General features: G+C 46.1%; 3 protein-coding genes and 1 long non-coding RNA gene across 5 annotated transcripts; 1 reads left to right on the top strand and 3 right to left on the bottom strand.

Moving 5' to 3' along the window:
* Positions 1-61,411: 61,411 nt before the first annotated feature.
* On the bottom strand, positions 61,412-63,454 carry FOXD2 (forkhead box D2). The gene has a single exon (XM_036446810.2). It carries the CDS (start codon positions 63,106-63,108, stop codon positions 61,558-61,560), a length of 1,551 nt encoding a protein of 516 aa, XP_036302703.1. The 5' UTR covers positions 63,109-63,454; the 3' UTR covers positions 61,412-61,557.
* An 8,916-nt stretch (positions 63,455-72,370) lies between these two features.
* LOC118723968 lies at positions 72,371-75,915 on the top strand. Its single transcript, XR_006742290.1, has 2 exons — positions 72,371-72,821; positions 75,156-75,915. It is a non-coding gene; the product is annotated as an uncharacterized LOC118723968 (long non-coding RNA).
* Positions 75,916-79,479: 3,564 nt separating this feature from the next.
* FOXE3 (forkhead box E3) lies at positions 79,480-90,779 on the bottom strand. The gene is made up of 2 exons (XM_045583822.1): positions 90,585-90,779; positions 79,480-80,600 (listed from the first exon to the last, which is right to left on the bottom strand). Exons 1-2 carry the CDS (start codon positions 90,777-90,779, stop codon positions 79,668-79,670), a joined length of 1,128 nt encoding a protein of 375 aa, XP_045439778.1. The 3' UTR covers positions 79,480-79,667.
* A 9,619-nt stretch (positions 90,780-100,398) lies between these two features.
* On the bottom strand, positions 100,399-138,138 carry CMPK1 (cytidine/uridine monophosphate kinase 1). 2 transcript variants are annotated; one of them, XM_045584576.1, is made up of 6 exons: positions 137,865-138,138; positions 115,329-115,475; positions 113,219-113,371; positions 111,880-111,956; positions 111,527-111,623; positions 100,399-100,518 (listed from the first exon to the last, which is right to left on the bottom strand). In XM_045584576.1, the coding sequence occupies exons 1-6, from the start codon at positions 138,036-138,038 to the stop codon at positions 100,414-100,416; spliced, it is 753 nt and encodes a 250-aa protein (XP_045440532.1). In that variant the 5' UTR covers positions 138,039-138,138; the 3' UTR covers positions 100,399-100,413. The 2 variants fall into 2 exon arrangements, with proteins under 2 accessions (XP_045440532.1, XP_036300869.1); XM_036444976.2 differs by lacking the exon at positions 100,399-100,518 and adding an exon at positions 108,004-110,231 and having other exon boundaries at positions 137,865-138,128.
* Between the last annotated feature and the right edge of the window lie 6,041 nt (positions 138,139-144,179).

The raw sequence follows: 144,179 nt of genomic DNA, 5'->3' as shown, positions 1-144,179 counted from the left end.
AAGTTTGTGGTAATTTGTTACATAGCATCATTTCCATTACTCTCTATTGATTAAAGGAGTCCTATGGCCAGCCCAGGTTCAATGTGAGTGTGGGCCACATTAGCTGAGAATACCAGGGGTGCTTTATCTGGGGCCATCTTTGGATACAAGTGGTCACAAATTTAATCAATTTCCTAAGGCCTAGATCCTATCTGACTCCAACAGACCCCTGTGTCTGGATACCAAGTCTCTAAAAGACAAAGTGTACTGCCATGGGAGGTAAACTGTTTCATGAAAGTTGCATTTGAAATCTTACCTTCACCCCTCTTGCTGAAATTCCATCCTATCTATATGTATAAAAACCTAAGCTACCGTTATGACAGAATGACCGAAAGACCAAATGACCAGTCTACTGGTTGCTATGATGTGCACTGACCACCATGGGGCAGACACTCAATGTAGAAGCTGCCCCCTTGTGGTTAGTGCACTCCCACAGCCAACTTCCTGACGTCCCTCCCCCAGGCTGGCTAACCTCCCACGCTCCCTCCCCCTGGCTGGATGCACTCCCCTCACCCACCCCCCATCACCAGCCAGGCCTTGGGACCCCACCTGTGCATGAATTCATGCACTAGGTTTCTAGTTTTATATTAATTCAAATTGAGCATGTTCTAACTAGAAGGATTCATGAGAGTCATCTGGTTTAAACTTCTCAATTTAGAGGGTCTCAAGAGGGGAAGGGACTTTCCTAGGTCCCACAACAAACAAGAGACCAGGGTTAGAGCCTGGGTGTGTGGATTCTCAGCCTCCATTTTGTTCATTTTTCCTTGGCCTTCCACCTGTACTGGCCCCTTGGGGGTTCTAAGTCTCATTCTTTTCACTCCTCTGTGTCTGTGAGACTAAAAAAATCAGGAGTCTCCAGGAAATGAGCCCCACAATGCCTTCACCTCTAGAAGAGAACTGACAAGGTGGCGAGCCTCCCCCACACAGCCCACCCGCAGCCTAGAGCTTCAGAAGGTATGCACCAGGAGCTGACTTCCACACGGTGTCCTAGTATGAATCCTCCCCTGACCCACCCTAGGATCTTGGGCGAATCACACTCTGTGCCTATCCTGTTTCCTTACTGTAATTGGGGTCAGTGTCTGACCCATGAGAAAAACAAAGTGGATGCCCTCTGAAGACAACAAAGGGTTGATTTCCTGGGCAGAGTTTTTTCAAGGGAAACCTCAGCTCCTGCTTCATGATGAACTGTTTCTTTCTCTCTCTCCAAAGGGTCCAAGCCTCCTATCATTCCAGTCTCCTTACCTTTCTCCAGAGAATTAGGAAGCCAAAGGCTAGAGACTCCATGCCTAGGAATTCCCAAGAATTACTATCCTTGCCCAAATGTCACCTTCTCAAAGAATCTTCCTAATGTTCCTATCTAAATTAGCATCTTTTTCCCTGCTTTGTCCTCTTCTCCTACTCTTTTTTTTAATTACATTTATCACTATCTAAAATTATATTAGGCATGTTAATTCATTCTGTTCATTAGGTTTCACATATGAATAAAATCATATGGCACTTTATGTATGACACTCATAGAGAACAGGCTGACAACTGTCAGAGAGTGGCTGGGGGGATGTGTAAGGGGTGTAGAGAAGAGAGAGAGAGAGAGAGAGAGAGAGAGAGAGAGAGAGAGAGAGAGAACATCCTGGACACAGACAACAGTGAGGTAATTGCCAGAGGGAGTGGGCTGGGGTAGGTGGAGAAAGGTATAGGGAAAATAATTGGTGATGGAAGGAAACTTGACTTGGGGCAGTGAACACACAGTACAGTGTACAGATGATCATGGAATTATGTACATGAAACATAATTTTGTTACCAGTGTCATCCCAATAAATTCAATAAAAAGGTAAAAGTCAAAATAAATTATATTATGCATTTATTTGTTTATTCATTTCCTATACTAAATTATAAACAAGGATCTCTCTGTTATTCACCACCATAGAGTTTGATACAAAGAATGAAGTAATAGAATCAAGACTAATCACAGTACAAAATTCACTATTGCTCTAGTGGGGATCATGTCTGAGATAGCAGTTTGTAAAGTAAAGACAATAACATGCAAGTCCAACCTGAAGAGCCCACCCCACACTGCTCCTCTCCTCTCTGGGTCCAAGTTGCACTTACCATAGTGCCTGAAGCTCTCATTCAAATTGCTGATCCACTCCCTAGATTGTTGATGTTTTGGAAAGAGTATGTCTGTAGGTGTGAGTCTGGGCCCTCTTCCAAGTATATTGAGGGGCATATGTATCATTGTGTCCCTCCTAGAGGGCCTAATAAGTGCCATTTGCATTGTTGTCCCTCAATTAATTAATTAATTAATTAATTAATTAATTGGTGAGTGAGTGAGTGAAATGATGGATGACATGATTGGACTATTAAATGGATGGATGGATGGATGGATGGATGGATGGATGGATGGATGGATGGTGGATGGATGGTGGATGGAGAGAGAAAAAAGTGGGCATATTGAATGATGAATGGATGATGTATAGAAAGTGTTGAATGAATAGATAAATGATACTAGTAGATGGATGGGTGGATGGATGGATGGATAAATTGACAGATTTGGTTTACTGTGTTCCAAAATCTCCAGAGTCATGGAGCAGAAGGAGCAGATTTGCTGTGTGGCCCTACAGGACAAAGTTAGGATCCCTAGGTCAAAACTACAGGAAAGCTGTTTTCAGGTCATTACAAGATAGAAGCTTCCTGTCCCACAGATGTGTACATAGAAAGCACCCTCGTTAGGGGACTGAGGCAGGCAAGAATTTAGATTTTGGTTGGGTTTTGTGCTAAGAAACTAGAGGATTCTAACAGAATCAGAAGTGAATTTCTTCAACATCCATGTTTGGTGAAGGCTGAGCCCTCATTCTCTACCCTGAATCCTGGGTTTCTTTACATTGATACCTCTCCTCAGACTAAGGACAGATTCAATGACAATTAAGCTAAAAACGTGACCACTTATTAGGTACACTTCTAAAAACAACCTGAGAGGTTGGGGTTGCTTCTCACTCTGCATCTGTCTGCTTCTTCCACTTTGTCTTGGCTGCCTTATAGACAAGAATGCCAAAATCCCAGGATCTTAAATATACAGAGATCAACTGTATAGCCTTGCATAAGTTATCATATTATCCTTTCTTATCTTCAATGGCATCATATGGAAAATGGAGATAACAATGCCTTCTTATAGGAGGATTAAATGAAAGAATTACATAGTGCCTAGTGCAGTGCTGAGCACATTGACAGCCCTCAATAAATGCGAGTATTGGAATATTGGTTTCAGCATTGATGTCATTATTAAAATCCACATGTATATTTGTGTTCATATTACCATGGTATTACATTTTTTAGTATTATATTATTACCATAGACTCATAAATCTAGGACCACGGATTCATAGATTGAAATAATAGATTATTAGAAACTGACCATCTCAGAAGTTTAGAACTTTAGAATTACTAAGCCTTGGAGCCATGGATGATTCATTTCTGCAACTCCTAGAAAAGGCAGGACCTCTGAGGTCATGAGTGCAGCCACCCCAAGCTGCCTCTCCCTGGGCAGATGCCTCCCTCCAATGTCCTTCATCCCACATCTTCAGGCCAAATCACACTCTGCGCCACCTTGGGGTGCCTGGGTGGACCCCTTGGCCTCATGCTCCTGTTCTCAGACAACTCAGAATCCCAGGAATTTGCAGCCACAGCGAGTGGGGGCTCGGGATTGGGCCCGGGGGATGATGAAATATGGAAGCTCCCAGAGTCGGGCCTGGTGGGGAAGGCCACATTTTCTGTGTCATGTTCTATTGCACGCCAATCAATTACAGTGTGCCCTATATAAACACATCATGAGGGCTTTGACAGGGGGCCGGGGTGAAGTTGGGTGTCAGGGTAAAACAGGGGATAATAAAATCACTGGAGATTTATTTCTCTAAATTGGAAACTTCATGCTTACACCTGACTAAATCATCAGGCTGAAATTGGAGCCGACTCCCACGGAAAACACATGTAACCTTATCCCATCTTTGTTTAACGGCGACCCATCAAGCCGCCTGATGGATTCTGCAGATGCGGCCAGCGTCCTCCTTTGGCTCCCTGAGTTCTGGGGTTCTCAATCAGATCTGTCTTCACTGTGCCCACCCTGCTCTCTGGTTGCTCTTCCAGGGCTGGCCAAAGCAGCCTTTCCTCTAGGCAGGTGTCCATGTGGATCTCCTGCCCTCCAGATAGCTTCCTTGTGCCAATGCCCAAAAGCACCCATGTGTGTACCCAAGATCCTTCTACCTAAGATCCTCCTTCTCCATGAAGCCATTCTCCCTGAGGAGAGGAGCAATGTTGAATAACAAGGAGGCAGCTGTGATATCAAGGAAAGAGCTCAAGCCGTGGCCAGTGTTCTCCGTTAGAGCCTTGGCCTCTGCACTGAAGGGTTGCAGGTTCAATTCCTGGTCAAGGGCCTGTTCCTGGGTCAGGGGTTCGCTCTCCACTCCCAGTCAGGGTGCATGCAGGAGGTAACCAGTCAATGTGTCACTCTTATATCAATGTATTTCTCTCTCTCTTCCCCTCCCCTCTTTCCACTCTCTTTGAAAAGCAATGAAAAAAAAATATCCTCAGGTGAGGATTAACTAATAATCTTTAATAATAAAAGCATAATATGCTAATTAAACTGGACATCCTTCCGAATATCCTTCTAGTGGGGGCCGAGCCCCTTGCACGAATTTCATGTATCAGGCTTCTAGTAATAATAATAATAATAATAATAATAATAATAATTCAAAGCTAAATGTTGTCTTCCCTAGGTTCAAATCATGGTTCTTTACCTGTCTGGGTAAATTGATTATGCTACTTCCTTTGATCCTGTCTCTTCTCTAATAGAAATTTTATGTGTATTTGATGAACTAATGGTTTAAAAGTGCTTTCCAAATTAGAGGTTGATGGTATATAGTCATATAGAATTTCCCTTGTGACTCATGAAGCATTATATGCAGTACTAGGAGGCAACATGAGTCACCCACCCCTGTGTTAGAATTTCTCCCTTTACCAGGAGTGACCAGTGAGGGTTCCAAAGAAGAATCAGAAAAGAATATAATCTTAAACCCCTTCTGTGTGCTGGGCACTGGGTTGGTACAGCCCATACAATATCCCATGTGATCCCCATATCCTAGATAAGAATTATGCCCACTCCAAAGATGATGAATCAGGGATCAGAGAGGTTATCTAACTTTCTCAAATCACACAGCTGGAATAGTAACGAGTATGTCAATCTGGATTTGTCTGACTCCAGAGTTCATTAAAATACATGACAAGTGCTCATTGAGCCCTGAGGGAGAAAAGGTGGGCAGTATGTTTCAGGGCTCCATATGGGCCCTCCGCCTCTCTCAGGCCCTCCCTTCAAGTCCATAAATTCTTACACAGAGACACCCTCATTCCAGTGCACACTGCAGGTGGTCAGTGGCTGGGAGGCTGAGGGCTAAGGCTCCCTGCTCAGAACAGGACTCCCAGCTCACACTTCCTCCTGGCCCTCTGGGTGGAGTGAGGCGGGGCGAGCAGGAGGAGCCCTGTGTGTCATTTTCGGCAGCAGTCAGCAGAGCCTTGCAAAGTGCAAGATGGCTTTTTTAGCCCAGCATAAGGATCTAGTTAAAAACCAATAAATCAGCAGTGAAATGTGCATAGCAGCCTTCTCCGTAAAATCAACATGGCTTGCTCCTCTGCAGGGAGCCCTCTTCCCACCAGGCTGAAGCGGGGAGCTCAGGCAGAGCCCTCCTCTGTCCCTCGGGGATCTTTTGGGACAGGAATGCCTCCACATCCCCTGAGAAGATGGGAGCCAAGCAACCTGGGCCCTGCCCAGGAGGTGCCTACACTAGAGAAATCCTCTTTCTAGAAGCAGAGATCCAGAAACCGGTGAGCAGGACCGGACCGCCCTCGCTTCCTCCACACCACTCTGCACTGACTCAGAAAATCGAATTATGAGATGAATGAGCTGAGGCATGGATGAGCCTGGAGAGTCCCAGGGCGGCTCCCCAGCACCAAATACAGAAATCTCCGACTGCAGACAGGGGCTCGAGACCCCCTTTCCAAGTCCTGTCTGGGGAAGACACCCCGCTGGCCTCTGACAGAATGGGTGACCCAGCGCCTCCCCGTGCCCAGGCTGGCCTCCCCCGCGGGCGGTGGGGACGCAGGGAGCCCCGGATCACCCCGAGGACGGTATTTAATATCTGTAAAACTGCCACTCAGGCAGCCAAGGTAAACAGCGTCCCTGGCAGTTCAAAGGTGAGCGGGTTTTAAATGTTTCCCCTTCGCCTGGAAGGAATCCGTGCCGGGCCTGCGGCAGCGGCGGCCCCCCGGGGAGGCCGGCCCCCCGCGCGCCGACCCACGGCATCTGTGCACACAGAGGCTGCGTCTCCCACACAAATACTCAAAATTTCTCATTAAAACTTATGACTGTGTCAACAGCGCAGCCTGGGCCCCTAATCTGGAAAAGCCATTTCACCGCCCGCCCAGCCTGTCGCACGCGGGCCAGGCCCCGGCTGGCAACAGCTCCCACCTCCTGGGCTCGGGGCCCCGGGCTCCGCTGTCGGCTCCACGCGCCAGAGGCGGCAATGCAGTGACACCGGCCCGACTCGGGGACTCGGGGTCCGGGGCTTTAGGTGCTGGCCGCAGGCGCCTCCTTGGCCTAGGAAAGAGCTGGGAGGGGTGGCTTCAGAGGCGTTAGATAACCCCGCCCCCAGCTGCACCCTCCAAACCCTTACCCGGGGTTTCATTTTTGCTCCTCTGGGAAGGGTTAGCTCAGCCCCCACCTGATGCCACAGCGGAGCCGGCTGGCTGGGGAGGAGCCACCTCCAGCGAGGTGTGGGCGCACCTGAGCAAGGGGTGCAGGGGAGAAGCAGGCTGCTCCGCCACGGAGATGGAGATGAACTCTGCTCTCAATAGGTGTCAACGTGCAGACTCAGGGGGAAGAGGAAAATCAGAGGAAGATTCCACCCTGGAATCCCAGCTCTGACGTTTATGGCACTCCTCTCTCTTCCTCTATAAAATGGGACAACAATAGAAAGTTACTACCTGGACCCACCTGCTCCAGTCCCTGACGAGCAGTAAGTACCCCTGCACAATAGTTACTGGTGAGCCTGGATTTGTCAAGGTCCTCCTACCTATAGCCACCCACAAAACAGCTGGCCGATGAGGGGGAGACAGGCAAACAATTAGAAGGAAAGAGGCTGCATGTTGTGAAAGGAGGCAGAGGGTGCTGAGTGAGTGCTGAAGGCAGAGGTAGCAGACATTCCAGGCAAAGAAAGAGCCAGTGTAAATGCCCTGAGCAAAAGAGAGCCCGGGATCACTGGTGAAAGCACAGAAACAGAAATGAGGCTGAGGAAGAGGTGTTGGGAGAGTGTAAGAGCTTACATGAGCCAATGAGCACTTTCAGATTTGGTTTTGTGTGTGTGTATGTGTGTGTGTGTGTGTGTGTGTGCAGCAGCTTGCTCGCGCTGCTACACGTGAGTTCACACTTAATGTACTAGTATGTGTATTTGAAAATGCCCACAGATGTGCACCCACACATATACCTGTTGGAAACGTGGATGTTGCCCTGGTCAGTGTTGCTAAGTGGTTAGAGTGTCGGCCTGTGCACCAAAGGATCTGGGGTTTGATTCCCGGTCAAGGGCATGACCTCAGTTTTAGGTTCCCTCCCTGCCTCTGGAGGGGTGTGTGTGTGAAGCAACCAGTCAATGTGTCTCTCTCACAATGATGTTTCTCTCTCTATCTCTCTCCCTCCCTCTCTTCCACTCTCTGAAAAGCAACAGAAAAAAAATATATCCTCAGGTGAGAATTAACAACAACAAAATGTGAATGTCTTATTATATGTTAGTATAATTTTAAAATAACTTTTAAAATAACTACATAAATAAAACAAAGACACAAAAGGTTAAAAATGTATATGTTCTTTAGGATGTGTGTACCTGTGCCTGGTTAAACATTTAGATATGAATATGAATGTATTTGTGTGTGTGTGTGTCCCTCTATATGAGACTGTGCATCCAGGCTTGTAAGTCTGAAGGACACGCAGTGGTGTTTGCATAAGCACTTGTACCTATTGATGCGACATTTTGTGTATGCACGTGTGCTTCTCTAGTATCTATATGTAGGAGCAGGTGTGGTCTGCGTGCTGAACACACCCTAACCGCCCACTGGTACTCATCAGCCTGATGGGCCTCCTTCCTTTTGAGTCCACACAGACATTCTGTTTGTTCCACACAGACATTCTATTTGCTCTCCTCCAGGGAAATAAGAAAAGCATATTGAGGCTTCCCTCCAGAAAGCTGAAATGCAGGCACCCACCATTTCACCCGACCACCTACCTAAGTCAAGGTCTGCGGGGACACTGCCATGTGGAAAGCAAGAATATCTCAGCACCGGGCATGGGAACTGCTGCCCCAACCCAGTCCAGCTGTGTTGATGAGCTGTGTGACCTGGAACAAGAAACTTTGCCTCCTGGAGCTGGAGAAGATAAAGACCAGGCTCCCTGGCCCTGGCCGGATAGCTCAGTTGGTTAGAGTAGCATTCTGATATGCCATGGTTGTGGGAAAAGGCAATCAATGAATGCATGAATGACCGGAACAACAAATATCAATCTCTCTCTCTCTCTCTCTCTCTCTCTCTCTCTCTCTCTCTCTCCTCCTTTCTCTAAAATAAATAAATAAATTTTAAAAATATAAATAAAGACCATGCTCCTTGAGTCCTGCTGCATCTTTGGCTGAAATTGAACACAAACAGGAATGTGGCGAGATGATGACCATCCCTCCATGTTTTTCACTGGGTTAGCACCTTAAAAGAAAAGAAATAATCCTCAGAAAAGCCTTCAATCAAGGTCACATACCTTAGTTGTAAACTCAATCCTGGGCCCCGGTTGGAGCATATGCAGGAGGCAACCAATCAATGTGTCTCACATGGATGTTTCTCTCTGTGTGTCTCCCTCTCCCATACACTCTCTCTGAAAATCAATGAGAAAAAAATATATATCCTTAGGTGAAGATTAACCAAAAAGTAGGAAAGGAAATATCGTAGTGTGTCAGACCCTTTAGTAAAGGTATTCGTCTGAAGTTTTTTGTTCCATGTGTGTCTGTGTTTGTCCCAGGTCTGGAGGGAAATGGAGGTCTGACTGTGTACTGCAGTGGGAAAGGCGCCCTCTACCTCTCTTTTCCTACCGCCTCCCTCCTTCTATTCAGCTGTTAAACATCCTTAATCTCACAGCCTCTCCCTTAAGCCCACATTCTCCTCCAATTACTGCACCCGTTCTGTCCAACCACCCCCAAATCTCTTCATAACCAGACTTCTTCATCGCGTTGTCTGTGCTAAATATCTGCATAAACTCACCTCCCATTAGATCAAACCAGCACACCTGCTGGAGCCTCTAGCAGCCGGCCCACCGCAGTTGCTAAAGCCAGTGAAAGCTCTGCCTGAGGCTCTCAGAGCACTGTTTCCTTGTTTCCTTCGCTTCCATCCTCCTCTTCATCTGGTTTTCTTCCTCCCTCCGTAGCCTGCCTTCTTCATCCCCTTTGCGGGCTCTCCTGCTCGGGCCCAGATCTTCATGTGGGCATTCCTGAAGGCACTCCTACGCCCTCTCTTCTTCTCATACTCCCCTCAGATGATGCCCAACTATGTCATTCTCCCAGCTCTCTCCCCAGGCCACAGGCTCATCTTTGCCTCTGGCATCTCCACTGATTGTCCCCCAGGTCCCACTTCTCCCTGCACCCTCTCTAATGTTCCTTGTTTTTGCATCAGCACCTCTACTCACCACAGCACCCAATCAAGAAAGCTGACATCATTCTGAGCTCCTCTGCGACCCAGCTGTCCCGTCACCACCTCCCAGCCTCTCTGGTATCCTTCACCCCGTCCACCCTGCATCACTCTCAGAATCAGAGCTGCCATCCTTCTGTCTGAATTTCATCCAAGTCTTTTAACCAAGAGGCTCCAACCCATCTTTCTAATAGGATCGGCCATGCTGCTCCCTGCTTTAACCCTCCAGTGTCTCTTTTTAGCTGCTGGAATAGAGAACAGGCTCCTCACATGCGCTTGGAAAGATGTGTCCATGTTGACCCCCTACCTCTAGGGGCCCAGGACTGGCTGGCTCCTCAGCTTGCTTGGCCTCCCTAAACGCACTCACTCTCAGGTTCCTCTGGCCAAGGCTGGGCTGACCCAGGGCACCCAAGCTCACATTCAAAGGCTTAGCCCCAGGCCCAGCTGCTCAGCGCCATAAATGGGGATTAGACACCCCCCCCCCCTTTGAGGCAGGCGGGTGGGCTGTGAGAAGAGCTGGTTTGGTATAGATTTTATGACAGGATCACATTTCATCATCAGACCCCCCTCAGAAGCCGGCCAAGGGCAGGTCAGAGGCAGGGGAGCAGGAACTTGAGCCCCTCCATGAGTCCACAGCTCAGAGCTGCTGGCCCCAGGGAGGGGGGGGGGGGACACACACACACACGCGTGGGGGAGGGCGCTGCCCGGGGAGGCCGTGGCCGGGACTCAGGAGCCCTGAGTTTCAGCCTCCATTCTGCTGGACCCCCACTATGTGAACTTGGACATGTCCTTTCATTCTCTGGGCAGTATTATGTAAAGCAGGTGTCTAGACTTCCATTTCTAGGCCCTCAGGCTCTCTCCCAGTTCAAGTAAGAGCCCAAAAGGTTACAGAGCTCTCATATGCTTACAAACTCACAGACTAGACTTGCCAGATAAAATACAGGATGTCCAGTTAAATCCGAATTTTAGGTAAACAATAAATACTTCTCAGTATAAGTATATCCCAAATACTACATGGACATATGTATATTAAAAACTACTTGTTGTTGCCCGGCTGGTGTAGCTCAGTGGTTGAATGTCGACCTATGACACTCATCCCAGGTTGCAGGCTCAACCCCCAGTGTGAGGTGTGTAGGAGGCAGCCAATCAATGATTCTCTCTCATCATTGATGTTTCTCTCTCTCTCTCTCTCTCTCTCTCTCTCTCTCTCTCTCTCTCTCTCCCTCTCCTTTCCTCTCTAAAATCAATAAAAATATTTTTTTAAAAACTACTTGTTGCCGAGACCGGTTTGGCTCAATGGATAGAGCGTTGGCTTGGGGACTGAAGGGTCCCGGGTTTGATTTCGGTCAAGGGCATGTACCTTGGTTGCGGGCATATCCCCAGTAGGGGGTGTGCAAGAGGCAGCTGATCGATGACTCTCTCTCATCAATGTTTCTAACTCTATCTCTCTCCCTCTCTGTACAAAATCAATTCTATATATATATATATATACACACTACTAGTTGTTTACCTGAAATTCACATTTAACTGACCATCCTGTATTTTATTTGCTAAATTTGGCACCCATAGCTTAGATGCACTGGGGTTTAAGGGCCATGACTTCATGGTCCATCTAATAAACACAGGTTTTGATGGGTTAAGTGGCCTTGGGAAAATTATCAAGTTAAGCAGAGATCTGGGGTCAAAAGCCAGTTGGGATTTGGTGGAAGGGTGCTCCAAGCAAAGGGAACAGCATAAGCAGAGGCCTAGAGGTAGGATGGTATTGGGCATGTTCCAGGAAAGGCTTATAGTGGACCAAGGTGTGGGATAACAGCTATAAGTGGCAGGAGACACACGTGGAAAGAGCAGCTGAAGTCAGATCACACCATGTACAATCCTTACACTATTGATATTAGGGAGGGGGCCCAGAGGAGGTGTGAGCTGAAGTATCATCAAAATCAGACCTTGGGGTACAGGAAGCAGGATCCAGCCTCCCAGAAATTAGGAGAAGGGAAACTGGCATGGCCTAGAGCAGTGCTTCTCAACCTTTCTAATGCCACAACCCTTTAACACAGTTCCTCATGTTGTGGTGACCACCCCCCCAACCATAAAATTATTTTGTTGCTACTTCATAACTGTAATTTTGCTACTCTTATAAATCGTAATGTAAACATCTGTGTTTCCAATTGTCTTAGGCAAACCTGATAGCGGTCAGGTTGAGAACCGCTGCTGTAGAGCCACTTCCATGAACATGAATCTCTCATGTCATTCTCACAGCAACTCTAGGAGGTATTTAAGTTCCATTTTAGAGATATGAAAACCAAGGTTCAGAGTGGGAAAATCTCTTGTCCAAGGTCCTTAAATAATAGTAGGAAGCAGCCAGGTTTAAATTTAAGAGTTCTTTTCCTTACATACGATTGAGTCTGTGGATAAAAGCAGCAAAGCCTTACCTCGGTGCCCACATTGAGCTGTGCACACACCACACATTTAACAGCCCAAACCTCCCACCACCTGGCCCATCTTACCTCCAGATCACATATATGCTTCTTTCCATGCTCTGTGAGAAGACTGGAGAACTCAGAAACTATGGGTCCAGTCTTTAGTTTTCCAGTTCTTGGCTACAGGGTTTCAACTTCCTGAGCTTGCAAAAGGGGATAGCATCTAACAAAAGGGGATAACAATGCCTTCCCCCCAGAAATGTTGTGAAGATCCAAAGTGATAACATATAGGAAAGTGCTTTCTAAACTGGAACGCATCATGCAGACTTGTTTTATTATTCAAGTCACAGACAAACAACATCATCCTACAAACTTAAAAGCTTTTTTTACTTCAGATCTTCCACATTCTTGGGTTGGCCTCTGCTCTCTTTCAAGTCTAGCTCACAGCTCATTTGCTACGCAAGTGTGATTGGTGACACTTCATTTATTCATTTGACAAACATCTGCTAATCTCTTCTGTCTCAACCTCAATATTAGATACTGGTGAGTAGAAACAAGTTTTTGCCCTTGGGCAGATGGTCAGGGGAGAGACAAAGACAGACAATAATGATACAGTTAAAATCAGTTAATATCTCCTTAGTAGAAATCTTAACTGATAGCTTTCTCTAATTCCAGACAGGTTAGCATCACTTGTGTAAAATGTCCCCCAAATAAACTGATATATTCAATACAGTCCCAATCAAAGTCACAGTAGCCTTTTTTTTTTTTTTTTTGAAAAATTTATATGGAAAAGCAAATGACCTAAAATAGCCAAAACAATCTTGAAAAAAGACAGTTACTAGACTTAAGACTATTTAATTTCAAGAGCTACCGAAAAAGCTATAATAACCAAGATAAGCCAAAACCGGTTTGGCTCAGTAGATAGAGTGACAGCCTGAGGACTGAAAGGTCCCAGGTTCGATTCTGGTCAAGGGCATGTACCTTGGTTGCAGGCACATCCCCAGTGGGGGGTGTGCAAGAGGCAGCTGATTGATAATTCTCTCTCATCAATGTTTCTAACTCTCTATCCCTCTCTCTTCCTCTTTGTAAAAAATCAACAAAACATATTTTTTAAATAAAAATAACCAAGATAAGTTGGCTTGTATAAGGTTGGACAAATAGATCAATGTAACAGCATGGAATCTAGAATAGATCCATACATTTATCACCAATTGATTTCTGATCAAGTAAATTAAATAGGGGAAAGAATAGTCTCTTCAAAAAAAAGAGTGCTAGTAAAACTGGGTATCCACTACCTCACTTCATGAAGAATTAATTTAAAATTGATTATAGACCTAAGTGTTAAAGGCAAAACCATAAAACTTCTAGAAGAAAACATAGGAGAATATATTTATGACTTTGAACAAGGCAAAAATTTCTAGCACCAACCATAAAGTAAAAATTTACACACAAAAAAAATGCCAAATTGAACTTGATCAAAATTTTAAGTATTTGTTCATCAAAATGTATTAAAAACAATATAGCTTGTCTATTATGTATCCAGAATGTATAAGAAATTGTTAACAAGCCGAAGCTGGTTTGGCTCAGTGGTAGAGCGTCGGTCTGCGGACTGAAAGGTCTCAGGTTCAATTCCAGTCAAGGGCATGTATCTTGGTTGTGGGCACATCCCCGGTAGGGGGTGTGCAAGAGGCAGCTGGTCGATGTTTCTCTCTCATCGACGTTTCTAGCACTCTATCTCTCTCCCTTTCTCTCTGTTAAAAATCAATAAAATATATTTTTTTTAAATTTGTTAACAAATGACAAGCAATCCAATAAGAACTGAGTGGTCACTTTACAAAAAGAAGACAAATAGCCAATAAGCTCATTAAAATGTACTCCATATCATTAATCATCTGTAAATGCAAGTTAAAAATACCAAATGATACAGCCACACAGCATGTAGAGTGTCTAAAATGAAAAAAAAGACTGACCATTGCAAATGTTGGCAAGGATTGCAAAGCAACCAAAATGCTCATACAGCGCTGGTGGGGCTGCAAAATGGTAGAACCATGTTGGAAAACTTTTTGACAGCTTCATATGAAGTTAAAAATGCATCAACTCCATTCTCAGGTATTTACGCAAGAGAAATAAAGACATGCCCATTTCTCTTAGGATAGATGTTTATAGCAGTTTTATTCATAACAGCCTCCAACCATAAACTACCCGAAGAAATGAATAAACAAACCAAAAAGGCATATCTATACAATGCAATACAACTCAATAATCACAAAGAACAAACCACTAGTCCACCAATGACATGGATGAAGCGCAAAAACATTATGCTGAGCGAGAGAAACCAGATGCAAAAAGAATACACACTGACTCCATTTATGGGAAGTTCAAGAACAGGCAAGAATTCGTATCTAGTGTTAGAAGTCAGAACGCTGGTTGCCTCTGGAGGATGGAATTGATTGGGAAGGGTCATGAGGGAGCTTTCTGGGTGATGGGAACATTCTGTGTCTTAATTGGGGTGGTGGTTAAATAGGTGCATACATTTGTCAAAACTCATCCAAACACTCCTAAGTTTAAAAAGATTTAGAATGGGTGATGAGATCCATGAAAAGCGGGCAAAGGGAGCCCTAAGCGTCCAGGGAAAGGTGTGACCAGGGGAGGCTGCAAGAAGGGGGTGGCATTTGTACCTGAGTCTTGAAGAGCAAGAAGGGCCTGGAGAGGAGTGTTGTGAGAACCAGAAGAGACGTTTGCTGTGAAGGAACTGAGGGGATGGCTCAATGTAAGGGTTTGCTTAGTTCAATCACAGATATCTCCTCAGAGCAAAAAAAAAAAAGACCCGAATAGGCATTTGGGGTGGGCAGTGGGGCGTGACCACATGGAACTCAGTGCTGCTAGAAAGAAATCAGTGAAGGCCGGGTCCTGGAGACAGGGGCATGTGCACTCTTAGTAGTGTGCAGCAATGTGCCTGGGGTAATTTCAGCACCTCGTCCACTTCTGGGCACATAGAAAGTACCCAAATGAATGAAACATAAATAAGGTGCTGCTCACAGATCTGAGCCTGAGCAATTGCTCCAAGCCCCAGAGAGGACTCTGGCTGGCTCTGGTTCACCCTGCAGAGAAGCCAAGCGCAATCCTGGAGTGCTGAGCTTGGACACATTCTATCACGCAGCTCAAGCCGCCCTGGGGGCGCCATATAACTTTATTGTAAGCTCGTGCAATAACACAGGCAAATGTAATAACAATGTAAAGTTGGCTTTAATTAAAATGAAGGGTGTTTGCTTCTCCCTTCTTTTTGTCCTAAGCCAGGGCAGCCTGCTGAGCTGTGCTTAGCAATCAGAGAAATGTTCCCAAAGCAGGAGGCAGCCCCTACCCCCAATGTTTGACTGGCCCTTCCCCCGCCCCAGCCTCCACTCTCCCTCCTTATTTGATCCACATGGTAGAAGGGTAGGAAGAAGGAAAACAGAAGTGGAGATGCTTTTCTAAGGCCACCAGGAAAGGGGAGAGAATACTGTCAAGCAGTGTGAGGAAGGGAAAGGTGGCTGCTCCAGAGGTCCCATCCACTGAGTCATTCTACAGATGCCTCCTAAGCTACTGTGTGCTGGACTTGTGTGTGTAGGGGGGGGGGGGGGCGCACGCGCGTGCGCTGGGGCCATCCTCAAAGGACTCACTGTCAGGGAGCAACTCACCAGGGCAGAGGAGGTATCCACCCAGAGAAACATACAGAGTCATGAACTAGGGCTTCATATATGTGTCTTAACATCTACAAAATGGAAAAGACTTTGCATAACAACCCAGTGAAATAGATAGTACTATTACCCCCATTCTACAGATAAGAAAACTGAGGTTCAAAGTGGATAAGTTACCTGCCTTAGATAACAGAGCTAGTAAGAAGCAGTGGCATTGCCGAAACTAGTTTGGCTCAGTGGATAGATCGTCAGCCTGCAGATTGAAAGGTCCCAGGTTTGATTCCGGTCAAGGGCATGTACCTTGGTTGCAGGCACATCCCCAGTAGGGGGTGTGCAGGAGGCAGCTGGTCAATGTTTCTCTCTCATTAATGTTTCTAACTATCTCTCTCTCTTCCTCTTTGTAAAAAAAATAATAATAATAAAAAAATAAAATAAAATAAATACTTTAAAAAAAAAGCAGTGGCACATAGCTATCATTTGAATGCTAGCTATCTCTCCTCTTATTTTCATTATTTCCTGCATTAATAAATTCAACATTCTCCAGGTAGAAACCAGAAAAGCCTCATCCTCAGACCTCTCTGCGCCCCACGTTCAGACATGTGACCCAGGTGCCATCAATCAGACATACCTATGTGAAACATGGATTCAGAAGGAGGAGGTGGTCAAGTGGAGTGACTGAGCATGTGGCCAGCAAAGTGACAGAGGCTTCCAGTACTTTAGGGACAGGAATGACAAAGCCTCTGACATCCAGCCCCAAATGCCACAGGGACTGAGAGACAGGGCAGTAGTGTTTTCACTAAAAATGCCCCCAGAGATTTTGTAGCCCACCAGAGACTCTGCAAGCTGGCCAACAACCTAGAATAAATTCTTTCTCTGCTTCAGCCAGCTAAAATGAACTCTGTTGTTTGCAAACAGAAACTCCAATAAGATGGGGGATACAAGGTTCAAACTTGGCTCCCTCTATTCCACACAGCTTCATTTTCTCCTCTTCCCAACTACTCTACTCTCTTTCACAAATGAGGAAACTGAGTCTAAAGGGAATCAGACCAACTGCCTGATTTTAAATTGAGCCACATGAAACGGTTGCTAGTCAATAGTTTTTGGCTTAAGGATGGCAATTTCAGATGGTTGAAACCATCAGAAAAGGGATTTCAGTCTAGATTTGGCTGACTCCAAAGTCCTTGCTGTGTCCACTGCCTGTGCTTTCTCACAGTCAGACTTGTTCATGGGGTCTCAGGGGCGAGGAATGCACTTGGGTGATACAAGTAGAGGAGGTGAGAAATAGAAGGGTTTGTTTTCTAGTGGAACCTGAAAAAACAGAAGAAGACAGCAGACTGGTGCCTTCATCCTGGCTCAGTACACCTTCACAGGCATCTCCTTGTGCCCAGCCCTGAACCTATCACAGAGAGGACACACAAAAAGAGGACATGGCCCCTGGTCAAGGGTTCTTGCTTGGGGAGCATTACAGGATAAATAGCACAGGGCAAGGAGAAGAACAGGGATCCTGGGACCATTAGTGTGCAGAAGGAGGAGGGGAGGCTGGAGTGGAGCCTTGAAGGGTGGGCAAGATGGGGGAAGAGGAGGGAAGGATGGGTAGGTTGGGGATGAGAGGAGGGAAGGATGGGCAGGTTGGGGATGAGAGGAGGGAAGGATGGGCAGGTTGGGGATGAGAGGAGGAAAGGGTGAGTAGGTTGGGAATGAATGGAGGGAATTGGCCGGGCATCAGGATGCAGAAACAGCAAGACAAAGACACAGAGGCTGGAAGGAGTGTGGCTTTGTGAAGGGAAATAAGGAAAGCAGCTTAGGTAACACGTACAGTGTGTGAAGGGAAATAATAAGGGACCAAGAGAAAGAAAGCCTGAGTAAATCACTCGCATATTCTTTAGCTTTTCCTGGGCACCACTGTGTGTCAGGTGTTGTGCTAAGGATAAGGCTAGAAACCGCACAGACCCAGGTCTTGCCCTCATTCATGGATCTTATGACCCACAGGGAAGCCATGTGCTAACTAGTAAGGACCCAGATAACTACTAATTGCAGTTCACCTAGATTTTGTCAACATGAAGAGCATCAGACAGGGTGGTGAGGCCTGGTAAAAGAAGGCTTCCTGAGGACATGGCATTTAAACTGAGGTGAAGAATGATTCAAACCTGCAATGAGGGAGCACTCAGCAGAGGAAGCAGTACCTGACGGGCCTGAAGTGGGAGGAGCTTGTCACACTTCCAGACTGAAAGCCAGTTGGTGTGGCTGCAGTGAGCTGAGTGAAGGCTCCAGGACCAGTCAGGACAGGCACCCAAAGCCATGCTGTACACGGCCTGGGAGGTCATGGTAAGGAGTATAGATTTTACACAGAAACCATGGAATGGGATGCAATCAGCTCTGTATTTCCTTAACAATCACCCAGGCTGCTCTTGGGAGAATGAACTAGGGAGATGGAGATCAGAGACCACTAAGGAAACAGTTTTGTTTTATTTTGTTTTGTTTTGTTTTGTTTTGTTTTGTTTTAGCTAGTTAGAAGTAATTCAGGAATCTGGCCTGGGTGGGTAAATGACAGGGGAGATGGAGGGATGTGGAGTCTCCGGGGAGATCTTGAAGGTGAAATTGACCTGGTGAATCAGAATACTGTAAATGCGATGTGATGTCACCTCTTTCATCCTTAATCCTCTGTCTGTAAAATGGGCTATAATAGGAGCTTACTGAAAAGTATTTGAGTTGATACACTATGAAGTATGTGAAATGGTGAGAGTTAGCTATGATTGACAGGGCAGATTTGGAGAGAGATGAAAGTCCCACTGTGAATACATTCAGTTGGAGAGAGGTTGGTGGGACATCTTGGTGGAGATGTCAAAAGTGTACAGATATCTAAAACCTTGGGAAAGGATGGCCTGTCCCAGGGGGAGGGTGCAGAGTGAGACACGCTGGCACCCAGCTGAGTCCTGAGGCCTCTCTCAGCTTTGCATGCCAGGATAGGGCATCGGGGCTGCTCCTGGATCCCAGGAAGACTACTGAGAACAGGAGCTTTGCCAGTGCCCCTGGAGACACCAAGCAATTCCTCCTGACTCTGAGGCCCCCTCCAACCTCACCCCCTCCCCCGCACACACACACACACACACACACACACACACACAGCAGCAGCAGCCTCAGCTGGTGGCCTTTCCTCGATTCCTAAGGGAGCCAGGCCTGAGTCAGCTCCTCTAGGCCCTGAACCTGTCTGAGCCTTCAGACCCATGGCTTAGGCCACTAAGCCCCAGCTCGTGCTGACAAATCCCTTCTAATGGGGAGATCAACCTTTCAATATGACTGCCGCTGCTTCCAGAGACACATCCCAGGGTGCAGTGGGCGGCAGGCCAGGCCTGGCCCAGAGCAGCAGGAGAGTGGGCAGCAGCACCGTGGGTCTCCCCGGCCTCTCTGGCTTGTCACCACTCACTCCAGCAGCTGCAGGGCTCCTGTGCCATGGCTTATCAAAGTCACATACTGGGAACCCTGGGGGGAGATGAGAGCAGAGGAGCAAAACTCTTGTCCTGCAGGGCTGAGGCCAAGCTCCCAACAAAAGGAGCTCCATAGCCCTGGGCTCTGCACACTCCCACCTCAGGGTCTCTACTCTTCCCTCTGCCCAGAACGTTCTTCCCCAACATCTGCAGGATTTACTCCATCACCTCCTTCAAGACTTCGCTCAAAACTCATCTCAGGAGGCCGTCCCTAATTTCTCCATCTGAACAGTAAACAAGCTCCTCCCTGTCTCCTTCCCAGCTTGATTTTTGTCTATAATACGATCACCATATGCCACACTCTATATTTTACCTTATATTTGTGATTGTCTGTCTTCCACCACCACCACACACACACACAAACACTAAAGAGAAAGTTCCACAAGGACAGATTCTGTCTGTTGTTTGTGGATGAGCCCCCAGAGCCTGGAACAGAGCCTGACACACAGTAGACAATCAATAAATAGCTGTTTATTGACTAATTCTTTAAAAGGTTATCTCTTAGGCAGGTCATGGACCCAGAATCAGAGTCCAGAGTTTGAGTTACAATTCTCTCTTATACCCTTTGTCAAACACTCCCCCTCTCAAAGCCTTAGAATGGGCATTATGACACCACACCTGCTCTGGCTCCCTTATAAAAAGAGGCTTTGAAGCCCTCTTTAGTATATTAAATTATTACGTTTTATCATTATTACTTAAATAATATTATTAAATATGTAAAAGAGGAACAGAGAAAGAGAGAAAACAGCAGGAGCTGGGCTAGAGATGTAAGGTTACCATGCAGAGGCACTCAGGTGGCTGGTGTTGTCAGCCAAAGGGTCAACTGGCTTGAAACTAAATTGAGAAGGACTTGACGGGAGCTCCTGGAGGGTAGTCTGATTCATCTCTGAGGCCCCCACATCCAACACTGGGGAGGTCCTTCCTGGATCCAAGCCCACTCAGAACACGGTGTGCTCAGCAGGCCTGAGTCACCCTCCAGGGGGACTTCCTAGGAGCTGGGAGAACTCGGATGCCACATCCAAACAACCCAGACCTCTGGGAAAGTAGGAGAGCTTCAGGGGAGTGGCCTAGCATTCTGAATCCCAGACACTAAAGAATTGCCAGCTCCATGCGCTAAGGCAGCTGTGGGGTTAAACAGGACCCAATGCTCTAAGCTGCCCACTCTGCTACCACCTGCCTGGCAGACACCCACTAATCTTTAGGATTCGGCTCCAACATCACCTCCTCTGGGAAGTCTTCCTTGACAGCTCTCCCACTCCTCTCAGTGTACTCTAGACAGAACTGACAACTCCCTAATTTGTGCCCCATTCAGTTCAGTCATTCATCCCCTCCCCACAAAAAAAAAAAAAAAACTATTAATGGAGAGTCCACTATGCACCAGGATGTCCATTGGCCAAGGACTGGGGGTACAACAGTGAAGGGAACAGATGAATACAAGGCCTGCCCTAGCAGTTTCTAAACATTACCCAATGCTCTACCAGCCTCGTGGACCCATGTCTGTCTCTCCCACTGCACTCTGATCTCTTGAAGGCCAGAGCTCTGCCTGAAAATTCTCTGCATCATAGCCCAGGGCTCTTATATAACTGGTACTGGATACTGAGAGGTTTCTGTACTCAGCCACCCCCGCCCCAGCCAAGTAACTCCAAACTCCTCGGCCACCCACACTCTCCCCTGAGACTCCCTGGACCTGCCTCCATCATCTGAAGCATCAGTGGCCTTTGTCATAGCTGGAGACCTAATGATCTGATTAGTCAGCACTATTGGCTGTGGCTATGTATTTTTAATGTCTCTCATTCCTGCACCTAGAACCATGTCTAGCACACGTGGTAGGCTCTTGGTTGGCATTTGTTGAAGGATGAAAGTTAAAGAAGGAAGGAAAACAGGCACAGCTTCCAGCTCTGCCACCAGTTATCTAAGCATACATGGAGCTTCTCATTCTCATTACTCATGTGGGCCAGGGACCTACAGCACCAGCCTCATCAGGGATCTTGTTAGAAATGCAGGTTCTCAGACTCTCTGATACAAGATCTGCATTTGAACAAGATGCCCAGGTGATCCGTGTGCCCGTTGACACCAGTGAAACACAGTTGTAAGCCATGAGGAAGATAATGTCAGGCCCGTTGACCTCCCAGGAGAGTTAAGAGGGTCACATGGGATGAATAATTTGAAAACATGTTGAATATATTGGAACATGCTGGACAAATGAAGTAGACTGCTATGATTTTTCTTATGATTAATAATAGTCCTTGCAGAAAAACCACTTTATAGTTCTGTCTTAAAACCTCATTAAATTCTGTTCAAATGTGCTATTAAAAGTTATGTTCTAGTCCACTTAGTTTTGTAAACCCCAAGCCTTTTAAACAGAATGGAGTCTGGGCTCAAGGACAGGAACATAGACCCTGCTCGCGATGGTTGCCATGGGCATGATTGAATGCAAATTTATTTCCCACAACCCCCTGCCAACTGATTGATCCTGGGTAGAAGGAGATGTTGGGAACGCAGATCCTCAGAGAAAGGAAAAACTAAGTAGAGGCAGAGGGTGGAAAAAGACAACCATGGGGTTTCACGCTGGTTTGTGGGGTTGAACTGCATGCCTGTAATCTTCTGCCTTTCAGCCTCTGCCAAACCACGTGGAAGGAAAAGAAGGGCGCTGAGGAGCTGGGAGCAGACTCCAGTGGGGAATTGCCTCAGCCACAGGCTGGGGCAGTGGGCGGCCGAGCAGAGCCTCCTTCAGTCGAAGCAGCCACAGTTGCAGCTGCAAGTCAGTGCGAGGGCTTTTGATGAGGGGCTGGCCTGCAGCCCAGGGCCTGCCAACGGCCCCATCCCATAGGCTCTTGGCCCCAAGATAAAGGCTAAGAGTGAGTTAGGAAGATGCATATTACACTAAAGCTTGGGCAATGGGCAAGAAAAAAGTAAGTATCAGGATTAAATTAGGTGGCAATTGATAACCAGTTAGGACTGCTGAGAAGAGCAATAAACACCAGGTGGGAGGCGCCAGCTCCTTAGTGCTCCCAGCTATATCTGCAAACTGAGCCACAGCTGGCCACCACAGCAAACGAGAGCCTCAGTGCAGGGGACACTCAGCTGGGTCTCTGGACCATGACCTAGCAACTTTGAATCTAGTTTTCCAATCTCCTGCTCTGCTTATTTGGTCAAGTTCTGAATCTCCCGGCCCTCCATGTGGCTCACACTGCCCCCTTCCAGCATGACCTCTCAACCTTTGAGACCACAACACTGATTCTCTCAGTCAGTCAGCCTTCATACATTCCCTGGACCAGGCCCTTCCTAACTCACTCTTAGCCTGGTGCCAAGCACCAGGGCATAGAGATGAATTAGATGAATTAGACTTGCCTGTGACCCTCAAGGTCCCCACAGTCTACTGGGGGAAGAGAGAGACGATTACTACCCATTAAGATAAGCTCTGTTACAATGGAAAATGCAAGTGATTAAAGGACTAAATGGGGAGGCAGAAACCAAGTGAGGGGAGCAGTCTTCCCAAGGGATGTGTACCTGTACTAAGACCCGAAGGACTAGCTGGACTTAACACAGATAAAGCAGGGCGGGGGGGGGGGGGGGGGGGGGGGGGGGGGGGGGGGGGGGGGGGCAAAAGGGCAAACAAGCATAGGAGTGATATTCAACCTCACTCGTAATCAGAGATTTGCAAATTAAAACTATGAGATAGCATTTTACACCCATCGGGTGGTAAATGTGAAAGTTGAATAATGCCTAATGCTGGCAAAGACTGGGAAACCTGAACCCTTGTGCACTGCTGGGCCCAATCAGGCAGGGCTAAGAGAACTTAAACCCAGGCAAGAGCCCTCTGAGCAATGCTCCTCCTTGGTATTCACCACAAAGAAACTCACGCCTGCTCCAACCCTGAGGGCACAGGTTCCAGAATGTTCATTAGGGGACCCTTTGCGGTGGTGAGGGGTTGGGAAGGTGTCACTGGGGAGTGAGAGGGTAAGAAAAAGGCATCGTTTGCATGCAGCACACATGCAATTAGAGGCAATGAACTAGACTCTAGAGAGGGACATAGTGATATGGACAGATCTTAAAAACATGTGTTAAGTGGGGAAAAATAAGAAACAGAAGGTGCTCTAAAGCAAAATACCATTTATATAAATTAAAAACATACACAAAGAAAACAACACCATATATTTTTCAAAGAAACGTGCATTTCCAAGGTCATAATACCAAACACATTAGAATGGGGATCTATAGGGTAGAGGGAAGTGGGAAGCGGGATGGGGAATGCAGGGGGGTAGGAAAATCATAAATACAATAAAACAAGAGCAGGGGTTGGCAGGAAAGATGGGAATAATGGCTTTCCACGTGGAGAGGGTCATGAACTAAGCTCCTGTGCTTATCTGAGAAAGAGCAGGGAGGAGCAGAAGTCTAGGCAGAGGGAACCATGGTGCGGAGACCCAGAAGCAGTGAGGAGGCCAGAGGAAGGAAGCACAGGAGGGTGCACAGTGCAGAGGGCGGAGGAACGAGAAGGCAGAGAGGGGAGAGGAGGCTTCCTGGGCCTCAGGCCTTGGGCTGGGACTGTGGTGAGGACTTTGAACTTTGAACTCTGCCTTACATCCACTGGGCAACGCTGGGAAGGTTTTAGACTCGGGAGGGACTTGCTCAGATTGGGGTTGTAGGCATTCTCATAAAACCACAGATGTGTGGAATGTCGTGAACAAGAGGGATCTCACATCACACAGTCTGCCCTCCGTCCTCCCCATGCACATGTCTCCAAGGACAGGCAGGTCATCCCAGCACTGGATTGTCTACCAAACACTTTCACACACAACCTCACTGATCCCGGTAACACCCACAAAAGAGGCAAGGCAGGTGTTGCTATTCCCCTTCAATAGATGAGTTCATTGAGGCTTAGGAAGGTTAAGAGATCCCCATACTCTTCGAATCATAAAATTGCAGCCTTCTTTTCCAGAAGATACAAAACAAGGCTTGTCAAAGTTGAGCTGAATTAAAGTGCAGTGAGTTAAATATGCTAATTAGGGTTGAATCAATTTGTATTATACCCAGTGAGATCTATTCATTTAAAAAATAGTTTTGCCAAAACCGGTTTGGCTCGTAGATAGAGCATCAGCCTGCGGACTGAAGGGTCCCGGGTTCGATTCTGGTCAAGGGCATGTACCTTGGTTGAAGGCACATTCCCAGAAAAGGACATGCAGGAGGCAGCTGATCAATGACTCTCTCATCAATGTTTCTAACTCTCTATCTCTCTTCCTTCCTCTCTGTAAAATATCAATTAAAAAAATAGTTTTAAAAAATAGTTTTAAGCGCTTACTGTGTGTGGAGTGTGCCAGGCGCAGGGTGTGCTCAGTCTTCTTGGACATGTAGGGCACACTATGGGCTCAGGCAGCAGCGCCCGGTCCTCAGGGGGCAACAGGGGCTGCCAGAGCAGCTGCCCGCAGTGTCCCACCCAGGGCACCAGCAGCAGCTCCCCTCCCAGCTGAGCCCTGAGCAAGACCACAGCCATCCCCAAGGGGGCTTCAAGGCTGGGAGGCCCTCTTCTCAACCCCGTCTCCTGCCATCCACATGCTAGCCCCAAAGCCTGAGGGCTGGTTTGGCAACCTCCAGCCTCCTGACTGTGACCACCAAGACCCACTCTTGTCCACAGTGCCTTCTACCCATCCCAATTTTTGACAGGGTCCCCCCATCAACTCTCAGAACTGGGTAGGATTTCCTTGGGGCCTTGTGGAGACCATGACTTCATGGAAGACAAACACACACACACACACAATTAGAGATGAGAGATATGGTCTAGGAGCCACACACACACACACACACACACACACAATTACAGATGAGTGCTGTGGTCTAGGAGCCAGGGAGAGACACCCTGATTCACACTCAGAGTCAGTTGTTAGCCAGAACTAGAACTCAGACCTCCCTCCCCCTGCTAACTGCTGAGCTGGGGGACCAATTCTTCTCCCACATCTGAACAAGCTGGTGTGGTCTCCAAGCCGGGGTATGGGAGTAGAGGGGTAAGCTCCAAGGTAGAGGCTGGTGTAAATTAGGGCTCCCTACCTTCCAATCCCTCCCTCAATTCTGAATTTCTCTCTTCCCAAAGTCGCTGACAAGGGCTGGGCCTGGAAACTCTTCCCAGCCCTAATCCAGAGCATTCCCATCAAAGCCCCACTTGATTACCCGCTGCAGGATGACAGGCTTGGAGTGGAAAGTACCAAGCCTTCTGTGTATCAGAAACAACTATTCTGACAGTTAGTTCTGGTAGGGAGTTCACATCCCAGCCTATGGAACGCTCCCCTCCCCCTTCCCTTCACTCTTCTTAGAGGTGTCCATCCACTAGGGGCCAGGTCTGCAAGGGCATTCCTGCATTTCATCTTCTCAAGAACAGATGGAAATGGGTGCTATGATTATCCCCGTTTTGCAGATTATGAGATTGAGGGTTAAAGAGGTTAAATAGCTGTCCAGAACAAGGCAGCCAGAAGGAAACAGGTAGGGATTGGAAGCCAGATCTAGGTGACTCCAACGCCAGTGTGCTCCACCACTTTCAGTCCGGCTTCCCTGAGCTTAACATCAAGGTCAACATACAGCAAATCTCACAGGGCAGGGGGCCCCAAAGGCTCTATGAAAATCTCAGGGGATACTCTAGAGCAGAGAACTTGGGTGGCCAGAGCTTCAGAACGCAAGCCCAAGAACATAGCCGTATATGCACACAGACGTGTACACAGACATGCACACACACATGCACACACACACATGCACATACACACCCTGCCCTCAGTAAGAGTAGTCATCTCCATTGCTTTTCTATGAAAAATGTGTCTGACCAGAAGGTTCTGCTGCTAAAAATCACATGAAGGGCAAACCATTGCTTCCTGACCCTCTCCAGGGAAGGGTGCCTGGTTCCCTCATGATCTCCTAGGGGGCAGGGCAGGGTAGTCTAGCCTTGCCTCCCATTCTGGTCCCTTAGTGCCAGAGCAGGACTTACATTGGCCCAGCTGATGGGGCTGGGGCTGGGCATTGGTGGAGAAGCAAGATCTGGTTAGATCAAGGGCAAAGCAGGGGGCAGCAATGTGTGTCAATGATCCAAAGAGAAAGACAGAGAGGCCAGAGGCAGGGAGGGGCGTATTCCTGCTGAAATGGTTATCTCAGATCTAACCTTAAGGAAACTAGCAGACAAATCCTTTGGATTCACTTATTCACTCATCAATATTAGTTGAGCACCTACTATGTACTGGGAGCTGGGATGCAGTGATGAATAACAGAAAGGTCCCATCCCTTGTAGAACTTACATTCCAATGGGATGTTTCACTAAATAACTGAGCTAGACTCCTAAAGATGTCAATGTTGCTCTAGCTGGTTTGGCTCAGTAGATAGAGCATTGGCCTGTGGACTGAAGGGTCCCAGGTTCAATTGCAGTCAAGGGCACATGCCTGTGTTGCAGACTCAATCCCCAGAGGTATTGAGGGGATTCTGATCAATGATTCTCTCTCATCATTGATCAATGATTCAATGATTGATTGATCAATGATTCTCTCTCGTTGATGTTTCTATCTCTCTCTCCCTCTCCCTTTCTCTCTGAAATCAATAAAAATATATATTTTTAAAATATGTCAGTGGCATGAAAGAAGACAAAAAAGGCTGGAAAATTATTCTAGATTAAAAGAGGCTGGATCAATATGACAACTAAAATAAAATGTTCTAGAGGACATTATGTAGAAAATTGGGAAAATTTGAATGTAGACTATGTATTAGATAATAAAATGGTAACAAAGTTAACATTTCAGAGCAATCATTCTATTGTGGTTACGTAAGAGGAGGTATTTTTTTTTAGATACATACTTCAGCTGGAGGGCTGAGGTCTGTTATTTACTCACAAACGGTGAGGGAGGGAGAGTGGCAGGGAAGGAGGTGGGGAGAAGGAGGGAGGGAAAAAAGGAAGGAGGAGAGAACCACTTCATGACTGGTGGATCTAGGTAAAAGGGATGGGGTTTTTTGGTGTACGAAGTGGGGAAGCGCGGGCCTTGGTTGGAAAGTCTGTAAGGAGGAACCTCCGAAAGGTTGGGGTCGTCTAGGGGGACCTTGCCGAAGGCAGCAGACCCTGCCTTGACTTTTCCCAACAAGTCCCATGCTTCCCCACAGTATGATTCTTATTACTTCTCTGTTCTTCACAGATTTTCAAAAAAGAAGAAGAAGAAGAAGGGGGGTGGCTACACTAAGAAAATAGGAGAAGGCACCCCCCAAAGCAGAGATGTGAGTGACTATCAGGTTGGTGGGGAAGGACAGGGAGCCTTCGTTAAGGGAGAAGGGGAGTGAGAGGGCTGGGTTTCCTGAGAGGAGAGCTTTGGTCCCATGGAGCTATGGGCGAAGGAGAGGAGAAGAGGTCTAAGGGTGGCTCACAGGGTGGTTGGAGAAGGAACAGAGATGTAGACGGAGAAAGGGGGGCCAGAGCAAAGAGGAGCTGACAGAGGAAAGAAGACCTGGCCAAACCTATGGGACACAGTGGACCACGTGGGTCTGAGAGCTCCTGCACAGACAGGCCAGTCCCAGCGACAGGCAGGGAGCCCAAGGGGTGGCAAAGGTCCTGGGCTTGGACACCAGCTCACCCACAGCACTGGCGTTGTGTGGCACATGCGCTCAAGGCAGCCTGGACCTGTCCCCCACCACTCAGTGCCTCGGTTTCCTCGTCCAGGAAAGAGGGACAATAGCCACGCCATAAGATGCATCAGTGATGTGAGCATTTCGTGAGGACATGGAGTGCTTAGAAAGCAGGTAATAAATATTAGCCAATACACTAGCAGTCCAATGACCACTCCTCTTTGAGGTAAGGATGCCTCCTTCACTCAACCCAGCACAGTTGGTTCTAGGTGCCCAAGACGCAGCAAATACCACAGACAGAAATCCTGCCCTCAGGAGAGACACACTGAACGAGATAAATTATGCTGGAAGGTGGCAGCAAGTGCTAAGGAGAAGGATAAAGCGTGGGGGCAGGGAGACAAAGTGCTGGGTGGGGGTAGGGGGCTGCTGTCCAAGGAAGGGCTCACTGGAAAGGTGACCTTTGGGCAAAAATAACAAGGAGGGAGGGAGGGGTCTGTCAGGTTCTGGGGCAACCAGTCCAGGCAGAGGAAACAGTTCGTGCATATCTCAGGCTGAGAGGCCACCAAAAGGCCAGTGTGGCTGGAGCAGAGCTGCAGGAGTGCGGAGGAGAGGAGGTTGGGAGAGGAAGGTGTGGGCCGGTCTCCGGGGCTAACACCGCTGTAAGAATTTTACTCTGGCCTGGCCAGGCCAGCATGGCTCAGAGGTTGGGCGCCGACCTATGAACCAAGAGGTTGCCGTTGGATTCGCCTTCAGGGCACATGCTGGGATTGCGGACTTGATCCCCATTATGGGTGTTTAGAAGGCAGCTCATCAGTAATTCTCTCTCATCACTGATGTTTCTATCTCTCTCAATATAGTAAAATAATTTTTTCTTTTTTTTTTACTCTGTGGCTGGGGAGTCACTGGAGGTCTGGGGTTACAGAAGTGGCATGGTCTGCAGAACATTCTAACCGACCACTCTGATGCCAGTGCTACGAACAGATTGAAGGGAGCAAGGGCAGAAGCAGAGCCCAGTTGGGCGATTAATTTAATCATCCAGGAGTAAGAGGATGATCTCTCTGATCTGCATGGTGGCAGTGGAGCCTGAGAAGTGGCTGGACTCTGAGTAAGTCTCTACATTGGGTTAGCAGGGTGTCTGACAGGCTCACACCTCCCCTGCCTGGTTGCTGTGAAGCCCAAAGAAAGTGTCTGGAGGGGCCCAGTGTTTATGCCCTGCGTCAGGCCTGACCCACCTCGCCCAGGAAGTGAGCATTCAATACATGGGGCTGTTGGGACGCGTGGAAGGCACCTGATCAGCAGAAGCAGCCCACTGAAAGCCTCTATCACAGCCAAGCAAGAAAGGGGTGTCCTCGGGGCCTAGGGGCCCCTCCCCGCCACTCCCTTCCTGGACAGATCCGCAGAGGCCACAGGTTACGGAGAGGGAGCTCCCACCCCGGCAAAGATTGATGCCTTTTAAACAGACCCAGAGTGAGAAGGACAGAGAAAGTCAATATTTGTCCGAGCAAGCCAAACAGGCAGGCTGGCCCAGGAATGTGAGGGAGGGAGGAAGGGAGGGAGGAAGGCCCAGCACCCGGAGAACATTATTTCAACAGGCAGATATTTGGAAACCATCGCTGTCCTGGGGGTGGGGAAGGAGCAGTTCATCCAGCACTTATTTCTCCCCAGGGATGGATGGGACCAGGCTGAGCAGCCAGGTCTCCAGGGGAGGTTGGGCGGGGGGGGGGGGGGGGGGGGGGGGGGGGGGGGGGGGGGCAGACTCACACGGTCCCCGCAGAAGAGCTGGCCCACTGCTTCCCTTGACTTGAAATCAAGGTTCAGGGAGGGGAAGGGCTCTGACCATAGATACTGGTGAGCCGCCCTCACACACCCTGGTGATTCATCACAGCCTTCAGGTTAAACTGCAGACCTCAGACACCATAGCCTGCTCTGTGGGGCTCCCCGTGCTCCAGACCTGCCAACTGTTCCCTCACCCTCACTCACTCCAGCCAATCAGAGCAATGTATGGCCCCCAAACACACCGGCACTGAAATCATTTTCACCACTGTGTTTTCACCCACACCATTCCTCTCCCTGGCGCACCTTTTGTTTACCTTGATTCATCCTTCAAACCTGGTTCAAGGTTGGCCTCCACCAGCAGGCCTCTTGTACTGAGGTTAAGAGCTTGAGGCCTGAGACCAGGGAGTGTTGGATTTGACAGTTATGGCTGAGTGATTTAGGCAAGTTCTATGACCTTTGTAAATCCTAGTTTTTTGTTTTGTTTTGTTTTGTTTTGTTTTTGTTTTGTTTTTGTTTTGTTTTTATATATTTTATTGATTTTTCACAGAGAGGAAGAGAGAGGGATAGAGAGTTAGAAACATCGATGAGAGAGAATCATCGACCAGCTGCCTCTTGCACACCCCCTGCTAGGGATGTGCCCGCAACCAAGGTACATGCCCTTGACCGGAATTGAACCCGGGACCTTTCAGTCCGCAGGCCGACGCTCTATCCACTGAGCGAAACCGGTGCTGGCTGTAAATCCTAGTTTTTCATCTGTAAGATGGGCTGGGGTGCTAAATAATGCCCCCTCCCCTGCAAAAGATGTCCACTTCCTAATCCCTGGAATCTGTGAATGAGTTGCCTTGCAAGGCAGAAGGCACTTTGCAGGTGTGACTGAGTGGAGGGTTTCCAGGGGAGGAGATTACCCAGGAGTATCCAGGTGGACCCAGTGGGATCACAGAGATCCTTATAAGAGAGAGGCAGGAGGGTCACGGGGGGAGCAGAGGATGTGATGACAGAAGCAGAGACGAGAGTGATGCAAGGGCCGAGAGCTGAGCAATGCGGGCAGGGAAATGGATTCTGCCTTCGTAGCTTCCAGCCCTGCCAACACCTTGACTTCCATCCAGCAAAACTGGTGTTGGACTTCTGACTGCAGAACTGTACGATAATAATTTTGTGTTGTTTTAAGCCACCAGGTTTGTGGATTACCAAACAAACTTGTTTGCTGTTACAGCAGCAGCAGGAAATGAATTCAGATGAGGGCAACATTCATGTCTACCCGCAGGGCCTCTTGTAAGGACCAAATAACGTTTTACATAGAGAGCCTGGCACCTGAGACAGAGAAAGGGTTCCAGTTGGTGCTACTGCAAGTCTCTCCCCGTTCCCAGTGCCAGACAACTTGATCTTTAACTGCTTGTTCATACCTCTGTCTGCCCCTCCAAACGGAGAGTAATGTGAAGGCAGGCTCACAGTATCATATCAGTCTTGATCTCTCCAACTCAGCCACAGAGCAAGTGCTCAGCAAGAGTTGAATGAATGAATGAATGAATGAACACTAGCATATATCCATACACAATGTGGCTTTAATCTTGCAATAGAATCCCAGAGTAAGACAAAATTCTAGAATCCCTGCTACCAAACCTTAGAACCCAAATACCAGAAGAGATCTCTGGAAATGGCTGGGTCCTTCCTATAGGGCAGATGAGTGGATGTCCAACCTCCCAGGTGCTCCTGTCTCCACTGTAGACTGCCTGAAGACTTCTCCTGGCTAGCAGTGTGAGAAGCATTGCCCAGAGAAGGTATACTACCTCTGTATGCAGGTTCATACATTGGCTGCTGCCTCTGGGTCAGAGGTGGTGGCTGTCAGGCAGCCCACATGCTAAGCAGCTGTAGGCCTGGATCATGTGGTGGTGAAGTAGCTGGCCACCACCTTCGCTATGTGCCCAATATGGTGTAAAGCACTTTCCATCATTATTTCATGCTCAAGTGTCTAGTATTACTCCCAGTTACCAGGGAAATGAAGCTCTGATAGGTTATACAATATGCCCAAAGTCACCCACCTCACAAACAGCTGGGCCAAGATTCAAACCCCAGTCTGTTTGTTTTGAGAGCCTGTTCTTCTAACCACCAGGTTCCATTGCCTATCAAGCTGCCATGTTCTCAGATTGTGTTGCCCCTTCTCTAGAAGCTGATGGGACCTCAGATGAGTCAGCTCGGTGTACTTGTCTGTGTTTCCCTGGAGATTCATTCAACAAACAGAATTGGTCAAATTCTAGGTCAGGACTTGCTCTGTAAATTGGGAACAGAAAGGCGACCCAGCTCAGTGAGGGACACAAACTCTGAACAATCACAGTCCAGTGCTAAGGTTTGTGATAGGAGGAACCAAGAGGTCATGAGGACACAGGTGGGCATCAAAATCTGATGGGTGTCAGGAACAAAGCTTCCTCAGTAATAGTTAAATGCATGGTGAGGAGAAGGCAGGGGAGGGAGGTACAGCTTTGGAAGGGGCACTCCGAGCCAAGGAAACAGCATAAGCAAAGGCCCAGGGGCAAGAAATGGTACATTCAGGAAAACACAGGTTAATTTGGGATGGCCAAAGGATAGTGCATCGGGGAGTGACAAAGCTGAACATGAGTAGGGGCCAAATGTAGACCCCAGCTCTGAGAATGCACTTGAGCCTGAGGACAATAGAATACTGTGGAAAGTGTTTAACCAAGGGAAGGACTTGGTCACATCCTATGTAATAAAGAGGGAATATGTGAAATGACTGTCCCGCCCTCAAAGATGGTGGCACCCACAGCCAATAAGGAGGGAATATGCTAATTGACTGTCATGTCCTCAAAGATGGAACACCCACAGCCACAAGATGGTGGTGCCCAGTCTTCTCAGCCTTGCTGGGGCGGCAGATGAGCAGCAAGGCCGGGCCTGCCTCCAGGCTGGCCCAGCTGCTCCACACACCTGCCTCTGGGGTCCCTCAACCTCCCAGCCACTCAGGGCCACCAAAGGCTCAGGTAGCCAGGGCCAGCCAAGACTCAGGTATCCATGGCCAGCTGAAGCTTGCCCTGCTGTGGCAGCAGCAGAGGTGTGATGGGATGTCGCCTTCTTCTGATTGCTGGGTCACCTCCCACCCCTGAGGGCTCCAGGACTGTGAGAGGGAGCAGGCTGGGCTGGTGGTACCCCCCTTCAGTGCATGAATTTTCATGCACTGGGCCTCTAGTTTTATTATATTTCAATAATAATAATAATAACAATGACATCTGTCACTTATCCAGTACTTGTTATATCTCAGCCACTCTTCTAAGCACCCTACATGGACTAAATCACTTAATCCTCACTACAACATCATTACTACCATATAACACCAGTTTAAAGATGAGGAAACTGCTGCACAGACAGGTGGAGTAACTTGCCCAAGGTCAGAGAGCTAGTAAATAAGAGACAGAAATTAGATTTGAACCCATGCAACCTGACTCTCAAAGTCCAGGTGCTCTCTCTACCAAATTTTTCTCCTTAGGAGGCAGGGTTTAGCCCTGTCTGGATGACACCAGACCCAGCACAGGGCAAAGCCAAGAGGAGGTGTGCAGGAATTCTGTACCAGGTTGCCCAACAAGTGGGCCTGGCCCAAGGAGAGAGATCCTTCTCTTCAAGCTGCTCCCAGTCTCAGGAAGCTGTTACCTACACACATCCCAGCCTCCCAGGCATTACTGCCCCAGCACAGCCAGCCTGCCTGCCTGCCCACCAGCCCGCCCACAGTGCTGCCAGTTTTCAGAGCAGCGCCTTATCTTCCCAGATTTCTTTGGGGTTTCTCCCAGTTCCGCTTTTCTGGAAGGCCTTTCCGCTTTGCTACAGATCCTATCTCCCTGTATGTTTCCTATTAGCAAAGCGATTAGCACTCATCCATTTGCATAAGCACAGGACCCCCCAGACCCAAGTGAGCAGTGGCCTCTGCTTGACTGGAAAGGAGCTCCCTCTGAAAAACCTGCTGGGTGCCTTGTCAGTAGCTGCATGTTGTCTGATGCCTCAGTGTTCTCATCTTTAAAATGGGGATAACAATGTCATACACTTCACAAGGCTGTTGTGAGGATTATGTGATGATAAATATGAATTATATATAATCATAGGTATATTATTATCATTGATACTATTGTCACTGCCATCCAAATAATCACTTTGATTAAAGAAAAAGAGGCAGCCCAGTGGATAGAGCATTGGCCATGGACTCAAGTGGATAGAGTATTGGCCATGGACTCAAGTGGATAGAGCATTGGCCATGGACTCAAGGGTCCTGGGTTCAATTCTGGTCAAGGGTACATGCCAGGTTGCAGGCTCAATCCCCAGTGGGGGGTTTGCAGGAGGCAGCCAATCAATGATGTCTGTCATCATTGATGCTTCTATCTCTTTCTCCCTCTCCCTTCATCTCTGAAATCAATAAAAAATATATTAAGAAGAAAAAAAGAAAAAGAGGCAGAATGAAAATTCAATTCTGTCATAGCCATTCTGAACAGTAAAAAGAACTACATTAATCACTGAAGGGCTGTTGACTGACAGGTGAGCTAGGAGCTTTCAACATGTTCTTCCATCTAATTCTCATAATTCCTCTATGAGATAAAAGCTGTCCCCATTATACAGATGGGAAAACTAACCCCATTATATAGAGGTGTGAGGTCACTTAAGCTAGGTCACAGACCTTGTAAGTGGCTTTGAACCCAGGTCTAAAAAGCTCTCCTAGACCATGCTGCCCCCAGACCCAGATGTCCTCTGAAATGTAGTGGGCTCAATGAACATTTGTGGAGCTTCCCAGTCCTAAGACTCATAAGACGGACTGATGGGAAGTCTTGTGCAAAAGAATAGAAATGAGAGCCAGCATTTATTAGACTCTTAATAGAGTCCAGCATTTTACTTAACAGATTCCCATTTTACTAATGAGAAAATCGAAGCACAAAGAGGCCCAAGGTCATACAACTAATGTCAGAGCAAGGATTTGAAGCAGAATAGCCTGGCTCCAAACTTTATATTCTTAACCTTAACCTCTACACACAATACTGGAGATGCTAAGAGGTAAGACATGCTCCCTTTGTGCGCACACACACACACACACACACAGTATTCCCACTGACCCGGGCCCCTATGGCCCAGCCCCACTTGTATCCAGAGTCATATATACAAAATGTCTCTGGATACAAGTACCTGAGGGTGCTAAGTGCCCAGGTTCCAAGGCAGCAGGTTCCCAAGGCGTACTGTGGAAGGAGCCATCCGCCATAGACAGGAGGTCAGGCAGCCTCAGGGCCCCATTTCCTTATCAGGCCTTGCTGCTAGACAGACACTATGGGCCTCAGATTGTGCTCACTATATGAGGACTTTGCACTGCTTTCCAGAGTCCTCACTGTGGTCCATCCGTCACCCTTTAAAAGGGACTCAGTGGTCCTGGATGAGTTGCTGGGGAGGCAGAAATGTGGGGTTATAAGTCTCCCTGTATCCGGCAGGCATGTATCCCCAGCATTAGGCTGTTTTTCAGGAAAAGAAAAAAAAAAAAAAACGTGTTCCAGACCTCCAAGCCTCCTTCCCCCACAGATCTTGTATGTCTGGTCCCTGCTCTTCTTTTCCAGGGACAATCTTGGAACCTGGCAAGCCTGGGAAATGCCCAACACTATCCACCCAAAGCCATCTACTCCCATCCTCAGCATCCTGGGAACCAGGCTCCTCCCAGACCCAAGGGAGCACCTGAGAACTCCAACACAGCAGCTCCAACACTAGTGACCTTTGCAAATGACAAAGCTGTTCTGGGTCTCTGCTTCCAGGGGCTTCACTGGCAGAACCTTACAACGGAGGCCCTGTCTACACCAGCAGCCCAGTTTGAAAAATGGAGCAAAAGCAACTCTTCTACAGGTGTGAACACAACTGCCAAGAAAATAGCCTATACAATGCTGAGCCCAGAAGCTCAAGCCTCCATCGTATCTTATTTATCCATTTCTTCCTCAGATCCATGCCCACTGGACAAAGACGCCAATGAACTGAGCCCAACATGCAATCAGAATTCTAGCATCTGAGTTTTGATCTATGTGATCTTAAGAGGAGCCTTCCCCTGTGGGATCCTTGTGAAATATGGACTTGGCCCTCCTAAAACTGAAGATACAGATGTCAAGGGCTCTGGTCCAGTATGACTGCTCTTACTAACTCTAGATTCTTGCAGAAACACTCCCTAGTGGCCAGCCATGACCATAGAAGGTGGTTCTTTCCCCATGTCTCATTCTAGTTTGCCCACATCCTATTCATTCTGACTATGAGGCAGGCAGGCTAAGAGAACATTCATAGGCATCGTGGATCTGCCAGAGGGTGGACCTGTTGGCTGGAAGCCCCCAGCCCGTAAGCCAAGCAATTGTTCCCTTAATTAAAGACATGACCAGTGTTACAGAGGGAGCCACTGGGAACTGACTCATTTACACTCAGACCATGAGCGAGGCTCTGCCATGGTGGATCCTCTAGCTCAGGAGAGGAAGTGGACCTTTATATGAAAAATGACTTGAGCTCTAATTGGTTTGGCTCAGTGAATAAAGCGTCGGCCTGTGGACTCAAGGGTCCCAGGTTCCATTCCGGTCAAGGGCATGTACCTTGGTTGAGAACACATCCCCAGTATGGAGTGTGCAGGAGCCAGCTGATTAATGTTTCTCTCTCATCGATGTTTCTAACTTTCTATACCTCTCCCTTCCTCTCTGTAAAAAATCAATAAAATATATTTTCTTAAAAAGGAAAATGACTTGAGCTTTTTTCTTCTCGGGAAAAATAGTGTGTGTGTGTGTGTGTGTGTGTGTGTGTGTGTGTGTGTGTGTGTGTGTGTGTGTGTGTGTGTGTGTGTGTGTGTGTGTGTGTGTAAACAAAACAGGATTCTGCTGTAAACTCCAAATCAACAAGTTCAAGTCTCATTCCAGACTCTTCCCTGGGTTTCTCTCCTCCATGGACATACAGGCTATGGGGACAGTGAGGCATAAGGGGAAACAGGATTCTTCGGGTAAAGCTGCAGCTTCTATAACCAGAAACCCATGAGATGTTTCAGAATGTGGTGGGTCAAGATGGGTAAGAATCACCCCCTTCCTATGACCCATTGCCTCCAACACACCCATTGCTTCAGCTGCATGGTATCCCCTTAGCCTGCCTGCCTCCCTTCAGCTGTCCGCTTCTGAACCTCACTCTCTGGTCTAGACAGGCCTAGACAAGGCCTCAAACTCCAGCCTTCTAGGAGCACCTCCAGATGTCCCACAAACACCTCAAGCTTAGTCCATTCAGCATTGAACCATGTGCCTCCCCAGGGTTCCCCACTGTCCTGCCAATCACCACAGCCAGAAAGTCTGGCTTTCTCCCCAACTTCTCCCTCTCCCTTACACCCCACAACAAGTCTTTTCAAATCAAACTACAACAAGCTCAAAGCTAAGTTGCATGGAGCACTGCTGTGCCCCACCATGCCCCTTCATATCCCTCTGGCCTTCCAATGCACCTCACACAGGGCTACAGTAATTGGACTACAGCCCTGATGGATGACATGAAGCAGCTGCCATGGCTTGACAGGCCCTGTGGACATCTCCACATCTCCTGACACATGCCATTTACTGATAACGCCCTGATAACACTCACGTGTTTTATATCCTGCATTTCCCATCCTGCCTTTCCACATGCTGTTTCCCCATCCAGGAATGCCTTTCTCTCTCCTCCCATAAGCTCCCTCCTCCCATGAGTGGTAGGTTCTGTGTCATGTGTATAAAAATCAGTCTCTTTCATAGAATTACAGAGTGGAGCTAAGAATGACAAAGTGATACCTAGTACTTAGCAAAAATGCCTGGAAAAGATTCAGTATTCAATAAGAACATGAATGAATGACTGGAATGAATGAATGAATGAGTGAATAAGCTATCTTTCCCCTGTGAACCACTAACCATCCAGGAGTGACCAATTTTAATCTCTTTATTAGTAAGTCATACTTAGAACTGTCCCTCTCTTATTTACCTATAATTTATAAGTACTTTATTCTCCTAACAATAAAAATGGCCTTGACGTGTAACCAGAATCACACCTGCTCCCTTGGATCCTCAATCCATCTTTTTCTTTCTAGGGAAGGCACATTCCTCCCTACCCCTTTCCTCCCTGCTGCTCAGTTGGACCTATCTGACATTACTGAAAAGAACTAGACCCTTCCCTGGCCAGAAACTGGTCCCTGCCGAGACAGTCATGAGAAGGAGCTCTTCCTAACATCATCACAGGACTTTGCTAGGGTCTAGATAAGCTGACCTCAGCGTCCTTGCCTCAACTTCCCTTGGGGAGCCCCAGTCTGACAGGGAATACATAGCCAGTCCACGCTAAGGAGAGGATGATAGGAAACCCAGCTCTAGACACTCACTACAAAAATAGTGTCTGTAGCTGCAGTCATAGATGGAGATGATGGGCCTTGAGGGAGGAAGGAGAGGGGTAAATAGGTAGGGAGAGGGGCCCTACTCATCCTATTAACAGTGACCCAGGCAAGAGGCTTGCCAAGGGCCCCCTCCCACTGAAAGAAGCAATCAGGAGAACCACATGTGAATTTGCATAATATTTGCATTCAATTTGCTTCTGATTTACATAAGTGCCCTAGTCCCTAGCCTGAGCCCATCTTGGGCAGTTCTCTAGGCAAATGTGTCCCTTCTATCCTAGAAAGTACCTCTGAAGGCTCCTATCTCAGCCTGCCTAAGTCACCAGGATGAGTAGCTTCTAAAAATTCAAGCCTGCCAGACTGGCAAAGGTTCTGTTTAGGGACCCACAGCTATGACAGAGCCCACAGAGAGGTAGAGGGAAAGAAAGGGTGCCATCAGTTTCTACATGCCACCTCTTCCTACTCCTCCTCTTCATCTCCTCTTCAGCAAAGTACTGAGACCGTTAGGACAGGGTGTAGAAATTCAGACTGGGGCAACAAAATCAAGGGAGATTTCATGAAGCCAAGGAAGAGTAAGATATGAATAAGGAAATGGAGACCACAGTGATGAGGGACAGAGGCCATTCATCCAAGTGTGACTTAGTGATTCATTCAATGAATTGGATGGCTGGATGGATGGCTGGATGGCTGGCTGGCTGGATGGCTGGCTGGATGGATGGATGGATGGATGGAGAGATATAGATGATAAAGATGATAAATAATTGATAAGTAAAAAATAGATGATTGATAATAGATAAATGATAGATAATACATAAGTAGATGATAAATGATGGCTAGATGATAATGATCATGATGATAGACAGACAGGCAAATAGATAGATAGATGTTACTGCTAGCCCAGCTCTCTGTATCAGGTATCAGAGATTCAGTGATGGATTAAGTATGCTCCCTTCAGCCAGTGAGACAGACAAGCAAGCAATTAATTAAAATTCAGAGTGGTGAGTGCTATGTTAGAGAGATGTACAAATTGTTGTGGGAGCACAGAAGAGGGGACTATTAACCCAGCTAGAAAAGGGGATGTGCAAGAGACAATGTCATAAAAGACTAACATTTGAACTGAGTGTCCTGAAATAGGTCACCAACAGGAGAGGCTGTAGGGAAGAACGCTCCAGTGGAAATAAAGAATCAAAGGAAATAATCTGAGACAAAGCACGAAGGTATGAGTGAAATACAAAAGGCCAGACAGAGAGGGAGAATTCAAGAAAGACAATGAAATTGAAACTCTGGAAAGCAAACTAGAACAAGGAAGCCCCTATGGAAGGACAACTGCAGAGTCTGGAAAAACCTCTCTGAGCTAGAAAAGGTGGTTACAGATGCTTTGTAGAAAGTACCTGCAGTCTCAAAGGGACATTTCTAAATCGGAAGGCTAGAGACTGGGAAGGTCACTCAGAAAAACAGGGTAGATAAAGTGAAGAAGTGATATGGAAAGGAAATGGTGATACATGGATGGATGAAAAGTGGATAAATGGATGGAAAATTAGGTTCCTTATCTAGCATATCATCATATAAATATTGGATGGATTAAACTGGCAAATGAATGGTTGCTAGTGGAAGGGTCAGCATATATGTATGATCAAGAGGAAAGAAGAAAAGATGGAAGCAAAAAAGAATAAAGAATAGAAGGAACAAAGGAACACAGGCTGATTAAAGAGTTGAGTAAGGATAAATGGACCCAGGTATGGGAGAGAGCCTATTCATCTATAAGGATATCTAGGAGAACAGAAGATCCCCAGTGGGCAGAGAAGATAATTTCTCACCTTATGAAAGAAATTATCATAATAATTTATGATAATTATTTATAATAGTAATGGTAATGATGAAAGTTTACCTTTGACAATAACTCGTGAATTTGCAAAGAATGCTAACATACTTGTTTTGTTTAATAAACTTTTCAAAGTTGTAAAGCCCCAGTTTCATGAACTATAACTACTGAATTTCAGCACACCTGGCTTACTCCAGCTCTAGAGGACAGAGTGACAATGTATGACACAGAATGAAATGTATGACATAAGTATTGTTCTGGATAATCTGGGAGTGGTGGTGGCTATCAGTGTGGCTTCAGTCCACAACCAGACAGTGACAGCAAAGTTCTGATCCACTGGGACCCTTTAGGTCAGGATGTGGATGTGGGGAGGAAGAAGAAGTGTAGTGAGCAATGAGGTTATATGGAAGGACAAGTGGAGACACACTCATATACCCTAGACCCGTGATTGGCAAAACTGCAGCTCACAAGCCACATGCGGCTCCCTGGCCCCTTGAGTGTGGCTCTTCCACAAAATACCATGGCCTGGGAGAGTCTATTTTTAAGAAGTGGCATTAGAAGAAGTTTGAGTTTTTAAAAAAAATTGGCTCTCAAAAGAAATTTCAATCGTTGTACTGTTGATTTTTAGCTCTGTTGACTAATGAGTTTGCCGACCACTGCCCTAAACCAAGTCTAGTCCAGGTAAGCCTGACAAGACCAGAGCTTAGCAGAGTAAGCTGGGGAGGCATCCTTCACCCAAGCTTAGGTGAGGGCTGGTGCCTTTTGCTGAGACAGGGACACCAGAGGAGGGGATGTTTGAAGGATAGGAGGGACAGCGGAAGCTGAGTTGGAAAATTATAAAATCACTTAGCCACCAATTGATCCTGAAATCCTTCTGCCAATGCTTTTGTTTATACAGAACTTGCCACCTAATGGACCTACCCTATCCCCTTCTTTCTATTTGCTCCTTCTCCCTAAAATCTTCCCATCCTTGGAGCTTTCCAAGGGCGAGGATGAACTGGTAGGAGGTGACAGGGACTGTGCCCTGCAATAACAAACCCACAGCAGGAGGAAGGAGGCTCCACCCACACCATGGCTCCTGCTGAAGCTCACATGTCTTTCTGCACGTCCTGGGCCAGCTCAGCTGCCTTCCCTCTTCCTCTCCACCAGACTTCCCAGTCAGCATCCCAGCTGCCACACTCCCCAGCTATCCTGCCCTAATTGGAAATAATTCCTGTCTCCTCCCTCCAAAAAAAAAAAAAGACAAGGTTAGCTGGGTGACTATGTCCAAGTCAGGAACCTCTCTGGGCCTCAATTTCTTAGCCAACAAGACAAATTTATTAATCCCATTTCTGCCTGCCCCACAAGGCTCTTATGAGAATGACATTAAATGCAAATTGTCACCTACTATACATCTACTTAAGGTAAACAGGTTTTTAATGTTTCAGTAGAAACCAAATACAACATAATTACATTCCACTGATGTTTTTTCTTTTATTTTCTCTTTGCTCATGGTAGGTTTTAATATTTTTAATATTTTTAATTAATCAATAATTCTTAATGATTAAGAATTATTTCTTTTTTTAATATATTTTATTGAGTTTTTACAGAGAGAAAGAGAGAGGGATAGAGAGTTAGAAACATCGATGAGAGAGAAACATCGATCAGCTGCCTCTTGCACACCCCCTTCTGGGAATGTGCCCGCAACCAAAGTACATGCCCTTGCCCGGAATCGAACCTGGGACCTTTCAGTCCGCAGGCCAACGCTCTATCCACTGAGCCAAACCGGTTATGGCAAGAATTATTTCAATAAGGTGGAAAAGTTAAAGTTTGAAAAAATAAATTATACTTAGGAATTGAGAAAAGGTTAGCATTTTAAAATCATACCTGGGCATTTCTTATTTTTCCATTTGTTGGATTCTATGTTATAACTCTTTGTATTGTTATCATCGTCATCATTGATTATAGGTTATTATCCTTCTCTTACTGATGAGGAAACTGCGACTCAGGAATATTAGGCTAGTTGCCCAGATACACATAGTCAGTCACCAGCTGAGCCAGCATGCAAATCTTTTGTCTCCACATCTAGTGATCCTCACATTAGAAAGAGACAGACTTGTGTATGCCCTCTTCCTAGAGTTGACAGTGCTGGCATCCAAGATCTAAGCCTCACATGTGTCCAACTTCCACATGTCTAAATATATACATAGAAACTTCCTTTACCTAGAACCTTTGGTTAAATGCATTATTCCGGATACCTGAGCTTTTAAATAGCTACAGATTTAAGCATCAACTCTTTTTTTAATTAATCATTCTCAGAAATTGTTCTTTAAGAATATGACACTCTTTCCATAACTTCCCAATCAGAATATACAGAAAGTCGGGTAACTTTCCTTAATGCCTCAAGGCAGCCATTCCAGCCCCAGCTTGGCTTGTGTGTATGTTATCTCATCCTGGCCCTTCCTTCTCTGCCTCCATTTCCTCAATAATAACAACTACCATTTATTGAGCACTTACCACATGCATTGTCCTATGTATTAGCACATGTGACTGTCCTAACCCCCAGAGGTAGATGTGGTCACTCTTGTTTTTTAGACAAAGAATGGGAAGCACCAACATTAAATAACGTGGTCAAGGCCATGGAGCAGGCAGACCATGGTGCCAAGATTAATCCCAGGCCACATGGCCCTGGCAAAAGGAACAGGAGCTTCCAAACCCCAAGAGGTGTTTGATGGGCACAGATGCCCACCCCCAGCATGGCCAAGGCTCCGGGGAGAGAGTGTACACTCTCTTCCAAGAACTCCTCACAGCCTTCCACAGGCCACGACGGAGGCTTCATGGAAATTCTTCTTTATTTTTACCCCAGTTCCCAGCTGTTGCCATAGCTGATGAAACTCGGAGATGCTCAGCCCATCTGTTGGGCCTCCAGCCCTGCCAGTTCCAAACTTTATACCTTCAGTCTCCTTCTGGCTCTTGACAAACGGGGGAAAAAATCATTTTTAGGATGTGTGTGTGTGTGTGTGTGTGTGTGTGTGTGTGTGTGTATCTGCTCATAAGGGGGGAAAAAATGACATATTTGGCCCTTTCCTCAACTCCCAGTTGCATAACACCGGAAGAGATGAGGGGCTGGACAGAAACTCAAGGAGGCGGCCACAGCCTCCTGCCCCCCCACACCCCCCCCCTCCACCCCACCCTGGGCCACACAGCAAACCCCTCTGCCTCCCAATCCTTTCCTCTACCCTTCTGCAGGGAATTACTGTCTCGGCCTCAAACCCAACCTGGAAAATGCAGCATTCCTGCCCACCTTCCAACCTCATCACCGCAATTCCCTGGCACAGGCCCTTTTTTCCAGACAAACCAGGCTCCTCACTGATCTCCACACATGGTTCATGCTTTCCTACCTCTGTGCCTTTGCCCACACTGCTGCTCCTCCAGGAATGCCCTCCCTTCTCCTCTCCCCACGTCCAAATCTGCCATTCTTCAAGGCCTGGCTGGAGACAAGCACCAGACTGGTACCACTATATGCTATTGTACTGAGGATGCACTGATGAATAAGGCAGGTAAAGTTCTTGCCTCATTAAAAAATAATTCCTCATTTGCAAATGGTGAAAAGTGGTCCCTGATACACCTCTATTTGTATCCCCTCTGCCTAGAGTGCCACCACCATCACCTCAATAATGCTCAATAATAATGCCAGGCCAGCTGGCATGGCTCAGTGGTTGAGCATTCACCTATGAACCAAGAGGTCACAGTTCAATTCCCAGTCAGGGAACATGCCTGGGTTGTTGACTAAATCCCCAGTGTGGCAACCAATCAATGATTCTCTCTCATCTTTGATGTGTCTATCTCTCTCTCCCTCTTCCTTCTTCTCTGAAATCAATAATTACAAATATATTAAATAATTATAATAATAGCCGAAACCGGTTTGGCTCAGTGGTAGAGCGTAGGTCTGCGGACTGAAAGGTCCCAGGTTCGATTCCAGTCAAGGGCATGTACATTGGTAGTGGGCACATCCCCGGTAGGGGGTGTGCAACAGGCAGCTGGTCGATGTTTCTCTCTCATCGACGTTTCTAGCTCTCTATCCCACTTTCCTCCTCTCTGTAAAAAAATCAATAAAATATATTAAAAAATAATAATAGTAATAATTATAATAATAATGCCAGTCTCTCCCTTCACTCACCATCTCCACTTATGGAGATGCTCTTAAATCTTCAACCAATGCCCGCCTCCTCCAGGAAGCCTCCCAGAGTTCCCCTGTCCAAATGCAATCACTCCCTCCTCTGAAGTTTACCCTCCGTGGGTTTAGGTGGACCCTCTCTGTGGGCAACCCTGAATCTCAGCTTTGCGCTTTCACACTGGGTGTGATCCCTGATCTCCACAGCCCCAGGAGCTCTGACCACAATCCGCTTCCACTTACCCCAGGATGCCGAACACAGACCATGATGTTTTCCGCCTGCCATGTCGTTGAAAGGTTTGAAAGCACATCAGGGAAGCCACAATGTTTATAGGGCCTATCTGATGCTGCAGTGTACTGCTAGTCAAGGCTTAAATGTCTGAATGTAAACTGCAGGAATCTAGAAATCTATGCTGCACAGTGTCATTCTTATGGTCAAAGTCAGGTCATTTTTAATTTTTCTATTTTGTTCAAAATTATCATCTTGGGCAGTCTTTTTAAAAATATTTTTAATACTTTGTAAGTGGGTTGCTTTGACAGACAAAACACAGTGTGTCTGGCAAACAGACATAGCTTCAACCAGCAAAAAATCAGTTTGCCATTTACTGCCTCTAAATTGTTCAGAAATTGGCATGATGAAAAGTTTTCACTAATGACTGTTGTTCCAAGATAATTTGTAGGGCAAGGTAAAGTCAGGGAGGTAAGGCAGTGTTCATTGTAACTTTAAAAGAGATGAAAGCTAAATCAAACTCTGTAAATTATGACAGGCCCTGAGGTCAGGCCTTACAAAGATATGAAAAGCCAATCTGGGATGCAATCATGTGCCATGATCCTTGTTCAGTCTTCCAGGGGTTTTAGTTCTGCAGAGGAAGTTACTGCTTGGCCCTCTTTTATTTTTATTTTTTTAACATATTACTGATTTCAGAGAGGGAAGAGGAAGAGAATGATATGATAGAAACATCAATGATGAGAGAGAATCATTGATCAGCTGTAACCCAGGCACGTGCCCTGACCAGGAATCAAACCGCGACCTCCTGGTTCATCCATCAACACTCAACCACTGAGCCACATCAGCTGGACTGGCCCTCTTTTAAACAGAATGTATAAGGACATGAGCTGGTGGGAATCAGGGAAGGCTTTATAGCTGAGTGAGTGGAGTGTTGCTGTCAGCTCACCAGACTTTCCTGATGATCCAATGAGATGACCACCCAGGCAGCTGCAGGGGGTGTGCCGACAGCCTCTGCTTTAAAAGCCACTGCCCATGTATCAAAACACTTAGTCCCACATCAGAAGGGCAAGTCTGATGGTCTGGGAGTCGCCTTCCTCTATAGATTTTGCTTGAAATACCCACACCTGTATATACAGGCAAAGAGGGCCCAACACTCATCCAACAGATCTGTGACCAAAGGCTCATAGGTTGTGGGGGAGCAGAACACACCTGAAAGTCCTCTAAGATGGAAGAATTCCCTTCTGCTGCTTCCAGCCAAGCACCTGTCCATGATACCATAACCATAGTCAGGACTCTTCCTTTCTTCCTACATATAAAAGCCAATAATTGGGGGGAAAGCTGGACCACTCACATGAGCATTAAGAAAGAGGTCTTTGTGGAAAATGGAAAGCTGTAGAAGATCATGGTTATTATCAACTATTCTCACTATTATTAGCTTGAGGAAGAGGGTCAGAGAGATTCACTACATCCTTAGAAAAGCTAATATCTGGTGACCATCAAAAGACTTGAGTGTTGGGGAACGGGGCTGCTGGAGAGCATGTTCCCCTCCATTTCCCTATGAACATCCTTTCTGGAATGAGCTGATCAGAAAACATTGAACATGGTACAGGAGGAAGCCAACAAGAAAAGTAATGCAATCATAAGACCTAGAGGGTCCTGTAATAACTTTTCATAGCAATGGAGGAGGGGGAGGGAATGCTTGTTTACAGTAAGTGGTAACATATCAAGTTCTTCTGAATAAAAACACCTCGAGGGGATATACAGTTCCAAGGCTGATCACAGTACCAATGTAGATGAAGGCAATGCAGGGGAGGGCACAGCAGAAAGAACACTGCTTTCATCTGAGCAGGTCCAAATTCCCATCCCAGTTCTGCTGCCTCCTAGCTGTATGACAAGGGGGCAGTGTGTGGTCCTCTCTGTGCATCTTCTTCTGGAAAATTAGGACACTCCCCCACAGGCTTGTTGTGAGTTTATAATTAAATAATAGGTGTTGGCACATAGTAGGCACTCAAAACATCCTATTGATATTTTATAAATATCTATATGTTATGAAATAGATACATTCAGGAGATTCTTAGCTTTACAAAAGAATTCACCACATGGGCTCTTTAAGCCCTCAGGCCTGCTAGTGCATTTTAAATGGGATTGAGTTTGGAAAAACCCATTTACACATGACTTTTCAAGAATGCAGCAGCCAAGGTGCTGATGAAGACAAGCAGATCTACAGAGAGAGCTCCCCGGGGCAGACTCAGATCCTGTCCAGCAGGATTCTCTGAAAGACCGGACTGAAAACATCTTCTCGGAGAGCCCACAAAGACCCACTGGCCTCCTTCTGGGGAGCCTTTTTTCCATTCACTTGTGGAAGGGCTGTGGTAGCTCCAGCTATGGGCCCAGCCTTATGAAGACAATAGCAATAGGTTAACAACATTAGCTAATACGTATTGAGGGCTTCCTGTGTGAGAGGCACTGTGTTAATTCCCATGTGTCATCCTGCACAAGGCAATGAAAGCTAGTGTCTGTATAACCACAAGTGCTTTCAGATAAAAATAAGTTCCTATAATGCCTCACAAAGATCTCATGGAGTATTATGATCTCTGTTGGTGTGGGGTTTTTTTATAACTTTTTTAAAAATATATTTTTATTGATTTTTTTACAGAGAGAGGAAGGGAGAGGGATAGAAAGTTAGAAACATTGATGAGAGAGAAACATCAATCAGCTGCCCCCTGCATACCCCTACTGGGGATTGAGCCTGCAACCATGTACCTTGAATCAAAACCGGGACCTTTCAGTCCACGGCCCGACATTCTATCCACTGAGCCAAACCGGTCAGGGCTGTTGGTTGTTTTGTTGTTTGGTTTTGTTTTCAGATAAAAGAACTGAGGCACATAGTAGGTAAGGCATTTGCCTAAGGTTACCCAGCTGTAAGTGGCAGATGATCAGAACCAGTCTGAAGCCCACCCCATTACAGACCCACTGCTCCGTGCCCCACATCCCCTCTCCAGGACTAGATCTCGCAGAGAGGGAATTGTAGGGCAGAGTCTCCCTGCTGGAGCCACTGCCCCTCCTGTTGTCCCCTCCCCATCTCACTTAGCCCTCCACAAGCTGTTGTCAATTGCGCTGAAGTATTTACAGCAACCAGCCACCCCCTGACACCTCTGTCCACGTGAGCTATAATTTGATGCTCAAGTTGTTAAACAGCCGCTTTTGAGCGCTGAGCTCTTCATAACATGAGTATCCCTCCCAAGAGTCAGGCTGGCTGCCTCTTGGCCACTCTGACACTTGCACACCTCTCCTGCTGGCCCCAGGCGTGCACACATGCCAAATACAATTGCACAAACACCTCCTCACAATTCCCATCACAAAATGATCCCAATTCCCTGTCCAGGATATACTTGATATGTATCCAGACTTCCAGTTCACACGCCTCTTATCATCAACACACATGACATGACAAAGGTGATGGCTGAGGATATTCTGTGTGAAGCCAACTGCATGTGAGTGGTTGCAAGCAATGTTCATCCCAGGTAGACTTCCACAAGTGTGCTCTCCCCACCTCATGACTGATGGCAAAACCCACCCACATGCTCAATTATGCAATAGTGTCACCAGAACTATACTAAATACATTTTCCAATTAGTTGTGCTAAATGCAGTCTTATCTAAGTGGTGATGTATAGAGTCCATTTCCAATACATCTGTGTATGTCGGGAAATGCTCGTCCTCGTGTGTAAACCTAAACCCCTGGCTCCACTTCTGTGTCAATACCTGTGTGTGTTGGAGGGGGCAGAGGGGCTGTGCATGTGCTCACATACTAACACATCTACCCCCATGTGTCTGGTTGCACAGAGCAGATCCAGCTCTTCAGCTCCATTGAAGGCCCTCTCCCCAGGGAGTCTTTGCAGAGTAGGGCTGCTCTCTGCATAACTATCCAAGAGCAAATACATAGAAACCAGGTCCCCACAAAAAAAACCCTCTCACTAATGTAGCAATGAAAGAGGGCAGTTCTGAAAGAAGTCAGGGTATAAGACAGTGGTCGGTAAACTCTTAGTCAACAGAGCCAAATATCAACAGTACAATGATTGAAATTTCTTTTGAGAGCCGAAAACCGACTTCTGCGCATCGGCCACTCGAAGTTTCAATCGCACTGTACGTGCGCGCCCACACGTGTTATTTTGTGGAAGAGCCCCATCAATGGGCCAAAGAGCCGCATGTGCCTCGTGAGCCGCAGTTTGCTGACCACTGGTATAGGGGTAAGGGAGGGGAATGAGAGAGGGTGAGGGCCATGAAGGCAGAGGAAGAAATGGGGCCCATCAACCTGGAAGAGAATAGATTCATAGATTCAGGAACACTTGCTCAGCCATAATCTCTGAGGAGAAGGCCAAGGGCAGTGGAAGCTGACAGGTAGAGAGCCTGAGGGGGGGGGGGGGGGGGGGGGACTCAGGTTTGCAGTTCATCTGGGACCCTTCTGGGTCCCCTGGTCTGTGAAGATAGGGGTCAGCCTTCACCTGCTTCCTGGAGGTGCTGAGTAGGGGTGCCAAGATTTCAGGGGATGGAGGCAGCAGAATGAGCCTGAACTGAGGAGACGCCCTGCAGAGCAGTCAGCTTATGGAGGTCAGGCCTCCTGAGACAAGGAGAGTCCAACTGGCACAGAGACTGGTCTGAAAGGTAAATGGGGAAAGAGAGGAAATAACAAGGGAATGAAGAGAATGGGAGGGGAGAAAGGATGTAAGAAGGATGGAGGAGAAGCTGACGCCACCGGAGACTCAGGGCTGCCCTGAGAGATAAGTGATGGGGACTCTCTTGCAACAGGAGCCAAAGGGAGAAAACAGCTCAGGACCAGGGTGTGTCCTGCCACCTTAGCAAGCCACTGATGAGAAGCAGTCCTGCCTGTGCAGCTAAGCTGCTGAGTCCTCAGGAAACCTCACTGGAGCCTGGTCCAGGCAGAGCAGGAGTAGGGTGAGCATACCTCCCTCAGCCACCCTGCACCGGGGCCTGACAGGTGGCCCAGGAGGAATAGCAAGCTGGTGGGGAGAAGAAAAGGAACACCTCAAAGTGGGAGCAGAAAGCAGGGGGACCCATGGAGTCAGAAGACCAGATGCTATGTACAGTGGGACCAGCCATGAAATTGCAGCAAGTCTCATCCGGAAAATAGTGGCTCCGATGCCCATCTGAAGGCCCTGTGAGGACTAAATAAGATACTGGGATAGGTATGCTCTCTGGTGAGATCTTGACAGAGCTTGCCAGTAAGGGAGTAGTCAGGAGATTCAGGTAGAGATGACAGGGAGCAGTTATCTGCCCACATGGAGATTTTATACTTAATACGTGTGTGTGCTTGTGCGGCCTGCCTCATCCCACAAAGGATTTGAGTTGGCTGAGAGGGAAAAATTACTGATGGGCCAACTGCAGGACAGACAGATATGTAGACGAATGAAAAGAGAGGTGATAAGAAGGGAAAGAAACCTCCAGGGAAAGAAGGTCATTCATTCAGAGGTTCAAATCAGCATTTACATAATAAGCATCTACCAGGTTTGGTTTCCGGTGACTTCATGCAGGAACAACAGTGTGGCAAGTGTAAGCTTTTCTTCACCCTTCCGCACACACTCACAGGAGCCGCTCTCGTGGACCGTGTGCCACATTCCAAAAGATGGATCCATTCCAGATAAAGAGAGAGAGCAGCAGATGGAACAGTGTTGGTCCATGGGCGGGTCTCCATCTGGGCATCCCACAGCCTGCTGGAAGCCAAGGCTGTTCTGAGTCATCTCTCTGCACTGGGTGGGACATGGCAAGGCTGAGGTGTAAGGGGGGAGGAGGGGCTACTTGGCTCTAGAAGCCACTAGGCACAGACAGTAGTAGCACAGACAGCCAGAGATCTCTGTGTATCCAGAACTGGACTTACTAGACTTCAAACTAAGGAAGAGACTCTGTTTTCCTTTCTCTCCTTTTCAAGATAAAGAGATGGTGTCCTCTGTATTTACCAACAAAGCCAGTAGCAGCCTCTAACCTGGATCTTTAGAAATGGGACAGAAGACTCAAGAAGGAGGTGTAACATGTCCTACCTGGTTTGGCTCAGTGGATAGAGCGTCAGCCTGTGGACCCAACGTTCCCGGGTTCAATTCCAGTCAAGGGCATGTACCTTGGTTGCGGGCATATCCCTAATAGGGGTGTGCAAGAGGCAGCTGATCGATGTTTCTCTCTCATCGATGTTTCTAACTCTCTATCCCTCTCTTTTTCTCTCTCTAAAAAACCAATAAAATATTTTTTTTTTAAACACACACATAAAAACTCCTCCTCTAGAGAATGATGGAGTCCCTAGCTAGAAGGCCTCTGAACAACTGTGTGGAACAAAGTGCCCAACCTCACTACCACCATCACTGATCATTTGGATTATGAGATGGATGAAAAATAATCTTAATTTGTTAAACTACAGGAGAAATGCAGTGCATACCTCTCAACCTAACTTAACTTTGGACTCACTTTTAGCTCTCCTAAATGCCCTTGCTCATAAAAGATGGAATGCCCTGGTTGCCTACACTCAACCTTCTACTGTCAGATTTCTCCCCAACCTTCACGGCCTAGCTCTAATGCCACTTCCTCCAGGAAGTTTCCTGTGCTTCCTACATTAGTAAGCACCAAGAGCTAGCAACATCAGCCTGTGAGTTTCCCCAGGGGTAAGAAGTTGGATAAATTCCCTTGTTGTTCCCTACAATACACCCCACCCCTATGGTGAGCCTAGCGCAGCAGGGCCAGTAAAAGTTTGCTGCATGAGAAGCAGGTGGGTGGTCAGGGAATTAGCTGATTCAGCTCTATCCCAACACAGATTTTAATCTTGTATTATTTATTTACTATTGTATTCTTATTAACCTACTTTTGCCCACCTTTGTATGTGATGAGAAGGGGATAGACTAGTGCTTTCCCACCTTGGGGTCTTAATTTCTTTTTCTGAGATTATTTCTGCCCCCGTCTGGATTTCCAACCAATATTGTCTTCTAGGTCTGTGTAGATTGGGTAGCCAAGGAGACTGGAAGTCACAAAGGCGTTAAAAACAAGATGAATCCTCTCCAGCCCCCGCTGAAAGATACCTCCTGTGGGTCCCAGCTGAGTCAGCCTCTTTGTCACACACCCTTGAAAGCCTCGCCCTCTGCCCAACCCCCCTTCCGCTCCCACCCTGCCCCGCCCCCAACAAGCACTTGGAGCCTCTGCCCTTGGGCCAGGAGAGCCCATCTTTGTGCTGCTCTGGAAACCCTGGACAGCTGCTGCCCCACGGGAAAGTGAGGGTGCTGGGAACCTGGCTCTCTGGCCTCGTCCTTCCGAGGGGGTGTGTCAGCCCTCAATCCTTTTGGAATGGAGACAACGGAGCTTGAGTCAAGACCCCCACTCTCCCTTCAGGTTACCTTGCTAACTGATTTCAGAGTCCCTGGCCCCTACCTGGAATACCGCTGTGTTCCTCCCTGTCTCCTACCACACCTGTTTTATTAAGGGTCAGACTTCTGAAGAACGTTAAAGCCACTTGCCTTTGGCAGTGTGACACACTTTTGGAGCACTTCAAAACACGCGGTTGATTTATTCACTCACATGCCAGGCTTTGCACTAGGTCAGAGTGACGGATGTATTGGATTCAACGCTTGCCCTCAAGGAGCTCCCAGTCTGGTGAGGAGGGTAGATCAGCAAGCAGAAAGTAATAAAAGTAATAAAAGTGCCAGGTGTTGTGGGAGCCCAGGGGAGAGAATCTAACCCCCTTGGAGGTAGGAGTCGGGGGAGGGATGGCTTCCAGCAGTAGGTGACACCTGTGTTGGCGGTGAGCCAGTTAGAAAGGGGGAGAAGGGACAGTCAGATTCGTGAACCATAAAATCATTGGTTCTTAGGCTCATCGAAGGGTTGACTGGACTCCTAAGATTTTTCTTTTAATGAATAACTATTTATGATGTCAGATACCATGGTGGGTGAAAGGATCTCAGACACAGGAAGGCACTCAAAGGCCTGGACCAGGATGTCCAAGCCTCCACAGGATCGGATCCCTTTAGGAATTCTCTCTCCCCACTTTCAGCCACCTTCTACACATCACGCACTCCTTGTCCCAGGGCTGCAGGGCATGCCCAGGCTTCCTTCAAAAGGAAGTCCCAGAATTGTCTTAAAGGGCCAGGTGGGAAAGGGAAGGAGCCACAACCAGGGTAGAAGGAACTCTGCAGTCTGTGCCTGAGCTGGGAACCCTCCACGGGGACTCAATGGCCTCAGCACCTAATCTGTAGAGGTAAGCCTTGAAAGGGAGAGCACAGAGCCAACCGGGCTAGCCCACGCACAGCACCGATCCTCCCCAGCCAATTTAGGGACACGCCTGTTAGCACCGGGTCAGGCCCGCTCAGAACTGGGTCACCCCGTTAGCACAGGGTCATCCCCTTTAGCGCCAGGTTGGCTTACTTTGGGACTAGAGCGTCCTGGGTCGGCCTCTAACAGAGGGTCAGACCCAGCAGGGCGGGGCGGGGTCACCTCTGTTGGCGCCAGTGAGCTCCTGGTACTTTGGGGCCAGCGGCGCCCCCCGGTGGCTGGGTCCTGACAGCGCTCTCCATCCGAATCTGGAGGGTTTCAGGAATCTCGCTCCTCTCACGCTGCTTCTCCGGCAGGAAGCCGCGAGAACTCAGGTCCCCGGCCTCAGCCCTCCGAATTGCTTCTGCTTCCAAATTTCCTTTGCACGCATGTTTGGGGTTCTTTCTGTTCATAGAATGTAATTTGGTGCTTGAGCGTGTCTGAGAGCGAGAATCGCAAATGCAGGTGAAGAGACCCTCATCAGGAAACTCCAGCCCCAGCTGCAGGGGAAGCAAAGCCAGAGCTTGGCCCTTCCCCTCCCGTCCACCCCACTCCCTGGGTCCCTGTCTGTGAACCCACTCTGAGAGCGGCGGTTCGTTCCACAACCCCAGGCTTTGGGTACTCCCCGCTACAATCTCACAAACACTGAAATTCTGTTTGCCTTTGGAGGGTGATACTGGGAAAGAGGCAGAGTGACAGCCTCTTCTCCACGCCGCCGTTTGGGAGCTTTGGAGACTGTTCTCCCCACACCAGGACCATCACCTACACAGACTGGAGTTCCCCAGCTCCTTTTAAGTGCCCTGCGCTCTCACTTCCTGCTAAACCTTCAACCGCTCCTAAAGGCTTCTCAGAAAGGGGAAGATGGGGCTGGGTGAATAGAGACAGGAGTCAAGGGAGCTAGGAAGAGGCTCCTATTCACGTTTCTGGCCAGCCTCCCACTCCCACCCCTCCCCACTCCGCGCCCGAGCTACCCTATCCCAGTGCCCACATAAAGACACAATTTACTTGCAAGCTCTGATCATTATCTGAAACGCTTCCTCTAAGTCAAGCCAGTGCCCAACCTTCTTCGTGGCCTGGGTCTGGAGGAAAAGATTCAGCACCTTCCCCAGCCCAGGAACCCAGAGTATAAGGTGCAGTGGCTCACCCACAGTCCTCCCAACTGCTCCAGCACCTCAACCACATAAGGGCACCCTATTTCATGCCTGATTTATCCAGATAATTGTCTGCTCTTTCACACCTTTATGACTTTCCTCACGTCCTGCCACTGGAAAGGAAGGATGATTCAGAAACATCCATAGCCAGACAACCCTGGAGTACAAAGAGAGATGCTAGGTTTTAATCTTCCTCAAAATATCTAGTCAAATGCTTTAATGATCCATGCTGGCACATAGAGGCTGCAGGCTCCAACTTTCCATCTGCATCCTCCTGAGCAACTTTGGGCAAACCCCACCCTCACTCCTCCTCCAGACATGTTTTCCCATCCATTCAATGTGAGCTGGGAACCACACAAAGCGTTAGTGATACAAACAGCACCGCCCTCTCGCTGCAGAATAGTTCAGGATGAAGGAGAGGCTCCGGAGCCCTCTGGGACCACTGGCCACGTCTCATGCAATCTGGAAGAGAGGGTGCTTGCAGCACCTGTCGGGAAAGCAGGTCAGAGTCCAGATAATGGAGCCTCTGGGTCACTCTGGCACAATCTGGATCCATCCTGAACCCAAGGCAGCCTAAAGGGGCTGGACACCTGCAGGAAAGGGAGGAAACGGGCTGTGGAAGAGGCCACCTGCTCCACTGCTGGCCACGTCTCTGTGCCCTCAGTGCCTTCACTCACTGGGTGCTCGAGTTCCCGAGTTCCCTGCAGTGGGGAGGAAGTAGGGGGAAGGTGGGCAGGTCCCAGTGTTTCCTAGAAGAATATTGAGAGAGGCTCAGGAACTGGGCCTCCTCCTGCCACCCCTGCTGAGACCCATTTGTAGTGCTTTAACCGCAGTCCTCCAGACCCACAGCCCTTTAGCCTCTGCCCCAGCCAACTCAACAAGCAGGGACTACATTCTGGGATTCACACTGGTACAGCCATAAACATACACAGTAGCATGCACAGTCACTCCCAAATACTCACTCCCAAGCACAGTCACCCATGCACACGGACACACACTGCTCCCCTCTGACCCACAAACAGATACACAGTTGCAGACCCTCAAGTACCCCAAAAGCCCACACACCTGTGAACTGTGATACCTGGAACCATCATCATAAAGTGGAAATCTACCATCATTCACCCTTAAAACACCACTTTTTTTCCCCCCTCAACTATTGCGGTAATCAGTTGTTTTGCCTTTGCTATGGCTCTCAACTTCCAGAGTTAGACCCCTTGTAATGATGCTAGGCAGATGTTCGCTGCTTGTACCTCCAGTACAAATGCCTAGCACACAGTAGGTGCTCCATCAATATCTGTGGGTAGAAGGAAGGAGTCAGAGAGGGAAGAGCTCTCCAGGACTAGAGGCAAATTAACTATCTGTGTGGTTTGATTCTTACTAAGAAATTCTCAGACGGGAAAGGGAAAACTGTTCTGGCCTCACACTCTTCAGATGATCAGTAGAGAAACCAAAGTGCGAGGTGCCGTTCCGAGGCCAGAGTTACTCCCTGGAGCCATCAGAACTCCAGAAGTGGCCTCGAAATCCATTGGCGGCCCTCGCATTGCCTTACCAACCACCCATGGGTTTGCAAAAGGACACTCCAAACCGTCCTCCATCCTCCAGCCTGTCTGGCCTCCACAAAGCCTGCTGGTGGGGAGAAGGGGTAGGAGGGCGGATAGGGATCAGGGTACAAAACCGACCCACCAGTGCTTGGAGCCTGAGATCCAATTCCATGTACAGAGGGTCCAGGTCCTTGGATCCACTCCTCCGCTCTGTAACCGACCCCCTGTGAGATCTTCAAGACCCTCTTAACTGCTGCCTTCCGGGTCTGAGACTAATTTAAACGATAACCTCACCCGCTGCCCTTTGACCGGGGTGACGTGACAAGCGGGAATAGCTCAAAAAGATGGGGCATTTGTATGGAACTCGCCACTGAGCCTTGAACCCATAGGGCCCTGGAGAAGGGCAGCGCGCAAAGCTTTAGTAGGTCAGGGCTGAAGGGGTGGAGGGGAGGTGGACTCCCCTAACCCAGCGGGGACCGATCCTTCTGCATCTGATGGGATGGGACACTTAATAAGGAGCCCATAGGCACCCACACCTGCTGGTAAGCAGCCCGCGAATTGATATGGACAATAAGCCCCACTCCTGTACTCGCCCTCACACACACACACACACACACACACACACACACACTGGCAGTGTCAACACAAATCGTTTGAAAAACACTTTTCAGGGTCTCCGTGATATTTACAGATCAAAGAGACGAATTTAAATGTTTGCCACCCCCTCCCAATAATTCGTTCTTTTCCGTCATAAGATCCGTGCGATCGCAATTCCAAATATACTTCAAACTGCACGTAGACAGACAGAAATGCCCTAAGGTGAGACCAGCCTGAGGCGACTTTCCATGTTAGGGGAAACGAAGGCCCTGGCCCTCATCACCAAACGCGCGGGACCCCTGGAGCGGCAGCTGCGCGCACCTAGCCTGCCATCGGCTGGTGCCGGTCTGCGCGCATCGGTCCCGAGCTGCGCGCGTCCTGGGAGCTGGCTGCGGAAAGGCCGAAAGCGGGAGAGGAGGTCAGGCCCTAGAGCCTGTCGACCTCCAGGAAGACGAAATTACTGCGAGGAGGCTGGCGTGGAGACCCCGGCTGCACCGAGAGAGGTAAAGGTGCGGGCAGCGAGCGGCTTCCACGGAGTCCGCGTGGAGCGAAAATTGAGCGCTCCGCAGAGACCCCGACTCAGCGCTGGGAGCTGGGACTCGGGGAGCGTCGGAAACAGCGCCCGGTCCAGCCCAGGGGCACAGGCTCCAGAGAGGTGCCTTCCTTCCGCAGCTGCCGGGAGCCTCGAAGCCTCCGACCTCTGCCGAGGCCGCAGCCTCCCGCCGCCAGGCCCGCTCCGCTGCGAAAGGAGGCGGCGCCCGCTCCGCCCCGCGCCGCGCCCACTCACTGGCGGAAAATATCTTTCTCCAAACCGGAGCTGGGAACCTCTGTCCCCCTTACAGTTTTCTATGTTGATACGGGTCTAGGCCGGCCTTAGAGAACAAAATAATTCCTCTCCAAAACTCCAATGAACATTTGTGTTGCTCTCAGATGCCCCGATATACAAAAAGCTTAGGAGGCTTAATTATCCTGGGCTCCCTCTGCCCACCGTTTCCCTAGAAATCTCAGAGCGCCAGCCGCCAAGACAAAGGTGAGCTGGGTCTCATCTTTTTGGATGGTCCTCCTGACCTAGACGCATCTCCAGGTCCCAGCCAATGCAACCTTTTGAACCACGCATCCGAGCTAATTTGGGCGCAAACCCAAACTCTCCTCGCTTCTCTTGGGCCGGATGCAAGAGAAATTCCGAGCCCGGTCCCGTAAAAACCCTCTGCGAGCTGCCTCCTCCCATCGCCGCCTCCTAAGCTCAAAATCCTATGAGGCACGCTCCACACTCGACATCTTTTGCTCCCTTTCTTCTGCAAGGTCCCTCCGTTTAAACAGCGTCAGCGCCTTTATTCGCCTAACCCGACGCGGAGGAAAACCCGACTGATCGGTCATTGTCTGGTCCGCGGCCGCTCCTACCCCCGCCGCAATCAGTGTCACAAAACACCCCTTTCAACAGATTCCAAACCCTCTTCACCCGGGGCTCACCGAGCCTTCAACTTCATTAAGCGCGCGCTGTGGCGATGCTGGAGGAGGCGAAGTTTAAATAAACCCCGAGAGAAGGAGGAGGAGGAGGAGGGGCGGGCCTGGGGAGGGTTGCTCGCTGAAGGGGAGAGAGTGAAGTGTTTTTGAAAAGGGGAAGAAAGTCATCAGGGGAAAAGCGCTTTGTAACCAGGAAGACGCGCCCGCTGCGGCGAGAACAAATTGGATACGGAGGGGAAGTGTCCGCCCCCACCCGGGCTCCCGCTCCTGGGTGGTCCGGGGTGCCCCAGGAGAAAGAAAGATGGGGGAAGAATCAGCAGTGAAAAGAATTCACCGCTTTAATTGGGCTGCAAGACAGAAGTGGGGAGAAGAGGCTCACCGGTGTGCCTTGATCACCCCCCCCCCCCAACCAAATATCCTTCACTAAAATAAAATAGAACAACCGCCCTTAGCCAGAACTGAAGGAATATCAAAGTTTGAGAATCAAGGCTGTTCTCGGCAATAGAAAGTAAATCTTCAGGACGGGGGAAATTCTGCCCGGAAAGACCCCCTCCCCTTCCTTCTGGCCTGGGGCCTCCCAGGCGCAGGATGAAAAGGAATGAAATTGAACGAAATTGAACGAAATGAAGTGAAATTGACCAACGAAATTCGCCAATTTTCTTCCCCTTTAAACTGACCGCTCAGCAGCACTCTGAGAACCCCCCAAGCAGATTTCTTAGCATTTTTTTTCCTCACCTCGAGAGTTGAAGGTGTTGCCTGGGTATTTTATTGTTGTCACAGATTGTTGGGGTCTGTGGGGCCAGAGGCTCAGCTGTCTCCACCCAAACGGTGGGAGGAAAGCTATAGGAGCCGCTGGAGGTGGGATGGCCTATTTCTCCTCCAGGAAGACTGGCCTTCACTGAACACCCAACCTGTGCACCCACAGGCTGGGAGGGAGCCACTTACCAGCCAGTCTGGCCTGGAGGGGGTGGCAAGCCTGAGGACTCTACCAGACAAAGCTGTGATGCCTCATTCTTCTCCTTGCTTCTGCTCACAGTCCAGGTCCCTGGTGGGTCCTTGCCATCTTTTAATTAACAAGTTTCTGGCCCACACAACCCAAAGCTGTCCCAAATTCAAAACACCCTCCTCTCCTGCTTCCAGGCCACGGGTGGCTCACCAATCTTTTTCTGATGCTTTTCAAGGCCAGATGGACACAGGTGTCTTCTTTCTGGAACCCAGTACTCAGCCTGTATTTGGCCTTGTGGGAAACTCAGGGTCTGAGGTCCCAAGCTCCACAGAAGCCCCTGAAAGCGTGTGTCTCACTCGTTCCCAATCTTCTTATCGCTACCTTCTCCGGATCTGGACGGACCCTCTGACACCAAGCAATGCACTCAGATAAATCGTCACACACTTTCACAAAGACAAATTGAGGAAACTGGAAGGATTTGCTGCTTCTTTTGGAATAGAACTTGTAGAAGCATCTCATCTATCCATCATCATTTATGAATTCTGGCTGACTTAATTTTCTCTCTTCTAGAGAGGAAAGACCAATGGATAAAACTTTTACTAGAAGCTCCAAACTAATATCTGGAAGTGATGGGATTGTGTAAGCCACAAAGTGTTTTATTGTGGGCAAACACACGGTCGTGTTTAACCTTCCTTAAGTGAAAAGAAATGAAATCAAACTCAGCTATGGAAATCAACCAAGCAGCCAGCCCGGGGTATCCAGGTATCAATAGTCAGTCCCTTTTGATACTATTGAGTTCAACCTTACTTCTCTTGGACTGCTTGATAAAATCAGGGGGAGATGGCACATGGCATGCATTCATTTTCCCTCCACTTATGTCTCTCAACAAGATGGAAGAGAGGGCACCTCAGCTCTAGCAAAAGGGCTGCCTTTACCTGATGTACCTGGGACCTTGTCTCTCCTCCACTGGGCTGAGAGATTTAGCAGTCCCAACCACTCTCCCTCAGCCCTGTGCGGTCTTCTCACCCTGACCCTCTCCTATAGGGCACTGCCCTCTTTCTCCTCCTTTTTTCCTGCTATTATCAATGCCCATGAATCTGGTTAAAAAGACCTGTGTAGCTTCCCCCTGCCCGCCCCTCTCAAGTTCTCTCTGTCTTCTTCCTTCTCTATCACTTGTCTGCAAATCCTCTCCCTCTGCAAGTGTCTATTTTCTGTGAAGGCTGAGCTTCCTCTTTTGCACCTCCATATCACTCCTTCTCCCCTACAACCTTAGTTGAATATAAGAGAAAGACCTACAAAAGCATCTCTTCTAACCCACATGCTTTGCCAGTCTGACCACAGGGAGGCTCGGGTGGCTTATGGAAGACACTAGCCAACACAATGGCTTTGCACTCAAGCAATAGGTTCCAGCTATAATCATGGATCAAGTATTCCCTAACAGAATATGACCACACTGACTCTCTACCACATAGCACACCTCTAATCCCCTCGGACTAGGAAAGAGAAGAGTCTCATAGTCCCCAGTTCAAGCCACTCACTCTATTACGTGGTTGGATCAAGGAAGGCTCTACAGAAACCTCTCTCCTTTTAGGGACATAGAAATAGACGGCGACAGAAGGTCACAGACCCACGTTCATGGTCACACATATAAATTAAAACACAGATATCCTGAAGTACAACTCATCCCCCCTAAAAAGGACAACAAAACACAGATATTGACAACCCAAACAAACACATCACAAGCTGCATAAAAGCCCCCACACATAGAAGCACGCAGAAAATGCACAAGAGACACAGCCACTTGAACTGTACTCAATAAGCATAGTGTCCACAGCGCTGGGCACCCAGATCTGCCCACACTAAAGTCTGAACTCAAAGAAGATGAGACTCCCAGGTGCATTTGAAATAACACCTCTCTGCAGAAACCTTCCTGGACCAGAGTGAAAATGAAAGCACTGGAGGGGTCACAGGGTTCCCAGAGTCTTGGCGCCTGAACAGCAAAGGCCAAGGCCATAGTTTCCCCCACACCCAATAGCCCAAGCCCTCTTCTGCCTGCCTGGGATGCCCAGGACCCTTCCTCAGTCCACCTCTGCCCTCGCCCCGAAAGCTGGGGGAAGGTGTTCTGGGAGAGCCCTGACTACCTAAAAAGGGGAGTGCAGGCAAGCAGACTGAGCTTGTGACTGCTGGAGTTCACATACATTTATTCAATTGACACCAATGGGGAGAAAGGGGAGACAGATTTTTTCTTTTCTTCCACACAAACCGTCAGAGGATTTCACAGTCTCCCCACAGTGGAGAAGTCTAAATCAATGCACACCCAGTGGACAGAGAACGCAGATAGCAGCCGGCTGTACAGATATTTACACATAATTACAGGACCCCCTGCCACAGGATGTGCCCTCACCCACCCCACTCCCACTTCTCCAGTCCCTGACCCAGACCCTCCTCTCCCACCCTAAACTCATTGCCTTTAGCTATAATAAATATCCCAGGGCCTGGGACAGAGTAGATCGCTGACAGGGCGGCTAGCCCTGGTTGGCGGGACCCAACCAGCTATGGGAAAGGGGAAATGTTCCTTCCAAGGCATCCCAACACAAAAGGGGAAGGATGCTCCCCAGCGGAGTGGGATCCAGGGTTTCCAGAGGGATTTCGGAGACACCTCGCTTCAGCTCTCTGCTCAGCTTCACCTGTGTAGACGCGCAGCCTTAGGCTTCCGCGATAACGAACTTCCTTGGAGAATAGCAAGGGTGGGGAAGTTGAATTTTTCTTTTAAGTACGAAGCAGATAATAGGTGTCTTTAAATTATAATATTGGACAAGCAAGATCTCAAAGTCGGGGGAGGAGCGAAGGAGATACAGAGAGGAAGACCTCTCTGCGCAGTTGGTGGTTTCTGGCGGGATCCGCAGGGCCTGGGAAGGCACCGGGAAAGCATTCTTCCGAGGCTGCCAGAGGCGCAGAGGCTGGGAAAAGCGAAGGCTCCCCCCATTCCCCTCTCGCTGCCCAAACTGGAATGGAATCAAAGCTTGGTTGGACCTTGTCTCAGAGACCCGGGCTCTCCCTGAGCGACGGAGCCCGCTTGGTCCCAAGGATGGATCACGGATCTTCAGAACGCGGAGCCAAGTGGCGCGAGCGATCCGGCCCAAGGTCTGGAGAGACTCTTCGCCAATAGACTCCCTGAGTTCCGCTGGGACCGACCGGGGGAGCCGCCGGGAGAGGCTGAGGGCGGGCACCAGGGGCCCTGAGCCCCGACGCGGTCAGAAGTGGCAGCCACTGAGGCCGGCCACTTTGCCGGCAAACGGGGGCCCTGAGGACAGGAGGGCTTCCCCAGGGTGCGAGAGGCGGATGTGGCCGGCCACAGGAGCCAAGGAAGGGGCAGTCAGCATGGCCAAGACTTGGGCTTGACCTCCTGGACCCGCCGCCGCAGCGAACGGCGATCCCGGCGAGCCCTCGCCTCCGCCCGGGGGTGCAGTCCCGCCGCCGCCGCCGCCGCCACCGTGGCCCATGATGTGGTCTATGGAGAAGGAAGGCCTCTGCCCGGCCCCGGCGGTGCCCCCGCCGCCCGCACCGCCGCCCGTGTCCGTCTTGAGGCCTTGGCGCAGGAGCGCGGTGGACAGGCCGGCGGTCGCGGTGCCGGCTGCAGGGGGGCTCAAGGACGCGGGGTAGAAGGCTTTGGCGCAGCCCAGCTCTGCGCCCAGGAAGGCGGGAAGGCCAGCGGGTCCCGAGCCCGGGCCCGACCCCGTGCCTGGCGCCGGGGCCTGAGCGGAGGGCGCTCCCGCGAACACCGAGGCCGTCGGAGGTCCGGGCGGAGGCGCAGCGGCACGGCCGGGGGGCACCGACAGCTGGCAGGGAGCAGTGGCGGCGGCGGCGGCGGCAGCGGCGAAAGCGAAGGCGTGCGGGTGTGGGTGCGGGTGCGGGTGCGGGGCCGGGCCGGGAGGGGGGGCGCCGTAGGCGGGGAGCGCCAACCCGTAGCCGTAGCCGTAGGCGCCGTAGGCGGCGAAGCCAGGCAGGAAGGCGCCGGGGTCCCCCGCCGCCGCGGCCCCGCCACGCAGCAGCAGCTCTGGGTGCGGGTGCGAGTGTGGGTGTGGCGGCGGCGGCAGGGGCTGCCGCTTGAAGCGCTTGCGGCGCCGCAGGAAGCTGCCGTTGTCGAACATGTCTGCCGACTCCGGGTCCAGCGTCCAGTAGTTGCCCTTGCCCGGGTTGCCCGGCTCGCGGGGGATCTTGACGAAGCAGTCGTTGAGCGAGAGGTTGTGGCGGATGCTGTTCTGCCAGGCGGGGAACTTCTCCCGGTAGTAGGGGAAGCGCCCGCTGATGAACTCGCAGATCTCGCTCAGCGTCAGGCGCTTCTTGGGGCTCTGCAGGATGGCCATGGTGATGAGCGCGATGTATGAGTAGGGCGGCTTCACCAGCGGGCTCCGCGTCGCCGCGCCCCCCGACGGCGGCCCCGGCCCGGGCCCCGCCGCGCCTCGGGCCGCCGCCGCCGCCGCCGCCGCGCCCGGCCCGGGGCTCCCCGCTGCGGCCGCAGCCCCCCGGGGCGCTAGAGCGCGGGGCTCGCCGTCCGAGCAGCCGCCCGACTCCTCTTCCTCCGCGGCGTCCGCCTCGGCTTCCTCCGAGGGCGGCTCGGGGCCGTTCGGGAGCGCGTCCCGGGGGACCCGGGGCCCGGAGCGAGCGAGGAGCTCCCCCCCACCGCCGCTGCTGCCACCGCCGCCGCCGCCGCCCACCACGTCTATGTCTGCGTCCGCCTCGGACAGCGCGGCCGGAGAGTTCTCGGAGGACATGATCTCGCAGCAGCAGCTGCCCAGGGTCATGGTGCCGCCGCCGCCACCGCCGTTCTCCGGCTTCGCTCCGGCCGCGGGTCCGGCTCCGCGGCGCTGCCTCTGGGGCGAGTATGTTTTGCGCGCGGGCGGGGAGGGGGCGGGGGACTGAGGAGGACAGGGAGGGGTGTCCCCCAGCTCCGCAGCGCCCCCTCGTGGCCTAACTCGGCGGCTCTCCCCTCTTGGCGAGCACCAGACTGGCGGCCCTCTCCGCTGCCCCGGGAGCCCGGAGCGGGGCCTGCACCCGGAAGGAGCTAAGAGGGTCCTTCCACCCTAACCAGTCTCGGCCCCCGGTCCACCAGTGCTTGGGGGCTGGAGGGCTGGGGAATCCGACCCTCCCGCCCAGAGGCTGCCCAAGGCGGAAGAGCGCGCGCCGGAGGCGGAGCTCCCCAAGCGGGTGGGGCGGGGCGGGCGGGGGCGGGCAGAGTGGCTCTGCGGAGGGGCCCGGCGGGAACCCACAGCCGCAGCCACGGCCGGAGCCCCGCTCGGGCGGGAGGCGGGGTCCTCCTGTTCTCCCCGAAGACCCCGCCAGTCGTCCGTTTCCTGGAGCCGCTGCTGCCTTCAGTGCGCGCAGTCCTTGGATACTGAGGTTCACGTGGGCGCCAGCCAGAGCCAGAAAAAGTAGCGACGGACTCCACCCATCACCTCTCTCCCCGAGGCAGAGCCAGGGCCACCGAGGCCGAAGTTCGGCTGGAGCGCGATCGGGGCCCGGAGACGCCGGGATGATCGCCGTGGGAGCGGGGGCCACCGGAGCCCAGTGGCTTCCGGCCCCAGGGAAGACGCACCGGAGCGATCGCGAGGAGCAAACTTGGAGCTCTCAGCCTCGGGCCTCGGAGAGGTGAGAGATTCCGACTGCTCAGGCTCTTTCTTCCGCAAAACCCCGCCACCTTCCGCTCGCCCGCGCCGCCCGCGCCGCTGGACTCCGAAGGAGGGACGGTGCCCGGCGACCCAGGTAGTGCGCCGCCTGCCCGTCACTCCCCTGCCAACCTACCCCCGCGCTTCTGTGCGGCGCCTTGGTCCGGGGAGCGTGGTCTGCGCCTTAACTCTGAGTTTGCCTGTACTTCTTCTGTCTCAGTATCGGTTGTGATTCTGTCTTTCTCGCCTTCCGTGAACCCTTGTCTCCGTCTTCTGCAGAAACCCTGCATTTGCCTGGATATCTGTTTGTGTGTCTGGGAATCCCTTGCTCAGTTTTCCTCTCTCTCTCCCCCAACCCCAACTCCAGTCACTCTGAAGGGCTGCCCCCCCCCCCAACTTTCTAGCTGGACTTGTAGGTTCTACAGACATGTAGCAGGACTCCCACCGGAGACCTTCTTCAATGAACCCTGACCGCAGCCCAGCCTGTGCCAGTGTTGCCTTCTTCTCTCAGAGTCCTGTACCCTTTTTCTCGAAAGCCGTATTCCTTTCCATTTCACTAGGCCTGTCTCTTCCCGCGTGGTCTCCCACCAGGACCCCAGCAACGTAGCACCCGCTCAGACCGGGCCCATCTCAACCTCTGAGGGGTAAAAGGGGAGTTGGGCCCTGGAGGTAGGCAAGAATAAGCTTACTGGCCGGCTGCTTGTCCCGACAGCGCCGCGCAGTGGTCAAAGCTCTGACACTCGCGGCCTGAGACCCAACTGAGTTCCACAGTCTCGTGTCGCCCTGACAGTCAGCAGGTTACTTTCTCTTGCCAGCCTCAGTTTCCTTCTTTGCTTAGTAATGAAAAGCAGGAAGCCTGGAGTCAGGTTTCTGGAGTCCCAGCCCTGTACTTACCAGCTCTGCCACCTTGGATAAGTTTCATAAGTCTTCGTGCCTCTGTTTCTTCCTCTGTAAAAATAAGATTAAAAACATCTCGGTCATGACTAATATGTAAAAGTAGCCGAATCATTCTGGGTTACTTTTGAAGAGGGTAGTGTGAGCACTTTGAAAATTCCTGGGAAGAAAAAAAGGAGTCAAAGGTGGTGTATTCTCCCGCCTGATCTCAAGCCCTGGTGCAGCCCTCTGACTCGGTGGGTTACCACTGCCACCCAGTCACTGTGTAGAGAATTAGGCCCCTTGCAGATAAGCACTGAGAAGAGGGTGGGAGTCAATTTGCAGCCCCTGCAGGCTGTATCTCAACGGAGCCCATGTGAGGGTGGAGGAATTCTCACTTTCATCTAACAGCAGCCTCCAATATATGGAATAATCTAGTGCAGTGGTCGGCAAACTCATTAGTCAACAGAGCCAAACATCAACAGTACAACTACTGAAATTTCTTTTGAGAGCCAAATTTTTTAAAATTTAAACTTCTTCTAATGCCACTTCTTCCAAATAGACTCGTCCAGGCCCTGGTATTTTGTGGAAGAGCCACACTCAAGGGGCCAAAGAGCCGCATGTGGCTCGTGAGTTGCAGTTTGCCGACCACTGATCTAGTGTGAAGCTAACTTTTCAGTCCCACAGGTAGGCCAACAGAGGCCCCAGGAGGGAAGGGACTCCCCTAGGCTCTCCAACAAGACAAACTAGGGTTGGGTGCCACTCTTGTTACAGAATCCTCATGATAGAGTTCTCCATTCTCCCGAGCCAAAGGAGGGTAGAAGGCTGGCTGCTCACATCCTGTGAGAGCAGCTCCTCTCTAGGCCCTCAGACAAAGGGGGTCCACCTAGTATGCTGGGGTGCATAGAGAAGAGGTCCAGGCCTTAAGCCATGGACAGGAAATTGGGCAGGAACTAGTGGCCCTGGAATCAGAATTTCCTAGGTGATAGGGCTTTGTGGGGGAGGGGGAGCCTTTGGAGAAAAATGTCTTTCATGAGTCCAGAACTCACATAACTAGGGTTGCTAGACTTAGCAAATTAATTTTATCTGGCAACCTACACATACCCCAGCATGCTCAGTCTCTCTCACATCACAGAAACTCTATACTGTCTACCACACAACTCCAACCCAGCTCCGTTCTGCTAGTGTCTAAGCCACATGTGTCAAACACAAGGCCCGCGGGCCAAATCCGTCCCGCCAGGCCTTGCAATGTGGCCCGCACCGCGCTGTCATCACTGCACTCCGCTGCGTTTCCATCACAATGACAGTTTATGACTGTTCAGTAAACCATTCGGCCCGCGATTTAGGCTGGATTTTAGATTTTTGCCCCTTCTCTGATTGAGTTCGACACCCCTAGTCTAAGCAAATGGAGAGAAAAGCAAGACTGGCACTCTCCTCATTCATCTCCCCTTCTAAATGTCTTCATTTCTAACATGCCAAATGTAAATAAATAAGTAACTTCTTTCCTTGCCAGAGCTCTCCTGGTTCCCCAGGCTCCAGTCCCCTGCCCAGCTTCAGGAAAGACTGGCTGAGGCATTTGCTTTCCCAGAAATCCTGGTTCTAATGCTACAAGCAGAGCAGCTGCAGCTGCTGGCCCCTGCCTCTGCCTGGCCCTGCTCCTCAGGATGGATGCTGGGACTCAGAATGGGGAAAGGGAACCCATCCTCCTCCCCACCTCTGCAAAGTGGGAGTGGTGCATGATCTTAAGGAATCATCACCCAGGTCCTTCAAACACACACACACACACACACACACACACACACACACACAAAGGCCCAGTAGATCACATGACTTTCCAGGCTTTTGAAGGCTCCCAGTCCCCCAGTTAGGTTGGACCCAGGTGTCTGGCCTCCCAGCCCAGACCTGATCTGTTTACCCAAATGGCTGCTTAGCCCCTGGACAGCAGAGGTAAGGCTTTCTGGGAGCTTCTCAGCCCTTCCAATGGGCCTGTTTGTTTTGAACAATGCACTGGGGGCTGGGAGAAGGGCCACCTGGGTTTGGAGATTCCTTTTCTTTCTGCCCTTCTCCCCGGGCTCCAGCCCTTCCTGCTGTGTGAGCCCTGTGTAAGCCTGTCACTCCCACCTGGAAAACTTGGGTGCTTTTCCAGAAGGTTGGGTTCCAGCACTCATGCCTGCAGCTTCAGAGAAGCAGGGGTGACAGGGCTTGTGCACAGCCTCTTTCTTCCTCTGCTTCACTATTTGGCCACTTCTCGTGAGCAGCCCAGAAAGGACTGGGAGGAAGCATTTGCTGGAGGCGGGGAAGGGGGGGTCCTTTTGGCAGTGTTCTACTGTAAAATGTTCTAAAACTTGGAGCCGTTGTTGTGTGTTTGTTGAGATGTGTTGCTATCAGTGGCATCTCTCCCCATATGGCTTCTTCCTCCCCTCCTTGTGGTCCATGTAGACATGCTCTTAGAGCTGGGGGGCAGGGGGACGGGAGTCTTCCCTGATTATGAGAACATAATTAAGTCAATCGTGAGTCTGGCGAAAAGTGGCGCTGAGCGACCTAGAGGAGACCTGGTGGCTGCATTGCCCTCAGTCTTTCCTGGGTTGAGTTCCGTGAGTGCGAAAATCCACCCCTTAGTGTGACCTGGCTGCAAACCGAGGCCTTAGCTGGACAAGGGGACAGACACGACATCTGCACACTTCTCTCATTTTTTTCACAAACCTGGCCAGCCTGGGGCAAGTGGCGAGACTGGCCGAAGGCACCCTCTTCCGGTCCTTCCACCCCGCTGCAGCTCTGGAACGAGATGGCAACTGGGCGAAATTGGTACATCTTTTGACCCCAGATCTCCGCCTGCTCCGAAGTGATGGTGCCCCCTTTTCTTCCCCCCCCCCCCCTCCCTTCGCTCTGGCTAGGAGGCAGGAGACTCCAGATCTGCAGGGCGAGCCTTAGGCGGCGGGGCTCAGATCGGGGTTCTAGGAGAGGCCTGGCCCTCCGCAAGCACAGCACTAACGGGGCCTCCATCGTATGCTCCTTCACCGCTGAAGCCCACCTGCCCACCCCAAGGCGCCGGCTCCCCCACACCTGTGTATCCTCCACATCTACAATAGAAGGAAAAGTCTCCTTCCGTTATGCCTGACCTCAGTCCCCTCCCAGCCCCACCTACCCTGGGAAGACCAGGGTGAGCAGCGGGACCTATTGACTTCGTTCTTGGGAAGAGGGTTGCGCATTCAGGAGACGGTGAGAACAGCAGGGCTCCCAAACCGCTCAACCTGAAGGCGGGATCCGCAGCGACCAGGGTAGGGCAGGTTCCACCTGCTGTGAGACCTGCACGGGAGTGGGGGACGCTCCCAGGTGTGTGGGAGCTAGTGCCCCTATGTCAGAGTGTGTGCTGGGTCAGAGGGATCAGAGGGAATGTGTTTCTGTCCGCGTGTGAGTTGTTTGTTGCGGTTGGAGTGCCCCTCCGTGCAACAGTGGCTCTGGGTGCCCCACTGCTTCCCAGAGCAACCAGCGCCTGTCCTGAGTCCTCCCTCCGGAACGCGCGATCTGTGCGGGGGGACTGCCCTGGAGGGATCGCCTTTAACCCCAGGGCTTGAAGCGGCGGCGTGACCTGGTGCGGGGACTCAAACCCACTCCGAGCCGAGCCCGCAGGGAGACTCTGGCAGGGAAGGACACGTGAGAGGGTGTGAGCTTGGTTAGGTGTCTGGTGCAAGATATTTGCTTCCCAGATATCTTAGGATACGATGCGTACAGAGACTAGCACGCTGTGGACAGCCAGGCCGACTGCAGCGGCGGCCTTCTTCCCACCAATTACATGCTGCCTGCTGGAGCAGCAAACCTCGGGAACCCTTCGCCACTCCGGAGCCCTGAATTGGGGCCGGGCAGGAGAGAGAAGGATTCAGAGCTCTCCGAACTTGGGCCTTTATTTCACACGCGCACACGCCCACTTAGCCTTTCCGATTCCGAAGCAGGAATGGAGCCCGAAAAGCTCCTCTGGCCAGGTGCCCGGTACCTCGGGAGCGGACCCACTGGCAGAGCCAGGAACCGGCCGGAGCCCTGGCCTGGCAGATGCTGATTGTGGATTCCTGGGCAACAGCGCCCTCTGGAGGAGCCGCGCATCCACGCAGTCAGAAACTGAACGCCCGAGATCTCTCCCCTTCCCCATCTCACCCCTTCAGCACAGTCATTCAGGAACTCATAACCTCCGTCCAGACCGTGTGTGTGTGTGTGTGTGTGTGTGTGTGTGTGTGTGTGTGTGTGTGTGTGTGTGCGCGCGCGCGCGCGCGCAGGCTGTGCAGGCTTACTTCCTTTCCCAATCTGTACCTGTACCTCAGAACCCTGCTCAAATCCCGCCTCTTCCAGAAGGAAGCCTTCTCCAGAGCCCAGCTATCTTTTCCCTTTCCTGCTCTAAGCCTGAACCCTCCATTCCAGCACTGCACAGCAGATCTGCTTCCAGCCTCGCCTTTCTCCAAAAAGACTGTTAATTCATCCATTCCACTCACCCTTTACATGGGCTTGCTGCTGTTCTCCTCTCCCTCCCAGTAAAAATAAGACTGAAGTTTATGTCCACTCCACTCATACCTGATTTGCTCTTTCTCTCCTCTTCACCTTTGCGCTCTGCTCACTCCTAATTCTTTGTCCATTTAAAATGTCAAGCTTTATGCACAGCTTTCCCCCAACAGCACCCCACACTTAACTCACTCTGTTGTCATAATTTGTTTTCCAGTCTGTCTCCCTCTATCCACTGTAAGCTTCTTGAAAACAGACATAATATTGTTTCCATCTTCATCTTTCCTCCTCCACAAAATTGGGATAAGAATTGTACCTACCACATTGAGTTGTGAGGATTAAATGAGATAATGCATATAAAACACTTAGCCCAGCACCTGGTACTTTGAAAGAGCTCAATTGATATTTCTTGTCATCATCATTATTAATCACTCTACCGTCTGCAGGGGTAAAACCTAACACATAGTAGATACTCAATTAATGTTACATATGTGACTCAGTGTTACCTATGTGACTAGTTATTAGATAATGTTAGATATATGAAGGAATGGGAAACATATCTCTTCCTCAGGTCTGAGACTCACCAGAAAGCTAGCTTACGTCACCAATAGAAATATGTGCTCTGAGAACAGGCATTGCTTCTGTTCTGAAGGGAGGGAATCCTATCTCCCTATCAGAGAGTTTTTCCGTGGTCCCCGATTCCAGCAATCATTGAATATCTCTCTTGTGTCTACGGCCATACCACCCTGAACGCGCCCGATCTCGTCTGAATATCTCTCTTGTGCTTTCTGCCTCAGTTTCCTTCTTCAAAATGACAAACTTCCAGTTATAAACTAAGTCATGGGGATGTAATGTACAACAAAGGGAATAAGCATCGATATCATTTGTAATAACTATACAGTGACTGATGGTTATTAGACTTCTTGTGATCACTCTATAAAATATATAAATGTTGAATCACTATATTGCACACCTGAAACTAATATAATACTATATTTCAATTATAATTTAAAAATAAAATAAAATTTTTTTAAATAAAATGGTTGTGACTAATTATACCAGCCAAACCCTGCCTTCCTGTGCAACCTCTGACAACCACTACCCTTCCAGAGTCCTCAGTTTCCATATCCAATCTGTGAGAAGTATATCCCTTGTTCTGGACAGTCTGGCTCCCGAATCAGGGCTCTTAACTACTGTGCCCTACTCACAATTCCAAGTGGGAGCAATTGTCATTCACAGCAATGACAATAATCATGCTTCTGCACCGCCTTGCCCTGTCCAGGCTCCTGGTCATCCTAGCCTGGGTCAGCCCCAAAGGGCGCCATCTGCTACATAAACTGACATCACAGGTGCAGGCCAATGCAGAGCTTCCCAGGCTTCGGAGGATCTTGTTTACATCCATGGAGTTTGGCTCCCCCTTAGTCATGTGCGTGCCTCTCACAGGGGGCTCTGCTTGATGGGCCCTCCTCCCTTACTACCACAAAGCTGGAGCCACTCCGATCTGGGGGGTTAGAGACAATGAAATGGGAAATCTGAGGCCAGAGAGGAGCAAATCTTAGAAAATGATCCTAGGATCAGAAGAAGGAAGTCACAATTGGGGTCCATATGGGAAGAGTAAAAAGGGGGAGATGGTGGCATCTGAGAGGAGGCCTGGAGGCCTGACGGTGGAGATCCAAAGATCTAGCTCCTTACACCTGCCACTGGCGCCCAGTCCTTGGAAGTAGAAGGGAAAAGGAGCCGTCACCCTGGACAGGGCACAGACCCACTTAGGATGGAGGTGGCAAGTGCCCAGGCTTCCCAGACCCAGAGGCCAAAGCACCTGGGAGGAGCCTGGGGAGGCACTGATGGGAAGGCCACTTGAGAGGAGGGCAGTGAGGTTTGAAAAGATGAAATTCTGAGCCCAGTCTCCAGGGTCCCTTTGGGAAATAAATAAAAGAGGACAGCTGCCCACAAAGCCAGGATGACACACAGGGAGCTTGGTGCCTAGCAAGGGCTGTGTGGAAATACACGTTAGGAATTTTCCTGCAGATCTACCTGCACACATAATGTATGCACAAGGTCTCGCTGCAGCTGGTTTGGGAATGCCAAAGTGTTGTAAACAATGTAAGTGTCTATCAGTAGGGGGCTGGTTAAATAATGGCACATCTACTACTAGTATATAAGGGAACAGTATGCTGTGTAAAACAGAATAAAGAAGTTCTTTATGTATTGATGTGGAAAGAGCTCCAAGACATATTGTTGAGTGCGGGAGGGGGGGGGGAATTCAAGATGTATAACATTGTTAACTGATGTTTTCAGTTGTGTGTGTGTGTGTGTGTGTGTGTGTGTGTTTAAAGGAGAAGATAATGTATATTTGTTTGAGTTTATATATGCAAGAAAAATAGAAGCTTGACTTAAAAACCATGTTGTGACAGGGGTAGTATCAGATGCACCTCTGAGTCATCAGCTGAGAAGGGGGACACAATCCAGGAGCTTGGCAAGAGTTGCTGTGAATTGCTGTGGACACAGAAAAGAAAGGCCTTGCCTAACTAAGTGTTTGACTAGGGACTAGACCTCAGATCTCCTGACTCCAGCCCAGCACACTTTCCTCTACTTCCTTCTTTTTTCTTTTCCTTTTTTTTTTTTAAATATATTTTATTGATTTTTTACAGAGAGGAAGGGAGAGAGATAGAGAGCTAGAAACGTCGATGAGAGAGAAACATCGACCAGCTGCCTCTTGCATACCCCCTTCCGGGGATGTGCCTGCAACCAATGTACATGCCCTTGACCGGAATCGAACCTGGGACCTTTCAGTCCACAGACCGACACTCTATCACTGAGCCAAACCGGCTTCGGCTCTACTTCCTTCTTATAGAGTGGATCTCCACACCTAGGACCACCCTCCCCACCCCTTTTCCCAACCCACTACAGGGGAAGGTTACCAAAGGCTTCCAAGAAGAATGGGAGGGAGGAATCTGGGAGGGCTTCCCGGAGAAGGTGGAAAAATGCAGCCGTTTTCCTCTCACACACCAAACATTTGGGTTCTCACTGGAGCAAGTGCCTTTCAATCACCAGAAGCCACCTCTAGCCCCAACCAAATACCATCCAAATGGATCCTGGCTTCATTCCACTGATTTCCTTATCAAATCAGGTGCATACAAGGTGGCCAATTGGTGGCGCTTGTCTCCACAAAATTGTTGAAGGGCAGGAAGGGAGGACAAGAGTACAGGGAAAGGGGAGAGAGAGGGGAAGCATGTGAACGGGAGGGAGAGGAAAACTGAAAGCAAAAGGAAACCATAACTTGTCACTTGGTTTGGAAATGTACCTTTCCAGATCCAAACTGTGGGTGTGAGTGGTTGGGGAATATTGGAGTGATCTGAGGAACTTTTTTGGTACCTGGAGCTCTCCCTCTAAGTTCTTACCTCGCTGGCCTCTTCCTCCAAGAAGGAGAATGATTGGAGGCAGGCGGACCTGGATCAAGTTCTGAGTCAGTTCTTTTGCAGCTTGACCTGGTAAGTCACTTAGGCTTTATGAGCCCCAATTTCATTATCTATAAAATTGAGTTAACATTTCTATGCTCCCCTGCAGTCCAGGACAAACTGTGTTTGATCATGCCTTTTTTGTAATGTACCACCAGAATCAATTTGCTGATGTTGAATCTTCTTGTACATGTGAGGCTGGCTAGATTTTGTTTGCTCAACCCTCTATCAGGTTTCGATAATATAATTAAGTAGGTAGAATTGGGATGACTTTTATTTTTCTGGGTTCGGCAACTGATTGTTTTCCTGCTTTTGGACATCTGCTTTTCTCTATCACCACTGCTACCTCCACCAAACCACTGTCCTTTCCTGCTTTAATACTGCAGTGGCCTTTTAATTGGTCTCCCCACCCTACCCCAGATCCCGTTTAATAGCGTATTTGAAGCTATGAAATTTCCTCTGAGCACATCCTACAGATTTAAATATGTACTGTTCTCACCTTTATTAATTTATAAATAACCTATAATTTCAACTTTTCTCTAACTTAAGAGTTATTTTGATAAGAAGTGTTTTTAAAAATTTCAAGGGCTTAGTTTAAAATGTGGTCCAAGAATGTATTCTTATACACGAAGGAATTTACGAACATGCTCAAATGTTGTGTATTCATTGCAATAAAAATCTTAAAACACATTCACATAAGCCCATTCTGGATCACTTACGTGACCTCCTGATATCATAAATATCAGAGATCAGATATTGGAGTCCTCATTTGCATTTGTTATCAAGAAGTGCTACTTTAATCTTGAGATAAAGAAAACACACACACACACACACACACAATGTGGAATTAAGTAACTGCTGTGTTTAGGCCAGTTGATGGCATGACTTGCGACCTGAAGGAGTTTGGGCAGTTCATTCAAAAGAAAAAAAAATGTTGGATGAATTTATTCATCACATGGCTTCAGGCACACCAAACTCAGAAGACCTGAGATGGAGCAGTAAGGGTCACATTCAAGGGGCAAGTGATTTGGTTTCAGTAAAACAATATTTTATATCTTTTTTTTTTTTATAGAATTTGGCAAAGGTGTATTTCTTTTCTTTTTTTAAATATATTTTATTGATTTCTTACAGAGAGGAAGGGAGAGAGATAGAGAGCTAGAAACGTCGATGAGAGAGAAACATCAACCAGCTGCCTCTTGCACACCCCCCACTGGGGATGTGCCCGCAACCAAGGTACATGCCCTTGACCGGAATCGAACCTGGGACCTTTCAGTCCACAGACCGACGCTCTACCACTGAGCCAAACAGGCTTCGGCAATATTTTATATCTTATTAACACTATGAATTTGAATGTTTATTTTGTAGCTGTTTGCATTTAATTTATAAATATTCTCTTTTATAGTTGCATAAGAGATATAAGTCTAAGGATTTTTTATCTGCCCATAATAAATGACATAATTTTTAAAAGCTAAGGTCAATACTTGAGGTCACCAGAATTTTTTTTCATTTAAAAGGACACTGCTTTAGCCCCAGTATCTTGCAAAATTGTCCTCCACCCCCACCTCATACTTCTAGGATCTCCCAAAGGGGTACTTCACACGGGCTTAGAACCGACCCACAGATTATCGCACTATCGTGAGGAGTTCACATTGCTTGTTTTGCCTTCTGCCTTCCAGGTGAAGCCCATTGCCTGAAGGAGCCTCTCAGTTGTTATGCTTCCCGTGTCCCTGCCAAGGAGGTCACTGTCCTGTGTACTCAGTTTTCCATGTGTAGGGTGATCTTGACCTTGCTCCAGCAGGCCCTCTAACCATCCTGTGCCAAAATCATCCTTCCTGTGCTCCAATCCCCCCAAATCAGAAAGCAACTCCCTCAGCTCATTTACTCCTATGAAGAACTCAGAACCATCATTCCCCTGCCTTCATCCTCTAACGCAGTGTTTCCCAAACTTTTGACATATGTGTACCCCTTCTATAATTTTCGTAAAATTATAGAGTACCTCTCGTACTCACGAGAACGTAGAATTAGGCACAGCTAAGCACGGGGCAGTGCATATCCCCACCAAACTCTGGTGCAACGCGTACCCCCACCAAACTTTTCCCCGTACCCCTGGGGGTATGTGTACCACACTTTGGGAAACACTGCTCTAAGCAAAACATGCGCCCTTCATTTCCATAACATGGAGCCCCCTTCTTCACCTTCCTAGGAGGTTAGTGCGCACCGAACCCAGAAACAACTTCCCATTCTCCTCTTCCTTAGCCCCCACTCCCACAGAATAGAAGGCTACAAAAACACAGTTTTAACTCGACCATTTCATTGTCAAAGTGCACACTTAGCTTTCTCACGCTAAATTAATCATCGTAATTTCAGATGTGCAAAATTTCCCCCCAAATTGACCTTGACTGAAACAAAGAAACCAGCGAAGAGGAAGATATGGAATTCAAGAAGCAGAGAATCCAACACAGGATAGCGATGGAGGGAATTCCAAGGAAAACAGTGAAGGGAAACAGGGCCACATCTGTGCAGCAGACATGGAGAGCAATCAGCCCCAGCTGGAGCTGGAGGACAGAGGGCGAGGGGAGAGGTGCCCCCAGGAACAGAAAACACAGCAACCCAAAGCAATGATAGATCTCCCAATAAGTTTGACCTCATGAAAATTAGGGAAGATTTGGCTACAGGTGAAAGAAAGATAAGTAAATGAAAAAAAATAAGGCACTGAACTCCAGGAAAAATGAAAAGCTACACTCTCCCTCCAAAAGGAGTTGTAGTCATGGTACACCAGCAGCTATCAGAGAACAATATTCATATAGCAATAATATGTGAATTATTACTTTAACCAAAAGTTGGTGATTTGGGTGGGAATGAGAAGGGATAGGGATTTCAGAGGTAAATGACAATCAATCATAATAGGAAGTTAATCATTGCTGTTGTGAGAGAGTAATATAAGCATGGAAATACAGAAGTGTATTCAGAAAGAGACAGACATGAATTGAAAGTAGATAGTTCTAGGGTACAATACAGGTTCCTGAAAATTGGGCTAGGCACCATTAAAAACCTTGTCATTGCTTTTTGGACTGTTACTTTATATGCTTGTTTCAATTCAATAAAAGCAAGAATTAAGTGTTAAAAACTGTGTCTTCAGGCCTCTCAGACATGGCTGGAAACTTTTGTGGGAACTTGAGGGTCTGCTGAATCAAGTGATGAAGGCTTAGATCTGGATGTGTTGAGTTAGCATAGGGCTGGGGTGTTGATCTGTGAGTGCCTTGGGTGGGGCCTGGATGAGGCTGGTTGACCTATTTGGAAATGTCTTTTGTGTGAAATGTATCATTGGGCATGTGGTGGTATTATTGATATGAGAAAATGCTAAGTAACAGATTTACTATCTGAAAAGGAATTTACTATCGGGGAAAGGGAGGGAGGAAGAGACTGAACATAAACTGTGCACCTATAAATGAGGACAATGGGGAATGGGGAGGGGGCGGAGGGTAGGGTGGGAACCTGGTGGAGGGGGGAAGAAATGAGGAACCTTTGTAACAATATGAACAATAAAGATTGATTAAAAAATAAATAAATAAGAAATAAATAAAAATAAATAAAAATAAAAACTGTGTCTTCAGATTAAAGATGACTTCTAAGTTTCTACAAAAATGAAGGGGTAGTCACTTAACATTTCTGAAAGTTCCATTCACATTATCCCCCCCCCCCAAAAAAAAAAGAGGGGGTGAGGAGAAAGGAGAGAAAAATAAGACTTCCATATTGCAATCTGGCTTCTAGATAAAAAGTGTTTAGTGCTACAATCCAATTGGGTCCCCTCCCTGCAGCAGGGAGCTTTTCTGAAATAAAATTTTGCTTTCACTCAAAATAGAAGAAAAAGTGCTTTGTAAAGACAGAATTGGAATAGAGCTTTGTTTTGTATTTTCAACATCTACCCAAGTGTCACAAATCTTAGGGCACTCTATGATGCAGAGGTTTCCAGATAATGAACTTTGATGGCATCATCAGTCTCGTATTTGTATCTGTATGGGCCCAGTGCAGGGCCTGGCACACTGTGAGCCCTCTATGCTATTGAATGGAAGAACATTAAAGAGGCATTTCAAAATAAAATCTTTCTTACTTTCCAGTTCAACAGTGACCCTTCTAGCATTTCCGTGCAGACACTTGCCACCTCCTCCTCGCTGTGCCAAGATCCCAGGGACAGAGACCTTCAGGGCCATGATGGCAAGAATGAAATTCAGAGCTCAAGAAGTACTTCCTGGCTTCAGCAGAGTGAGAAGGAACTTCTCCTTCCCTGAGAACTTCATAGATTTGGAAGGAATTTATCAAGAGGTGCTTTGAGGCAGGAGGAGAGCCATAACACCATTTGGAGCAGAAAACGTTTGCATTTTGATCTTTGTGGAGCTAGACTCCTTAGAGAACCAGGTTGAATCTTTGCTACCTGCTGGGACCCAGGGAGGGGCAGTTTTCTCATTGGACAAATGGGGAAGTGGCCTTCAACTTCACCTCTTTTGAAGGTCACTGTGAGGACTGCAAGTGAGAATGGAAAGTGCCAGAGTACTGTCAACCCAGTCATTATTCAGTAAGTCAGGCACAATAGACACTAGGGATTCATTCAGTGGACCATTCAACAAATACTAAGTGAAGAGCTGCTGTGCATCAGGCAAATATGATCTGACTCTTGCTCAAAAGGGTTAATAGCTGGGGAGGGAGTCTAGCCAGGGTGTTTTATGCCAGACTGGGCAGATCTACTGTCCTATCTCTAAAGACCGTCTTCCCTGCCTCACATTTCCTGTACCTTTCTCCTCCATGAGCTGCCACTTTCCACCCTCACCCTTCATCACCACTCCAGAGGTTTAAACTCTTGTATCTAAAAGAGGGGTATCAATCAGGCTTGTGCAACATGCAAATCACATTCACCCTGGACTCAACGCACACTGATCCCTTCCCACCTTTTCCTACACCTAATCCAGACACTTCTAAACTGGGAGCCCTGAGGCAGAGGAGCTTGGCAAAGCCTGGTGCTCAGCAGTTGGGTCAGCATGTTAGAGTAGGGCAGGGTCAAAGGCCAACTCATGCAGCAACCCCAGGGTCTCTGTTCAGTGCTGCCCTGTCTGTGATGCTGGGACAGTCCTGAGACAGTTCAGGCCCCTGTTGCTCCAGCTCCCAATGTAGCAAAGGCTATTGTAAGACAAGGGCCATAGCTGATTGTGCAAGGCTCAGCTCCAGAAGTGTGGAGGAGGGTGTGGTTCTGCAGCCTGGTCCTACTCTTTAAATAGGGAGCTTTTAAAACTGAGCCTCCACAGTGGATAGAGTGTCAGCCTGCGGACTGAAGGGTCCCGGGTTCGATTTCGGTCAAGGGCATGTACCTTGGTTGCTTGCGGCACATCCCCAGTAGAGGGCGTCCAAGAGGCAGCTGATCGATGACTCTCTCATCAATGTTTCTAACTCTCTCTCCCTCTCTGTAAAAAATCAATAAAATATATATATATTTTTTAAAAATCTGAGCCTCCAGCCTTGGCCAAGTGTATTTTCTCCAGAATACTGTGCATACTAATCACCAGTAAACTTCGATAAGGTGCAGAATCTGATGACTCAGTGGGTCTGAAGTGGAGCCTGAGATTCTGCATTCCTAACAAGGTGATGCATTTCATCCCAGGAGCTGGCGAAGGGCCGGGGACTACACTTGGAGTCCAAGGCTATGGAATACTTATCTCATTTCTCTGAGGAGCAATTGGTAATGTCTCTTCCCCAGCGGTCCCTAAGCACCAGGAGGCAGGGGTCTTGCCCATTTGTTTAGTGATGTATTTACTCCCAAAACCTAGCGCCTTCTGTAAGTATATACTTGGAGAAGTGCCCAATGCCTCCTTATCCATGGGAGCTGGGAGTAATCACCCAGCAGACGAACCCACTGGCCCAAATACACTCATGTGCACACCCATCTCATCTCTACCATCCTCTGGGATGCAACAGGTGACGGCATTCACTAGGCCTACTATGTGCTGTGGTTCATCGCATCCTAATCCCACTGCATGGACTGCTGCCTGATGCTTCCCCAGGGGCTCATACTATTGGAACAACCAAAGATCCCGAACAAAGCCCACCCACTCTCTCCCCAGGCCACTCCCCTAAGTCACCAGCCAGCACACCAAGCCCAGACAAAGCTTTCTTCTTTCTTTTTAATCAAATCAGCTTTAATTAAAAAAATAATAATAACCTAATGAGCCAACCCTAAATCTTCCAGATGGTGGGCAGCCCACTAAGTGCCCCTTCAGTCGGGAGCCCCGTGGAGCCGCTGGTCTGAGAAATCTCCAATAACTGTCCCGGGGTCTGGGACAGTGCAGCCAGATGTGTGTGTGTGTGTGTGTGTGTGTGTGTGTGTGTGTGTGTGTGTGTGTAAGAAACCGAGGACAGACAGGTAAGTGGGGTTGGGGCTCAAACTTGTGGGAAATGAAGGGAAGAGAGCGAGGGAGTCGTGAACACAGGCGTCTGACCCCTAATGTGTTGTAAGAACACATTAGAGGGAAGGTTGAAGTAAGGAGTCTGTCCGTGATCCCGGCGACTTGACACCGAAAGCCTGGCTTCCGAAGGCTTGATCTTCGGGGCAGGGGGGGGTGGGGGGGGTGGGGGGGGTGGGGGGGGACCTGGCGTGGAGGCTTTTGGGTGGTGATTGGGCGCGGGGACATGGGATCACCAATGGCACTGGGGAAGCGCGCAGGTGGGGGCCCACCGGGGAAGGAGAAGAAACGAGGGGCTCACACAGTGGGGGGAGGGAGGGTTCAGTCCGGTGGAGAGAAGATGGGATTCTCCCCAATGAAAGAGGTAACAGGTGTGCTCAGTCCAAGAGGCAGGGGGTTCTCCAGGCGGCCGCTGCCTGCGAGGCAGGGCTCACAGGTAGCGCTCCAGCCCCGGCAGGTAGCCCGGCGGCCGCAGGTAGGCCTCCCCGGGGCACAGCGGGCCAAGCGGGCCCAGCGCTCCCGGCGGCGCGGCCAAGGCCAGCAGCGGCTCGGCGGGGCGCGGGGGCAGCGCCGGGCGGTCGGGCGCGTAGAGCGGCGGGAAGGCGGCGGCGCAGGGCGGGAAGGCGGCGTCGGGCACGGCGCAGCAGGGCGGCTCCGGGGCGCCCAGCACCCCCAGCTCGGGCGGCAGGTCCCCCAGGCCCCCCAGGCTGTCCGCGCCGAAGGGGTCGGACGGGAAGGGCACGCAGGGGCCGGGCGGCGCGGCGGGCGCGGGCGGCGGGGTCGCGGGCGGCTCGGCGCGCTTGAAGCGCTGGCGGCGCCGCAGGAAGCTGCCGTGGTCGAACATGTGCGCGGCCGCCGGGTCCAGCGTCCAGTAGTTGCCCTTGCCCGGGTTGCCCGGCTCGCGGGGCACCTTGACGAAGCAGTCGTTGAGCGTGAGGTTGTGGCGGATGCTGTTCTGCCACTTGCGCGGGCTGTCGCGGTAGAAGGCGAAGCGCTCGCTGATGAAGCGGTAGATGGCGGCCAGCGGGAGGCGGCGGCCCGGGGCGTGCGCCAGCGCCATGGCGATGAGCGCGATGTACGAGTAGGGCGGCTTCCCGCGCTGCAGGGGCCGCCGCCGCCTCCGCCCCCCTGGGCCCGGGCCCGGCGCGGGCTCCGGCTCCGGCTCTCCGCGGCCCGCGGGCGCCTCTTCGGGCTCCGGCCCGGGCTCGGCTCCGGCGAGCGGAGAAGGCGAAGGCGGCGGCGGCCCCGACGGCGCGACCGAGGGCAGGGCCGGGAAGCCCGGGAAGAAGGCTGGGGGCTCCATGTCGCTGCGCCCGGTCCTGGGGAGGCCGCGGCCCTGCCTGCCCGCGCTGCGCTGCTCCCGCTGAGGGGCCGCCGACCCGCCTTATATGACCCGGCGCCCCTCCCCGCCCCCATCCAGGCAGAAGGCTCGGACCTTCCCCACTGGCCGGCGCCTCCCCCTACTTTGCTTTCCCAGGCCCCTCGCCGCGCTCCCAGTCCCCAGCCCTACATTCCCCCCCCCCCCCCCCCCCTCCCTTGGTCTCCTCCCTTCGGGTCAGCTTTTTCCAGACCCTGCCTCACCCCTTTCCCATCTCCATGGAGTCAGTCCAACCGAATTCATCCATTCATCAGCTTCCTTTCCCCTAAGATCTCCCTCACCCTCCTCCCTTAGGGGTCAATGCTAATCAGAAATCCAGCCAATCGCCAGGGCCTCTCCCCATTGTGGTTCTCCCCGCTGAATCCTGCTTCCTCCCACCTGGGGCAGAGATGAGAGCCCCCAGGGCCTCCGGGCCGGCCTTCAGCACCCTAACCTGTGTTGGCCAGGGAAGCGTCAGGCCCACCTCAGACATTAGGCAATGGGGAAGCATAAAGGGAGGAGGCTGGCTTTGTCTTGGGGGCTCCACAAACACCATCACCTCTCTGTCCTGTCTCCCCCACAACCCTGTCCCATCCAGGACACTTGTGAGCATTCTTTGAAAAGTAGCAAGAGACTTCTTTAAATCAAGAGCCCCGAAAACCCTTAACTTGGAGTTGCCTTTCTGGCTTCCCCTTCTCCATGTCCCTTCTGCTCTAGAAAAAGGCTCCCGGGCACACACACGCGCTTACACACACACACACACACACACACAGTAGGCCCACTGGGAAGATGCACAGAGCACAGGCCTGCCCAACCCTGAGTTCCAAGGAACAGGTACTGGCCAGAGAGAGACCCCCAAGGGCTTCCCCAGATTGGAGGTCTGAAAGAACTGCTTACTGGTACACAGAAATGCTACACTCACATCTCAGTGGGCTGGGGGGAGGGGCAGGCAGGGATCTTAGCAGTTTTTAATAAATACTCACTCTGGGAAGTACCACCCACCATCACCATCCAGAGGTGATGCTACCCTGAGCCTAGTTCAGGAAACCTTTTCTCAAGTGACAGGAGAGCCAGCCGAGCTTGGAGAAAACCAAAGGATACAGGAGCTTTGTCTTAAAAGGCTGTCTTTGGTTCAGGCAAGATCAAGGGAGCAGGGCTGGGGGTAGGACAGGCAAGTGGCATTCCCAAGGCCTCAATTTAAGGGGGCACTCACTCTCGGGCTGATGCAAGTGCAGGGTCAGTACTTGTGAACCAGGGCCTCCTTAAATTTGGGCCCCTAGGTGCCTCACCCCAGTTTTGGCCCTGATGTGGAATGCCCCTGGGTACAGCAGGCCTATAGCCCAGGGCTTCAAAATCCACAATAAGATTTAAGGGCCAACCTCTCAGTTCCAGTCTCAGCTGATAATGGAACCGCCATCATAACTGAGCATTTTGTAAGTGCTAAACTTACAAAATGCTCACTGAAGTGTGAACACTTTGTGCTATAGGCAGTCATTCCTGTTTTGCTGATGAGGAAACTAAGGCTCTGAGAGGCTGAGGGACTTACCTGACTTCACACAGCTAGTAGCAGAGCTGGAATTAAACCTAGAGCTCAGAGCGCCAGCACCATGACTTCTAAGAACATATTTTAAAGCTGGGATTGCAGAAATAATTTACTATAGAGTTCTTTCAGCCCTCACAACTTCAGCTGCAAAATATGCCGAGGTCAGCATATTCCAAGTATTCACTGCACATCACTCTCAACCTAGCATACCCCCAACCTGCTCCCCTTCCTGTATTCCAGATTTCACAAATGGGCCCCTTTCCCCTCACCACGCAGATCGCAAATACAGGCATCACTTTGGGCTCTTCCCTCCTCCATCACTCCCACACCCAAGCAATCTGCAAGTCCTGTCAAATCCACATGGGATTCCAAATCCACCCCTCCTTCATTTCTCCTGCCTCAGTTTAGCCTCATCATTCACTGAGCATGTGTACCAGGCCCTTTGCCAGCACTCAGGGAAGACAGAGATGACGAGATTCGCAGTCTGGTGGGGAGAGAGAAACACAGACAATCTAGGCTATGAGAGAGGTGGGTGCAGGGGGCAGTGAGAGCTGTAGAAGTAGAGGAAGGAGATGACACTGGGAGATCTAAAGACAATCCCCCCACCCCACAGCAATGAAAAGTCAGCCGTTTTATACATAAATGGGTCTCACCTCATGCCTTCTCCCCCTGGCATTCCACTGCCTGAGCAGAGGCCACACAAAACACAAGACAGTGCTGTCCCACAAACAGCTTGCCAAAGCAGGCAGACAAGCAACTGCAGCAATGGGATCCTGCCCCAGGGGCTGAGTGACCTGGGGCCAGTTGCTCATTGGGACAGTAACAAACCCTCAGCATTATTTTGAGGTTTAAATGAGACCGGGGATGAAAGGGCCTGGCCCACACTGGCACTTGGTAACAGGAGATCCAGAATTCAACCAGGAGGGGAAGGAGAGAGGCAGAGCCAGAGAAGTCATTGCCAAGCCTGGGTTTTTCAACCAGGTGTGGCATAATGATGCCGTTAGACTCAGGAATAGACCAAGAGCTACCATCTTTCCCACCTTCCCTAGGTCTGAATCCAGTCCCATCTGAAGCTCCCTACCACAGCCTCTGTCTCACAACACCAAATGTGGGAGAGGGGTGGCTCTTACTGTCTCCTATGGCAAACTGCAATTTCTTGTACATTCAATTTTCTGATTTATGTGCAGAGCCTGGGACATAGTATATGTTCAAGAAACGGTACTGACTATGTGGTTGACTGCGCTAATCCTGGGGAGGGTGGGGGCAGGGAGCTGGGCCTAAGGGGTGAGAACCCAGACTTCATCAGCTCTCAGTGCCTGCATGGCCTCCTCCATTGGGCCAGTGTCAGGGTAGCCCAAGGGCTAATCCGTGTTTTCAGCGTGGCTGGGCCCTCTTTTCACGGGCCCTGGGCCGGACGGGATGTGGCTGAGCATCCGGGCATAAGATGGCCAGGGAAGGCAGCCCCTTTCTCATGGGCCCGGATTCCAGGCGGCCCAGTGTCTGAGCGGAGCCCCTGGGGCGGGAGGAACACAGTGGCCGGGCTGGGCAGTCCTTTGTCTGACCACGCTGGGTGGATATTCGGACTGGCAGGAGGGATTAATGGCCAGGGATTGGCCCTGGGGCTGGCCTTCCCACTGCCCTTTGGAGGGCAAAGGCCCAGGTCAGGGCACATGGCATTGATGGCTCCATAGATAGGAGAGGAAATTCCCATTGTGTGCAGAGCTGTTAGAATTAGCCCCCAAGGCTCCCTGCCCCAGCCTCACCTGAACAGCGGCACCACAGCCAAGATGCACTTCCAGGCAAAGAGCAGAGGGTGGGAGCCAGAGCCTCCCAACCAGTGTCTGGGAGAAGGGGCAGGGGCTTAGGCTGGAAGTCGGTTCAGGACTTTTTTTTTTTTTTTTAATATATTTTATTGATTTTTTACAGAGAGAAAGGGAGAAGGATAGAGAGCTAGAAACATAGATGAGAGAGAAACATCAACCAGCTGCCTCCTGCACACCCCATAACAGGGATGTGTCCGCAACCAAGGTACATGCCCTTGACCGGAATCGAACCTAGGACCCTTCAGCCCGCAGACCGACACTCTATCCACTGAGCCAAACCGGTTTCTGCTCGGTTCAGGTCTTTACCCTGAGATTTGCAGCCCCTCTAGGAAGACCCTATGATTTCCCCTCCGGAGTGCTGGGGAGAAAGAGCTATGTTAACCCAATAAGGCTCTAAGGGGCCAGCCTGAGCTGCTGCCAGACCCCATAAGGCTTTGAGACTGCTCCATAGTCATTTCTTTCTAAAAGCCCCCATCACAACGTCCACTTATCCCATAGCCCAACAGCTGCAGAAGGGGCTCAGGAAACAAAAGAAATCTCAGAGACCCTGGGGGCTACTGCAGGACCCCTCCCTCTTTCCCCCACAACTGGAGTCATTTTGTAGCTGACTTTATTTACCAGCCTAAGGAGCTCAGATCTTTCTAGAGACAACAGGGAGACTTTGAAAGCTCTTCAGCAGGGGAATGAGATGATCATATCCCTTGTTCAGATCAGTGTGGCAGCTGGTAGGCCAGACAGGGAAGAGGCTGGAGGCTCAGGGAGCCGAGGGGAGGGCTGAGCATGTGATGAGGTGTGAACCGAAGCTCTGGTCTGGGCACACCAGACCCTTCATTCCCATTCACTCCAGGCAGAACAGAGAGAGAACCTCCAGCCATCCATCTCAGAGAAGGGCTTAAACATCGAGTTTGACACAAGTCTAAGAACTGGTCATCATTCTCTACTCCTTTCTCTTTCTGACCACCTCCAGGTACCAAGACCTGTCAGTTCTCAGAAGTTTCTCTCAAATCCAGTCTCTTCTCATGTTCCCTGTCTCGTTCCTTATTCAGGCCAACATCCACACTCAAATAGCCAATGGCAGCCACCACCTGGCTGGGCTTGTGGCCCCCCCCTCTGATTCCTTCTCTACTCAGCAGCCACTTAAACACCTTCAGTGGCTCCCCATTATCTCAGGAGTCATAAGGAGTCATGAACAGGGCTGGCAGGCGCCACACAACTGGACCTGCAGGCCCTCCCGCCTCATTTCTCACCACCCCCATGTATCCCGCTTCCCTGAACCACACAGGATCTCTAAGGAGCTACTTTTAGCCAAAGGCCAGGTCCTCCCCAACTCTGAGCCTTAACTAACCAAAATGAGCACAACCCATTTTGCCAGCTTCCCACACAAATACAATCTCATCTGTTTTTCCTACCAGCCCCTTGATCCCCTAAGATCTGCAGTAACAAGAAGTCCCTCTGAAAGATTGCACTTCCACATTGTCAAACAAATAACAAGCAAGTGAACAAAACCCTGAGGGTTTCCTATATAGATGCAGAAAAGGTATTCACCCTTCTCCCTCCCACCCCCCCACCCCCCCCACCCCACCCCACCCCACCCCCCCACCCCCGCTTCCCACCCCCGCCCCTTCCCCTGAGCTGCTGGTGTGCTCCTCGTCCTTTGAGAACTGCTCACAGAAAACAACCACTTCATTCTTTAGAAAACATTTCCCAATTTCTCCTTTCTTTCTCCTTCCCTAGGCAAAAGGCCCGCTGGCACCTCTGGCCTGAAAGTACTGAGAGATTTCAGCACATGCTCTGGTTTGCCTCCCTCTGTGCCCAGTTCATCCTTGGGCCCTAAACCAGGCTGCAGAGCTGCACACTTCTGAGCATCTCTTGAGTGACTGACTACCTTGCAGAATGAATAAATGAATAAACTAATGAATGTACAAACCAGCTAACGAATGCCCACATGTCTCTGAAAAGACAAAAGGAGCCTGTGCCTGATTTCCAGCTAGGAATCTGCCTCCAGCCCTTGCTGCCTCTCTGCTCAGTTCTGCAGCCCAGAGCTGAGACCCCCACCATGCGGTCCTTGCCTTAGCAGGGCCCAGACTCAGACAATGCTGGCTCAGCCCTGAGGGTGTAATTCCAGCCGCTCCCAAACCACAGAACAGCATCTGAAGTATGTTCTGTGTCATTTGGGGCTGTCAGCGTACTGCATTCTGCCATCTACCTCTGCCTGCACTCCAGGCAATCTCAGGGCCGTTGGGCCTCCCTGCTTCTTATTTCCAGGGAGGCTGTGGGGGAGAGGCGCTGTCGGCCAGGCTGGCTGAGCCAAGGGAGCCCCGGCTGAGGAGAGTGCACTGGAACCCACACTCATTTGTCGTGTGATCTTGAGCAAGTTGTACAACCCGTATGGCCATTATTAGATACATCAGCCCCTCGTGCCTGAAGAACCCTGAGAGGATCTAAGTCAGTGAATCCCAACCGACGGGCCGCTTAGCGAAAGCCAGACATCTGAAAACCACGTGGCACCCAGGGCTGTCTGTAAAAAGGATGCACAAAGTGTCTCTCACACACACAAGTATGAATGGATTTCGAATGGTTGTTGATGCTGCTGTGATTGTTAAGTGCCCACATTTCAAAACTTCCGGATGGGTTTTATTTTTAAGCCATTAGTGGATTAACCAAAAGTGCAAATACTGTCCAGAGCAGCTGAGAGAGATTTCCAATCCCATTCTTTAGCTACTGCTCTAGTCCAATATGCCTTCTTACAGTTTGGGATGTTAAGGTCCAGAAAGGGGAGGGACTTGCCTAAAGTTCCCAAGCAAGTCGGTGCAAAGCCAGAGTGGAGTGTAGGGCTTTGCCCCCTCACTCCTTGCTCTCTGCATCTATTCTGCGGTATTTCTAAGTGCCTGCTTTGTGCCCGTTACTCTCTGCTCAGCACTAGGGACCCGTGATGAAGACCAAGCACCCTGTTCTCAGGGGCTGGCATTTGTCTAGGAGGGTGTAGGTGCTCTTGAGGGACAGGAGACATTGAACAACACCTTTATCCTAACTGCTAAAACTGGTTATCGGTGGTTGGAGTCAGGAAGTGATGTGATAAGAGCCCTGTTGTATAATAGCCACTGAGTTTGAAAGGTGGACGATGGACCGGAAGGGTCTTATCCATTTAGGTTGTTTTTGGCTTCAAGTAACAGAAAACCTCAACTCAGAATGAGTTAGGATGTAGGGAAGTGTATTTTCTCCTTGACAAGGAAGTCAGAGGCAGGATGTGGTTGGGGCTCCGGCTCCCTTTTGCAGTGATTCTTCTGACTGTGCTGTCCCTCGTGGGTTGGCTTTATCTTCGTGCTGGTGACAGGATACCTCAGCACCCAGAACTACAACACCTGAGTTCCACATAGCCAAGAAAGGTGTGTCTTTCTATGCCGACATTTCTTAGGAAAGCTCTCATTGGCCAGCATTGGGTCACTTTGTTGTTCCTCAACTAATACAAGGAGGAACGTATTACCAGTTTGACCAGGACTAAATAGAACCTACTTACTCCAGGAACTGGGATGGGTCACTTTCCCATCACGCAGATTGCTGTGCGGAAGAGAGTGGATACTAGGGAAATGGCTCCCCTTAGGAAGGAGGAAAAGGACCCTCAGCAATGTGTGCTACAGAGAGAGGAGAGAGGAGTCTGGCAGCCCAGACTGAGGTGACTGAACAGGGCAGCTTCTTCAGAGCACTCCCCTCTTTGCTTTGTATAAACCGCTCATGGGGTCTGCCCCCTCACCGGGCTCTCAGCTCCCTGAGGGCCAGGCCTGGGACTCATCACTTGTGGATCCAGGCACAGGGGTCCCCAAAGAAGTAGAAGGGTGGTTAGAAATGACCCTGTATTTCCATAGTAGGAAGCACGGGTTCCCATCTGAGAAGCTCCCCAAGCAGGGACCAGGGAATATGCTCTGGGCAAGGCCATCTGGCTGGGTGACCCCCTGGGCAATCATCTTGACCAACTCCAGCTTCACTTTCTCCCTTAGAGAACCGAGAGGAGATGTTCTCAGTCTTTAGGAACACTCCCTTTTGCAGTGATTCTTCTGACTGTGCTGTCCCTCGTGGGTTGGCTTTATCTTTAGGAACAGTCGCCTCCCACAAATGTTTATTTTATGTCCTGTCACCTTGGATGAGTCTCAGGAGGGGTTAAGAGGGAGACTTGGGCAGGTCGAAGAGTCCAGAGCTCCTCGGGTGGGCAGGAAGAAGGGAGAGCTCTCCCGGAGACAGGCAGCAGCATCTGGAATGGTTTAAGCCTTCAGAGCAGGCGTGCAGTCATTAGTAGGGCTTTGGCATGTTTGGGGGCAATAACTGCATATTTTCTCCAGGGTGCATTGTGAACAGCCTTTGCTCAGAATGTAAAGAGTATGTTTCCTACGAGGGAGGACATTTATGCTCCTCCCAGGCTGCCTGGGCTGCTTCTCTGCTGTCTGCTTGGTGTTAGACTCCCGGCCTTCCTATTTTTAGATGGGTCCCACAGATGGAGGGCCAGCTGCTGGATGCGACTGTGAGCATGGCTTCTCTGGTGGGAGTGAGGACCATAGGCAACCTACTGGGGAAGAATCATTCGCTCCAGTACTTTGCCGTGGTCAAGAGCCACTTCTTTTCATCCCTGTTCAAAACTCCACCCTGTGGACTTTCCAAGCTTAAAAAATGAGTGCTTTCTCTCCCCAGAAGTTACATGGGTGGAAAATACAAAAATAAAAGTTCAGCTCCTGTGTCTCCTCTCCTCTGGCTCCAGGCTGCTGCTTTCTCTCATTCTCTTTTGGTCCCATTAAAGGTAGGTTCTTCTGCCTGAAATACCCTTTGCCCACTCTCCACACCCGCTCCCATCTGAAAAATTGTCCTCAGGCTGCCTCCTCCAGGAAGCCTTCCAAACAGGGATACATCTTCTCTTGACTTCCCACAGCTCCGGTACTTCTCTTAGTCACAGCCATTTACCACCCTCAGTATTGAATGTGTGCTTAGTTCCCTCTACCTAACTCTGTGAGTCTTGAGACATGGGAAAGTGAATGAATTCTTTCTTAAGCAAGAATCCCAGTGTCCAACCTAGGACCAGGAACAGACTAGCTGCCCAATGGGTGCTGACTAATTGATAGAATGAATACATTGATGACTATGGTAATAAAGCATCAGAGATGAAGGGGATAGGTTGCAGAGGCTTGGTGAGAGAAGGGAGGATGTATTATCAGGAGTCATTGGTTGCAAGCGACAGAACAACAACTCAAACTAAAGAAAAATGAGTGGGGATGTTGGCTCATAAATCATGGCTAGGATGAAATTGGATTTAGCGATATCTGGAACCAAGTATTCATATATTCTCTTCATATCAGAGTCACTTTCACAGACCACTTTCTCCATGAGGTTGGGAGCCTGGCTAATGGCAACTTCATGCTCCAATCCTTATATTGTAGTTCTGCAGAGGAAGACAAAAGAGTTGCAGTTAGAAAAAAGAAAAAAAAGCTTCAGAGAAGCACTCTGAGGGATCCATGCTCACCCTGAACATGTCACTGTCAAAGGATGCCAGTTTCCGATTAGAGGAAGAACAATTCTTTCCAACACATGGGGGTATCCAGTGAGCTGAGAAGCCACCTCAATTTAAATTTACTAAAGTCACTATCATTTTTGAGCATCTCTGTATCCCAGCCATGTTAGATGTTGTCTTACAATAACGCTGTGAGGTGGATAACATGACTCCCATTTTAAATGACTAAGCCTGAGGCTCAAAGAGGGCAAGTAACTGCCCCAAAGTCCCAGCAGAACATTTAGTCCCACTTTCCTCTGTGCACAAATGAAGACACTGCAGTCCCAGGAGGAGTGGGCCTTGCCCGAGGTCTGAGTAGGTGAGTAGGATAGCCTGGAACTGGAGTTCAAGAGCAGTTAGCCACATGGCATTATAGATATGGAAGAGGCATCTTTGGAGTACCTGCTTGCTCAGGACAATTTCTCTTCTCTCAGAACAGCCCCAAACTCCCATGACTATAGGGAATGACCCTCAGAAGAGCAACTGGCAGCCATGTTAACACTATAGGACCCCACTCCTTCTTCCCAAAGCTGACTGGGTCAGAGTAGGACACCTGCTCCAGTTGGGCCAATCCCCTTCCCTTGGGGACTGAGGAACTCTTTTCAGGACCTGTCAGGCACTGTGAGCATTCATATCTTCCCCAGTCTGATCAGAGGAGCAGAGAAAGCTGGTCTGGGAAGAGAAAGGATAAAGAGGCAGAGAGAGACAGGGAGGTTCCTCACCCCCCCTCAGGCGTCTTCAAACTACGGCCCTCGGGCCACATGCGGCCCGCAGAGGAGTCTGATCCGGCCTGCCAGGTTTTTTGGGCAGTGAGCGCAGCCGAGGTGTTACAGTAGGAATTAGTAGTTCATATAGTCCGGCCCTCCAGCTCTCTGAGGGACCGTGATCTGGCCCCCACTTTAAAAAGTTTGAAGACGCCTGCTAGGTTTTACATTCAGGTTGATTAGCCCCCCAGCTTGCCCTCCTTCCTCACACCACTCCCCACGGCTCCTTTGGGCCAGATGAACAGAGGCTGAATGTTAAGAGGTTTGACAAAAGAGAACGGAGCAGGACCTTAACTAGCACTTACGAGTCCCTCAGGGTCCAGCTCTGACAAACATTTCATCTGTTTCTCCCAGTAGCCTAAGAGCTGCCAGCACCGAGGCAGCTTGCCCCAGGGTGAATGGCCTGGAAGTGGCAGAGCCAGAACTGGACCTGGCAGCCTTCTGATCATGGGGTCCTGCTGCCTGTAGAGGATCTAGGGGTTGCAACTCCAGCTTCTCCAGCACCTTTTCCTCCCCAAGCTTCATGGCCCCAAACCCTCATCACCCCACATGTGCCATCCTCTCCAACAGCTCTCCCAGGCTCCACAGTCAGACCTCCAGTGTTTATCACAGAGCGGTTCTCAGTTTTGCTGGTGACTCTGCTCAGCGTCTGCCTCCACCCTGAGTTCCATGAGGGTAGGACTTTATCTTTTTCACTGCTCTGTCCTCATTTATTTATTCATTCAACAAATATTTACTGAGTTCCCACTAGCTGACAGGCACTAGGAGGTATTAGGGATACAAAGAGAATAAGTAGGACAGAAATCCCTGCCCTTTGGAGCTTACCTCCTAGTGTAGAAAGACAGGCAATGAGAAAATTTTATCATCGTTGAAAGTAATAAGTATGACAAACAAATAGAGAAGTATAATAGAGGGGGTTGGGGCACAATTTTATATAGAGATCAGGAAGGGCTAAGAAGGAAGGAAGGGAACCATTTGGGCACATGAGGAAGGGCATTCCAGGCAGAGGGAACAGCAGATACAAAAGGGCTGAGGTATTTTGTGGGAATAGCAGGGAGGCCGCTGTGGCTGGGACAGAGTGAGCAAAGGGCAGGGCACAGAGTCAACAGGCTAGTGGAGGAACTTGGCTCTCCCTTTGATTTGGGAGGCCACTGGAGAGTGACAGGGAGTAACTTGATCAAAATTAGGTTTGAAAAGAACCAGTCTGGCTACTGTGGTAAGAATTGATGTTTCTGACACACGTTATTGGTTTAAGAAATATTTTTGAATGAATGAGTAGAGAAGCATGAGAGGAAAGAGACAAGAATCAATATCAAGGTGACAGCTGGAGAGGCAAACCCAGAGGACACTTCTAACCTTGACACTCAGTGATTCTGAGTGCTTATGGAGGAAGTAAAAGGGGACAGATGTCTGATGAGCCCAGTGAACCTTTTTGTTGTCAGGGCATCTCAGTAAGTGTTCCAGAGGTCATAACACCTCTTGTAGGTCAAGACTAGATGGCTTCAGTACTAGCCAGTTTGGCTCAGTGGATAGTGCATCAGCCCTCAGGCTGAAGGGTCCCAGGTTTGGTTTCAGTCAAGCTACCTCAGTTACAGGCTGGATCTTCAGTCTTAGTCAGGGTGTATGTGCCTCTCTCTCATTGCTGTATCTCTCTCTGTTTCTCCCCCTCCCTTCCCCTCTCTCTAAAAATCAATTAAAAAATATCCTCAAGTGAGGACTAACAACAAACAAAGACTAGATGAAGAAACAATGAGCTACAGTCTCTGTCTGTACTTTTATTGTTTTTTTAAAAATATTTTTATTGATTTTTTACAGAGAGGAAGGGAGAGAGAGAGAGAGAATTAGAAACATGGATAAGAGAGAAATATCAATCAGCTGCCTCCTGCACACCCCCTACTTGGGATTTGCTAGTAACCAAGGTACATGCCCTTGACCGGAATTGAACCTGGGACCTTTCAGTCCACAGGCTGACGCTCTATCCACTGAGCCAAACTGGTTTTGTACATTTAGCTCAGTGTTGCAAGTGGACTCACAAGGTTCTTGTGTCCTCCTGCAGGTCATCCATCCAAACCTCAGGGACAGCAGGCCTTCCTGACCCATCTGGTCTACCTCTGTAGGCAAGACTAACGATAGAAGAGGCCCAGGCAGCAGGCCTGCTAGGAAACATTGGCAGCGGAGCATGATTTGGCTAGGGCCAGCAGGCTGTCCAGGGTGGCAGGCTCTCTGTGGGCAAAGTCCTGATTCCAGGGAGCCAAGGCCAAAGAAGGCCAAGAATTCCTCACTTTAATTTTGCCTCTAATTCCTCCCAGAAATGAGGCGTGTCAGTCATCAAATTCTCTGGTTTTTATGAGGCGATTATGGTGATTACTATATGTTGTTTTCAAAGAGGCAATTAAGTGGAGGAACCAGACACTATTTTCATTTCTCATTAAGTGATTAGGGTTTGTTTGGCAAATCCCAACATCTGTGGCTAGAGGCAGGCTCTGTTGAGCTTGACTTGGGCACTGCACAGCCTCTATGCACACTACCCATCCAGCACCTCCCTTCCTCCCTGGCTCCTCCTCACCTGAAGGGGCTGGAAGGAACCCTTTCATTGTACAGATTATGGAAATGAGGCACAGACTGGGGAACTGACCGCCAATATTGCATCACTAGCAAGCAGTAGTGCCAGGTTCTGCCTCCCCGAGCAAGGCTCCAGCCATTATACTATGATTCCTATTGAAAGAGGGAGCTTTTAATAAAGTTGTTCCCACTGAGGCCGCTTCGCTTCTGGAAGGAGCAGTGAAGGCTCCTTCTTTAGCAATGGGTCATTTTCCCACCTGATTCTCTTTCTCCTAGAACAGCCACCACATCACTTGTATAATAGATGTGTGGGTTGGCCACCCAACCATCATCCCCAGCCTCCTTTTCTTTTGCTCACCCCTCACTAAAGAGCGTGCACTCAGCCTCAATAGTGGTTAGGAGAGACTACATGACCCAGTTCTGGCCAATGAAATCCATGTGAAGGTCGGGGGGAGGTATCTCCTGGGGGACTTCTGGGTAAGATTTTCTCCCCCTTCCAAGTTGCTTAAGGAGGAAACCTTTGCATCGTACTCACTCCCTTTTTAGATGTGGCTGTTTACAATGATGCCTAGAGCGGAGGCAGCCACCTTGTAACTTGAGGCAACGTGCTAGAGGAAGAATGCCAACTGTACCAATTACCTATGGCTATGTAGCAAATCACCTCTGAAATTCTGCATCATAAAATAACCATTTGTTCCTATCTCTCACCATTCTGTAGGTTGACTGGGCCTAACTAGATGATGCTCACTCAAGGTCTCCTGTGTGGTTGTAGTCTGGACAGGCTGAGGCAGAAGTCATCTAAAGGCTTGGCTGGGTGGAGTGTCCTGGATGGCTCCCTCACACACACCGGGGGCAGTTGATGCTGGATGTCCCATGCGGGCTCAGCTAGGGCTCTTGACCAGGATATCTGTGTGTGTCCTACAGCATGGTCACTGGTCTTTCAGGGCATGTTTAACCACCAAAAAAGAGGAGGGAGGGAGAGAGAGAGAGAGAGAGAGAGAGAGAGAAACACAATTGTGAGAGAGACACATCATTTGGTTGCTTCCTGCATGCATCCTGACTGGTTTGGGGCCGGAGATCAAACCTGCAACCCAGGTGTGTGCCCTTGACCAGGAACACATCACCCTTAAGTGTGGGGGCCGACATTCCAATCCCTGAGCTCACTGGCCATTTTAAAAGGCCCAGAAGCCCTGGCCTCTTTTGCTCAGGGATTAGAGCATTAGCCTGTGGACCAAAGGGTCACATATTTGATTCCAATCAAGGACACATACCTGTCAGGGGCATGTACTTTGGTTGCAGTTTCCTTAGCCCATCTAGGAGGTAACTAATCAGCAAGCTTTTCAGTTCTTTATTCTTGGATGCAAAAGGACAAAGATCACCAAACATCTGAGTAAAGCCTCAAATGAGAGTAAGACAAATAAAATGACCTGAAAGGAAATGAAAATAGTGCAAAAAAAAAAAAAAAATAGCTCAGCCAGCATGGCTCAGTGGTTAAGCGTCAACCCATGAACCAGGAGGTCATGGTTCAATTCCTGGTCAGGGCACATGCCTGGGTTGTGAGTTGATCTCCAGTAGGGGACATGCAGGAAGCAGCTGATCAATGATTCTCTCTCATTGATGTTTCTATCTCTCTCTCCCTTTCCCTTCTTCTCTGAAATCAATAAAAATGTATTAAAAAAAACAATAAACATAAAAAAACTAAAAATTTTTTTACATTCTATTAATATCCTCACAGAGATTTTAAAAACCTGGATGGTATGAAGAAAAAAAGAAAGAACCAGACAACAAGTGAGAGTTCTTAAATATTTAAATATACAAATAAATGTATTAAAAATTAATAGATAATAGAATGTTTTCAAGTTAAGAAAATTTCTCAGAGAGTGAAATAAAGAGATAAGGAAAGATGAGAGACATAAAGGAAGTTAAAAACCCAACAACTAGAAATTTCAGCAAAAGCAGCTTAAAATGGAGACTTATTTAAATGTTACATAAGAACATTCCCCATTAACAAAATTCATAAAGTCTTTTATTTTTATTTTTCTAAATATATTTTATTGCCGAAACCGGTTTGGCTCAGTGGATAGAGCATCAGCCTGCGGACTGAAAGGTCCTGGGTTCAATTTATCTGGTCAAGAGTATGTACCTGGGTTGCGGGCACATCCCCAGTGGGAGGTGTGCAGGAGGCAGCTGATCGATGATTCTCTCTCATCGATGTTTCCAACTCTCTATCCCTCTCCCTTCCTCACTGTAAAAAATCAATAAAATTTATATATATATATATATATATATATATACACACACACACACACACACACACACACACACACACACACCCCCGTATTTTTCGGACCATAAGACGCACTTTTTTCCCCCCAGAAGTGGGGGGGGAAAGTCCCTGCGTCTTATGGTCCAAATATAGCCTACACATATACTTTAAAAAATAAGTTTTTTACTTGCCCGGCTCTGTGTGGTCTCTGTGTGCTTGCCTGGCTCTAAAATGGTTCTAAATGCTGCTATTTACTTTACAGGGTTGATTACATGTGTTTATGACTGTGATGTTGGGTTTTAATGCACATAAAATATTTTAGGACACTATTTGTTTCAGAATCTTTTTTTCTTCATTTCCCTTCTCTAAAAACTGGTGCGTCTTATGGTCCGGAGCGTCTTATGGTCCGAAAAATACGGTGTGTGTATGTATATATATATGTGTGTGTGTGTGTGTGTGTGTGTGTGTGTGTGTATGTATATATGTATATATGTATATATGTATATATGTATATATATATATATATACATATATATAAGCCATCAATTGAACATCCCCTGAGGGCTCCCAGACTGCAAGAGGGTGCAGGCAAGGCTGAGGGACCCTCTCCCCCCACCCCAAAAGCGCGAATTTCATGCACCAGGCCTCCAGTAAGGATATAACAAGGACACATGGAGACACATAAGGAGCCAGAATATTTACAGCCCATGAATCCTTCCTTAGGTAGTTACTTGGAGGGTATCCTCTAGACTAGTGGTCGGCAAACTCATTAGTCAACAGAGCCAGATATCAACAGTACAACAATTGAAATTTCTTTTGAGAGCCAAATTTTTTAAACTTAAACTTCTTCTAACGCCACTTCTTCAAAATAGACTCGCCCAGGCCATGGTACTTTGTGGAAGAGCCACACTCAAGGGGCCAAAGAGCCGCATAAATGATGAAAGAGAAAACCATTAATTTCAGAGAAGCAAGGACCCCAGGCAGAAAGCTGTGAAGGGAAGTCAGGATGACAGATGTCCAGCAGGCTGGACGACACCAGCAGACCAGACTGGAGTAGAACAGAGGGCTGTGGCAGGATATCTTTGGGGAGAGCGGGCGACTGGAGGAAAGAAAGACTGAATATAAACATGAGGTAAAGATCAAGGCAGTTGGGAACTGAGGAAAAGAAAAAGTGGTATAAGAAAGGAAATGCAATCTAGTGCCTACCAGTTCTGCAGTGAATGATACTAACACAATCACATGAAAAACACAATTTACTCATTTCTAACTTCTTAGGTGCATCTATAAACAAAGCACAAAAGACATGATATTCCATCTGGTGACAGGAAGGAAGTCAGAGGTTCCAAGAAAGAGGAAGATCCTATCTGCCTTTGTTGTCTGGGAAATGGAGGGGCCCAGGGAGAAGGGCCTGAGCCCAGCCTCTAATGGCGAGAATGCCCCCCTGGCACTAGAGGCCTGGAATTCATGACACCTCTCCTCCCTCCTCCGGTACAGACCAGACCCCCACACCCCACCAGCAGGACCGTAGCAGCGTGACCATCAGTCCTGCTGTCCCGAATTCCGCCAGCAGTGCGGATGCGGTTGGAAGTGGATTCTTTCCTAAGCTTCCAGATGAGAGCCAGGCCCAGCTGATATCTTGATTTCACTTTGTGAGCTGTGAGCAGAGAACCCAGACTCCCGACCTACACAACTGTGAGGTAACTAACATGTGGATGTTGTTTAAAGTTGCAAAGTTTGAGATGACTTGTTATACAATAGGAAACGAATACACCTGGCATGTCTCCCTCTTCTCCCCCAACCCCCCTCCCCCCCTCAGTCTGCCCCCAAATTCTTACTTTGTTTATGTCATAAGAGGTGTTTTGGCCTAGTGGTTAAGCTCCCAGAATGCAGACAGGCAGACCTGGCTTAGGATTTTTCCTCTAGGAGGATTAGCAGTCACGAACACAATAAACATCCAAAAAACAGAACTGTAATTACTGTCCTTATTCATTCCCTCTTCAGCTCTCCCTCCCTCTGTAAATGTTTCCCCAACTCCCCGCTGTCTCACTCCTCTGGAAAGTTCACCACACCCTCCCCCGCACTTTGTACTGTCTGTGCTGTCCCATGGTGAACTGGTTAAATGCCCTGTCCGGGCTGCTCGCTTGTGGAAGGGCAGAACTCTTGCCTGTTCAGAGCCTGCCATCAGCCCTGTCATGAAGGAGCTCTGAAAATGTTGATGGAGAAGAAGTAGAGGAACTTTCTAGAAGTCCAAGCCACCCTGGGAAGAGGATTGCTCAGGGAGGGGTGAGTTCTCTATCCCTAGGGTAGCTCCCTGTCAGGAATGCTGAAAGTGACTGCCTTGGTGCCACCTTGGGTCTTTCTCCCTTGGCTTGTGTTTTGAAGCCTGGATTTGTTTCACAGAATCACACACGGAAAAGCTGGGTGCTGAGGGGTGAGAGGCTTCTCCAGCCTGGGTTGGTGGGGAAGGCAGAGAAAAGTGCTCAGCTGGGCATTAACTCATTCATTCAAATATATATTATTTTTAATATATTTTTTTATTGATTTCAGAGAGGGAGAAAGAGAAACATCAATGATGAGAGAGAGGTAGACATGTCGAGAGAATCCAAGATGGTTGCACAGGTAAACACCTAGCCGCAGCCGCACACAACAATTTCAATAAAATACAACTAAAATATAAAATGGACATTACCGCCGGGACCGGTTTGGCTCAATGGATAGAGCGTCGGCTTGGGGACTGAAAGGTCCCGGGTTCGATTCTGGTCAAGGGCATGTACCTTGGTTGCGGGCATATCCCTGGTAGGGGGTGTGCAAGAGGCAGCTGATCGATGACTCTCTCTCATCGATGTTTCTAACTCTCTATCTCTCTCCCTTCCTCTCTGTACAAAATCAATAAAATATATTAAATAAATAAATAAATAAATAAAAATAAAATAAAATGGACATTACCCAGAACTACAGGAAAGTTGAATGACTGGAAATTCTACAACGAGAAGCAAGGAGAAAACCAGAAGGGAGAGCGGAGGAACTGTAAAAGCCTAAGGTACGGAGACACGCAGCGCGCGTGGAAAGGATGGAGCCGGAGAGGAGGGGGCGGCTGAGTGCCTGGCTGGCATTCCCTAGCGGGAAGGAGATAAACGCTCCAACTGTGCTGAACCCCAGTTCTAGGCCAGGGAGCCGGGGCTGTGAGGCGGAATCCCAGGGGAGCGGCGAAAGGCAGAGCCCCCGGAGGCACGCACATTGCACGCAGAAGACGGACTGTTGACTCTGCTGCCAGATTGCCCTGGCGGGAAGGAGACAGAGGCTCCGGACTGTGCTGGGCCCCAGTTTCCGACTGCTCTGAACCCCAGTTCTAGGCCAGACCCCGGGACCCAGGCTCATCCAGAGGGAGACTGGGCTGTAAGGCGGAACCCCGGGGGAGCAGCGAAAGGAGGTCCCGGAGGCGCGCACATTGTGCGCAGAGAAGGGATGGTCTGCTGTGCCGCGGGATTGCCCTGACGGGGAAGGAGAAAGGGGCTCCAGACTGAACTGAACCCTCCAACCCCACTTCCAACTGAACTGAACCCCAGTTCCGGGCTTATTGGGGGAGACCCTAGTACCACATGTGTCAAACACAAGGCCCGCGGGCCAAATCCGTCCTGCCAGGCCTTGCAATGTGGCCCGCACCGCACTGTCATCACTGCACTCTGCTGCGTTTCCATCACAATGACAGTTTATGACTGTTCAGTAAACCATTCGGCCCGCGATTTAGGCTGGATTTTAGATTTTGGCCCCTTCTCTGATTGAGTTCGACACCCCTAGGTGTCTAGGGCCTAGACTGTTTGGTAGCAGGTGAAAATCGAGGGCACCTTTCTCTCAGAGGTGCTTCCAGCGAGTACTGAAGGACCCTGGGGATTACTGAGACCCAGGAGCCGCATAGGGCGGGGCTGACGGAAGCCAAGCCTGTAAGCTCCACTGTGAAACTCCACCCCATCAGGGAAGCTGCAAAAATGCCGAGACAACGAAATAGATCACAAACGAAAGAAATGGAGGACAAAAAGCGATGGGATATAGAGTTCAAAACCACACTTATAAGGTTGTTCAAGAATCTCCTAGAAAAGCCAATAAAATAAATGAGACATATGAGGATATGAAAAGGGATCAACTAGAAATAATAAGGGATCAACAAGAAATAATAAGGGACCAACAAGAAACAAAGAATACATTGTCTGAAATAAAAAATATACAGAGTCCTAAGAACAGAAAGGAAGATCGCAAGAATCATGTCAAAGATTTGGAACATAAAGAGCCAGAAGACACTCCTCCGCAGAAGCAAGAAGGCAAGAGAATCCAGAAAATTGAAGATAATGTAAGAAACCTCTGGGACAACTTCAAGTGAACCAACATCAGAATTATGGGGGTCCCAGAAGATGAGAGAGAGCAAGATATCAAAAACATACTGAAAGAAATAGTGACAGAAAACTTCCCCCACCTGGTGAAAGAATTAGACTTACAAGTCCAGGAAGCGCACAGAACTCCAAACAAAAGGAATCCAAAGAAGACCACACCAAGACAAATCATAATTAAAATTCCAAGAGCAAAAGACAAAGAGAGAATATTAAAAGCAGCAAGAGCAAAGCAGGTAGTTACCTATAAAGGAGCACCTATATGATTGTCAGCTGATTTCTCAACAGAAACCATGCAGGCCAGACGGGAATGGCAAGAAATATTCAAGGATGAATAGTAAGAACCTACAGCCAAAAATAATCTATCCAGCAAAGCTATCACTCAGAATCGAAGGCCAGATAAAGAGCTTCACTAAAAAAAAAAAAAAAAAGCTAAAGGAGTTCATCACGACCAAACCAGAATTATATGAATTGCTGAAGGGGGTTCTTTTGGAAGAGAAAGTAAATAAAGATAAAAATTATGAACAACAAATACGTAACTATCAACAAGTGAATCTAAAAACCAAGGAAATTAAAACAAAACAAAACTGATGAACAATATTAACTGTTGAATATAATAGAATCAGAGGTATGGAAGAGGAGTGAACTGACGATTCTTGGGGAAAAGGGGAGAGGGGGATGTGGGAAGAGACTGAACATAAACTGTGCACCTATGGATGAGGACAATGGGGGTGGGGAAAGGGCAGAGGGTGGGGTGGGAACCTGGTGGAGGAGAGCAATGGAGTGGGAAGGGGAAGAGGAACATTTGTAATAATATGAACAATAAAGATTTAAAAAAAAATAATGAGAGAGAACCGATGATCGTCTGCCTCCTGCAGGCCCCACACCGGGATGGAGCCCACAACCCAGGCATAGGCCCTGACCGGGAATCCAACCATGGCCTCCTGGTTTATAGGTCGACGCTCAACCACTGAGCCATGCTGGCTGGGTGTTCATTCAATACTTTTAACATTGTTCGCTTTTGCAGTCCATCTTTGGGAAGAGCTGAAATAGACTGAAAAATAGATGGGATGTTGGCAGCTGCTCTTGAAAGAGAAGCTTTCTGTAAGTGGCCACATTATGATCAAGATCTGACAGATCCTGTTCTTCAAGGAGCAGTCTTGGGAGTGAGCAGGGACTCTGATGTATGCATTCGGCTAGGAGGGAGGAAGGCTGGGGAGCTGTGGTTGTTTCCGTGGTTTGGGAGAGAGAAAAGGTGAGAATGAGTGCAGTGGATCCTAAACGGGTGGGGCTAGGAGCAAAGAGCATCATAGTTCCGCACAGGGATTTGGGACAAGAAGGTGCACTCTGTGTGCAGAAACGTTCCACCCGAAGGCAGAAGCAGCAGAAGGTGCATGCAGAATGGATCCTGGGCGCCCCTTGGTGGCCGAACTGAGTAACTACACTTAATACCACTCACACAGACAATATACCCAGCTGATTTGCTTACTTCATTTACCTCAGGACTGGGAGGACCACTCTCCCACCCAGGAGGACCACCCGTTGTAGTAAAAATGACCTGGGAGAGTGCATGTGTCTGGGATTGTGTGGTTGTGTTACCCAATTGTGTAAGGGTATATATGTATGAGTGTATATATGTACATTTGTGTGTGTCTGAGAGCATGTATAGTGGAGCCAATGATTGGACATACATGTGTGAGTTGTGTGTACATGTATGTACTAGGTAATAGTATGCAAGCATGCATTGTGAGCCAAAATGTACATCTATATGTTTGTATGCATATGTATCTGTTGGTATGATTGCTTGTCTGAGTGCATGTGTGTTAATGTAACTTTGTGGGCCTTGGCTTTCTTTTTTCTTACACATTGAAATAGTTAAGCATTATAATCTTATTGTTTGTTTAAAGTTTGCTCTTGGATGCAGGCCTGTTCCAGAATAACTAGCAGATGCGAAAAGCATCCATTATGTATTTTTGCAATTAGCCGAAAACCCAGAAACTTTTCTTAAACAACAGACACAATTCTGTGGGTTGCTTATTGCTGGGAGCCACCTCCTTTCTCCAGCTCCAGCTAGCCAGCCCTGGGCCCAGCCCCACGCAGGCCAAGCCAGCGAGGGTTTGCAAACTGTTCTCAGTGAGATGGAAAAAACATTAAGGGCTCAGAATAGAATTCACGGTACAGCTTACAATGGGGGAGAGAAAGAGAATAATGAGGGGAAGTGGAGCAGCCTCTAAAATAAGAAACCTTTGTCAAACAGACTCATCCAGCCTAGCAGTTACCCAGCGTTCTAGCCTGGACCCAGCTAGACATAATAAACCCACATTCCTTTACCTGTTGTTATATGTATTTCCTCACCGTATCTTTGCATACTCCTGCCTCCCACTTTTTGGTACATGAACCCCCATCCCCTCCACAGAGGGACCCCCACCCCTCACTCTTGCTCACTGCCATCCTTTTGCGAGTGCTACTTGCTTCTCCCGAATGCACTGCTTCTCTTTTCTAATGCACCTAACCACCAGTAGCATGGTCACCAGCAGCGCAGCCACCAGCAACTTTGTTGAGCACCTAACCCAGACACTGGGGAGGGCACCTGGGAGGCAAAACAGAAGCTTAGGGAAATTTCTCAGGTTTTGGGTTCTTATGGGAAGATACAGACTCTCATGGTGTTCCTTAGCCTTTCCTCCCACTTGCATGGACAGGGAACTGTTACATCCTGGGTTACAAGAGGGCACAGAGAATGTGGCTGGGGTTTCCAGGTAGACTTCAGACTTAGTGACATCTGGAACAGGATGGACCCAAACCACAGAATCCTGGAGGTGATAGACTAAAACATCTAGTCTCTGCTTGCACACCTCCAATAATGGGGAACACATCATTTCCCCAAGAGCCCAATTCACTGTTGGGTGGCTCTAACTTCAAGAGGCCTTCCTTGCTCTGTCCTCAAGCCACACTGACCACATCTACTCCATTCCTTCAGAGGTCTGGAGACTGATTGGCCTCCAGGGCTCTCCTCATCTTTTAGGATAGTACCGTTTCCCCAAAAATAAGACAGTGTCTTATATTAATTTTTTCTCCCGAAGTTGCGCTAGGTCTTATTTTCAGAGGATGTCTTATTTTCGGGGAAACACGGTAGCAGCTGCTAAGTGAGATGAAATCAGCCCTACTATGTCAAGTTGGTACTCACTGACAATTTCTTTAGCAGGAGAACATTTCTGATCCCTTTGCGGCTTTTCTACCCCCTCAACCCATAAGCTTCAAGGATGGCAGATTAGGCAACTGTTTGATTAGTGAGCTTTCCTGTTTGTTGTTATCAGTTTGTCAGTTTATCAAACACTAAAGATCTACTTACTCTATGCTAGGCAAGAAGGCGTGGTCCTTTGCCTGCAAAGATGCAGGCTGGGAGCTCCCAAATATATGCTTTGGTCACTTTGTTTAGTACAGTGGTTCTCAGCATATCAATATCATCATCACCTGGAACTTTATAAGATATGCAAATTCTTGGGCCACACCCAAGATCTACTGCACCAGAAACTCTGGAGGTGACTCCAGCAATGCAGGTTTAACAAGACATATCCAAATGATTCAGATACACTTGAAAGTTTGGGAACCACTGGTTTAAATTCACCTGGGAGACTTTTAAAATTAAGTTAGAATTTCTGGGGTTGGGCCTGAAAGCAAAATTTGTTTCTTAATATGGTCTCAAATATATGCCCAGTATACTGAATGAAATGTCCCTGGACCATCACAAGATCTTACTTTGTTTTTCCAAGTCCTTGTTAGAAATGATGAAGGTAGAAGCATGTGACTGTGGAGGAATGAAACTGGGAGAAAGAAAAGCTGGGTGCTAGGCCTTGTTCTCTTTCTAATTATCTGGAGGGCTTTGAGGAGGACAGATGCCTTCTTTTAATATCCAGTAAAATGTATAGACAATGTAGTAATGATAAAAAATATTAAGAACCTACTCTGGGGATGAAACAAAGATGGCAGCATAGGTAAACACCTAAACTGATGCCTTGCACAACAATTTCAAAACTAAAAGACAAAACGGACATCATCCAGAACCACAGGAAGGCTGGCTGAGTGGAAATTCTACAAATACAATAGAAGGGAAGAGAAAAGCACACTGAGACTCACCAGAGCTGCAGAAGGCAGAGGTGGAAGGCAGAGGTACCAAGGCGTGTGCACGGAGAGGCCTGGCAACTAAGTATGCAGCTAGATTGAACTATGGATAGTTGGATGTAATTTTCACCAAAACATTGTTTTCTGGTCCCTGATTTTCCCTGCTTTCTTTCCAAGATAGTCACACTTTAAATCTTTCTACAACTTGTGTGCTGAAAGTGGAGGGAGATTGATGTGATCAAAAATTCATCTTGGCTCCCACCTCCAGGACTTTATGGTTATCAGCTTTCAATCTTCAGGTGGAATGAGAACAAAATCCTAAGGAGATTGTAAACACACCGAATCGGGATCCAAAGTTCAGTGATGCAAATTGTAGCTACAGTGACAGCCAAAAACAATTTTCGTTTTTATTTTTTCAACAAATGTTTACTGAGTGCCTTCTATGTGCACTGGAACACAGAAATGAAGACAGACATTTTTGCTGTCCTGGCTCTTATAATGTATTATAGCAGAGAGGGAAGCAGCAATAAATAAGCAAAGCAACTTCACAAATTTCACATGTGCAATAGAGGAAATAAATGAGGGTAACAGGCTAGTGACTAGGGAAGCACAGTGGGGTATTAGAAGTCGCCTAAAATTGGGCTTTATTACAGGTAGGCAGCATGGGCTGTGAGAGACAGGAGACAGACCTCTAAGGCCAAGAGACCTGGGTTCTAGTTTTAAACTTACAGCTAATTAGCTGTAAAGAATTTTCTTTCATTTAAGCAAACAAAAATTGCTTAGAATAAAGGCATATATAATTTAACTGAAATATGCAGGTTGGCCAATTGCCTTGAGCCTCAATTCATTAATTCATGAAACATGAAAATCACTGTATTAATTAATCCTCCTTGTTGGAAAAACTAAATGACATCACACTGGTAAAAAAAAAGATTGCTTAAAAGCATTAAAAGCACTATACAGAAACACAATCCATTTAAGAAACCACTGGATTTGAGCTTAACTAGTAAGCATGTTGAGGGCAAGGGTTGTATATTTCTCATTGTCATATCCCTAATAAATCTGTCTCTGACATATTTTGAATGAATGGCCAGCCAATTTTTTGTAACTTCATCATTTTAGTGCTATTCTCTCCTGTTCTGGTGACAGACACACTGCCTAAAGAATATGGAGATTTCCTGTAAAAACTCTCTGATCTCAGTCACAAGGGTTAGCATGTCTGAAATTTCACTTGCTAACATGACCAGTCAGCTAAATTAAGATGGCAGATCCTGCATGAATGTAATTACAGACTGTAATAATGCCTCCTCTATGCACCTAGCTATTATCACTTCAGCAATTGGCCATAACCTTGTATCATCATTTTGCTGATGACTGTAAATTTAACAGCTCCTTTCTTAAGTCAAATACACCACGTGAACTCAGAAGTAGTTATAAAATTACTCAAACCACATATTAAGGGCAAATGGAGATAGTGTTAAGGAGTCACATTCCTGAAACTCATTTTCAGCAATAAAATAATCATGGAGAGAAATGGGATGTGGCCTATGATCATGAAGACTTTTGAGTAAAGAATGGTGTTTGGTGGAGTAAATATTGGTAGAATTAAAGTGAGCTCTTCCAAGAGCCAACATGTATTAAGTAGAACAGGACTGAACCAAATTCTACTTCCCCACTCATCCCATCCCATCCGAGCCCATCCCCTGAACCTCTGAATCTTCCATTAGCACACAGCAGCAGCAGTCTCAAGCCCAGTAGTTACCCTTTCCCCAAATAGCACTGATCCAGATCTAAGACCTAAACAGAGGAAAACATATAGACTTTACATCGACACATTTAAAACAAGCGGGGCCCAGCCCGTGTGGCTCAGTGGTTTAAAGTTGACCAATGAACCAGAAGGTTTCGGTTCCATCTCTGATCAGGGCACATGCCTGGGTTGTGGGCTCAATCCCCAGGAGGGGTGTGCAAGAGGCAGCAGATCAAGGATTCTCTCTCATCAATGATGTTCCTATCTATCCCTCTCCCTTCCTCTCTGAAATAAAACATATAAATAAGAGGGATTTTGATGCAGCTGTTTTAACTTGGTTATTTCAATGTAGGACTATTTTGAGCCAATCTAAAAGTTAGCTATAAAACTCTAGCACCCTCTCCCTTCCTCCCTCCCCTCAAATAATGTGCCTATCTTGACCACTATCCCAGTTGAGGATAGAATAATGGTAGTGCCTACTGTGTACGTTATCTGGCAATTAAAAAGCATTTTCACTTTGACAGGCCATTGTGATGCAGCCTCATCACAATCAGATACTTGAGCCAAGTTCTCAAAGCTGCTTTGGAGCCACTTGTGAGAATGCTCCTCTATAGCAGCTCCTCTAATAATGACTCAATGTCACTTAGTTATAAGACATTTCACTTAGAGTTGTTAAGCGAGGACTCACTGAATAAAAACAATAAACCAAGCATGAGCCATGCACAACAGCTTTGTGCTTCCAAGTACTAACTGCTGAACTAACTCGGTGTCTTTCCCTCTGGCTCTGGGAGACCTCGGCACCAGGTAAGTGAGGGCTGCAGGGTTTTATTGTACAAACCAGGAAGGAAACCTATTCGATCCTGGGCTTTTCTTGAAAGTCCATCTTGAGTTTGTTATCAATTCCCATGCCCAATATTCTATAAGCAGCTATTAAGAGTGTATTTTTTCCAAGAAGCCTTCTAACATTGAACATTCCTAAAGTTCACACACATGGCTTTATATGAATTTTACTTTCTCTTTTTAAAGGTGGTTACTCAACCAAATGAGAATGCATCTGCTATGTATATGGCATGCTGCTTAACGGCTTCATTCCACTGTGCAGAAGACCTTAAAGTTTGCTTCAATTATCTACCTTTAGGCTAGAATGTAGAGGCACCCCTGCAGATGCTTTTCCTCTGGTTGATGGGGACATTAAAGGCCAGTTAGGAAGCTGCATAGTTACTTGAAAATGCAATATAAACAGAAAACAATTTTGTGGCTGAAAGAACCTGACCTGGGGAAATATTGATCAGGAACCCTATCTCCCTAAACAGTACAAAATAATTAAGCCCTTTTCTCTTATGTCAGGGTCTTATGAGGGCAGTAATGAGAGAGGAAAAAAAAAAAAAAAGAGAGAGAGAGAAAGAGAGAGAGAGAGAGAGAGAGAGAGAGAGAGAGAGAGAGAGGGGGAGAGAGAGAGAGAGAGGGAGAGAGAGAGAGCGCTCTTTGGAAAAGAGGGACCCAAAAGAAGCAGGTTCTGCTCTAACGAATGGGGCGGGGGAGCGAGGGGGTGAAGCGCGCAGGGATCCCATACAAGTCTGAGCAGACAGACCATAGTCCGTATGGGTGACGTAGGGTATAGGGTGGGAGCCAGAAATTCAACTGTTCTCTTCAGCCCTCGACAGGAAAAATGGTGACTGTAGAACTTGATCAAGGTCCAGAACATCACAGTCACAATAACCATACCCATTCCAAGGAAAGCAGCCCTGGATCCAAGAGAGTACTTACACTGGAGCCCAGAATGACAAAAAAAAAAAAGGGGGGGGGGGGGGGAGAAGATTAAGACCGTTATTACCTTTTTCCTTTGGTGCATAATAAATTAGCTTCCTTTCTTTCATTTAAAAAAAAAATACTTAGAATGAAAGAGTACTGAATTTAGCAGAAGTATGTACGTAGGCTAGGGAGAAGTGCAGCAGACTATATGCCAGCCAACCAAGAGAGCTAAAAGGTCTATCCGCATCTGTGTTAGTATTAGAAAGAAAATTCTGGGAACCTTTTCCCCCTCCCTACTTGGGAGTCCGCTCTATGGGACTCCTCCCTCTCCCCACGAAGGAATCTATACTTGTTTTTCAATAAATTTCTACCTTTTCTCACACACACACACACACACACACACACACACACAAAATTCTTGGAAGGCAGAGAGCGTGCTTATAGTACTATGGCTTGTGCAATTAATGTGTGTTTGAAGAGAAAAGACCAAACCTCCGGGACAACTGAAATGTCAGACATCCACTTAAATTACATGGACAAAGCCACAAACCACAAAAAAACCCGCATCCCGAAACAAACTGCTTGCCTGCTACCAATTTTCCCCTCAAAGAGACAAGGAATCAATGCTGCAGGCTGGCAATGCAATAGGCTTCTTGTGCCTCAACCCAGATTACTTCTTGAAGAAATGGGATAGCAATGCTTTCTGCTTAATTTAAGATGCACAAACATAATACACAGAGCAGAAAACTCTCCTGGATCCTCAGCTCTACTTTTGCTATGTGAGGATGCACATGTTAAGTCTCCCATATGCTTGTGAGAACAGAAATCTGAACCAGCAAACAACAAAAGCCACAGCACAATATTTATTGGGATTATTTACTAAATAATCCATATATATCCAAAATCACTGAATGGAAGTAATGTTAATTTTTTTTTATAGCAAGGCTTCCACTGGATTCTTTCAAGAAAAGTCAAAAACTTCTTGGTGACTGTGTCTTTAACAAATGGAAATAGGACCTAACTAGTGAATTTAGATGTATCTTAATCAGCTACTAAACTCAATATTGCTGACGTGTTTTTCTACTTAAGCAAACAAACAAAAAAAAAGCTTCATAGTTTAGTAATTATCATGTTTCTTGGTTTTTGTTCTCGAATGTCACAGAAATATATTTGATGAAGGGAAGCAGTCTCAGCAGTCTCCTTAAAATCCACACGTTTAAGGTTACTTTCACACCAACATAAATATTTAGATCCCCATCTGATAGATTTCTTCACTTATGTGAAAAGGAACACATTCAAAATCTTAAGTCTTCACTCTTGCTTCATACTACAGCCATTTTTATTAAATTACCCATAAAAGCCCTCTGTCCTGGCTGGATGGAATCACTAGATAATAACTCATTGCAACCTCTTCCAAGAAACCAAGATGTCAATACAAATTTTGGTGGCTAATATGTTATAGTACTTATGGATACTTGGTTGTTTTAATGGCAAGAATGTTGCAAGTTCATCTTCAATAAGTGAATTTCATAATACACATAGAAATAAATAAATCTATTACAAGACAGGAGTGGTGGACAAAAGTAGGTTTACAGTTGTAAGTACATGAAACAGTTAACAAAGCTGTTGTAATAATCATAATGTGCATGTCTCTTTCCATATGAACTTGAAACTTATTTTGCCCATCCCTGTAGAAGAATATCCACAAATTGTCCTCACTATTTCCAATGGCTTTAAATATAAAAATTTAATTATATTAACAATTATACAAAGTCAAATTTTAATTATGTTAATTATACAAAGTCAAAAAGATGCTGAAGATGAGAAACATTTTAATAAGTCTCATAATAAGAACTTTGATACCGCTTTGTATTGGTGATGACAGAAAAAAAAATGGAGAAAATGAATTTCTCAAAGATTTTTAAAGGAAGAATAGATTTAAGGAAACATTCCTTTGGACTCTACAGCCTTCTTTTTTATTCTGTACCTTTCCATGCTTAAACATGATGCCAAAAAATAATTTACTGAATAAAGTACTAAATAAAAGTAGCCAGGAAGGAAATCAAACATTTATAAGATATATTTATTATTTTTCTGACCAAAGTGCAGTGATTTTTAAATCTTCTTAAACAAATAACTATGAAAAAATATTCAAGGAAATAAAATACAAATGGGAAATTTAACCATTAATTTCTTCTACTTTATACTAACCTTGAATTTAGTCTAGAAAAGAAACAAACTAACAACAACAACAAAAAACAACCATTTTACCATAAATCTAGTACATGCATTTCAAGGTTTTACTGCTAGGAATTTTGAGATCAATTTAATCATTAGTAACACTATATAATAGAGCATAAGGAACACATGTCATTAGATATGACCCTTGCCCCTTATCCTCAGATTTATGTCAGAATAAAGTTGACACTTCTGCCAGGCTCTGAACCCCCAGTACCCTCATCCTAATCCCTGGAAGCAGACTATGCCCTGTCATACAACTTTGTACAAGTTGTAGTAAAACTAAAACACGGCTAAGTTTTTTTTTTTTTAACCTTTCTATAGAATATAGTCAGTTATTGGATAAATACTAAAACACTTCTAGCAATTCATCTTATGAGTTTGTTTACCAAACACATTGCGCAAGAACTAACTACACAAACAGTTCCTTTGCAATTTGGTCCACAAATTCACTTAGCAGGTTGGAAATTTAAAACCTGCAAGAAAAAGAGGAGGTGAGGAATCCCTAATCCTTACATGTTGCAATCACTAAAGGGATATACACATACTAAAAAGTTTTGCTCACAGAAGGCACAAACTAAAAAAGGAATATCCTTATCGAATAAAAACAACGAGCTAGCTAATGCCCTTCCTTGTTTTGTGAGCACCATAGCTAAGACAAAGTTAGACCCGAATTCACTGTCTACTCCTATGACAAAAAAAAAAAAAAAATTGAAGATAAAAATTTAATTTGTCTTACTACTGTATATACTTTCTGGCCACTAATTATGATGTAATTATGAAAGATTAAAATTGCCTTAAAAAGGGATTGTGATAGCAGCTATCAAAGCAATATTCAAGCATGATTTCAACGATGCTTTCCGGTTTAGTTAGCCTTCTTTGTCAAAAATCTTCACAACTTCATCGAAAACCTGCAAAGGAAAAAGATAGTAATTTTAAAAGAAGATATTGTTAAAATACCATATGGCTTAAAAGTATAACAAATGTATAATTTCCAAAGTAGATAATTAAAAAACACATTATGATTTCTTAGTTTTATTTATTTTACTTTAAACAGTAATATAATATCATAAATAATACATATAAGCCTTGGCCAGTTTTGCTCAGTGGATAGAGCATCAGCCTGCAGACTGAAGGGTCCTGAGTTTAATTCCAGGTCGAGGCACATGCCTGGGTTGCAGGCTCAATCCCCATTGTGGGGTGTGTAGGAGGCAGATGGTTGATGATTCTCTCTTATCATTGATGTTTCTCTCTCTCTCTCCCTCTCTCTTCCTCTCTCTGAAATCAATAAAAATATATTTAAAAAATAATACATATGTTGCAATCAATTTTAGGACAAAATAAAACTTGTTAATTGACTACCAAAAATTGATAAAATGGAAGTGGCTTATCTTCCTAGTTCTGATTCTAAAACACTGAAGTTTTCTGATATATTACCTCACCACTATAGAAAGTGGCAATAGATTTTTTAAAAATTAAAAAATGACTATACAATAACAAAGAAAGGTCCAAGGGGAAGACTTGGTGAATTAAAAAGCACTAGAAATAGTTGCTGGGCAATGAGGGCTTTCAAACCACAGTTGAGAGAAGACAGCTGACTTGTGAAGGAAGAGAGCAATACTAGCCACGGACACCATGCACCTCTGGAACTACATGTTTTTATTTTTTTATTAAATTTATTGGGATGACACGGTTAACAAAATTATACAGGTCTAGGTGCATAATTTTACAACACATCATCTGTACACTGTATTGTGTGTTAACCACCCCAACTCAAATTTCTGACCATTACCATTTATCCCCACTTTCCCAGCTCCTGCTGCCCGCTGGAGCTCTGTGCTCTGTGACAGAAGAAATGAAGGCAGCCTGTGGCTCCTGAGCTAGATAATCTGCAATTCGTGTTATAGATTTTTTTTTAATGCTCATGGTCCAAATCATAGTCTCAAATGTCAATTTTCCAGTGTTTGAGAAATGAAGTTTGGAATTAATAAATCACCCGCTTCCATGAAGAATAACTCTGAAGTTGTAAAACCCATTTTAGACTCTATTCAAAAAGGAGAAAAAACCTAATTTTTCATTTACTCTCCAGTGTCTTGAAAAGAAAACTGTTCTGTCATACTATTTTTTTTTCCTCCTGCCTATGCTCTCCATCACATTTTCTCTTGACTTTTTTTTTTTTTTTTTAAGGCAGGATCAGGATACTCACTTCATCAACGGATTTAGAAGCATCTATTTTCTTTACTTTTCCCATTTCTTCATATAAGTCAATAACTGGCTTTGTTGACTGAAGATAGGTTTGAATTCTAAAAGGGAAAAAAAAGGCAAATATTGCAAAGTTCTAAGTATTCCTCCATTCTCCTCCATGTTATAGGATAGCTCAGAGGAGAACACTGGATCTGACCCAACTGAAGATGCTTTAGCATCTTCTTAGATAAGCCATTTCACATAGGTAGGCATGACATTTTCTTTTTCTGAACCAAAATGAGGCAAGTATTTAACCTGCTATTCAAGTTCCAAACTGAGAATGAGGTGGCTTATTGTATAAAAACTGCAAAGTACCTCTTTTCCAAGCTCTCTCTGTTGTCATCACTCCTACCACTACTCTTTCCCCTCTCAAGACATCGTTCAATACAGATCTAAAAAGAGAAATAAATACAAAGTTATTATAAAAAAGAAAGATATGAATTTGTCATTCTTTTAACCTGAAAAGAGAATAAAGTTTGAAGAGTTAAAAAACAAAACACCTGCATTAAACTGAATGTGTCTAATTCATTAATCAACATGTAAAGTCCTTTAAATTTAAACATGTGGTTCAATTTATACAAACTAGATTAAAAGTAAGTACAGAACATAATAAGATTCATTCATGACTCAGTTTTTCCTGTGGATTTTTTTTTTTAAACCGCAATAAAAAGAAGATCTATCTGTGTATGATTCCATCTAGGATACATTATTAACTTATTAGGTATGAATTATATGCCTCTGACTTTGTTCTATTTTTGCTTACTTTTCAGTAATTCCATAAATACTCCTAATATTGAAGAATCAACATCATTTGAATAAAGTATCCCTTGTTAATCATGAATAAACATTCCTTAGTTATAAAGCTGTGGTAACATTCTAAAGTTAACTTTGAAGAATAAGTGAAAACATATTTTTGGGGGTTGGTAGAAGAGAGTTACATTTTAAAACAACTAAAAGGCTTTAGCAAGTCCCTCTACCAGAGCACATTTGCAATTCAACCAGCCAACTTCCTTCAAAGTAATACTTCAGATTCTTATTCTTTCAGGCGGTTGACATTAATTTAATGGAGTTTACAGGTGTGAAACAGCCAGGCCTTTTAATTAAATGAGTCCAAGAAATTAACTCAGTTAGTCAAAGGTATGTCTAAATATTCTATTGGAAGTGCCAGAGAGAAAAAGAATGCTTTCCTGCTTTTTTTCCAAGATCATTTTACACTATGAACACAAATCAGGCTATCTTAAATGTTGCCTTAAAATAGAAAGTTTTCCCAAATTCTCAGAAATGTGTGTCTCTTTTCCAATAAATAGCCATCCTAAGGCAAGATACACTCTCTGATAACAGTGCATACCTCAGAAGTAATAGGGCAGCTTCATTACTTAACATTATTATACAAGTCAATTTTTACTTAAAAACAAAGCAAAACAAAATCCTTTATTTTAAAAATAAAGCAAATTTTAGGCCCACAAGGTTGCTGATGCCAAAAAGTGTTTAGCACTCCAATAGCAAGACAGTACTATTCTGTCCATCCAATGTTCCAATTCAAAAAAATACTACTGCCAATATGAAATGTAATATAAGTAAACAGTGACTGCATTTTCTAATCATTGAATCAAGTTGTTTAAAGCCCATATGGGCAGATGAAGATGTTCATTACCTCATTATCACAATCAAAAAACAGAACAAAAGATACATCTGCCTTCCCATCCATGGTCTTATTCCAACCTTGAAGGTTGTCTTCATTTCTTGGAAACCCATCAATCAAGAATTTATTCTTCTGAGCATTGGAAGCCATTATCTGATCCATTTCCTAAAAGAAAAAGAAACTTTAGAGTCAATACTACATTAACAATTTCTTAAGGAGGGTAGTGGATATATTGGTGTTTCTTTTATTTTTCCTTAAATCACAAATAAAGCATGAAGGATGCACAGACAAAAAAAGACTTAAAGAAAATGATCCGCCCTCGCTAGTGTGGTTCAGTTGGTCATGCCATGTACCAGAAGGTGGCTGGTCTGATTCCAGGTCAGGGCACATGCCCATGTTGCAGGCTCGATCCTCAGTACAGGGATGTGCAGGAGGCAGCCAACTGATGTTTCCCTCTCACATGAATGTTTCTCTCTCTCTGCTTCTCCCTTCCTTTCTCTCAAGAAAAAATCAATGGAAATATATATATATATATATATATATATATATATATATATGTATGTATTTAAAAGAAAATGATCCAATCAGTATTAACATGGTTGCCTCGAGATAGCGGAGTTTTGGGTATGTATCCTTCCCCCATCTTATGCACATTCACATACAATTTGTGTGTAGTTTCTAAATGTTCTACAGTAAGCATGTATTATTTTCACATACACACTCACAGCATAAAGAAAAAAATAAGTATTAATCAGTATCTGCTTCAGCCACTAGAGACTCTATCCAACCTTCCCCTTTCACTTCCCAAGTCATTTTGCTGTGGTGACAAGTATGCTGCATCTAAAGGCACTCAGATTCTCTGCAATAATTCAAGTCCAATTGCAAAAATCCTTGGAAAAATATAGAGACTGCTAGCATTAATGATTAGTGTAGGAGTTAATATTCTCTCTTTTTTTAAACTGCAACTAATTAAACCTAAATCTCACTGGCTACCCCGAAACAAAGGTAGCAAAAAAAAAATAAAAAATTAAAAAAAAAATACATTCAGAGAGACAGCAGAACACCACACCAACCTCTTCCAAAGTCTGAATTTGGATAGGAGAATGTGGATATGTGAATGGGAGATACAGATCTGTGATCTCCAAATCCTTACCACTACTAATCCCCACAAGATAATAAGCTCAGATGCATGATTTGGTCAAACTCCCGAGGAGCTTCTTTTCCAAAGCAAACCAATATCTAGTCCCATAAGTGCTCACATTGTCAAGACCCCAGATTCCTTTATCTGAGTGTTGGCTTTATCCCAGCATCTATCAGGGGTCCTCAAACTTTTTAAAGTGGGGGCCAGATCACGGTCCCTCAGAGAGCTGGAGGGCCGGACTATATGAACTACTAATTCCTACTGTAACACCTCGGCTGCGCTCACTGCCCAAAAAACCTGGCGGGCCAGATCAGACTCCTCTGCGGGCCGCATGTGGCCCGAGGGCCGTAGTCTGAAGACGCCTGAATTAGCTTCTCCAATATTCATCACACACACAATTCTTTTGGACTCCTATTATAGCATTTCTGCCCCAATTATGGTACATCGATATTATCGATATATTCACTCAAGACACATTTGAGGCCAAGTATCAGGGAACATGAAAAGCAAGGTCATAGACCCAGGGGAGCTCAAAGTTCAGTGGATAACAAAATGTAATTAAATGTGCTAAGTTCAATGATGAGGTATAAAAGGATGCTATGATAAAACAAAGAAGCAAGCACTAACTATCTGGGACATTCAGAAACTTTACCCAAGAGGGGCACATGTGGGAGGCAGCCAATCTATGTGTCTCTCTCCCAATGATATCTCTCTCTCTCTCCCTCCCTCTCTCTCTCTCTCTCTCTCTCTCTCTCTCTCTCTCTCTCTCTCTCTCTCTCTCTCTCTCTCTCTCCCCCCTCTCTCCTCTTTTTCTCCTTCCCTTCCACACTCTCTAAAAGTAAATGGGGGGAAAATATCCTCGAGTGAGAATTAACAACAACAAAATTCAATACTCTGAATATTTTCATTACTCAAAGAAAAGGCAGATTTAATTTATCATTTCCTTGCTTATTTAAGTTGGTTGGCATTCACATTCCTTACCCTCTTTAACAAACTGATGGTTATCTCAACTGGCACGATCTTTCCATCTTTAATGTACTTTTCAATGAGTTCACCATACTGTGAATCTGGGTTTTTCCTTTCATCACGAAGAAGTTCTCCTGCAGAAAGGTGTGTATAGCCATATTTCTGAAAGAAACAACACACAGGGGGGAAAAAATCAAAATATAATCAACCTAGTAGGACTAATGCTTTTTTCCCCTTTGTTTTAATTTCTATACTCTATTTTTTTTCTTACAAAAAAGAAGTTTGGCTTGTATATTAAATAACTTAAAAGTTTAAGAGAGCCAAAACTAGCTTGGCTCAGTGGATAGAGCATTGGTCTGTGGACTGAAAGGTCCCAGGTTCGATTCCAGTCAAGGGCATGTGCCTTGTTTGCAGGCACATCCCCAGTAGGGGGTGTGCAGGAGGCAACCAATCGATGTTTCTCTCTCATTGATGTTTCTAACTCTTTTCCTCTCCCTTCCTCTCTGTAAAAAATCAATAGAATATATTTTTTTTAAAAGTTTACCACTCAGCCAGTGCAGAGCAGTGGTTGAGCATCAACCTATGAACCAGGAGGTCACAGATCAATTCCCAGTTGGGAACATGCCTGGATTGCAGCCAGTTGATTATCATCATTGATATTTTTCTCTCTTTCTCCCTCTCCTTCCTCTCTTTAAAATTAAAAAATATTTTTGATATATAAATTTATTTATTTTACCTACACAGGCATAGTAGCTATGTTCACAAACCATGAAATCCTCCCAAATTTTATCTAATTATTCAAGAAATTAACACCTCATTATATTTCTTCACAAACACAATCAACAATCAATGTTGAAATGTTATTAACATTTAAAAAAAAAATGCCTAACAAGTGTCTATAAGATTCAAGGCAAAAAAACAAAACAAAAACAAAAATCTTACCACTGTTGACTGTGTTTTTCATATAGTAATGCAAATGTTCAGTGAAACACCAACAATACAATTGCTCTTTATGGATTGCCTCTTCTATATGAAAAACACATGCCATTGTTTAAAACACACATTCTATAAAATCTGCTTTCCTTCCTTAAATTCATGTCTAAAGTGAACTCATCAGCATTTACACAATCTCCATTCTTCTGTTCTGTTTCCTCTCTCAGTAAACAGCACAAGTCCTACACAGAATTAGCTTTCCTGACCACTCTGATCACATAAAAAACCATCTTAGAGTATCACTGTCTCTCCACCTAGACCAGTATCTTCCTTACTACCCTCAAATGTCCATTTCCTACCTCTCTAGTGAGGTCTCATTATTATGGAAATACAGTTACCTATTTTATGTTAGTGGGGTGAGTAAATGAGATAATATATGGAAATCGCATACCAGAGAGCCTAACACATAGTAGGAGATATAAAAGCCATCAATTGTAAATAATCTGGAAGCATACATATATACCATTTTTATGTTATAATTTGTGTATATATAAGTCAGTGTTGTGGTTTTTGATAGAAAAACTAATTAAAAGGCTTAAGTGAGATGACAGATATGAATATCTCGTGAAAGGTCAGTAAGTATAGTTTTATGACTGTGATTATCATTAAGGACTTAGAAATGATGTATTAGGTCATAGGTCACAGTATAGAGTAGTTGAGCTAAGTCATATACAGTGCTATGGTGTTGTTCTGCCATTTCCCCAAGGTCAGAATGAGAAAACAATATAGATCTAAGAAATAATACTGAAGAGCTTTCTCTACTGAACTTGCATATTCCCTTTGATTAAATCAAAAGAACTGTAAAATCTATTTTTAAAATATTCTTACTCCCAAATATGACAACACTCAGAACTACATTCAATGTTCAGCACAACAATCATATCATCCGAAATTCTTAAGACTCCCTTAAGACTCCCTGGGTTTTATCTTATCCATAGTAAATGAACAATAAATAATTAATAACTTAAATCGTAATTCTTTTTAAAATATATTTTTATTGATTTTTAGAGAGGGAGGAAGAGGGGGGGAAAGAGATAGAAACATCAATGATGACAGACAACACTGATCACCTGCCTCTTGCATGTCCTGCACCAGGGACCAAACTGTGAATTGATTCCCATAGGTCAATGCTCAACCACTGAGCCACCTCGGCGGGGCTTAAATCTCATCTTTAATTTCAAAGTTAATATTTGAGGCAGCCCATACTCCCAGCCTCCTTTCAAATTAGTATTTCAATTGCAAATTTACAAAAAAACAAACTCTTTCAATTACCTAGGCTTTTCCTCTTTTTTTGGATTGCAGAGCCATGTTCTTTACCTCTTTTCTATGTTCAAAAATTGTTGGCTAAACTTGTCCTTGCTTATTAAAATAAGTTAACAGTTAGGTAGTCAGCAAATTCTAAATAGTTTATTTGCTGACTAAAATTTGGCATAAAGTTTGGTCAGAATAAAAAACCATGGTATCTATCATTCATGACTCTTAGTCATATAGCTCCTTCCATTATAAATGACCAGAAGTATATTTAGTTGTAATAGGCTTTTAAAAAATTCCTAACATTTACAAAAAATGAAATATGAAAGTGTTTAATTATTTAAACTGTTATTTTAAAATTATTTCCACACCACACCATTTTAAATGCCTACTTTGTTCACCAAGTATAAGTAAACTTTTGAAAGATAAGTGTAGAAAGGACTTTATAAAAAGTGAAGTGTGACCTACTTTCCCATTTATTATGTACAATTTTCAAAAGGTATTTTGCATATACTGTCAACAAAATTTTATAGCAGCTTCATTGCCAATTGCTTACTTTGCCTCCTTCTTAGAAGTCTATGCTTGCTGGTAGCTCTCAGCTGGTCTAGAGATTACAGCATATAATAATATTGAATAATGCAGAGACAAACAGTACTAAACAATGCAAATGTTCAGTGAAACATCAACAATACAATTGCTTTTTATGGATTGCCTTTGCTATATGAAAAACACGAACATTTAGAAGTCCAGCTAGTAATTTAGAAATTAGTACACATATGTTTGTTTCCTGACATTGCAGAACTCAAATCTATAAGCTTTCTGTTGCATTAAAATTAGTTTGGCATACCATTATAAAAAGAGAAGCTAGTTGCAAACTTTAGAGGTATACAAATGATATTTTAAAAAATAATTAGTTTGTCAAAAGAGAGAAAACAACCAAATCTGCAAAGTCCTAGGAAACAAGGAATTTAAATAAATATAACTATGTCAAACCTACACATGTCTTTTTATTTCTCAGCCACATTCCATTGTTTAAAAATCTTCCATTGGCTGGTGATTTTTTTATACTATATTTTTCTTAAGGATTTTGCAATTTTCCTCTTACCACAGAGTTTCTACAACAAAAAAAGCAGCTATTACTTACATACTAGTTATTATAGTATTTTAGTAATAGCTCTACTTTAAAGAACGTGTTTTCAAAGTATTCTACTTTCATTAAGTAATCACTGATGCCAATTTTAAGGAAAGCAAGAATGGGTATTTCCTAGGCTTAACCAAAACTTCCTTACATTCTCTGAAATTTCTGAGCAATTAAAACCTAGTGGTCACTAAATACAGTCTTAAGAGCAATATTCAAAATCACAGCAGGTTATACCGTGACAGAAACTACTATTCAACTAAAAATAGTTTTCTAGTGACGAATGTATAAACAATTCATTTAGAGTAACTATCTTTATGTTTTACTTTCATTTTCTTCTTTAAGACATTAAAAAACAACTCGACTTTTATGAATCACACACTAACATTTGGAAAAAGAAAAAAACTACCATGTTCTCAATAAGACAAAACAAACATTCTATATTAAGGCATTTCCAATAGAACTTTTTCCAATTACACTAAGTCAAATGTCTGGTAAGGACTTTCCAGGAACAGTATCTGCCAGTCTTAGGGAACTTTTCTTTGACTGCAAGTGTACACAAATAATACTTAAAAAAGGTTTTTAGAAAAAGGTTTTTCATATGATCACTATTAAAGAAAGGCTAACATTACTTACAACAAAAAAAGGCTATCCATGGTTTAAAAAGCTTAAGTGTAATATTTGACTTAAATTGCTAGTAGATTTTTAGTCTGCCCTCATTGTTTTTTCAAATGTGTGCACTACATTTGACCATGCTTATTTAATTGCAAATTTACATGTTAATATAAACTATGGAAGTTTTAAACACAGATTTTTTTTTTCTTAAGCAAAAAGTTTTAATAGACAGACTCCAAATTAACATGAAGCATACTTCTTTCTCTAATTAAAGAGTGATATCTTAAAAACTTACATCCTATAAAGGAGAAAAGAGGAAGGATATAAATCAATACAACTTGTAATTCAGATGATTACAGTACTATTTCACTTTTCTCAAAGTTTTGCTTTTCATATAAGAAAACCTTAATTCAGGCAATACTTGGAACTTATTTTAAACCCATCAATATTTATTATCTACAAGATGCTAAGCAATGTGTTGATTCAGGGAAGGTAAAAAAGTTATATTCTCAAAGGATGTTTAGAACTGCATATATAAAGTGACTTGAACCCTATTTTAATTAATAGAGGCAATTCTTCACATATGCATAACTTTTGCTAAGGAATTCAGTGTTGACCAGCACTGTCTTTCTGGGGAAGAAGTTGATTCTGCAGAGGCAGTGGCAAGAAGATAGAGCAATATATAAAACTTAAAGCAAGGATGAGTTAGAAGCCACCAAACAGGCTCTTTCCTCATTTGTGTAGACCTGGATAGCTCTCTTAACATTTTGCAGAAGGCTTCTCAGATAATTGAGGATTTTTGGTATTTGATTTATATACCAAAAGGCCCCCAAAGCAACCATGAATTGAAAAGGTCACATTCCCAATTTCATTCCAGTTGGTCATTTTCAGTATTTTATTTCTTTTAATTTATCTCAGCCCTTCCGAATCAAACTACATTCCTTATAGCAGAAGGGGATAGAAAATAGCCAAAGATAAAGACCAGTCCCAGAAGCCCCCAGGGATTTCATGAACGTAGAGGCAATAATTTGAAAACTTCTAACATTAACGGAAAGGCACAGAGGTCTCATTGATCTTAGGAAATACTAATCTGATCTTGTTACCGTATTTTTGGGCGTATGAGATGACCCCCTAATTTTACAGTTAAAACATAGGTTTAGGCCTATATTCGCTGTATAAGACTACCCCCTACTTCCGAGGCAACACCAGTTATTTTTTTAATAGATTGCCTCTCTGACTCTGGCCAATCTGAGCAGGCTTTTTACTAGAACACAGTGTAGCTTTTGGTACAGAACATGTATAATTTGCATGCATAAAAAGCCTGCTTGGATTGGCTGAGTTAGAGAGGCGGTCCAAGCAGCCTTGCAGTGATTGGTGCGGGATCGATTTGGAAAATTCGTTTAGCAGCATATCGAGACATTTTTCGGGATATACTCGGCGTATAAGACGACCCCGATTTTCGGTTGACTTTTTTCGTTTCAAAAGTCGTCTTATACGCCGGAAAATACGGTAATTAAATGACCAATTATTACTTAAAGTCACTACAGAGCCTACAAGCTAAACACTCATTATCACTACAACCCAAATATTATAGGTAGTGTAAGAGCCTGGAATTCAGTTAATTTAGTTACTGTGAGAACACTGGAAGAACATATATCAAACCACTCAGCTATAGCCCTAGTCTCTGAGCTTTCACTTTATGAAAAAAAGGTTTTTGCCCTGACTGGTTTGGCTCAGTGGATAGAGTGTCGGCCTGCACACTGAGAGGTCCCAGGTTCAATTCCAGTCAAGGGCATGTACCTTGGTTGCAGGCATATACCCAGTAGAAGGTGTGCAGGAGGCAGCTGGTCGATGTTTCTCTCTCATGGATGTTTCTAACTTTCTATCCCTCTCCCTTCCTCTCAGTAAAAAATTAATAAAATTAAATTTAAAAGAAAGAAAAGAAAGAGAGGTTTTTTTTAAACACTAAGTAGGCCCTACTATACATTTATTCTTATTTTAAAAAGGTAAATAACATTAAAATGAGAATATCATTTACTCAGGGAATACCAAAAGAAATCACCCTAAGAGAAATAACTACTTGAGAATGTAATTTGTAAAGACCCTCATCACAAAATAACCATAATATTTTAATAGCTCAGGTTCTCTTTGAGAACTAAATTTATTTGGATTTAGAACTAAATTTATTTGGATTTACAGCACTTGAGAAAAATGTGCAAAGGACACCAAAATCTGAATTTAATAATATGTGTAAACATGACATTTGAGCATCTATAAGATTACCAAACTAATGCAGAAATGCTTTTAGAGAAATACACAGAATTCAGCAAGGATCACAAGAACATAACCTTGCATAAAGTCATCTTCTATATATATAAAAGCTAAGTGACCATCTGACTGGCCAACCAGTAGCTATGATGTGCACTGACCACCAGGGGGCAGACGCCCAATGCAAGAGCAGAAACCACAGGCATGGAAACATGGAATAGACTGATGAATGTCTGAGGGAAGAGGGAAGAGGAGAGGGCGGGAAAAGATTTTATATGTCTGATAGAGGCCCAGTGCAAGAAATTTTGGGGTGGGGGGCATCAGCCCAGCCTGCACTCTCTCCAATTCGGGACATCCCTCTCACAATCCAGGACCACTGGCTCCTAACTGCTCACCTGCCTGCCTGCCTTCCTGCCCCCTGCCAGCCTAATCACCCCTAACTGTCTCTGCCTGCCGGCCTGATTGTCCCTAACTGCCCCCCCTGCCAACTGGGTCACCACCAACAGCCCCTCCCCTGCCAGCCTGGTTGTCCCAAATCCCCTCCCCCTCGAGTCTGGTCGCCTCCAACTGCCTCCATCTGCTGGCCTAGTCACCCCTAGCTGCGCCCCCCCTGGCCCTGTCGCCCCTTACTGCCCCTTCCTCCCCCCCCGCTGGCCTGGCCGCCCCCAACTGTCCCCCTTGTCTGCCTGGCTGCCCCTTGCAGCCTGCTATTCTGTCGTCCTTCCAGTTGTTTTGGTTGTGACAGCCCATGGCTTTTTATATATTAGGTCTAGAGGGGTCCCTCAGCCTGGCCTGCACCCTCTTGTAATCCAGGACCCCTCAGAAGATGTTGGAGAGCCAGTTTGGCCACATCCTATCCGGTGCGTGGATCACAGGTGCATGAATCTATGCATCGGACCTCTAGTATACTTATAACACTGAACTAGAAGTTAAGAGGTAAAGTTTTATAACTACATTTTATTTATTTAACCTTTCTTAGATCTCAATTTCTTACTTGTAAAATAAAAATATCTATACTACCATAAATAATATCCACACTATATAGTAAATATCATCATTATCTATTAGAACTAGAAGCATCTTCTGAAGAACATATTCCCAAAAATGTGCACTGTGCTGTGGAGAGCACCTGGGTAGGCACATTGGGCATTCCTTAATTATTGTCAGCTGAATCCAGTGATGGTGGCAGAGCCTCATCCTAGAGACATATTTTGCCAAAAGGCAAGGGTGTTGTCAACTCAACCTTCAGCCCAGGTGCTGGGAAGTGTGTTTTATTTGTAAATCCAGTCAAGCACCAGGAATGAATTCTTGGGCCCACATAAGAATGCAAATAATCTCCTTTGTCTTGACTTTTAGTAAAACTCCTGGTATTTGGGGGTATAAAATAAACACACTGCATGGGCTCTGGGTCCCTATCTCTCCATCAAAGAACAGTGGTCCCACCCAATCCCAGCTTTCCCTACTGTATCTGTCTCTTTCTTTCATTTTCTAAATCCCCTGTTGCCCCTACTCAGGAACAGGATTGTCTTCTATCTGTGTTAAACTTGGAAAAGGGATCCCCCTCTATACTGTGCTAATAGATTCAAAACCTAATGTGAAGGTACTCAGATAGGTCAGGGAGGAGTCAGACAAACTCATACGGGTTAGTCCTAGAGCAAAGTCCAAAATAAACAGTGGCTAAACTACAAATTACATATCAATAAAGGAACAGAACCACTTAACTGGCTCAATAGCAAGTGAAATATATACAAGAAAAGACTAATGTCAAAGAATAACCATAGAATAAGTAAGAGTATGCTATTAAAAATCTAATTCACGCCGAAACCAGTTTGGCTCAGAGGATAGAGCGTCGGCCTGCGAACTGAAAGGTCCCAGGTTCGATTCTGGTCAAGGGCATGTGCCTTGGTTGCGGGCACATCCCCAGTGGGGGGTGTGCAGGAGGCAGCTGATTGATGTTTCTCTCATCGATGTTTCTAACTCTCAATCCCTCTCTTTTCCTCTTTGTAAGAAATCAATAAAATATATATATATATTTTTTAAAAAACCTAATTCACTATGCAAATAGTCTCCAACACAGAGGCTCCAAAAATTGGCATCACAAATGTATGTGAGTACATTAAAAACCTTATGAGAACCAACAAGAATTCACCTTGCTTTCTATCTTCTTATAAACAAACAGATCAATAGCTTTCCCAATTAAGAATGACTACAGCAGGTCCTCAGATTATGTCAGAGATCCGTTCCTATGGTGCAACGTAACGCAATTTTCGCTGTAAGTCGGAACCCATCTACATAAGCACCTATGTCACTCACATGGAGCACATAAACAGCAGTAATGAAGTGAAATGGTAAAAAATAAAAATAATAAAATAAAAAAATAAAAAATAAAAAAATAATTTTAAAGATAACAATTCTTGACCATTAGTTGTGGTAAATAAATAATAAAAAACATAAAGCATATATGTACATACATCAAAATGACGGAACTTTTTAATAAATACTGTAAGTGGGAGATGGCGATGTAACCATGAAACAACAAATGTCAAGTCCGACATAACCGTAACCCAAGGACTGCCTGTAATTAGAAAATATACTTTTAAAAGATCCTATTCAAGTCAACTATACCTAATTAAAAAAAAAAAAAATCTTATTCTAAATAGCAATAAAGACTTAAATTAATATCAAATCTGAAGAGAAGAGTAGAATGAAATTCAAAGTAGCCTCACATTAAGGATAAAAATCCCTATAAAATAAGCATCATTGTCCTTGGTCAGGTGGCTCAGGTGGTTGGAGCATTGTCCCATGCACCAAAAGGTTGCAGGTTCGATCCCTGGTCGGGGTGCATACGTGAGGCAACCAATCAATGTTTCTCTTCCCCTCTCTCTGCTTTCCTCTCTCTCTAAAAAAATTTCTTTAATCAATAAAAACATATTCTCGAATGAGGATTTTTTAAAAAGCATCATCTAATTTCAAGAGAGAGAGAGAGAGAGAGAGAGAGAGCGCGAGAGAGAAACAGTACCTGTACAATCAAAGACTTATTTAAAATCTAAAACAAAATAATTGCAGAGAATAGCAGCAAAAATCAATTTAAATGTTTGGATAAAAATTTTTTCTGAAAAGTGATCCGTTCTTTAAACAAAGGAGAAACAAAAGTATAACATAGCAACACAAAAACATATTGATGGGCATAAAGTCAAGAGTTAAAGGAGAGAGAAAACAGTCCAGTTTTATAGTCTAGAAACAGATGGAAATTTAGAGACACACTGTTGAGAGGATCTAAAAAGCACAGCAGCAAAGATTTAAAAGGAAACGTATTTCAATGAAGCCCTACTCTAGACAGTAGAGTTCAAAATTATAAGATGTTTTGGAAATGACACTTCCATGGCAAAGTCAATACATCCACACTACTTCTAGTCTCCAGAATAAACCTTTGGAGCACTTTCAGAACTTTATTGTGTCAAGCAACCTTTTTCAATCGATATTTTAGAGAAAATTACTCTTGCTTAGACAACAAGGAATGTCTTCATTTTTAGTCTATCAACCTGTGCTAACAGAAGTGTGAGAAAATCATTATTTGGCTTTAAAAGGTAGTACATATTAGAAGTCACACGTGTCACCCAGGGGAACATTAGTAAGGAGCTGGAGAAGCCAACGGATGGGGAGAAGACTTGCCCGTTGCTGTGTGTCTTCACCACCAACACCTGGTGCCACCACCATATGGAGGACGTCTCCAGCGGCAACATGCTATCCAGCGAGCTACAGAACTATAGCTAGATGGATGCACTCTTGAAAGAACTGACTGGCTTAGTAAATGAAGTCTACCCAGAAGCTAGAAAGGAGAGTGCACACTTCAACTTTGCAACTGTTTTTACAGATATTAAAAGACCTGGCTATTGAGTAAAGGAGATTGGTACATCATGCCTGGGAGGAAGGGACTGAGAACATTTATGTATGCATTTTGCTCAATCTCTAAGAAGATACATTTTTTTTAATTTTTAGTTTTTATTAAATTCATATAAAACTTAATAAAGTTTTTTAAAATTAAAAATGGGACATATGAGTATTTTGTTCCTTTCCTAATTCTATTCAACATAAATACCAAGTAATCAAAGATAACTCTCTGAAGCGATATAGCCAACACCTTTATCTTTTTCACCCTTTTTTTTATTAAATTATTATCTATGTACATATTTTAACATTGCCCCTCCCATACATACCCTCCCTCCCCAGAGTTTTGTGTCCATTGGTTGTACTTATATGCATGTAAGAAGATACATTTTTGATGGCAACAAATCTTAGCACAACCTGGGATTTAATGTTGACCATAGATAATTGTATCATATATAATGTAGAACACAATACAATAAGGGACTCCTGGTTCTTGATGAGAGCCTATCTTTCTTTTTTTTCTTTTTCTTTTTTTCTTTTTTTGTGGTTCTCATCATACTTTTATTAAACAACATTGGTATCTGAAATGATTGCAATTGGATTAAATTCCTTTAAATTCCCTCTAGCTCTAAAGTTCTAACATGAAAAAACTGCACATTTAAGCTTATAAGTTTTAAATACAAAGTTATTTCAGAGAAACATAGGTTAGTTACTATTTCATTATTTTTTCACACTTTTTCACCCACACACTCTCCTCCAGTGCTTTCTCATGCTGTTTTTATGGATTACTAATAGCCAAGAAAAATGAATCTATTTATTTATAAAATACAAGTATGCAGTTCATGGTATTGTCAATTGTTATTTGGTCCTATTCCTTTTTTTTTTTTAATCAATCTTTATTGTTCATATTATTACAAAGGTTCCTCATTTCTTTCCCCCTCCACCAGGTTCGCCCCCTTCCCCTCCCCCATTGTCCTCATCCATAGGTGCACAGTTTGGGGCGTTGGTGGTATAGTGGTTAGCATAGCTGCCTTCCATAGGTGCACAGTTTATGTTCAGTCTCTTCCTCCCTCCCTTTCCCCAATAGTAAATCCCTTTTCAGATAGTAAATGCTAAGTAATGCTTACTTAGCATTTTCTCATATCAATAATACCTCCACATGCCCAAAGATACACTTCACACAAAAGACACTTCCAAATAGGTCAACCAACCTCATCCAGGCCCTGCACAAGGCACTCACAGATCAACACCCCAGCGCTATACTAACTCAACATATCCAGATCTAAGCCTTCATCACTTGATTCAGCAGACCCTCAAGTTCCCGCAAAAGTTTCCAGCCATGTCTGAGAGGCAGCCTTGGGGCCGGGGGCAGGCGAGGAGCGAGCTGTTCTGGGCCTGGCTGCTCCAGGCCTGGCCTCTGTTGCTCTGGTTCGTTCCACAACCAGCTGCTCCGGGTCTGGCCACTGCCACTCCCGACCTGGTTGCTCCGGGCTTGGCTGCTGCTGCTCCAGGCCTGGCCGCATCCGACCAGGCTGCTCTGGGCCTGGCTGCTCTGGGCCCGGCCACTCCAGGCCTGACCGCTCCCAGCCTGGCAGCTGCTGCTCCAGGCCTGGCCATACCCGACCCGGCAACTCCGGGCCTGGCCGCTCCCAGCCTGGCAGTCGCTGCTCCGGGCCTGGCCGCACCCGACCCGGCTGCTCTGGGCCCGGCCGCTCCAGGCCTGGAGAGCCTATCTTTCATGTAAGTGGAATGCCTTAAAAAGTGCTAAGCTTATGGGAAAATTGTATGGAAAAAAAAATTTTCCTGCCATAACTATACAACAGTAAGACTGCTGGTTACCATTCTGTAAAACAGGCAACTTCTCCCACTCCACTAGTCTGATTTAACTTAAATCAGATCTGCTCTGGAATCAGTCAAGGAAGTAATAAGAACCTTTTACATTCTTCCTTTCCATCTACCACTATCCCCTCTCTTTCACTCCCAACTCTTAGTTGGACTCACAAACCTCTTTTGTAGTTTTGGACTCACTTATCAGTCTTGATCTCTGCATCATAGGCAATAGAAAATGTGGACCCTGAGAATGAAGATACTTACTATGAAAGGCTCCTGGCAGCTAACTGGGTTTAAAAAAAACAAAAACCAAAACCAGAGCCTTGCAGCCATTTCAAAACAAACCGTACTTCAGGGAGGAGCCTGTACTAAGCCACTCACGTCCCTCCGTGCTCCTTCAACTGAACTGCCTTCAGGCACTCTTTCTGCCATCTGTGCATCTTCACCAACCAATCAAACTAGGAGGATTTGAGTCCTCATTTACATGAGGACATACCAAAGCAGCTCCCCTCTGGTTGGGAAAGCTACTTTTCCTTTCCGCCAAAGGCAGAAGATTGTGTTTCCCCAACAGTGTCTGCCAGAGCAGAACAGAGCAATCTAGCTAGAGAGGGGACTGTTCCAGGGCTGTCTCACAGCAATACTGGTCCATCAGCTGTTCTACTTCATAATTATGCTGTAATACTATGAGCTGTTTCACAGCCTTGCTGTTCTCACATTTGTGCTGTATCACAACTGAACTGTCTGCACTGATTTGAGCTTTTTCACCACACCCCAAACTGGGGATTCCTTTGGCATTGATTTGGCTCAGGCTAAAAGTATACTATGTCGCTGAAGCCGGTTTGGCTCAGTGGTAGAGTGTCAGTCTGCGGACTGAAGGGTCCCAGGTTCGATTCCGGTCAAGGGCATGTACATTGGTTGCGGGCACATCCCTGGTGGGGGGTGTGCAAGAGGCAGCTGGTTGATGTTTCTCTCATCGACGTTTCTAGCTCTCTATCTCTCTCCCTTCCTCTCTGTAAAAAAATCAATAAAATATATTACAAAAAATAAAATAAAAGTACACTATGTCCTTGCAAGGCCCCGTGCCCATGGCCACACCCCCAGGAGCTGGGCCCGCCAGCCCCCAGCGGAAGGAGACAGTGGCTGGTCCCTGGGAGTCACTGCCAGGAGTAACGGTTCTGGCGGGAGGGGCTCGGCTGCTCCCGTGTGCAAATGGAATATTGAAGAAATTAATAAAAGTTCTATTTTTTCATTTAAAAAAAAAAGTATACTATGTCCTAATTAATACACAAGTGATAAGGCCTCATTAAAATCAAAATTTAAAACTTCTGTGCTCCCAAGGACACTAAAAGATGGAAATTAAAAGATGGGAGAAAATATTTGTAAATCATATCTGAATAAGGGACTTCTATCTAAATTATATAAACAATTTTTCAACAATAATAAAAATATAAACAACTCAATTAAAAAATGGGCAAAGACAATTTTTAAAATACAATATTCAGAGTGAGGGAGGTGCAAGGACAAAGGGTCCAATTAAATATTTTTCCAAAGAAGATATACAAATGATCAGTAAGTACAGGAAAGTTATTCAACATCACTAGTCATCAGGGAAATGGAAACCAAAACCATAAATACCACTTCACATCCACTAAAATGGCTATTAAAAATAACAACAGCCGAAACTGGTTTGGCTCAGTGGATAGAGTGTCGGCCTGCAGACTGAAAGGTCCCAGGTTCAATTCCGGTGAAGGGCATGTACCTTGGTTACGGGCACATCCCCAGTAGGGGGTGTGCAAGAGGCAGCTGATCGATATTTCTCTCTCATCGATGTTTCTAACTCTCTATTCCTCTCACTTCCTCTCTGTAAAAAAATCAATAAAATATATATTTTTTAAAAGTATACACATTTTTAATAACAGAATAATTAAGATACAGTATTAGCTATAATACTGATCATTAAGTCATTTGGCATCTACTAACCCATTTTAAATATAATTAGCATTTATACTATAAACTTCTCCTTAAATCCACTTGTCCTTTCTAGAATTCTTAAATTTTAAGTTAACTACAAGCATTTTCTCTAAATAGAAAAATCTTTCACACTCAATATGATAGAAAATGCCATACCAGATTTTTAAAAATCTGTAAACTGTTTAGTGTGAATAATCATGTTCTTATGCTGTAGTAAACAATGGGAATATAATGTTCTCCAAAGCTACTTTTCCAAATTACTCTTCGAATTCTTTCCTATAGATCTTTTCTAAAAATAAACAAATAAATAAATGTTACCCTGAAGACACTTACTGAGTGCCACATACTGTGCTAAAAACTGTAGAAGCATGATTTCATTTCATCTTTAACAACCCAGTGAAATTAGCATTATTATCATCACTACAAATGAAGATACAGAATCAGAAGTTAAACAGTATAGTCACAGATGGACTAAAATTCAAACAAACGTATGACTTCAAAGTCTACATTCTTTTTAATACTATGCCATATTGTAAGAAAGTTGGCCCTAATATCAAATTTCTTAAATCTTTTTTATGAAAAAAACACATACATACACAATTGTTCTATTTCGAAAAGCTTACTTCTTATCCCACCTTTACACATTCTTTGTTACCATTCTGAAGTTCTATGAAAACATGAAATACAGTAGAAATTTATAAATTCAACTAGAGGCCCGTTGCATGAAGATTTGTGCAAAAGTCCTTCCTTCCCCTGACTGCTGGCACCGGTTTTTCTCTGGCACTCAGGCCACAGCGGAGCCTTCAATCTTCAGCATTTGCTCAGGTAGAGCCTTCAGTTTTTGCTCCAAGCCTTCATATGCAAATTAACCCACCATATTTGTAGGGTTAATTTGCATACTCACTCCTGATTGTCTGACGGCGTTGTGGAGGTACAGTCAATTTGCATCTTTCTCTTTTATTAAGTGTATATTCCTGTTGCTCTCATTCATACAACATAGAATGGCAAAGAAGATACATATTCATAATGATTGGATAATTTGCCTCAAGTGAGACTACATTGGATTGTATGGTATATAACCCTGACATCTAGGATACAGATCTGTTTTAGGGCTGACAAGACTTCACACCTACTTCCACACCCCTCATTTTACAAAGGGGGAAACTAAAATAAGCTGACTTGCCAGTTAGAGCAGAGAAAACTGGCACTTGAAACTAGGTCTCCTGACTCTCAGTGACCCTACTACTCCACAGTAGGTCCCTGAGGTAATTCCTAGGTGACAGATATAGAGACAGTCTTTTGCCCTCAAGCTACTATTACCTTTGAATACAGAAACTAAAAAGAAATCCATTGGTAGAAATTAAAAAGGAGACTCAAAGTTGATGGACTTGGTCATTTTGTTGTATCCTAGGATGGAGATGTGATCAGGAACTTATCCATACACAAAGAGCCATGCAATATTTGACCCACCATTCAGCCAGATTACAACCATCCTTGCTTCATTTGCTTTATTTTTGCCATTCTCCACTTCTAACACCATTTCCACTTTCCACTTGTCTTGCCCAATAATCATTAATTAAGATTTTCCACCATTTTGGATAGAGCGTCGGCTTGGGGACTGAAAGGTCCCAGGTTCGATTCCAGTCAAGGGCATGTACCTTGGTTGTGGGCATATCCCCAGTAGGGGGTGTGCAAGAGGCAGCTGATCGGTGACTCTCTCATCGATGTTTCTAACTCTCTATCTCTCTCCCTTCCTCTCTGTACAAGATCAATAAAATATATTTGAAACCATTTAAAACCTAATTACAGCCGAAACCGGTTTGGCTCAATGGATAGAGCATCGGCTTGGGGACTGAAAGGTCCCAGGTTCGATTCCGGTCAAGGGCATGTACCTTGGTTTCGGGCACATCCCCAGTGCGGGGGATGCAAGAGGCAGCTGATAGATGACTCTCTCTCATCAATGTTTCTAACTCTCTATCTCTCTCCCTTCCTCTCTGTACAAAATCAATAAAATATTAAAAAAAATAATAATAAAATAAATAAATAAATAAAACCTAATTACATAATCAAAACATCATCTGTGCTGTCTCTTTACTCCTAGTAGACACCAAGAAAATAAAAATTCATGTTATTATCTACATAAACCTAAATCATAAAGGTAAGTCCTATAGGTCAAGTTAAACACAATACTTTCTAATGGCAAACATTGATGACTAATATCATGGAAATTCCAAACAGGGCGGGAAAGCAGTCTTTTCTGTGTCTCAAGTCAGGCATATTTAGTTGCTTGTTGATAGAGAACACAATGTAGCCTAATGATGAATTGAACCCACTTATGGATCTTCTGGAAAAGAATGATGGGAATCATGCATGGAATGTATGTTTCCTGGAACTCTGTTCCTCAAAGGGAAAGTTTCTGAGAATGGTAGTTAAGAGCAGATGTTTTTTCCTTTACCGACGTGATGTTTTGTTAGTTTCATTAACCGGGCAACACAACACTGTCAGCAAACAATAAATATAGCCAGTTACACCTGTTCTCTATTAGGTTCTAAATGCTCTTATCACATGTTCAATCTGTAAAAATGCTCTTGATTTGTTGGGTTAAAGTAACTGAAATGATAGAGCAAATACATTTTTATATGGCTACTGGGCTAAAAGTATTAGCTTTTAAGGTTAACAAAAGCTAGTGTGATCAGGCCAACATAACACAAAGAATAAGACAGTTCTCCCCTGTCTCCACCCTTTTTAACTTGGTCTAAAAGTCCTACTACTAGAGTAACGTCTCTGAAAAGCTCTTCATTTCAATTCAGAGAGACAATCATTAAAACACTGGAACTTGCTCTGGTGAGTCGGTGAGTGTGAAGGCCTAGGACAGTGGTCGGCAAACTCATTAATCAACAGAGCCAAATATCAACAGTACAACAATTAAAATTTCTTTTGAGAGCCAAATTTTTTAAACTTAAACTTCTTCTTCAAAATAGACTCGCCCAGGCCCTGGTATTTTGTGGAAGAGCCACACTCAAGGGGCCAAAGAGCCTCATGTGGCTAACGAGCCACAGTTTGTCGACCACGGGCCTAGGACATTACTGTACACTCCTACAGACTTTATAAACACTGTACATTTGGGCTACACTAAATTTGCAAAACATGAGAATAAATAAAGCACAGTGTAGATCAATTTCAATGTTAGATCATAGCACGTTCTTTTTGAAGACACATCTCTGTGATGCTGATTTTTTGGTGGACAATTGCTATGTTAAAAACTAGCACCACACGGAAAGAAAATGAGGATGGAAGTGTCCAATCTGATTCCAAGGAATAGAAACTACAGTGCCCAACAGGCATTTACATCCCATTAGTAAGTGGAAAGAAAACTGCCACTTTTTCTTTTAAATAATATGTATTATTTCTTCAAGCAGCTACTCAATTGTTAGAAAATATTTATTAAGTATTGTTTGGATCTAATTACTTAATAAGTAGAATTATTAGATCCAGTATTTTTTTAAAACATTTATTTATTTATTTTTACATATTTTATTGATTTCCCCCCCTCCCTCCCTCCCACACATCCCCTCCCTCCCCAGAGTTTTATGTCCATTTGTTGTACTTATATGCATGGATACATAGATCCAGTATTTCTTTTGGACTAGCATGGCTGTGAAAAAATTTCCTGAAATGCTAAGGAAATCTTTAGCCTTGGGGAGTCTCTGTATTAAATTAAGATCTGAAGGATTAACAGGCATTTCAAACACCAGTAGAAGGAGTAAAGGACAGAAAAGACAGGGTTCCCAGTCTTAAGACATTGAAATCTAGTTAGGTAGGCAAAACTAAAAGATAACAAGTTTTAAAACAATTTAATGTTTAATTTTAATATTTGCAAAGATCTTTCATATCTTTTCTCATGAAATTATATTAAGTGTGTGTCCATTTCCACTCTAAATTGAGAAACGCTAGAAATTTATATTCCTGAACTCAGATTCAGCACAGTTTGCTTCAGGAATTATTTCTGGGTCAATTGAACTTCTTTTTTTTTCCCCAGTAGCACTTTTATAGCTTTATCCTATCTTACACTTTTATCAGAAATGAAACCACAGCCCTGGTTGGTGTGGCTCAGTGGTTGAGCATTGACCTATGAGCCAGGAGGTCAAAGTTCGATTCCCTGTCTGGGCACATGCCTGGGTTTCGGGCTTGATCCCTAGTAGGGGGCATGCAGGAGGCAGCTGATCAGTGATTCTCATCATTGATGTTTCTATCTCTCTTTCCCTCCCCCTTCTTTTCTGAAATCAATAGAAATATTTTTTTTTAAAAGAGGTTTCACTGTATTCGCATTTTTAAAAAATATTTTTTTTTATTGATTTCAGAGAGGAAGGGAGAGGAAGTGAGAGATAGAAACATCAATGATGAGAGAGAATCATTGATTGACTGCCACCTGCAGCCCCCTACTGGGGATCAAGCCTGAAACCCCGGCATGTATCCCTGCCTGGAATCGAACCTGGGACCCTTCAATCCATAGGCCAACGTTCTGTCCACTGAACCAAACCAGCTAGGGCTGCATTTTTATTTCTAAGAATATTCTAGTGATTCAAATTAGAGAAGATTAACTTTCCCAACTACTATGTAACTTTGGTAACTTTAAATAGAAAGGCAAAAAGAATGAGGAAGCTTTCAAAAGTAAGGATAGTAATATCTGAATATAGTCAGTCCTATGTTAAAACCACTTTAATGAAAAGGTGGTGCTTCAGAAGAGTCAAGAATTCTGTGGACTAACACTATTACAGATAATTTAAACTTTCTTAAAACAAACAATAACCTATCTCTTACTCTTCCTTATCCCATCAAAAAGAGAAAGGCCTCTTCTTAAACAAGTTTAATGTGTACTGGTTCTTCCCATCTAGTTCATTCTATGAGTGGTAATCTGCTTCAGGGATTTGTAATCAGGAGCTTGGAAATTTTAAAATGCTCAGATTTTCACAACTATCCCTTTTATTAACTTAGAATAAACAGAAGTACTACACAAAGAAACTTGAGTAAGACAGAGCTAGGTTTTCTTCAAAACCTTCTATCCTAAAACTGGGAGAGCTACTAAATAGTAACTGCAACTTGGGCGCCCCCTGGGGATCAAATTTTTAAAAAAAGTTTTACATCTTTAGTTTAAAGTGTATCCTTTAAAAATATTCAAAGAGCTCACTGGTATGGCTCAGTAGCTGAACGTTGTCATGAGCCACAGTTAGATTCCCAGTCAGGGAATATGCCTGGGTTTCAGGATCAATCCCCAGTAGGTAGTGTGCAGGAGGCAGCCCAGCAATGTTTCTCGCCCTCTTTCTTCTTATCTGAAATCAATTTAAAAACACATTAAAAAATCAAAATAAAAATATTCAAAGAATACTTATTAAGCACCTGCTGTGTGCCAGATGCAATGTTCAACACCTGAGACTCAAAAATAAGTAAAATCGAGTTTCTGATTTCTACATGTTTAAGTCAATATCACCTCAGTCTAAGGACAGCAGGTAGGATTACCAAAGTATGAGTTACCCGCAAAGCTTGAAAGTTATAACACAGAAGATAAGAATTTTGTTGGGGTGCTATAGAAAGCGATTAGCATGGATATAAATTTGAGTATAATTTGCTTATGTATGTAAAATGTTCACCATCTTTAAAAGAGAATTGGTTTAACTATGTCTTCCTGCTACCACATGCAAAACTATAGTTCTTATTTTCAAGACAAGTTGAGGTTATGACACCATTATTTTTCTTGAGTTAAAACAATATAAATAAATTTTAATTTTAAAAATGCAAAAATAAGGCAGTATCCTCACCAGGATTTTTTAGTAACAAGTTATTTCACAATAATTCTACTCTAAACACTGGCTCTAAAATGGCTGATTTTCAAAAACAAATTGAGTGTGAAAGGGCACATAAAATAGAAACAATTAGAAAATAAAGCAAAACTGAAAAGGACCAGTACAAATAAATGGGAAAAATCAAAACTAAAACCCCTCAAACTTTTCCTTTCCAGTTCAGAACACTTTCAGAAGATACTGTATCAAATTTGCCCTTCCTTCCTCAAGACCTGGGAGAGCCTGCAGTAGAGGTAGAATTCCTCTTCAGAAAAACACACACATACAATCTTCCCTCCAGTTAAGCCCTCATTCCTAAAAGCAATGCCCGTGACATTAGAGGGCCAGATAGTTTTAGGTTCTGTAGCCAAGGTCCTAAAATGTACTTCTGGCAGCTTGAGTTGGAAATCAGTGTACTTTTCCCAAAGAAACAATTCTATTTCAGCTACATTTCAGGGAACCTGTGAGCTAAATTAGCAATGGCATGATAGTTGGGAAATTTAACCTTGTTTATAATGCTTTTTCCCTACAGGAAAAAATTCAGTTCCAAAAGTTACAATCTTTTGGGATTCTGCTATTGTTTGCCTATATATTGTAATAAAGTATTCAGTCAAAATACAAGGGACTCATAAAGGAAAGAATAAAAAACATCTGATTTAAATGACCATAGACTTCCATTGTTTATTTCATCAACTGGGGGATAGCAATTACTAAATTATAAACTATTTGAAATTTGTAGAAATCAACTTAATGTTTTTGGCAATTAGAATCAAGAGTAACTATTTTCATGGAAGATAACAGTTTAAAAAAGCTCAAGCTCATGTAACTGCTCAAATCTTAAAGAATAGGATAATAATTATAAAACATATCTCATCAGGGAAATCTTATAACAGGTTTAAAATGTCATCAGCCTTTACAGACCAGAAATAAGAATAAACACTAGTTATAGAATGCAGAGATTATTTTTAATCCAGTGCAGTAATATGGGTATTATTAGTTGGGGTGTGGCAGTTAAAGCCACTTTAGGATTCAGAAACAAAATATTTAAATGCATTCAAATATAACGGTCCAAAGTTAATTTTTAAAAATTAACACTACTACAAAGTAAAAATAACCAATCTCATAAATTAAATACAGGAAGTCTAACATTAAGAAAAAAAATTATTTGCATCTATGTGTGCCAGAGATTTTACTTCATTTAATATTCAAATACCAATTACTAAATTATAAACTAATAATTTATAGATAGATAATATTTCTTCCTTTTTATAGAGAAACTCAAGCTAAAAGTAACAACTTGTCTAGGACTAAAGAAACAGTAAATGGCAGTTGGGCTTTGACCCCACATCTGTTTGACTCTGAAGTCTTTGCTCCTTCTTCTATCATGTTATTTACATATGAGTCATTTCATACATAAAATAAAAGATTGAAATCATCCAATTGACTACTTGTCTTCTAAAAAGTAAAAGGAACCAACAAAGATGAAAAAAAATACTTAAGTATTTTTTTGGGTTGAGTTAGTTCCACTTTTATTCCTAAAAATAGTCAATAATGATAAATACAGCTGTAGAATATATAATGAAGTAGATATCACCATCTGACTTTTTCTGGATGTTCTTTAGAGAATAAAATATAGGACAGGAGTGAACTGTGTGAACAAAGAAGGAGAGTAAAGGCCCAAAGCTAAAATAAGCGATAGCATGCAACAGAGGAGGGAATTTTATAAATTCTGTGGCAACACTTTTGTTGGTCACCGAGTTTCACAGCACTCCTGGCGGCCTCTTGTTTCTATGTATCTAGTTTTCCTTCTCTCCCGAATGGTACCCCCAGACTCTCCAATAAGCATTTCTCAGTGTCAGTGCAGAGGTAACCAAGTATCTGTTTGAAAAGGGTTAACAGAATTGAAATGGTAAACTTTTCAACACTTGAAAAAAAAAAATCGGAAAGTAACACAATTTCATAATTTCAGAGTTGGGAGGTATTTTTATACTGAGTTTAAAACAAGGTATAGAGCCTCTTACGTTCTAGAGAGGGCAACTGAGACTCAGAGGAAGTGACTTGGCCATGAACTCGGCGTGAGTTGGCAGCAGGACCTGAGGTTGAAGCTTGGTCTCAGAACTGGGCTCCACGGCTTTTCCAACCACACCAGCTTAGGCTGTGTCAGGACTGGTACTGCCAACTGAAGGGGCCAGAGAGCGCTGCTTGCGGCTCACAGAACAGCTAACCTAACAGCTTGTCCGCCTGCAATCCTTTCTAGGGTAAAGGCTGATTAGTTGAGGATTCTTAGTTTAGAGAGCCCACGGGGAGGGACAGAGCAGAAAAACCGGTCTCTTTCTACAGCCAGGCAGCTGTGGGCGCACGCCCTAAATCCGGCTCCTGCTGCCTTCACTTACTCTACGCCCAGTGACACGCTGACCTCTGCGCGCCGAGGGTTCCGAAAGCTAACCCTCTTGGAGTCCCTCTACTCTCAAGACGAACTTTGTCCCAAAATATAAGGAAAGAGGGGTGCAGAAACAAAGCGACCCCAAGGAGTCCCCATCCATTCCCGGCGCCCCCGGGGCGGGCGGACGTGGACTACCAGTCCCGACGTGCCACGCGCCGGCGGACCCCCAACCACCGCCACGCGGGTGACGCGACGGTCGCCGGGATTCGTAGTCCGCAGCCCCGCGGCTCCGGGGGGCGCGGAACTCCGGGCGCGGCAGGACAAGCTCTGCCGGGCGTCTGGTTAAGCCTAGAGACCGCCAGCTGCCTGGGCCTCACCTCCACGATGCGGGCGCACTGGGTCCCTTTGCCGGCGCCGGGACCGCCAAGAACGAACACGACCAGCGGCTTCATGAGGCGGTGAAGGCAGAGAAAGAATGGCCGGCGGGTCACCCGCGGGAAACGAAGACCCAGGTCGTGCAGCAGCAGCAGGCGGCCACAGCGGCTCAGCATACACTGCGTCTCTCTGACAGCAGCCCGGCCGGCGGAGGCGCGGGGCGGGACGGGGCGGGACAGCAGAAGGGGCGGGCCGAGCCGGCGCCCGCCACGGCCCCGCCGCCGAGGCTGCCGGGGCGTCCCCGTCGCGGCCGGAAGGGGAGGGGCTCCCACTGCTCCGAGGGCGGTGCTTCCTAGGCGGGGCCCCCTCTCCAACCCGCTCCTTTGTCCGCTCATTTATCGGTCCTATCCGTGGTTCTTTACCCGGTGCATTATGGGTCAGGCCTGTGTTGGGGTCTGGTGCGACACCAGGAGAAAGCAGAATCTATTGTCTGTTCACAAGAAATTTAAAATTCTAGTGGGGAGGCAGCCGACTTGAGCAAGTCGACACATGAATAAGTAAATAAATACAAATAGCAACAAAGAAAAAATAAGTACAACTAGCAGTGTGAGCTTTGAAGGCATAACAAAGGATGAATGTAATTTGGGGAAAGTAGTCAGAGAAGACCTCTGAAGATGTGACATTTAAACCAAGATGTAAGGATAGGAAAGAGCAAAATCAGGAAAAACTATAGTGTCCCACAACAACAGAAAAGGTGTTTAAAAAATCCTGAACGGCTTGTGTTGGGGAAGACAAGTGAGGCCAGAATTATATGAATAACAGGGAGAAGGGAAGGTGGAAGAGTTAGACAGGTGGCAGGTCATTCAGGCCCTTTAGTTATGGAAAGGAGTTTGGATTATATTCTAATTGCACTGGGAAGCTCTGTAATTATAACTCCATTTCTCTGCCCACTGCATGAAGGAAAAATCTTAAGGAAGAAGAAAAGAAATCTAAGGAATGAGTCTTGGAACATAGACCTTTAAAAGTTGGAGAGAGGAGGAGGAGCCTGAAAAGGAAGAGCCAAAAAAGGTAGGAGGAAAAAAAACATAAGAATGTGGTGTTCCAGCAGAATATTTGGAGGAAGATTTTGATGATGCATTGGTGAACATTGTGTTATACTAATAAATTGGACTTGGCAACAGGGAGAATTTAGACTTATGAACTTTATGGTGTCACCCAAAGCAGATCACACACTTTATTTAATTTGAATCTAGATTGAAAGAGGAATGGATAGGAGGTGAGGAGCTGAAGACAATAGAAGGTCAAAGTTTAGTTTATTAGATGTCATTAGGAGAGATAATGTCTAATATGGTAGCCACTAGCCACATAAGGGTACTTACATTAATTACGTTAAATACAATTGTGAACAAAAGGAGCCACATGCCAACCTGACAAGCTCAGGGGAGGCCTGTGTGGCAGTCTTGCAAACTCAGAGACCTAATATAACCACAAAAGATGGTTTGAAAATTAAATATTTAAACTAAAAACAGGTTATAGTGGGTAGTCATGTCCTAGGCCGATATTTTCCCTGACAAAGATCAACTTAGATCTTCTTCACTGAGCCCATTTGCCTTTTTGCCTCTAAGATAACATATCTGTGAGATGTCTAGGTAACTTGTAAGTTCTCTTTTCTGGAACCCCTGGGGCTCAACCAAATGTGGTGGGCACCAGGACAGATGCCTCAAATTCCTTCTTTATCATGTTAATTGTTCCTGCATTCACCTAAGTATATGTCCATCATTTTACTTTTTATCCAATCCCAGGGGTTTCCCACAGCTTTGCTTTCTTCCGCCTCCTTAATCCATCACCAATGAATTTCATGTAACCCACCTATGTCCCTCCTTTGACTGCAATGTATAAATAGAAATGTAACCCGCCATTCTTCGGAGCATTATCTCAATCCATTGAGGTTCTGCTTCCTGGCATATGGCATATGTCAACAGTTTGGCTCAAATACACTCACAAAAATTTTTTTTACAAGTTTCAATGGTTGTTTTTTTTGTTAATACAATTTAAAAATTCACTTCCTCAATCATACCACATTGTTGCAGAAGACCAAAGAAAAACCAACCAATGCTTTTAGAGAAAAGGAATTTACACTGTTTAATATGCCAGTGGACTCAGTGGAATAACTTCCCAAATCTGAGTAAAGTAACATGCAGGGAGCTTCTCTTATATCTTTCTGGGGTTTTTGTCCCTCAAATATGGATTATGCTTCCATTCCTTTTCATGGGATTTGCAAGAAGGCTTCCAGGTGTTGGGGGTCTCCAGGTCATATCTGATGGTCTGGCATGGTGCCAGCGTTAATAACCCTCTCCAGGGCAGTGCACTGTCCACAGTTTTATGGCCTCTAACAGGTCCTGCAAGACCAGTTTCTGGGAAAGAGGAAGTGACTTAATTATAGGTTATCAAGAATGTACACTAGGCTTGCTGGCATGGATTCAAATTGCTAGCGCGCCCCCCCCCCCCCAAAAAAAAATCAGGGTTACATGGGAATTAGCCTTTTAGCCTTCTCAACATTTCAAGTGCTCAATAATCACATATAGCTAGTGGCGATTATATTGGACAATGTGCATACAGAACATTTACAGCATCACAAAATGTTCTATTGGACAATGCTGTACTAGAGCTTCTATTTAAGCCACTAAGATTGATATGAAAGAAAGGAACTGAGGTAACCCCTTGAGAAGAAAAATCACATGGGTTCCAAAGGGCACGTGAGGGGCCTTAGATTACTTAAAAGTTCTCGGAGACAAAAAAGTTCATTTATAATAGGAGTTGCAAGAAAGGTATAGTTACAGGAAAGTTTAAAGATAAGGAAGCATTCCTGTCTGATAACTTCATTTTCTTGGTAAAGAAAGGCAGTATCAGCTGAGGGTAAAGAGAAGGGAGTTGGATGTTTGAGAAGACAGAAGGTATGAAACAGACATCTTTGAGAGTGGAAAATTGTTTTTTTAAAGAAAACCAATCAGTAGGACTTCTGAGCAACATTAGGAACTCATTTGGTGGTTGAGTTTGTCAACTACCAAAGATAATCAATTAAGTATTCCAAAAAGAATTTATTCTGGAAAAAGAAACGATTGTAATCCAGTATGTACAGACCTAGCAAGCCATGTGCACAAACTACCATAAGCCAGTCCCTCAGTGAGGCTAGGATTCACAACCTTGGCATCACCCACAAGAGCTCCTCCCTGACCTTTGGATTAACAGCTGCTCATGCTAAGAGATTGCACTGCTCTAGAACTCCTTCCACAGGTTCTAGCTCCTTCCACAGGCCCTACCTATTAATTGATTGTGTGCAGGTTAAGGTCTCTGTCATAAATTTTATCAAGATTATGGATTTAAAATATTTGAAGATGTTTGACAGTTCAGATGCAGGCATAAAGAAGACAGATTGTTGCCGAAACTGGTTTGACTCAGTGGATAGAGCGTCAGCCTGCAGACTGAGGGGTCCCGGGTTCGATTCCTGTCATGGGCATGTACATTAGTTGCAGGCACATCCCCAGTGGTGGGTGTGCAGGAGGCATCTGCTTAATGTTTCTCTCTCATTGATGTCTCTAGCTTTCTATCCCTCTCCCTTCCTCTCTGTAAAAAATCAATAAAATATTTTTTTTTTAAAAGAAGAAGAAGAAGAAGAAGACAGATTGTTGAGTGTAGCCAGGGTAGGAGTTTTGCCAAACAAGTACAACAGAAGGAGAAAGGACCAAAAGGATGTTTGCAACAGAATGTTTATGATGATGTATGTGGGCTCAAACCATATAGAAAGCATTTGATAACCGGAAGTGTTTAGTTGTATGAGTAGTTTTGTGAACAGAGAGGGAGACACATGGAAGAGTTTTTCAAGCACACCTATTTTGCCACACCATGTAGTCACATGGAGCCAAGCCAAGGAGACTAGAATTCATGAGAGACATCATGCTACTCTCATGCTTGAACACTTAACTCCTTCTTAGCATTATAATAGAACTTTTACTCCTTGGTGGTGGCAGAGAAACAATTAGTTCTACCTAAATGCAGACGACAGACCTTCAATAATAATATGGCTCAATAAGTATATATTAAATAAGTGTATGTTACCCAGTAGAGGACCATTCCTTATCTGAATCCATAGATTGAATACATTGATTAAATAAATTGAATGAATATATATTGAATATCCACTATGTACCAGGTATTTGACTTACATTACCTTTTCTGAGGATACAAGAGGTATCCTCAAAACCCACTCCTACCTATATGTGTTTATTTATCATCAAGTACATTTCACTTACATTGACATTTAATAATCATTACAATTACAATATCTGTAGAAATTTCTGGACCAGGATTTGCTCAACCCTCTAATTGTTGGATCATGGAAAGTCATTGATGTCCCAGGAGTGAATGTTACACAAAGTGCCCTGGAAGTAGCCATATACCAACTCATTTATATATATAAAAGCCTAAGCAACTGAATGACCAGTAACTGTGATGTGTACTGACCACCAGGTGGAAGACACTCAACACAGAAGTTGCCTGCTGGTAGTCAGTGTGCTCCCACAGCTGTAGTGCCGCTCAGTTGACTGACAGGAGGCACCAGATGCCAGGCTCACTACTGGTGAGCACAGCAGCTGGTGGTGGGAGCCTCTCCCACCTCTGCAGAAGGCAGACATCCCCCAAAGGGTCCCAGAATGTGAGAGGATTCAGGCTGGGCTGAGGGACCACCCAGTGCATGAACATCATGCACCAAGCCTCTAGCATGAAAATAAGTCAGTATTTTAACCACCAATAGAGTCTTACAAGTTGTGTTGGCTAAACATCAGCCTTGCCTTATACAATAAAATCCTTGTATTGCTATGAAGTTAGTACTGTCATTTTGCAGATGGAGAAACAAAGCCAGAAAGTGAAAATACTTTAAGACCACATAACTAGTAGATATCAAAGTGAATTTCAAACTCAGCATGTATGGCTTCAAAATCTGCATTCTTTCTCTACAATACTGCCACCTTAGGGGATAAAAAGTTTCATATTCACAAAATCCCTTTAAAGTAAGTTTTATTACAGATAAGAAGACTGATTTCAGAAAGAAGTATAACAAGAGGTATCCTCAAAACCCACTCCTACCTATATGTGTTTACTTATCATCAACTACATTAGGCCTTTTGGGCATATATTCAATGCATGCGTACTATTCCCAGTACATAGTCAAGTTCCTAGAGAAGTCTCTAAGAGCTTCAGAAATAGGGCCTCACCACCACTTATTTGTCCTATTGATCATAATTGCCCTTTAGAGATAGAGCATCTGTTTCCATACTTCACTTTCCCATTCTTCACCACACCTCTTTGCTGGTATATGCTATTCATTTTTCAGATTCAACTCAGATTTTACCTCCTCTAGGAAGCTCTCGCTAAATTTTCAAGACTGGAGTAGGTGCCCCTCTTTTGCGCTTCTACACATACCACCTCCCCACTAACTGTGTCCCTTGTTTACTTCTGTTGTAGCACTGTGGTGTATTGTGTATCTCCACACTAGACTTAAAGATCCTTAAAGAAAGGGACTATGTCTCATTACTTTGTATACAGTACAGTATTACAATGTATTAATTGTTGTAACATGATTCACTGGGTGTGTTTTTTCTTAATCTTCACCTGAGGATATTTTTCCCATTCTCACTGCTTTTTAGAAAGAATGGAAGGGAGGGAAAGAGAGAGAAGGGAGGAGAAACAGTGATATGAGAGAGACACATTGACTGGTTGCCTCCTGATACCTGGGAGTGAATGCACAACCCTGGTACATGCCCTTGATAGGGCATCAGATTTGCGTGATGACACTCTAACCACTGAGCTTAGTCATGATGCACTCTTTTAAGGGAATGCCAAGGTTTCTGGAAGATTTAGACTAGACATTAAAAATATGTTACAACTAATACCAAAGAAATACAAAAGGTCCACTATGGAAAACTATATACCAAAAAAGTAAACAACCTAGAAGAAATTGATAAATTCCTATAAGCATACAACCTACCAAGGCTGAACAGATAGATTACTAATAAGGAGATGGAATCAGTAATCAAAAACCTCCCAACAGCCGAAACCAGTTTGGCTCAGTGGACAGAGCATCGGCCTGTGGACTCAGGGGGCCCGGGTTCGATTCCAGTCAAGGGCATGTACCTTGGTTGTGGGCACATCCCCAGTGAGGGGCGTGCAGGAGGCAGCTGATCGATGACTCTCTCTCATCGATGTTTCTGACTCTCTATCTCTCTTCCTTCCTCTCTGTAAAAAATCAATAAAAGAATGTA

Source organism: Pipistrellus kuhlii, unplaced genomic scaffold (assembly GCF_014108245.1).
Source record: "Pipistrellus kuhlii isolate mPipKuh1 unplaced genomic scaffold, mPipKuh1.p scaffold_m20_p_2, whole genome shotgun sequence".
NCBI classification, from domain to species: Eukaryota; Metazoa; Chordata; class Mammalia; order Chiroptera; family Vespertilionidae; genus Pipistrellus; species Pipistrellus kuhlii.
The sequence above is the reverse complement of the archived record's forward strand: the minus strand, read 5'-3'. Positions and strand labels throughout refer to the sequence as shown.

Bases quoted from the DNA above. Each gene is read 5' to 3' on its own strand.
- FOXE3 (XM_045583822.1), bottom strand. From the start codon at position 90,779: ATGAAGCTTGGGGAGGAAAAGGTGCTGGAGAAGCTGGAGTTGCAACCC. The intron at 80,601-90,584 runs GTCAGAGCTGGA...GCGGCCCCTCAG, and splicing joins GAGAAACAGATGAAATGTTT to CGGGAGCAGCGCAGCGCGGG.
- FOXD2 (XM_036446810.2), bottom strand. From the start codon at position 63,108: ATGACCCTGGGCAGCTGCTGCTGCGAGATCATGTCCTCCGAGAACTCT.
- CMPK1 (XM_045584576.1), bottom strand. From the start codon at position 138,038: ATGCTGAGCCGCTGTGGCCGCCTGCTGCTGCTGCACGACCTGGGTCTT. The intron at 111,957-113,218 runs GTAATGAACATC...TTCTCTTTTTAG, and splicing joins TTTTTGATTGTGATAATGAG to ATCTGTATTGAACGATGTCT. The intron at 100,519-111,526 runs GTGAGTATCCTG...TCTATTTTTCAG, and splicing joins CTTCTAAATCCGTTGATGAA to TCTATTTCAGCTCTTCCCAA.